The following is a 142,427-nucleotide window of genomic DNA, read 5'->3' on the forward strand; positions in this document are numbered from 1 at the left end:
TATCTTCAAAATTTCGCTCTGTTTATCTTGCCACAGTTTATTTTTTGTTTATTGCATTGTTGAAAATGTCCAGAAGTGTCACTTTGTTCCACTAGATATATTCCAAATCCATTTTCTTGGATTGTCCATTTTTTCTTTTCTTTCCAGCCCTACAAGTTGGTATTTATTTGCATGTTGCTGCTTTGATCATTATTTTTATACAGGTAGCTATATTTTAATCTACTCCTTCTATCCTCCATTACACCCATGAACATGATAAATGGGTATTATTTCTTAATCCCAATATTAATCTTCACCAGTTTTTTCGATATATGGACATTCATTCTAGGGTTTGTCCAAATTTTTTTTCTCACTTCTATACATTCCGGAGTTCCACATATGGCTATAATATGCCTCCTGATCTCCGCAGTGCCAGCCTTTAGGACTGAGTCCTTTAATCGTATATACTAGTTGTTTTGGTGTTCTATACCATTTCAATATCACTTTTCTTTCCAACTCCATATATTTCTCAATCTTTATATTTTTCCAACTGTCTATTAAATTTTCAGTTTTCCTAGTGTCTAGAAAACCTTCCTTCTCCCATTTTTGATTAAATGTTCTTATCACTAAAATTCTATGTTGAAGAGCTGCTATCCTTACCCTAAATGAGCAGCCTTCATTTTTAGTTGAGGTATTACCCACGGAGACAACTTAGTGGGGAGGGATAACTGAGATCTATAACCTATGTTTACAAGGATTGTTCTGGTGGGAAAATTCTTAAGGTCATTATAAAAATAAACAAGAGTTATATTAATAAAATAACAGAAACACAGAAATATGTTTTAAAGCTGTGAACATACATACACAAGGCATACAAGAACAGACTAAGAGAACAAGGTGGAAGTTGGATCAGTTTTCAGGGAGGGGGGATGAATACCAATCTTGCAGAAGAGATGTCTAGTGAAGGCAGTGTTGAAGAGTGAAATGGCCCGCCTTCCCAGAAACTAAAGGAAAGGGCCCACACGCAAAGTGGGGTTGTGCATATGGATCTAAAACACACACACACAAGAATGGCCAAAGGACTAATATTTTTTTCTCAAAAATGGATCCTGAGGCAATATGAGGTAAACTGGCAGGACAGCCAAAAACTAAGAATTGATTGCCTTTCTGGGGTTCGAACGAAAAGAGAGGAGAGACTTCTTGGGCTATTCTCCTGAATTTTGATTAAATGCTGTGATGAGAACAAATTAGAATAAGGCCGTTTCTGCACGGCCCCCCAGGCGCCTCCACGCCGGCAAGAAGTGGAGTGGAGGCGAAGGCCGTTTTCCTAGTGCAAGCATGCGGACGGCCTCTGGAGAGGCCGGCAGGCGGCAGGCGGCTCCGCATGGAGCCGCCTCGTCCCCCTTCCCCGTTCGGGATTCTCATCTTATGTCCATCCAGCTGCCGCCTGCTGGCTGAAACGTAAAGTTCTCCCCGCCCACGCTGCCCTCCGACAGGGTGCGAACAGCACCGCCGGGAACACGCTGTTGAGGGAAAAACAACCCTTTAAAGGGTTGTTTTTCAGGGCAGCTTGACACCGCCCTGGGGGAGGGGGAGCGACGCCAGGTCGGTGCTGCTGCTTAGCAGCAGCGCTGCCTGTGCGAATGGCGTTTTTACCGTTCCCAGGGCTCCATAAAAAGGCCGTGCGGAAACGGCCTAAGTAATGGTTGTCTGGGAGCACTGATTATCATTAAACCAGCTCACAGTGAGACAATGGAGATTAGGTGGTCCCATTTGTCTGGTCAGTCACTCCTCTGGGCCATTAGAAGAGCACAATGGCCAATCACATTCCCAGCCAGGCTTTGGCACACAAGATGGATACCTAATTCTCTGGGAATGCTTCACTTTTGTATGCAGCAATTCCTTGCCCTCATGCTAGTTCTTGTTCCCCGTGCCATTTATGGCACCCTCTAGTGAGGGAAGGGCCCAGCCATTTATAGTTGGGGTTGCAGTAGCATGCAAGTAGTGAGATTTGCTTCTTTGGTGTGAAGAGAGCATCTGTTGGGAGCTGCTAATTAGTCACCATGATCACCATGCATCCTGGTGTCAAGACCTTTGTTGGTGATGGAAAGTGCCATGAAGTTGCAGCTGACTTATGGTGACCCCAAAGGATTTTCAAGACAAGAGATGGACAGAGGTGGTTATGCCACTGCCTGCCTCCACCTAGCAATCTTGGACTTCTTTGGTGGTCTCCCATCCATGTACTAACCAGGGCTTCAGTCGTCAGATGAACAAATAGGGTGGTGAAGCTATCTAACTGTGACCCTTTGTGTCAATGCATTGAAAGATGTCTGCTAGTTAACAGGGGTTTCAGCCTCTTACCTCCTTGCTGAACCTGAGGGATTGCCTCTCCCTGTAGATGTTTCCACATAGCAACTTTATTGTTCCCAGCAGGGTTTGTTAGCTGTAATGAAGATAACATACAATCCAGCCCACTTGGACCAAATGCCACGTGCAGTCCCGAATCATCCGAGGCCAGCAGAGCTCTGGCCATAACGTACAGGAAATACACATACCGAGTGACGTGGCGGGACGGACCTTTCTGAAAAGGGTTTGCAAAGAATTTGTGTTTTGGGGGGATGTTTGATCAAAAAAATTACCTCTCAGGTCTGCTGTGGGATGAAACGCCGGCCAGCATGTCTTCCTTGTTTTGGGTGAACGCTCAAATGTGCTGAAATGTTTGTTTTGGCATGCCTTCATAAACGCGCATGACGCTGGTGATGGATATTAGCATATCTGCTTGGTTACAATGCAGGTGATGGTTCTGGCCATGATTGACAAGACATCATCCCCACAGCAGATTAAAATTGTGCTTGGAGAAGCTTTCTTCTACAGAGCCACGATATTACATTTTGCTAATGTTTTACCGGATTGGCACTTTGCGGCGACCAACACGGTTTTGCCTTTCGCCACTATGCATGCGGGGAATTGCGATGGTCACTCTTCAGCCGCGTATATTGTTTGTCCTTCAATGCGTGCGGTATCATTTGCACGTCGTACGCCGTTTTGTACTCCGTGCTGCTTTGGAAATAACCCATGCCTTACGGATAAAGGGCAGAGTCTCAGACCGCGCCGGTTCCCCGCACCATATGACAGGTGAAGTCTCTGCTCATGTGCGTGTGCCTCAGAAACTCTGTAGCTCTTTCGGCCATATGCAAAAAGAGCCATTATGGACCAGCCTCTAAAATGGATTTGCCCTCAGTCCTTCTGCGTACTTGCAGAAAATGAGGCCTGAATTTGCAGGGCAAATTGCACTCTCCTCCCTACGCAAATTGACCCCCCCCCAAAATGGCACCCTGGGGAGGGTGGAGGGAAAGAGTGGCCACAACTCTTGCCTACTTCTCCATGTTGGCCAAAGAAGAGGCAGGCCAATGGGTGGGCGGAAGAAGTGGATAAGCAGCAGCAGCCTGAGGTGACAGGCAGCAAGGTGTGGGGCAGGTGGTGGGCAGGTGGAGGCTGTGGTAGTGGTGGCAGGCAATGCAAAGCAGCTCTCATGGGGGAGAAGAGACAGCTGAATGCATTCCCCACGTGACACAATTGGCTCCCAGGGCGTCTGCCCCCCCTGTCCCTCTCTTGGTACACCACTGTTTCCCCTTTATTCAAAATGAGGGTACAAATCTTCACCTCAGGTACAGATTTCTTCCTTTGTAGCTTCCCATAAAGCTTCACTGCTCCTTTGTGATAAGGGTAACCTGCAGACCAGCTGAGCTTCAGTCGCAGCCATAGTTAATTTCATAAGACAATGGATCTCTCAGGATCAGTTCCAGCTTGTAAAATAGTTTTAAAGGGTAGCCGGGTCACTCTGCAGTAGAACAGTGAGACTCAAGTCCAGTCGCACCTCAAAGACCAGCAAGGTTTTGTGAGCAAAGGGAGCTTCAACTCTCGAAAGTTCATACTCCCCAAATGTTGTTGGTGTCTAAGATGCTACTGGGCTTGAATCTGTCTGTAAAATGAGCACAATCCGGATTGGCAATTCCACGATGGTTTGGGAAATAAATAAGAGGATGGCTGTGGACCGCGGCCCAGTTCACAACATTTCTTCCCACATGACATCATGCAAATGCTTCCAGTGGCTTCCTCCACTGAAGCTGCTGATGCTGGGGACTATTATAATAGTTTGGGAACAGCTGAGAGCTACCTGAAGGGAACGTACCGGCTCCGGGTTGGGTCAGTGGCCTGGATTGCTGATCTCTAAGCAGCCATGAATTGGATCCCACAGAAAAATCTGCTAATGAAAGGGGGCGGTTTTTGTGGATTTCCCCCTCCTGTTGTGGATTTCTGCCTCCCTCCTCCTGCTGTTCCTGGAGAACGTTTGTCTTCCAGGAGGGGCGATTTATGGCATTTGGGGCTACAAAAGGAGGAAATGAGGAAATCTTGCTCCATTTAAAGGAAATATCTTCCACTAGCTTAGATTTTCCAGAATTCCAGTCCCTATATATCAGTGGGGGCGAACCTATGGCACGAGTGCCAGAGGTGGCACTCAGAGCCCTCTCTGTGGGCACGCGTGCACAGAGTTCATCATGTGATAATAGTGTAATTATTTCAGGGAGATTATTAGCATTAAACCTAAGAGCTAGTTTTGGGGAAGCAGTGTAGGTAACCCTGTTAAGCGCTGTTAAACCCTACTGATTTTCATGGGAAGACCTAAAGCATGATCCTTTACCTGTGAGTAAGCTTGGTTGCTGGCAATGGGGCTTGCTTCTGAGTAAACCCTCCTAGGGTTGTAGATTCAATCTGCCATTCCGGCTGTTGCACAGTTGCTTCAAAGCAATGCCACTGACTACCACCAAGCTTTCTCCCGAGTAATGCGTGCCTTGGAGCCAACCGTTTTTTCTATACTAAAACCTCAGTATTCAGGTTAAATTGCCATGTTGGCACTTTGCGATAAATAAGTGGGTTTTGGGTTGCAATTTGGGCACTCGGTCTCAAAAAGGTTCGCCATCACTGCTATATATGCTGTCTTAAGTTCTACAGTAGAAAAACGGTAGGAGAGAAGTGTAATATACAAATAGATATGATGCCAAACCTCAAGTGTGAAAGAAGCGAGCTAAACATGGGGGGCATGCTACCGTTTTGCAAAATTAATGTTTAAACTGGGATTTAGCAAATTGCATCCAAAGAGAGTAAAGCATACTAAAATTCCTAATTTAAACGATATTAAAATACCTGTGTTTTTTAAAATCAAATTAGCTTTATTTCCAACTCATTTGTACCAGCAGCGGGGATGTTAATAGCACATTCTGAGTAACTGTCAGGGATCATCCCTGTTAACAATTGGCTGGGTGTAGGGGAACGCTTGAAGCTGACGCGTGTAAGATTAGGCATAAAATCATCTGGGAATTCACTCTCCCAAGTGTTGTACATTTGACACCCTTTAAAAAAAGGGTTAATCAGGTCTCTGAAGTTGCTAGGTAACTGGGTGATACATTCATGGTATGATCAGTCGATGAGAGTTTGATTTTTACATTACAAGCTCATCAGGCCAGAAACCACGTCTTTATCTTTGTCTTGTAAAATGCAAAGTACCCCTGTCAGCACGTAATTAACAATGCTAATATAATACTTGCTACTTTTTTATTTTCCTGCTGGAGCTTTGTTGTGTGCAATGAGTGGTAGGCTTGCTTGAGAAAATCTGCGGTTTTCGTGGGTACAGATTTGTATTTAGGTTGTTTTCTTCTGAAGCATTCGTTTGACCATATGTAGAACCAGATTTCTACTAGAAGTCAAAGGAAGGAGCCACTTTACATCGTCCCCTTTACCTATATATTTGAGGGTGTACACTGTCATGGAGGATCTAGCCATATATGTATTTTTCTTCCACCCGTCTATAAAGGACTGGGGCTCCTATTTTGGCCTCACAACAACTGGGTGAGGTAGGTTAGGCATAGAGAATGAGACTGACCCAAGGTAATCCAGTGACCAGGCATTTGAACATATGTCTCCCAGGTCCAACATTCTATTCAAATCAGTCAGTGGTCTTAATACCAACTCATGATGTGCACTAGCTAGTTTATCAGGGTTTAGAATGGGAGCCTAGATGAACAATTATAAGTTTTGCATGTCTCTATTTTTAATGTTGTTATACTCTCAGAGGGGTAACACTGCAAGGAACAGTTGGTGGAGACAGAGATGATGAAGAGTCTCTAAATTCAGTCAATGCAACTGTGGTCACTTTGGCAAGTCTACCACTTTACAGGAAGCTACAGATTCTCTGAAATGTATTCAGAAAGAAAGGAGGTCTTGAGCAGCCCCCGGAAAGAATACCTTACTTCAGATTCTGTGAAATTAACTCTTGTCTGGATAATCATATAGAAACTAACCAGATTAGATGGTGGGTAATAATAGCTACTGGTTCTTGCACCTATTCAGCTGATGAGGGGCCTCGGTACTCCTTCACCCATACCCCACTCTGCATTAGATCAGAGGCAGAGGTGGGATCCAGCAGGTTCTCACCAGTTCCCGAGAGTGGGCTACTAATTATTCGTGTGTGCTGAGAGGGGGTTACTAATTGGGTCTGCTTTTCCGTTAGAAATTCCATTAGGTCCAAAAATCATGAAGTCCTGTTGTTTCCTATGTGAAACTAGGGTTAGCAAAAGGTAGAAAAGCGGGATAATTCTCCCTGTTGGGCTGTTTTAAAAACATGTTTTAGGGGAAATATAGGTAAAGTTCCTGTGATTTAAGGAAAGTATCCTTCTTTTGTTATTTCTAGAAACAAAATTAGAAGAGTATTTGAAAGTATTAAAATGTTTTGACTCTTGCAGTCAATGATTGGAGGAGTAGTTGTTTCTTGTCTTGGCAGGTAAGGGGCAGATAGGACTTGCTATAATGAGTTTAAATTATGGACAGAAAGATACTAGCTGGAAATTAGGAACTTTTTTTACAGTAAGAGTTTTTTACAGTAACGGAGAAATTATTAATGCCCTACCCCCGGAATGCCCAGCCACGCCCCTATCATGCCCCGCCCAGCCCCATTAGCGCTACACCACTGTTTGAATCCCACCACCATGGGAACCTGTTACTAAAATTTTTGGATCCCACCACTGATCAGAGGCATTCAGTTTGAGAACTGAGTGAGGCAATGGATCTGAATAGAGACATAGCATTGATGGATAGACCTTTAAGCTTCATGCAATGTACTTTGGGGGATACAAAATCATGGACTCGCATATATTGTTTGCCCCTTGCCTTCTTTTGTTCCCTTTCTGTTGCTGATGGCCTATCATGTCTCAGACTGTAAGGTCCTCAGGGCAAGGACTTGTCCCTGATTATGTTGTTCTGTGAAGGAGGTTCCAGGATTTTGTAATATGTCAATCTACGAGGAGATGTAGCTCAGTGAGAGAGCATCTGCTTTACATGGGGGAAGCTCCAAATCCAATCCCCAGCATTTCTGGTTAAAGTAAGATTGCCAATTTTCCCGTGGGGGGTAGGGTTGCCAGATTCTGGAACTTGGGAATGGCGTATGAGGAGGACATGGACCTTACAGGGGCACAATGCCATAGGGTCGGCCCTCCAAAGCACTCGTTTTCTCCAGAACTGATCTCTCTAGTCTGCAGTTGAGCTGCTGTCCCAGGGGATCCTCAGGCCTCACCCAGAGGCTGGCATCCTTAGGTTAAAAAGAGAGCAGGTAGCGGGTAATATGAAAGACCTCTGGCTGAGATTTTGGATAGTTACTGACAGAGAGAACAGTGGTGGCCTTGATAGGCCGGTGGTCTGACTCAGCGTAAGGCCACTTCATGTGGCTGGACTACAAATAAGCTTCAGGACAAATCTAGTCTCTCTGTGTGGTTGCAGCAATGGTGACTTCAGTAGTGGTCAACAAAACCCCAAGAGCAGAGGTGGGATCCAGCAGGTTCTCACAGGTTCCAGAGAGTAGGTTACTAATTATTTGTGTGTGCCGAGAGGGGGTTACTAATTGGTGATTTTGCCACGTGATTTTTGCCTTAGTTACGCCCCTCCTCTCAGCAGTAGCGCGCAGAACTTGAAGCAGTCTAGCAGGAGGTGCACCAGTGTGCATGGCAGCCTGCGCCTGCATGCATTCATTTCCTGCCCAAGGACCGGCGCAGTGGCTGCGTCCTTGCCACAGCCCCACCCAGGAATGCCCCGCCCCTGGAATGCCTGGCCACACCCCCGCCATGCCCTACCCAGCCCCATTGGCGCTACGCCACAGTTTGAATCCCACCACCATGGAAACCTGTTACTAAAATTTTTGGATCCCACCACTGCCCAAGAGGTTTCTCATGGAAAGTCTGAGCACAAGGAAAATATCTACCAACTTTGGTCCTCCAGACACTTATGAAGAAGCTTAGCTAAGCCTTGGTTATTGAGATTGTTTCTACTTAACTGTAAACAGTTCCATTCATTTCACCATTCCTTTTGGGATGATGAAGTTAAGATCTGTGTACATGAGCAGATGTTCAAAGCAATTCCTTTTTGTTTTCACTATTAAGGATTTGGGGGGGGGAATGCACAGCTGGTCCTGTTGAGCCAGGTGTAAAAGAAGCTACCTGAAGCCCATTGTTCCAAAGCACCACTTTACTGATTTGCAAGTGTAATCTAGCTTTAAAAGGTGAAGAAGAGGAGCTATGCCAAATGTATTCCAGGAGGGTTCGCTTGGCATCAGTGAGAAAATGATAGTGCAGAGCTCCACAATAAATTGGATGGACTTGTCAAAGCCAAGCTGATGAAAATGTTGCCATGGTAATCGGGCTTTCCAAATGTACAGAGGAGACTCCACTATGCTATATACTGTGCACAGGACTTCGATACCTGTTGGAACTTTGGGGTAATAGATGAGCACTCAGTTTTGGATTATCAGGGGGGAAAAATAAAAATGAAGGCGCAGCTTGATATGCTGTTTGCACATATTCTGAAAGGCGGCGGCAGCGAGGAGCGCGGAAGGAGGAGTGATCCACAGGAGCCCGGAGTGATTGATTTCAGTCTCTTCTGCATAATGGTTCGGCTTAGGTTTGTATTGATCGGCAGTTATGTTCAGTCGAATGCTTCATTAGATCAAGCAGCCGATAGCCTAGTGCCCCTTTCCTAAAGCCGCTGCAGTAGCAAATGAGTGTGCAGGCTCAGGTCTGGGAGCACCGGGTTGCCAACTCTTGTTGGGGAAATCTTGGAGATTTGGGGGTGGAGCTGTGGGAAGCAGGGTTTGGGAAAGAGAGGGACCTCAGCTGGGTAAAGTACCATAGAGTCCCCCATGCAAAGCAGCCTCTTTTGCCCAGGGAAGAAAGAAGAAGAGTTGGATTTATACCCCACCCCCCTTTCTCTTCTGTAAGGAGACTCAAAGGGGCTTACAATCTCCTTTCCCTTCCCCCCTCATAACAAACACCCTGTATGGTGGGTGGGACTGAGAGAGCTCCAAAGAACTGTGCATAAGCTAATCTAGTTCACCAGATAAGCCTCCACAGCTCAAGTGGCAGAGCAGGGGATCAAACCCAGTTCTAAAGATTAGAGTGCACCTGCTCTTAACCACTACACCACACTCTCCATGTTAGCGATTGCTGTAGCGGAGATCAGTTGTAATTCCAGGAGATCTCCAGACCCATCTTGGGGCTGGGGACCCTAGAGCTGCAGAGTCATCATTTGTGCCATTGGGAGCAGCAATGACAGCTTGCTGGTATCACAGTTGGGACTGACTTTATAATGCCAAGAGACATTTCCAAAGTGTCAGTTGGAAACGTAGTCCAACTACTCACCAAATACAACAAATCCAAAGCTACAGCATTCCCGATGGAAGGATGCCCTCGTTAATCAGTTCCGTTGTCAATTACTCTTGCTCCACGGTTGCATGAGACCTAGCTGTGCCATATCTTCAAAACCATGTGGAGGATTTGTTCAGTAGAAGCAGGATGAGAAGACAGTCTGCTAAAGATCTTCCAGTCTCTAATGCACCGGATCTAGAGCACCAGGCAAAGTTAATGGGATTGCTTCTACCCAAGGACACAGCGGGATGGATTTGCGTCACTGCTTCTTTCAGGAATTTATGGTGTCCGATGAATTGTTTTTCATGCCCATATAAGAAAACATGAGCAGGCAAAAGAGGCTATTCCCTTCCAGCAATTCCTTCTGTTTTCTATGTAAATGTGTGTTTTTTTACAAAAAAAAATGGGATGACAACTACATACTAGCAATGAACTCCAAACCAAAGAAATCCGCTTAAAAACACGTAAAGTCCCACTTATTTTCCTTTTCCTTTATTAATGAAAGTTCTCATTATTGCAAAACCATTCTTGGGTAGTAGGAACCATATCACACAATATTTCAAATAAAAGGGTGCATAACAATGGTTTATAATATAGTTGTGAAAAGCATAGACAAACACATCGGGCTTTGCAGTCTGCGGTATAGAAATGCATATTATCTAGTCAATTGCTGGACTAGCAATTTATGCCATGCCAAAGAGGTGTCAGAGCTATTATATGCACCGGGCAGGCTATCTGCATTTTTGTTTTATGTGGCAGATATACATTTATTTATCTATAAAACTATCTTTCATCTTACAAAAAACATTAAAGCAGTAGAAAAATTGGTCTAAGAATGGGAAAGAGGAGGTATGTTGTTGCAGATGACACAGGCACTAACCGAGCGGTACCTGCTGTAGTAAATTTTCCTCGGTTTAAAACAAACCGTTCCAAAAACTTAAGGAAGTCGCTTTATTTGGATTCACCCAGAACAGAAAGAGGTATGATTGTTTTAACAACAGCAATGTTCCTCAGGGCATATCCACCCCCTCTTAAAATGTTATACCTATAGAATGTCAAATCCATAAAAATTCATCAGTAACATGGTTATATTTAGCCCACAAGCCTCAGGGGAACAATAAATATAGATTCTTTTGTGTGTGCAAATATTAATTTTATAAGCAAACTGGGTGTGTGTATTTTTTTATGTTCAGTGCACCCTGTATAGTTACCTTTCCCGCAATATTGCTTTGAAAGGCCACCAGGTCCGAGGCCTGCTCTCCAGAGATGATTTTTTTTAAACAACTGGAAAAACAAACAAAAGGCCTATCAGGAATCTGAATGTGGAAGAAAACAATTAGCCTCCCCGAAGATGGAGACCTGGCTGGAAGGATTTAATCAGAAGGGCAGCAAGGTCAACGAAAGTCATATTTAAAGAGAGAGATGCTGTCTCTGGTGGGTCATTTGAATTTCATCTGCAGAGTAATTTCCACGCCATTTAGCCCTATCTGTAGCAGGAATAAAGAGGACTAAACAGGTTATTAAGCTGACAAAGTCATACAAGGAGTGGGGAGGGATTTGGCCATGTGGGCGAGATATTTGAAAATCTCAATGATATGCAAGGATAGATTAGTGGCAAATGAGGGAATTTGAGTATTTACAAGACAAACGGTGGGAGAAGGGGGCTCGGAGGTATACACTCAGGGGTCGTGGGGTGTTGAATGTTAGTTTCATAAGCGGAAGACAAAAATCTTAAAAATGTGGAATGGCCAGATAGACGTGGTGGGCAGCCGGCTTTCTTTTTTCCTTTTGATTTCTGGTTGGCATTTTAAGCTTCACAAATTCCTTCTCAAGCAACAGAAAAAATTCAGTCCAGCAGGACTGACAGCGGGATGAATGTGTTAATCTTTTAATTGATGCTATTAATTGTCTAATTTACTAACCGCAGATTAAATACATGGATTTTTAATCAGATTTTCATCAAAGCTCTCCCCTGTGAAGGATATAGTGTGCCGACCACAAGCAACCGATATATTTCTCTTGAATTACACACTGCATTAAAGATTATTTTTTTCCTTTCATCCATGCTTTCTTTTCTTTGAAAAAGTCCAAGAGAAATTATCGTCTTTCAGTACCCTCAAAGTATCACCCTTACTTTAGCAAGGTGATTAATTTATTAATCTTTTAAATGGAGGCCATTCAATTTTTTTTTAAAAAAAACAAAAGCTCTAGTGAATTAGAGGTTTTTAGCCCTTGAAACTCCAATGTCGAAAGGGAGACTTTGCATCCTTTGTATGTGTAACCAATAACCACAGCAAAATGAGAGAAGATACTGGGCATAAAATTAAAGTTATCCCAGCACAGCAATTCTATACAATGACTCTAGTCCAAATCTCAATAGGCATTCAGTAGGCTTATGCTACAGTAGCACTATTTACATGTCAAGGAAACCCAGAAAATTCAATGGGCTTAGACGTATTTATTTAGGACTTTTGTAATCCTACACCTCCTCCAAGGAGCCAGGGGTGGTGTACATAATTCTCCCCTTCTCCAGTCTATCCTCACAACAACCACGTGGAGTAGACTGAGAAAGGCAGCATCACTGGCTGAAGATTTAAACCTGGGTCTCTGGGATCCCATTTCAAAACTGTAATGCTGCACCACACTGGATAACTCTATATAGAATTGTACTGGCAGGATACAAATCTGATGAAAATGGGACAGTTTGGAACCCTGTAGTCCACTTTACAGGAGCCGTGTGGCGTCGTGGTTAAGTGCTCGCACTGTCACTCACATGGTCAGGAGTTCGAGCCCTCTATGGGTCCAGGAATATCCTGGCAGCTGGCTCATGGTCAACTCAGCCATCCATCCATTTCTTGGTCAGTAAATGAGTACCAAGCTCATAGCTAGGGGGTAAAGAATAGCCAGGGAAAGCAATGGCAAACTACTCCACAAAGAGGCTTACGTATAAAATCACTGCTCGCAGTGGTACAGGGTCGAACATGACTGAAGGGGAAACTTTACCTTTAGTCCACTTTACACTCAGGGGCATAGAAGAAGCTCTCTGTGATGCAAACATGCACAGGTGTAGCAAGGGGGAAAAGTGCCCAGTGCACTGGTGAATCCTCTGCCCCCGCCCTGGAATGCTCCCGCCCTGACCCCACAGGGGCACATGCCCCGTGTGTTGCGCACTGTCCCCCTTGAAGCTACGCCTCTGCAAACATGTGATGTATGTGAACCATCCGTGTGGGCAAGACTGCTCTCTACGGACCCTCTATTTCTCCATAACAGTTTCCAGAAATGGGAACAAAGGCATCCTGATCTTAGTAGTGTATGAGCACCCTAAATCCAATTATTGCTGACCAGTGTCAGCTACTGAAATCAAATTCACGGCACAATGCTGATGACATTAATAAGCCGCAGCACTTTTTTGGCACCAGTGCAATCATCTAGGTAGGGCTGCAGATATACATCTAACTAATGAGGTGCCTGGGTAGACCGAAGAGCTATTTATAAAGACTTCCAATGATTCAGCGGAAGAGGAGTTGGTATAGCTGGGAAATTTGGAAGTTTGAGCTGCATCTAATGAGATAAAGGTTGACACTTTCCATGAGGGCTCCTCGGCTTTTCATAGCGGCAGGAGGATATAAAAACTCCTTTTCCTCATGAAATTACAGCGATGGAAAAGATTTGGCCGTTCTATTTTCTGCCTTTTGAAAACACAAGTGCCGTTTTGAGGGAAATGGGGCGACTCTGAATGAGATTGCTGTGGTAGAAGGAGAACTTTGAAGCAAAAGTAAAGCACCTCCTTTGTGGAGGAAGGCTATTTTGTGCAACTGGATTATGTACGGTACAGCAAGTACCCAGTAAATGTAGTTACAGGTGGATATTTGGCTGGGATGGATCCGGTCGCCAGCCTGAGCCAGACCTCTTGACCATTTACCGTTCGAGGTTCCCAGTAAAGGGGCCATACGCCGGTAACGCACATCGCTGTCCATGAGATGCTTCTCTCATCATTTTATTAGGTTTTCAGACTGGAAAGCCAGTTTGTCTATCCCGTCAACCACTAAGTAGCCGGAAAGGCGTGGGCTGCGTGACTCGATCGTGTATTCGAAAACGTAAACGCCAAGATACGGCACGCGGAACTTTCCATTTGATGGGACGTAGGAGGAGCCGTAGTTCACGTCCAGGTTGTTAAACCGAATAGGGCCAGGAGTGTTCATCCCGTAGGTGTGCGAAGCAAAAAAAGCCACCATCGGTGCAAACCTGTACGATCCCTTTGAGAAGTCTGCAGAGGAAAGAACAACCAAGGAGAAGTCAGTCTTCTGATCGATTTGGGCACAACAAACTGCTGTTATTGACACAGGTCTGCCGCTGGAAATGACATGCCCGTGTCTAATTCTTTGCCCATTCCCTGTACAGTTCAATCAAGTGCACTGCATGCAATGAAGCTATCAGCTCCTCATCTGCCAGGAATGGGGAGAAGGGAGAGAGCCAGACACGGGACTGCTGTTTTCAGTAGCAGACATGTGCTGTTTTAACATCTAGATCAGGGGTCTGCAACCTGTGGCTCTCCAGATGTTCATGAACTACAATTCCCATCAGCCCCTGCCAGCATGGCCAATTGGCCATGCTGACAGGGGCTGATGGGAATTGTAGTTCATGAACATCTGGAGAGCCACAGGTTGCAGACCCCTGATCTAGATGTTAAAACAGCACATGTCTGCTACTGAAAACAGCAGTCCCGTGTCTGGCTCTCTCCCTTCTCCCCATTCCTGGCAGATGAGGAGCTGATAGCTTGTCAGCTTTGGGTTGGGAATTCCTGGAAATGTTGTGGGTGGAGCCTGGGGAGGGTGGGGTTTAGGAGAGGGGCGGGACTTTAGTGAGGTAAAGTGCCACAGAGTCCGCCTCCCAAAGCAGCCATTTTCTCCAGGGGGATCGATCTCTGTAACCTGGTGGCCAGATGTCATTCCAGGTGATCTCCAGCCACCACCTGGAGCTTGGCAACCCTAATACCTCATCAGTTGTTGCAGGTTTAAATGGGATTTTAAAACTCTGCATAGCAGACAGGGGGCCATTGCAAAGTCTCTCCTCCGCAAGCCCAGGCCCCCTGACAAGTTCTCTGGAAGCAAAGAAGAAAAGCAGAATGAATTCTTAACTACTGCGCAGAAAGCAATTTTCTCCATAATTAGCATCAAATGCACCACCACTAACAAAAGCTTTTCTTCAGAAACAGCAAGGAGATTTTAGTCTTGGCTGTGCTGCATTGTTAGTAAGAAACGCTCTCATGCCTGTCCCCCTACGACAGTATCACAGATTTCTACTGATGTAACATCTGTGTGTGTGTGTGTGCCATGTAGTGTAGAATTGTGCTTGCAAGCTCTTAACAAATGCTGGAGTGGTTTAGAAAGCTTCGTAATGAATGGGGAAATAAAAACATTCTTTGTTTCTTCCCCCTCACCCTTAGCATATCAACCGAAGCCTTCACCGCTGTAAAAATGATTGAGAAATACTGAAATAGGGGCTGAAAGGGGCGTAAAACACACATTCCATATATTCTGGATGCAAATCTTAGTTTATTCATTTTTATGGCAAGTATCACCATGACAGTTACAGCTGAAATGAAATTCTCAGCTGAGGAAAGTCGATGTGAGCATCAGGGCTGAAGTCCAGATTGAAATTCTTCGTCAGTTGTTGTGGCTGCTGCTGCAAACTTTGCATTTTAAGGGGCTTTTCACGCAAAATGTGTGTGTGTGTGTATACGTTGCCTATACATTGCCTGTTATTCATGAATATTTTCCCAATTATTTTTGCAATAGAAGAAGAAGAGTTTGGATTTATATCCCCCCTTTCTCTCCTGTAGGAGACTCAAAGGGGCTTACAATCTCCTTGCCCTTCCCCCCTCACAACAAACACCCTGTGAGGTAGGTGGGGCTGAGAGAGCTCCGAGAAGCTGTGACTAGCCCAAGGTCACCCAGCTGGCGTGTGTGGGAGTGTACAGGCTAATCTGAATTCCCCAGATAAGCCTCCACAGCTCAGGCGGTAGAGCTGGGAATCAAACCCAGTTCCTCCAGATTAGATACACGGGCTCTTGGGCTCATTCCGCACATGCAGAATAATGCACTTTCAAACTGCTTTCAGTGCTCTTTGAAGCTGTGCGGAATGGCAAAATCCACTTGCAAACAGTTGTGAAAGTGGTTTGAAAACGCATTATTTTGCATGTGCGGAAGGGGCCTTAACCTCCTACGTCACTGCTGCTCCAAGTAGTAGTTACTCAGTTCAGACATCATCCAAACTCATTGGCTTGGTTGTCTGAACAACCATTAGTTGAGGTGTGTCAACCCTGATCGGAAACCATAATCTGAAGTTGGTTGATTAATCCCTTAACTATGCTTCCATGTAACGTGTGAATCCTGACTCGACTGCAGGTACAGCCTTCTCTGGCTTCACAATAAAAGCAATGAGATCAACATTTGTTCAGGCACAGCAGAATTTGAGCTACCATCTGCAAGATGAATCCTAATTTTACAAAATAACCAATCGTTAAAACAAACAATGTTGTCGTGTAATATCTGAACTGACCAATGAGTCCTTCGAACAGAATGAAAGACTGACAAAGGCCTATTCTTTGCCAGCTGTCCAACTGCTTGAATTCCCAGATCGCCGGAGATTTTTCTGTCTGTGGGGGAAATAGGTGGGTTCTGGTCTCCCCCTTTTATTTGTGGTGTGTATAGGGTTGCCAGCAGCCTAGAGAGAGAAAAAATTCTAACCCTTTAATAGAAACTTAATAGGATGCTACTTACCCAGTGATTTTATTTACTTCCATGTCATGAAAAGCTTATCCTACCTTTTCCTATACATCATGCCTCAGGTTAAAGGGGCAAGACATTTTCTCCTAAGTTGTAGGCAATCCTAGATTTAGGAACTGACAGCAGGAGAGAGGGACGTTCTACCAGTGACGAGCCATTGCTCCTCGTCAAGTGTTTGTATGGTATGTGCCCTGGATATATTATATAAGAACATAAGAACAAGCCAGCTGGATCAGACCAGAGTTCATCTAGTCCAGCTCTCTGCTACTCGCAGTGGCCCACCAGGTGCCTTTGGGAGCTCACGTGCAGGAGGTGAAAGCAATGGCCTTCTGCGGCTGTTGCTCCCGAGCACCTGGACTGTTAAGGCATTTGCAATCTCAGATCAAAGAGGATCAAGATTGGTAGCCATAAATCGACTTCTCCTCCATAAATCTGTCCAAGCCCCTTTTAAAGCTATCCAGGTTAGTGGCCATCACCATCATCACATCACCACATATATTATACAAGGCACAGACTCAGTTTGTCTAGGGCATCCTTGTGGATTGGTGTCACCTGGGAGTGTGTCCTGGAGGGACTCCAACACTTTCCAGTGAGACTTGCTCATTACAAAGGAGCCCGATAGTCATGAACCTTTGAAAAACTCGCTTTCAAGAAAACGGCCTCCTTATCAAGAGATGGTATTCCAAGGAATCCCATCATGTCTGAGAGCACGGTTTGAAAACTATTGCTCTAGCATATCACAGATAAAGAGCACAGTTCTCTAGGTGGGGGGAAAAATCCAGTAAATGTTGCCCAAACACTGTAACGATGAGCAAAACCCTCTCTGAGTGGAGGTTTTGTAAAATGGAAGCAGCAGCTTAAGTCATTTCCCAATAATGCAATTTCCACAGCTTTTGTATCAAAAATTGACAGCCTGCTCTGGCCAATTTATGATAGTACACATCAGCTAACAACCCTCCTGTTCCATCTGCCATAGGCCAGCTTGCTATCTTTGTTTACGGGGAGGCCGGTGAAAGAGATCAAATTTTACACTTTGTGATGCGGGACACATCAAAACAGGAGATTGTGGAGCATCCTCGGGAGCTGAGTGCTTTAAAATGACTCTGTGGTTCAGACTAAAATGGTACTTTTGTTCGGGGGAAGCTGGTGGCTCTTAAGAACATAAGAAAGAGCCTGCTGGATCAGACCGGAGTCCATCTAGCCTAGCACTCTGCTACTCGTAGTGGCCCACCAGGTGCCTTTGGGAGCTCACATGCAGGATGTGAAAGCAATGGCCTTCTGCTGCTCCCGAGCCCCTCTTAATCCCTGGACGGTTGGTAAGAGAGGCAAGTAAAGAGACAGATTCTGCATATACTTGCCTATGGCAGCAGCATTTTCCTCCATCATCTTTGTGCTGCAGGTGGCTCCTATGAAGGGATAGCGGCAAGCACAGATGAAGCCCTTCCTTTCATTGACACAGGTCCCTCCATTTTGGCAAGGCGAGCTACTGCAGCTCAAATAATCACCTGCGTTGAAATTGAAAGAATGACATGAGTTTCTGTTGAGTTTGAATACACAAGGAAGCTGCCCTAAAGCTCTACAGCAGTGTTTTCCAACCTTTCCAATGTCACGGTACCCTTGACCTCACTCTTCATATCTCACAATACCCCTGCCATCCTCCCCCCACCTTCCCCTCCCGGTTTCCCTGTTTGCCACCCCCACCTTTCCCTCCCAGGGTGAAGGGAAGCATGGGGATAGGGGGTGGAGGGTGGGAAGTGGCTACTGACCTTGCAGCAAGCCCAGCCCCCTGGGCCAGCTCCATATCCTTGCTGGTGCTGGCTGGAGACACTGCAAAAGTGGGGGGCCGGTAGCATAGCAGCGGTACCCCTGGGACATGCTCACGGCACCCCAGGGTACCACAGAACCCTGGTTGGGAATCGCTGCACACTTTGGGCTTCCTCATTCCAAGCCGGGTTTAAAATCCTCCCTCCACACATAAAGGGTGGGTGAGCCCTTTCTTGAATGCAGGAGTAAGACACTGATCATTGTTTACGGGCATAAAAATTATGCTCTTTTCCAAGGTTCTACATTTTTGTTTCCCAAACGCTATTTGCCACTGGGAAATTTAGTCCCTGAGGTTCTCGTGGTGTTAAGTCTGGAGGAGCTAATCATTCCTCATTTCTGCCAGTCTAAGGCACAGGGGAAACACCCAGGCTGTGCCTGCCTGCTTTAGCATATGTCACAGCGCATTTTATTAATCGTGTATGCACCTCTTACTGCTTGAATAGTCCAGTTCCCCTTTTACGGGTGGGAATTTGTACAGTGGCCTCAATTGCATGTTATTCTTTTTCCATGTTTATTTTAAACTACCTTTTTACATCTTTAGCAAATGAACACCCACCCCCCTCGCCGCTGTTTGATCCAGCAGGAACATGGCATGGGGAGGGAGAGGAGGCAAGAGGGATTTTGTTTTCTTTCTGGAAAAAGACACCTCTGGGCTGTTTTTACTCCTTTGGGGAAAACTTAATGGGTACTTTTATTTTCCCCCCAGCAAGGGCAAAATCAGTCCCCCCCACACACACAAGAAAGCTGCAGAAGAAGAAGTTAAAGCCTCCCCACACTGTCTCTTCCTTGATCAAACATTCCCAGAGCTGCATTTGCTAAAGAAAAATATATTGTTTAAGAAAAATGGGAGGGAAGAGAATGTGTGTGAGTTGAGCCTTGTGTTTAAGTGACACAGTTTCCCAATTAGTCCAAGGCTGAAAATTCAAATGCAGTTTTCCTGTAGTGATCTCCCATCACACTTTTAACGTGAGGTCTGGATGATCCATGTAGCCATCTGAAAGTGCAGAACTCAGAATATCCTACTTTTAAAAAAAAGAGTGGGACGATCATGCAGCTAAGTGAAGGGCTGGGCTGGTCCTCTGATGTAGAAACGGGATCGTTGTGTAAGCATCTGAGCCAATGCCAGACACAAGATGATACTGAATCCATGCAACTGACATTGGTTTGCTATGTTCTGCATTGTATACTGTTTCTTTCAAATCAGCTTCTACCTGATCCTTTTAAATGAGGATAGCAGGGAACTTCTGCATGCAAAAAAAGATGATCTACCCCGAGCCATGGTCTCTGTCCATTCATACTTGGTCAGCATGGGGTGTACTTTGAATGCCATTATATTAACTAAAACCAGCTAATGTCTTCTCCATACAATTATTGTATATACTCTCATATAAGTCAATTTTTTGTGCTGAAAAAGCCCCTCGACTTATACGCAAATGGGGTGTATTTTAAAAAAATATTTTAGGGTTTTTATTTTGTCGGCCACCAGGGGGCACAGTTTCTAGGCTAGCAGCACCAAAATTTCAGGCAAGTTTGGTGAATTTTAGTTCAGGGGGGTCCAAAGTTACGGAGCCCCAAAGAGGGTGCCCCCATCCCCCATTGTTTCCAATGGGAGATCATAATAGATGGGGCTACATTTTGAGGGTCCATAACTTTGGATCCCTTGAACCAAACTTCACTAAACCTGGGTGGTATCATCAGGATAATCCCTTGCTGATGCTAGCCAGGTTTGGTGATGTTTGGTTCAGGGGGTCCAAAGTTATGGATCCCCAGTGGGTGTTCCCATCCCCCATTGTTTCCAATGGAAGCTAATAGTAGATAATAGTAACTTTGGACCCCTTGAACCAAACTTCACCAAACCTGGGTGGTATCATCAGGAGGGTCTCCTAAAGATACTCTGAAATGTTGGTACTGCTAAAATAAACATTCCTCCCCTGACAGGCACCCTAAAATTTTCCCCAGATTCTCACTTTAAATAACCCCCCCTCCTTCTGAGTGGATTTAAAGGGAGAATCAGGTCTTACAGAACTAGTTTACTGTTTTTCTTTGAAATAAATATTCAAAAACGTTTAACTTACAGATGCCTCAATTAATGTAATTTTATTGGTATCTATTTTTATTTTTGAAATTTACCAGTAGCTGCTGCATTTCCCACCCTCAACTTATACGCGAGTCAATACGTTTTCCCAGTTTTTTGTGGTAAAATTAGGTGCCTCAAGTTATATGCAGGTCGACTTATACACAAGTATATACGGTATATATAAAGTTGCCAGCCCAGCTCTGAATTGCACTAGGAGCATTGGGGGTGTGAGGTGGGGGAGACATTCCATGACACCATGATGTCACTTCCCACTAGGGACCCAGAAGTGATGCTCTAGGATTTCCCCTGATCTCTATGGTAAAAACCATGGAGATCTGGGGAATTTCAAGAGCGTTGGTGTGTTGCACCCATGTTACAACTGAGTTCCAGCCAGAAGTGATGTCACAGCATTGATGATGCTGTTCCCCAATTTCCCCTCTCTGAGGCTGCATTGACCACCACTGGGGGAAAGGGTGTACCACCAGGGATTTGCCCACAAACTAGTAACCTTAGGTGCGTATGGACATCCTACATTAAACTGAAGACTGAGCAATAGTTTCCTACTGGCAAGGCAAATCCTCCCTTGTTTTTTTGAATGCACTTGTGGGAAAAAATGTTGGCTTTGAAAGATCTGTATTAGAATCATAGAGTTGGAAGAGACCCCAAGAGCCATCAAGTCCAACCCCTAACAGATGGCTATCCAGTCTCTCAAGTCCAACATCCTAACAGATGGCTATCCAGACTCCTCCAAAGAAGGAGACTCCTCCACACTCCAAGGTAGTGCATTCTCCACTGTCGAACAGCTCTTACAGTCTGGAAGTTTTTCCTGATGTTTAGGTGGAATCTCTTTTCCTTCACCTTGAACCCATTACTCCTGGTCCTACTCTCTGGAGCAGCAGAAAACAAGTTTGCTCCCTCACCAACATGACATCCCTTCAAATATCTAAACATGGCTATAGAAATAGAACAAAGCGCTAAGCCATATTGTTGAAACAGAACTAAGCGCTAAGTCATATCAGAAGTCTTGCTGGTATATCCTATTCTGCCGGGAGCAGGCAGATTTCCTTTTCTTGTACCTGGCTAGAAGCAAGAGTCAGCGGCAACAGGGAATCTCCCCCACCCAACCCATTGAACTGTCCTCTGCAAAGCACTGTTTTCTATCATCTCAGGATTAGACAAATTGAATTACCAGAGGCAATTCAACAAGCTCAGCCCTTAAGATTCCTACACAGTTACAATAAGGCAGTGCGTGTTCTTCCAAACAGACTGCGAGGGGGACAGCCCCCCGGGTCTTGAAAGAATAGGGTACGAGTGTTCAAGAGGTAAGAAGTGTGGGTGATGAAAGGGGTGTTTCAGAATAAGTGCTGATTGCTGGCAGATGTGTGGAATTGCCTCTTTTCACAAGCACTTCAACGGCGCTCTGAGCTATCTTTAATTTCCTTCCCAGTCATTTCAGATGCCGTTGCACGCCAGCAGTGATGAATCTGACTTTGCCGTCCCGAATGCAAAGCTTTATGCTCTTTGTACAAAGCGCGGGGCTCGCCTCCCCCATCCAGAGGTCAGGCTGATGAGGTTTATGGACTGAAACACGAGGAGAAGTTTCTGTATGACTTAAGTAATTATTTTCTCTCCGAAGCATCGCATTCCATCGATCACAATAAGGCCCTGATACAGGGACGCAAAAGTGAAGTTCAAATGGCCAGAATAGGAGAAGAAACGCTGGCTTTACAAGTAGGGTTCATCCACAGATTAAACAAACCTGCAAACCTCCAGATGCTACCATAGATCATGTCTGATTTCTCTCACAGACACAGTTGTGGCTGGACTACATCATTCAGACTGCAAAAGGGCTCACATGACCAATTGCACAAAAGAATAGAAATATCCAGCAAATCAGGAAGAAGATTAGGCTTGAATACTTCTTCACATACTCGCTTTTTTTTTGGTAAATAGACCATCTTATTCCATAATTTCTAAACTTATTCATGAGCCTTTTGAATCCAGTAGCACCTTAGATTTTGGATTAGGAGCTTTCAAGAGGCTTTCAAGTTCCCTGCATCAGATGCAAGCAGGAACGGAGACCTGTGCCCTTACATCTGAGAGTGAAGGTGGCAAAGAAAGGAATCAGGATGCACGGGTGTGATGCAAAATATAATCAACAAAATGGATTACATCAGAAGGAGAAGTGCTTAGAGGCAGAAAAATTGGATCTGTAGAGAGGCAATAAGCCTATGCCCCTATTCAGCCTTGGGAGTTGGGTCCATTGTTCCAAATTTGTGAATGAACTCAAGTTCTGCAATATCAGGTCCAAGCCTCTCCTTGAAGTTTCTCTTTTTGAAAGCTCACCCCCCCCCCCAATCTAGTCTGTAAGGGGCCACTGCACTTGATTCCAGCATTTCTGCTGCAGACCAACAATGGTACCCTCTGAAACTATCAGGAGTCTTTGGCAAGATACCTTGTCAAAAGCCTCTAGGAAATCCAAGGAGAAATGATCACTCTGTGGAGGTCACTCTTCTTCCACTCCTCAGTTACTCAAGAGCATGAAATTGGGGCTGCTAAGTTCCCACCCTGGGCAGGTAAATGGGAGGCCTATTGATCTCATCTTGAAAGTTTTAAGAGATCACCTTTCTTGTTTAGGAAGAGTGGGTGGTTTTCTGCATTCACGATTACGTTTGGGGTGCATTTTTAACACGCTGGCTTTGCAAAACTGCAGTGTAGATTTTATGTTTCTAGCGATTGTCTTGTGATGTCATAGGCTGTAACTGTCCTGGCTGACAGGAATAGTCTTTTCACCTTTGCAGGAGGTCTTGTACAAAAACCTATTAGTGTGGATTGCTAGCATTTTCATTCTTTGAGATTCAGTCCCCTCCTGGGGTCCATAGAAGCTAAATTTCTATGTGGCGAATAGATACATCTTGTCTCAGGTGCTTATGTGTGTAAACACCTAAGCATGGACACCGTGGCAGTGCACGGCCTGCTATTTAGACGAGCTGTAGAGGCAGACTTTGAATCGTTGATAAGGTATTAAAGGATGCTTGTGCTGTTCAAACACATTTTAATCTGCTTTTATTCCAGTATTTATTTGAGAGAAAAAAACTTTCCCTTGCTTTTCTCCTAGAAACAAGACCTGAGGTGGATCCTGTTAAATCAATAGGCTATTGCAGAGTAAATGAATACAGCATTCAGCGGGCTGAGGAGCCTTTAGCAATTTGTAATTGCTGTGTGTGTCGAGGGGGGCGGCGAGAGACGAAACGCAGTCCGTGTCCTCAGTGGAAGAAACAGGGTATTATAACCTTGCCTCTGCTTTGTTCCGGAAATACTGCAGGGTATGTGGTCAAGTGAAGTTTTTAATGTTGAAAGCCCAGCAGGAGCAATGGCAGTCTCAACGTTTGTGGAGTATAATCAATCAATCACCCAATCAATCATTTAATCACTGGGAAGTACCCCCGGTGTGTTTTTGTGTACTTGCCGCCTTCCCTTGTGATTTCCTGTGGAAGGGAGAGATGAATTTACAACAGCTTTTTGCTGCACCGAGTCCCTCTTCGGCGCCTTGCGCACGTCTTTGCACAAAAGAATGTCTGGAGGATTTATACCGCTGTTGTTTTCTTCTCACTCTTTGGTTCAGTACATAATTTGACCCATGTCAATTCACCAGGCCTGGAGCAGAGGCCCAGCTATTGCTACTGATGAGGAACTTAGGGTTGCCCATTGTGGCTGGGATAGTTCCTGGAGATCTGGGAACAGTGCCTGGGGAAGGGGTGGGAGCTCTGCAGGGAAAGGATGCCACCATTGAATCTACCATCTGAAGCCGCCATTTCCATGGCAGGAACTGGTCTCTGCAGATTGGAGGTCCCTTGAGGGCTAAGGTCTCCCATCTCCCTGGGGCAGAGATGCAGTTCAATGTCAGCAAGCAGGGCATGCCCCGCCACCCATCTCATGTGGCCAGCCAGACTCACCCTGCTCCCATCTCCTCGTGGAGCTCTGGTGGGGGGCCAGCTGGCTGGCACCACCCCCAGTCTCCACATGAAGATCAGAATGGCGAGGGCTCATTCGATCCTGGGTTCAGCCAGGCTTGGATCCAGCACTAAGCTGAATCCAAGCCGAGCTGAGGCAAGCCTTCAACTGAGCACAGAGGTAGTCCACCTCCATCTTTATACTGTTGACTCCACCTCCCAAGCTCCATCTACCAGGAAGTTCTTGACAGGGGAGCTCCATGGGGAATTCTGGGCCAGGGTGCAGTTGCGAGGGGGGGGGGTGCGGCCTCAAAATGCACCCCCTGAGCTCCAGCCTCCCACACCCCCTACTTATGCCATTATGGGCAATTCAAGCTTAGTGAGTCCCAGCAGTGGATGGGGATGAACAGTTGTGGGGTGGAAGGCAGGGGCCCCTTCTTCCCTCCACACCATGGTTCCAATCTGAAATTGACATTTGCTGCACTTTTACACAGGAGTTGCCACCAAGGATTAGCAGCTACACTATGGCTGCAAGTCTCTGCGCTAAACTCATGTGAAGTGTAATGCATAATTTGGCCCTAGGCTAGCCATGTGCAAACTATATGCACTGTACCAATTCTAGTTTCTTTTCTCCATTTGTGTGGAAGCTCCTTTGATTTCAAATGACCTTATTTTTCTCTAAATTGTATGCCAAATCTATGCAAGACCTTTTCAGACTTTGTTTGGGAGCAAACTGAATGAGTGAGTGAGTGAGAAAAACTCTTCTCCTGAGCTACACATGTTCACTGGAATAACAAACTATGCATCTACAATGCACGTTTTTTCTTCGTTCCCAGTCACACAAAGAGAGCTGGAATATGCTTGTGACTGTTTACATTTATTCCAGAGAACCTGGGGACAGAGCTTAATGCTGTGCTCCTTCTTATCCCCTTATGCTTTCAGTAAACTGCTGAAAAATATGAAAGGGGATAATCAAAATCAATCAAAAAGGCCAATCTATCAAAAAGTGATACAACAGGGAATCATAGGCCAGTTCATAAATAGAAGGTTTGTGTTGCTTCTATCTCAATAATCTAATTGGGAGCCCAGGATAAAAAATATTTCAATTTATTGATGCCTTCAGATATTCTAAGTGTTTTTCCCCCTTACTTAATAAGACTGGAGGTCTTCCATACTGTTCAAATCTAACCAGAGGTCACGTTTAAAAGGTTCAGGGATTCTGGATTACAAAGGATCTACTGCTCTTATAACAGTGTCAGTCTTCAGGGCTTTCCCTCTATGTTAAATTACAAACAACAACAAAAAACCCCTTTCATCTGTCTCCTGTCCTATCACACTAAATATGCAAAGTTGAAGCATGAAGAGACAAACTGAATTAGGATAATGATCAATCACTTGCAATTAAAACACAAAGTACAAAGCATATTCAGAGAGGCACTTTGGCACTGAACAGCAAAGCAACAATAGAGATCCTGGGCTTTTTGGATAGTGTGAGTTCAAATGTATTTTAAAGCTAATATGTGATTCTGTGGCCCCAGTTTCACCCAGTAGGATTGCCAGGTTACCCAAGAATCAGATTCTGACTAAAGGGTTAGATCCCACCAACTCAGGTGTTGTGTCTGTCAGGGTATGGCAATTCATCTCTTAAAGGCAACTGGTCTCTTAAAAAAAAAGAAATGTCACATTGACTGTTGTGGGTTTTCTGAGCTGTGAGGCTGTGGTCTGGTCGTTTTTACTCCTAATGTTTCACCTGCATCTATGGCTGGCACCTTCACAGACATGTCACAGTAAAATGTGTTTCCATGGCAGTGTGGAGTGAGTGTGTGGTGGGGTAATGAACTCCTCGCAGACACATGCAAATACGCCTCACCCCGCTGAGAGGTGGACAAAACACCAACCCTACCACACAGTCAAGATCCATATGCTGTGGTGGTGGCTGCTCCCATTAAAGCCTGGGCTCAGGTCAGTTTACACGTAGTCAACATACACAGTCAATACACAATGCTCACAATCGATCAATAATACATAGTACAACAAGCAATGCAAATAATTTAAACCAGAACAGTAAATAGTTAACATAGGTCGTTTCCCCACTTACCTGCTGCTGCGCGCTACTCTCCCCAAGTAGTGCGGGGTCCCCCGGCACTCCCCACTACAGGGGCAGCGACAACGCAGCCGCCCCGACACTGCCGCTGTCGCGCCCCCTCAGCGCACGTCATTCCTGGCGGCTCACTTGGCTTGGCACGGTTTGATGGCGTGGCCCAGCATGACCGGATTTGTGGGGAAAACCTTGAGGCGCGCCAGAAATGACACGCGCTGGGAGTAGCGCGCAGCAACCTTTGGTCGAGGTAAGTGGGGAAATGACCATAGTTAATAATTACAAAATATGTAAACTTAGGCACCTTTCATTTTTCATTTCAATCTCTTAATGGTGAATAAATATACTCAGAAAAAACCACCCACCCACCCACCCATCCATCCATCCATACATACATACATACATACATAAATACATACATACATGAGATTGGCATTTAAGATTATATCTATGTGCCTGTCTGCCTGTCTGTCTGCCTGCCTGTCTGCTCCGCCAATGAGAAGCAGCCTGGTCAAAAGCTCCATCTGACCCCGCCTACTTTCTAAAAAAAATTGGCAGGGGCCAGGAAAGGTGATAGGAGACACCATGGAACCCCCAGGCACCATGCTGAGGACATCTGATTTACAATGTGAACAAAGACTATGAATGGACTCTGAAAACATGCTGAAGTTTAGCTACTCTCCTCAGCTCCTGAGAGGAAGAGGTTAAATCCTGCAAATTGGGACCATGCCCGAAACCAGCCACTTATAAGAAGCTCCAGGGCAGTCTTGCAGAGTCAATAAAATCATGTATGCATGAGAAATCTTGCATACACACTAAAATACATCTTTTGCACTTCTGTACACAAACGTTGGATATGCTCAATACATCACTAACAGTATTGCCAGCTTTTTTGGAGAGTGAAATGTAGTTGTAATATTGCAGTATTAGTATAAGAAAAATGTTACTAGGTAAGTGGGCTGGATGTATGGCTGCCAACCTCCTGGTGGAGTTCTTGGAGATCCTCCAGAATTAAAAATTACCCGTAAACTATGGAGATCAGTTCCCATGGAGAAAAGCGCTGCTCTGATCTCCAAGGCAACTCTGGGTTGGGAAATTTGCTGAGATTTGGGGATGGAGCCTTGAGAGCTTATGGTTTGGGGAGGAGTTTGACCTCTGTACACTACAATGCCATGGAGTTCCACCTCAAAAGCTACCATTTCATCCAAGGTTATTGATCTCTGTAATCAAGAAAGAGTCATTATAATTCTAGATCTCCAGGCCCTACCTCGGGGTTAGCAACACTACCTTCCTCAGTTGTTGCCGTGATGTCCTCATAGTGCTGCTCTGAGAGACCAAAGTGAGGGAGTTTGCAGAAAGAGGTTACAGTGTATGGTTGCCAGTCTCCAGGTGGTGGCTGGAGATCACTCCAGAATTACAACTCCACGTCTCCAGGTTATGGCGTTCCCCTGGAGAGAATGGCTGTTTTGGAGGGTGGACTCTACAGCAGTCTACTCCTCTGCTCCCCAAACTCCACCCTCCCCAGGATCCACCCCCAAAATCTCTAGGAATCTCCGAACCCAGAGCTACCAACCCTACAAAAAGTGGCAGAGGAGAGAACTGAGGAATATGTTTTTTAATAAGATGGGTCTGGCTCCCTCAAACCCACTTTGCTTATCTAGTAGCCACACAGCAGCTCAACTTCAACTTCAACTGACCTTTACTAGGCATATCAATAAAACAAAATACAGGACAGAATGGGTGTTAAAACAGGACATAAAACTGGACAAAGCACGTAAGGTTGGTACAGAAGAGGGGGTCAAGCTACTGGTGACAATGTTTCTGCTTGGGACTGCAGCAGAGAGGGGAGGGTGTCACTGTATGGGACCTGTGCAAATCAAACTTGCAGTTCAGGGCAAGCCCAGGTGTGTCTTTTGTTGGCTTTTTTGTCTTTTTGGTCTAATTTGGAACTTTTTTCTGTTTTCGAAGTATAAGTATCTTCGGGTCCCTCTGAGGAGAAAACGGCCTAACAACACTCAAATAAACAAGCAAATAGGAGACAAGTTCTGAGGTAAACAATCCACAACTGAGGGTCTGTTCTGAAGATTCGAAACTGATCAGCTGGCAGCACCAGCTTGAGGTGCTGTTGCATCATGTCTTTATATGCTTCTACAGAAATATTTAAATTTAAAAAGGCAAATAGGTGGCTATGCTGACAATGCCAGTACTAAACCAGGATCATTACCCCCCCCCCATCACATGTCTCCTTTTCTGAGCCTCACTAAGCTTACTGCAAGTGTATTGCTAGCCAGCTTTAAATAGGGTTGCCAGCTCTAGGTTGGGAAATTTGTGGGGATTTGAGGGTGAAGCCTGGGGAAGACAGGATTTGGGGAGGGAAGGAGCCTCTGCTGCAATGTGGTACCACAGAATCCACCATCCAAAGCAGCCATTTTCTCTAGAACTGATCTCTGTGGTCTGGAAATCAGTTATAATCTGATTTCCAGGCCTCACCTGGAAGTTGGTAACCCTGACTACTTAACACAAAAAAGCTTTCTCTTGCTGCTGGGATTCAGACTGGCACAAAATGTTCCTTTCAGCCCTCAGCTTTACAGGTAGGTATGACTTCCTTCCAAACTAGTCCTGGTGTGACAAGCCATTACTGTCCATTAAGGAAACACTTACTGTTCATTAGCGACTAGCAAGTTGTACAAGAACCTAGGGGAAGGGGGGCTTTCTTTCTCCTTGGCACAAGAGAACAGCATGCTCCTTAGCAGTGCCGCAATCTACCCATTCTTCCCAACCTCCTGAAAATCTCCTTTGCCATGCAGATGCTGATTGCAAAACTGCCAATTGTGATTGAGCAGCTCCAGCTAAAACGCAGCCGGGCTTCATTCTGCCAGATGAAATACAGCCCGCAAAACGACCCGGGCACTTCATCCGTGCTGCCGCTGACTTTCCGTTGTTTCGGCGCTCCGCAGAAGATGCTTCCAGGGGGTTTAAGGCAGAATGAGTAAGCAGCCAGATATGAAATAAAGTGGAAAATATTACTGAAGCCTGAATCCACTTTAAACTTCTTGCGTGCTTGATTATCAGATGAACTGCAAGCACTTGACTTTAGGTTTGCCTTGAGCGTGTGCACCGAGGTGGAAGGAATGGAAATAAAGAAAAAAGGTGATGGGGGACGGAAAAAGAGGAAAGAATGAAAATGGCCTGACGATTCACCAATTTGCCTCATTGTGTCCAAAACAATGACATTTTCTCAGAACTATTTCTTTCAAAAGGTCGTTTTAAGTGCGATCTTGCGTAGCTGGCTCAGATTAACAGACAGTGCCGGTTTGGACTGATCTATCTTGGGTTACAGATTCTTGCAGGTTTTGAGCAAACCACTGAAATTTCCTACCCCTCCAGACTGCATACCTTAATATCAAATCTATCAGGGACCTATTTAGCATAGCAGCTAGAGCTGAGATCCAGAGGTTCCCAGTTCAAATCTTTCCTTTGTCACAAACATATCAGGTGATCTTAGGCAGACCATTTTGCCTCGATCCCTCTCTTCAGCTCGTATATGCCGATAATAAAAACTGGTCTAACTGACAGGGCTTTGGTAAGGATGACAACATGTGGAGCACACTAAAGTACATTGAAAATAAAATGTGAATTATTACTGGAACTTGATTAAAAAAAATCCAACATCTTAATAGAGACTAGATTTCTGTAAGATCCTTGAAGATGATTCAGAAGATAAGAAAAACCCTGCTAGATCAGAGCAGTCCAGCATCTTGCTTCACACAGTGGCCAACTAGTTGCCCTAAAACAGAGACATAGCTTGGGGGGGGGTGATGGACCGGGCATGTGCCCCTGTGGGGGTGTGGTGAGGTCATTCTGGGGGCATGGCGGGGTTGTTCCAAGGGCATGGCAAGGGCATTCTGAGGCGGGGCGTTCTGGGGCAGGACCAGGGCGGAGGACACACCGATGCACTGGCCGCTTTCCCCCCTTGCTACGCCTCTGCCCTGGAGGGCCAATAAACAGGACATACATGGCAAGGCCTTCCCTAGGTATTGCCCCAGAGATTTACTGCTGCTGCATATGTAAGCTCCTGTTAGTCATCATAGATAGGCTTGGTATCAAATGAGATCAGCCAAAGAGCCCACTCACTGTAACAGCTTGCCAGTAAAGTAGGGAGTCTGAAGGAATCAGCTGAAGGTGGGAGAGGGGTTTGCCTCCTTCCTAGCTCCCCTTTACCCTTCCCTGCCTCTCCCATCCTTCACCTCTCCCCAGCTTTCTCCTCACAGACTGTGTTCTGCACTATTTGCTCCTATGTGCTTGGGAGGATTTGGTTCTTTGCTGCAGGATGTACTAAGACAAAGGATAGGATTGTTTATTTGAAGTAATGGGAAAGGAGGGAAGGGCCCACTGGATATAATAGGAGCCACCAATGCCAATCGCCTCAGCTGCGCTCCATGGAAATACATTAAACCACACAAAGAAAGTTGCAATGAAAATGTGGGAAGGATTTTGGATGAATATTTTTGGGATCAAATGCACTGAAATGAAGCTCTTCAGGCTGGAATGGTGGTCACTGGTAGTATCGTGAGTGTTCTGAGTCTGGAATGACGGCCCCCAGAGTGGAATAGCAGCCCCTGGGAATAGCTTAACATTCTGGGCCTGGAATGACGGGACCAAGGGAGGAATGATGGCCCCTGTAATTGAAATCAGTGTAAAGTATTTCATTACAAGAGCCGAGCAGTGATTTCAATCACAAGGGCTGTCATTCCACTCTTGGACTTGTCATTCTAGTCCCCGAACACTTGCAGGTATTTACAAGTGTCTGCCACAACCGGTCATCAAAAGGTTAACATGTGTTTGCATGTAAACAGGACGCTGAGGTGATATTGGAATGAGCTGACCTATTGATTAGCTACAGGTCAGTCAGATAGCCATTGCCTACATGTTAGTGAGCACATACACCAGAAGTTACACAGTTAACTCTGTTTCTTTGTTTGAGCAGATGACAACATGTGAGACAACAGATCGTTAGCAAGATGTCATCAAATGTATAGTCATGTAGGTAAATAACAGGAAAGAAAGGACTTCTTATTTTATCTTCCTGTAACTTCACCTTTTCAATTAGCAAACTTTTATATAAAGCAACACAAAGTATCTCTGGTTCCCTTTTCTACTGGATGCTGCTTCCATATCTCTGCTAATTTATATGAATACCCACAACACTTCTACCACTCCCAGGGGCTGACAGTCCACTTGGGAGGGAGGGCCTGTCATTCCACTTCTTGTAGTCCCAGAGTGGGGGGGAGGCATGTTCAGTCTGCACTGCTAAAATCTAGGAATTCAGGTACCTGTCCTTCTAGCTTTGATAGTGAACAGCTGACACAGAACTGAAATGGTTAGATGCCCCTTGGTGAAGCTCCAAGCTTGGTATACAAAAAAGATTTGCTGATACACTGTCCACTTAACATGCTAAAGACCTTCAGATATCAGAGGTACATGTAGCACAGTCCAGTGACTCCATTCTGAACCCACTTCCCACGTGTTTCCATTAATGGGCTTCAAACTTGCCAAAAACAGTGGGTCTCAGGCTCCAAAATACTTACAATATTGACTAGAAAGTGTGGTTCCAGCTCAGATTCCAGTTGCAGCAAACCTCAATCCCATTCCCTGGAGCGTGCCATTACTAACTTGCTTGGACACATGGCTGACTAGTCTCTGCGCTGGGTAATGTATAAAAAAGTCCATCTCTTCTGTACGTTTCCTTGTCTACTTCTAATTATTTTAGTGCTTTCCCCTTGTATCCTTTTGTACGGTTTAGGGTTGGTCAATACTAAAAAAATTCGGTAAAATTCGGATTTGGGTATTTTGGGGCATAAAATGATTTGTATGCCCGAATCCGAATCATAGCCAATTCGGATATACCCGAAAATTCGGGTAAATCCGAAAAATTCGGGTCCGTTTTATTATTTTTTTTGAATTTTGGGTGTTTTTACACGTTTTTGCCTGCAGGGAACGCAATTTTAAAGCTAGCGGCACCATAATTTCAGGACATCATCCGGAGACTGTCCTGATGATTCTCCCCAAGTTTGGTGCAGTTTGGTTCAGAGGGGGCAAAGTTATTGACCCGCAAAAGGGGTGCCCCATCCCCCATTGTTTCCAATGGAAGCTAACAGGAGATGGGGGCTACACATTTGAAGGTCCATAACGTTGGACCCCTGAACCAAACTTCACCAAACTTGGGGAGTATCATAGGGACAGTACATATTTTATGACAATTCCGAAATTTTGGTGACAGAAGCTCTAAAACTGCACCCCTCCCACAGTCACCTTAAAGAAATTTCCCCCAGATTCTGTGCTCTTGTAGTGGCTGGCTGGCTCCATTGCATTGCCAATAGGAAATTTCTGTGGGAGGGGCTGTGGAGTGCACATTTCTCATAGGTAAACCCACAAAACTTTCAGGGTGTGCTGGGAGAGTCTCTTCATGACACCATCATCCAGGGTTTGAGCCCGTAATGCTTCAAGGGGTTCCAATGTTATGGAGTAGGGTCCATCTCCCACTGCCCCCCCCCATAAGCAAAGTTCTCAAACCTGGATGGTGCTTCTCATCCAAAGACTCTCCTGAAGATGCACCCTGAGGCTGACATTTTGTGACTGTACCTTGATAAATGTGCACCCTGGCTCCTCCACCAGAGAATTCCCCATTGACAGCAATCGCAGAAGTCACTGCAGAAAAAAAGAACCCTTTGGGCAAATTTTTAAAGGAGTGCCTACAGGTACACATTTGACTTTTAGACATATTGTCAGCACACAAAATATCACCGGTAGTCATCAGGAGACTGTCCTTTTGATGACACCCCCACGCTTGGTGCAGTTTGGTTCCCAGGGGGGGGGCAAAGTTATGGACCCTCAAAGATGAGTAGCCACCCATCTCCTTAGCTCTCATTGACCCCCCAGAAACAATGGGGATACGAGGCAGCCCCCTTTGGGGGTCCATAACTTTGGCCCCCCCCTGAACTAAACTGCACCAAACTTGGGGGGGGTGCATCAGGACAGTCTTCCTGATGATACCCCTTGAAATTTGGTGCCACTGAGCTTTAAAAAATTCCGGTTTTCATGTTTCACCGCTCCTCGCACATACGAAGCCTGCTGGAGTGGAGGTGAGCGGCTGAAACACGTCAAACCAGCATTTTTAAAGCTAGGGTGACACGCAAACTTTCAGGGTAACATCAGGGAGACTGTCTGACTGATGATACCCCCCCCAAAAGTTTGGTGCAGTTTGGTTCAGGGGAGCCATAGTTATGGACTCTCAAAGGTGTAGCCCCCATCCCCTATCGTAGCTCCTTATATTGGAAACAATGGGGATAGTTGCACCCCTTTTGAGGGTCCGATACCTGAACCAAACTGCACCAAACTTGGTGGGCAGTTACATCAGTGACAGTCACCTGATGATACCCTGATAATTTGGTGCCAATACATCTCAAAAATGCGTCCCCCTGTAGGCACCCCTCAGAATTTTGCCGAAGCATTTTAGGCATTTCTCGCAGTGACTTGAAGCTGTATTGTTAGGTCAATGGGGAATTTCTGGTAGAGGGCCGTGAGGTGCACATTTCTCGAAGGTAGTGAAGTCGGCAAAACTTTTCAGGGTATCTTCAGGAGAGTCTCTGGATGACACCATCCAGGTTTGGGGAACTTTACTTCAGGGGGTTTAATTCTATGGGACCCAAAAAGGGTAGGGCCCATCTCCCACTTCCCCTGAAGTAAAGTTCCCCAAACCTGGATTTGGTGTCATTCACAGAGACTCTCCTGAAGATACCCTGAAAAGCTCTTTGTGGGTTTACCATGAAAAATGTGGCACTCCACAGCCCCCTCAGAAATTCCTATTGACAGCAATGCAGCTAAGCTCACTGCAGAACAAAAGAATCTTTGTGCAGAATCTTCTGGGGGTGCCTGCAGGAGGTGCATTTGTAGATGGTATCGGTGCCAATTATTTCAGTGTATCATCAGGAGACTGTCCTGATGATGCCCTCCAAGTTTGGTGCAGTTTGGTTCAGGGGGGCCAAAGTCATGGACCCTCAAAAGGCTAGCCCTCATCTCCTTAGTTCCCATTGGAAAGAATGGGGATAGGGACAATAATTTCTTTTGGGGGTCCATAACTTTGGCCCCTAAACCAAAATGCACCAAACTTGGAGGGTATCATCAGGACAGTCTCCGGATGATACCCTGAAAATTTGGTGCTGATATGTTTAAAAATGTCTCCCCTGCAGGCCGAAATGTGAAAAAAACACCAAAAAATAAAAACGCAATTCGGCTGGTAATCCGAATCCCATGGATTCGGATCTGTTAGGATTCGGACAGCTCAGATTCGGCCCCTGGCTCGTCCGAATCCGTCCGAATCCGTGCAGATTCGGTAAAAATTCGGATTTGGACTGTCCGAATCTCCAACCCTAGTACGGTTTCAAAAATAGATTGCGAATGGTAGACAGGCATTTGTCTCTCTTTTGCTCTACATTGTCTACTAGAACATGAGGCTCTTTTATAATGGTAACAATAAAAAGGATATGACTAAAATCTATTACCTGGATCTGAAGCAGTATCGGTGTTTCTCTGACTCCGTCCAGACAGGCTGGTTGTGTTCACTGCGGTCTTTTTTACGGTTACCGGCTTTTTTACAACTGGAGGAGCTGGTTTCAGGCGTTTGGTAATATTATATACAGCATCATTAAGGCACTTGTCTATATAGCCAGTTAGATTAGATAAGATTGTTCCTGTTTTTATCTCCAGCACAGATTCAGCAAACTCTTGCAAGCCTTTCTGAAATAGCACAATATCTGGGTGGGCTACTTGCATTAGCACGGGAATGCTGGCATTGACCTCTTGGATTCTTGCAGACACATCGCGACACAAGCTGCGGGCTTCATAAGCCGTCTTGTTTAAGAAAGGGATGCTCACAGAGACACGGATGGATTTTACCTCCAGTGCTTTGATTCTGGAACTCAGGGCCTGGAACTGACCAGAGAGCACTTTGTCCTTTTCGGATAAAGCGGCTTTGACGTGTCGCGCTGTGACACAGTTGTTTGCCAAAAACTTGGCTATTTTTGCTTCCACAGCCTGAAGGCGAACCTCATGATCTTCACGCTCCTGCATTGGGTGCAAGAGCTGCTCTTCCTGGCGACCAGTATCTTGGTCATGTTGTGTATTTGACAATGTTGTTGTGTTCCAGACTTGATGGACTTGGTTGAGATCAGGGAACCTTATTCTGTCCTGTCCACCTGATGAGGAATCTGAAAAAGGCACAGTCCTCGTAACAAAGTCACGTTTCTGATTCTCATTGACTAGTAACTGAAGGGATTTGTTCATCTGTTGGAACTGAGGTATCCACGTCAATATTCTTTCTATGTTCTCTGCTCCATGACAGCAAGCTGTCGTTTCGTTCCTCAAAGTGCCTAGTGTTTCCTTCATGACGTAATTATCCTGAATAGAATCGACGGCACTGTTCATCACCACCATGGTCTTGTTTAAGCCATCTTCCATTAAAACAAAACATTCATTAATTCGCCTCTCAGATTCTTCCTTGTAAACTTGGGCTTCACTTTTAAGCTCCTTTTGGCTTTGGGTGAGTTCTTTGATGGTGGAACTCAAACCTGTAACAACACTGGTTAAATTTTCCAGCTTTCTGTTTATAGCCTCTCTTTCAATCTGCTGCTCATCATCTGAGGGAAGGCTAAAGGGCACTCCTTGCTCAATCAAAGGCTGGAGGATCTCCATGTCGTAACAGAGGTCATTAATTTGCTCTGTCATTTTGTCCATCTTATCATCCAAAGGAAGCACAAGGTTTACCATTGTTCTGTTTAAAGTAAGCACGTTGTCTTCTGCTCCCTTCAGGTGTTTTTGGAATTCCTTCTGGCACTTAGTAAATATTTCATCAAATGCTCCCGGTAAGGAGTCTTTCTGGATCTCCAGTGCTAGAGTGAGGTTGTTGATCTTACTGTCTTGGACTCTGAGGTCATCATATAACTGCAAAACCATGAGATTCTGGGTTTTCACTTTCTCGTGTAGACCAGTGATGTAATTTGTAATGTTATCGCTCACTGATTCACCTGTTGCAGTAGGGATGTTTTGATCTGAGACCCTTTCAGCTGATAACAGCTGCTCATGAACCTCTTTCATTTGGTTCAGAGTCTTGTTCAGGGATTCATAGTAAATATCACTCTTTGAACTTTGATGCTCCAAGGCGACTTCCATGGCCTTCTGCTTTTCCTGCAAATCTCTGACTGGCAGATCACATGTAATGCTTATCTCTTCCTCGATGTGCAGGATCTGGGACTTTATCTTTAGGATTTCCGTCTTTGCAGGCCTATTTTCTATTTCAAAGGCAAATTTTTGTTGAGTTCCGTTCAAACCTTTGACCAGTGCTTTGGTACTCTCAAGATTTTCAGATAGATCAGACATCATCTTGAAAATCTGGGCTAGAGTCTCTTGCATGTCATTTTGGAAGACTTTGATCTGATCTTTCACAATCTCTTTCACTAGCTCCTCAATGCTTTTGGACTTGAGACCTGTTGTGGAAAGACATAAATATCCCATCAACAAATAGCAAGGCTTCAAACATATATCCAGGGCATACTTAAACAAAGCTATCTTTTTGGCCCTTCTTTTTTGAGCTCAAAGCTGGAAATATGGTTGGCAAAGGGGACATAGATTCTGTAACCATCTCTTTCCATATAGATGATTTCCTTTGCAATTTCCTCAGCAATTTCCAGGTTTCAATTGCACTTTTACTATTCACTGTTTATCTTTTAATTAGTTTGGTCATTTTGTGGGAACAGGGCTGGATCTACTTTTTTTTTTTTGAAGGGGGACAAAAATACAAAATGATGTCCCATATATCATATACAGATGTTCAGGCAAAAACTGGTACCTTAACTGCAGCCAACTTGTACACTCTGAAAGGAAATAATAACTGTATGGTACATATTCAGATACATCCCAACTATTACTTTTTAAGCATAAAAGATGATAGGAGATTTGAGAATCCTTTCACCAATTCCTGGACCATCTTTGTTCTAGAACGTACAATTTAGATTTATTTCATTAAACCAGGCATCTGAATTTAATCTCTTCAACTATATCTTTAATCTTTATAATTTTAGATCCAGGAGGCACTACAGATAAATGGAAGTTTTATGTTGTATCAAGCATCAGGTACAATTTAAAAATACCCATATTTGTATATTCTATCTGTGACAATGCACACATTGACAGGCTAAACTAATCCTGTCAAGATTCAATCCAGCCTAATTATTGGTATAACAAAAGCACAAACTTTCACCTGACCTAAAAGAATGAATGAAGGAGGGAGACGGTTTTACCAGTTGGGATATAAATAAGGATTTGATAGAAACAGCATGCGGCCACGTGATATCTGAACAAAGACTCGTCTTGTGGGGGTCAATTAAAGGATTCCTTAATCTTTTGCCAAATCATGAATGAGTACTAATTGGCTAAGGAAACTCAACAATCCCTAATTGTTTAATAGGGCAAAACCCACCTCAAACAAAAATAAAATAATCTCCTCAGCAGATTATAGATCTGCAGGGCTGTACTAGACACAAAGCCTAGGAAATCATGGGTAGAACAACACAGTTTTGTACTTGCTTACTTGCCCTGCTGTGACCCTCTGACCAAGTGCACGGTGCTGAACAGGCACTACTATAACATCATCTACCAAAATCCCTTATCCCCAAAACTTTAACCCCCAGTTTAGCTGATATTTTAACTGACAACAGCAACAAAGAATGCGAAGGAAAACTGGAAACTTTTCCTAAAGTTTTACAATGTTCAAAAGGGATTCATTTACATCACCTCAGCATCATTTACAGCAGCTTTTTTGCCAGCAAGTCACAGCTGACTTATGATGACCCTATAGGATTTCAAGGCAAGAGACATTCATGTTGGAAATGAAGGACTGGTATGTCTCACATTCAAAAACTAGCCAAGGTCAGGACTGAGAATGTGTGTCACCCAGCACGCTTCCATGGCACAGGAGGGGATTTCAACCTAGGTTTCTCTGGTCAGAGTCCAACATCTTAACCACTATACTGTTCTGGCTCTCACAGATGCTGTGTAGGCCAAAGTTATTGCCTTATTATGGGTTGGAGGGATGAGAATGGGCAAATAATGGCTTTTGCCTAAGACAACCTGTGGAGTTTTCAACTGGGTTGAGATTTAAAAAATGAACTTCCTCACAAGAACCATTCAGATGTGATAGAAGGGCTGTCAAGTCCAAGTGAGGATGGGAGATTGCCTGTTGCAGATCCTCTTTCCACTGCTGATTTGAGTGGCCATGGATGAAAACCAACAACAACAAAAAGTCTGCCAGCCTAACACTGTGACATCTGGGGATATCTGGAAATAATTTAATCCCCTCTAGAATTGTGGCAAAACTTTTGATGATTCCTAAAGAGGACTGATTGTGCTGATGGCAATACCCTCATGCCTTCACTCCCTCCATCTTCCACTAGTTGTCATGTTCCCCTATGAGATGGGAGGATTTGGATGTACTGATCAATGGAGCTCTCAGGGCTGGGCTTCGGGGCAAAGGACCGTATCTGCCTTGACCAGGGGCGGAGCAAGGGGGAACTGCACCCGGGGCATGGGTGCGCCCTGTGCCCCTGCCATGCCCCCATCCACCCCCACCACGCCCCAGAACACGACCAGTGCATCACACACCCTGCCCCCTTGGCGCTACGCTACTGGCCTTGACCCAGCAGAACCCAAATGCAGGCCGCAGCTAGGCGTATTGCCCCAATCTCAGCTTCACTTGTCTTTATTCCTCCACTTTTCTTTCCCCTGGTCCAGGAGCTACAATTCCCAGAATGCACTGAGGGATGGAAGCAGCAGAAGAAAGATGAGGTGACTGTGAGAATTTGCTCTTTTCTCACCAGCCACTGCTTTCTTCCACCCCAGTAGGGCAGTCAAATTGGGTTAGGATAGAAGAGGAGAGAGCAGGACTCAGAGAATAGATCTGGGGAGGATTTTGAGGAGACCTGCTTAGGATAGCACTGCTATTTTCTCAACAGAGCTTAGTCTTCTCTTCAACCCTGCTATTTCCCAACTGCCATTAACTGACTCTAACAGACCCATTCCAACCTTAGAATTTTCAAAATTCCACCAATCAGGCACACCCCTTACAAACGTGGCCAATCACAGGCAAGCCCAGGAGTAAAACATTCCATTTCAGTTCTGACCGACTTCTTTCAAAGCTCACTGCCTCACTGAATTTTTTTCTCTTTCTTTCTAAATTGACTTAACTTTAGTTAATTAAAACCCTTTTTTCACACAAGGCAGGCAAAACTGAGAGGTAATCAGTGGCTCAGGGTCACTCAGTGAGCTTTGTCTCACCCTTGGCCGTAAACTCTCGTTCCACACTATCGATCACAGAGGTATTCACAAATGGCTTAACCTATGAAACAATAGAAGAATCAGAGGGTACTCAAAACAGTTTCTACCTTTAACTTGATCTCCACAGAAAGGGAAATCGAGTATTCAATATATTTCTAAACTGCCTGGAGCACCGCTTCTGTTCTGAGAAAACATGAGAAACTTAGGGCCCAGTTTCCATGACCCTCGCAGCCCTTAACAACCCAGCAATCCATTGTTTCAGCTATGTATCTTCATTGAGTTTAATGGAAGCCTGTCACAGCTGGACAATCATTCTCTTTCCCAGAAGGCCTCTCTTGCTTCCCCTTGCTTTTCTGCATTTGATTTTTAATGGTCAGGAGGAGGGAAAGAAGAAGGATGAAGGCAGGTCAGAGGTCCTATTAGGCAATGAAAAGGTCATCTTTGGAAATACAGTAGAAGGTTGCACAAAGAAATGCAGAAGGCAGGACAGATCTAGTGAGAAGATGGATGGCTCAAATCTAATATGAACAGGAAACAGGAAGAGCCAAGGCAGCATTTGCCACCCTCAGAAACAAAAGAGGAGACCCGTAATACATGACAGGGCAGCTTTCAAAATGGTTGGAACCATTCTGTACCAATTAGTAAGTCCAATAAGTAATGTGATTTGGAGGGAGGGAGAGTCAATCTGGAAACAGAATTGTAGAGCAGATGGAGGAGAGCAAACAGACTTAAAGAGAAAGATGTAAATTAAATTAAATAACTTCTAAAGACATATCCCAGAAAACACATGTCACATATTGACTTAATAAATAACACAATCAGTGTACAAGATTTTGATTTTTACCAAAACCGTTAATGGGGCTGGATTAAAAAGGGTAGCAAAAAAAGACAATCGGGATTCTGTTCAGGATGTAAGCAAGAAAATCATGTCCTTACTATAATGTCTTGAATTTTCTCCTCTCCCCCTTTCTTTGTTTCTTAGCATCCAGCCTGATGAAAACTTCTGAAGAATGGAGACGTTTGCACAGTAATGTTATTATTGCTGTTGTTATTTTGGCCTTAACCAAAGGTATTTTGTTTTTGGGTTTTGCTCTGGACCAACATGACTACCTGCATCACCTGTTTCTGAAATTCCAGCCAGATTTAGTAGTTAATAAATTTCATTGATTTCAATGGGGAAAAGTTAAGTGTATAAAAGATTCCCGTTGAAATCAATGGCTTATAAGAGGTTAAGTGATTGGATTGTATGCTAAGCAACATAATTATATACTAAACACTGCAGTTTTGTTTTAACCTGTGGCAAATCAACTCCATGCTAATCTTCTGAATATCATTCCAAGTTTAGTATGTGCACTGCCAAAGCACACGGCACGTAACAAATCCACTCTAAATAAAAAGGATCAGAGCAGATTTAAAATAGGTAAAAACAGCAATATATAAGAAACTTTAGAAGAACATAACACTCACATATCTAAAGAAAAAATGAATAAAATAATGAGTTAATAGACGTATCAGTGCTTATAGCACAACCTCAAAAATTCCTGGGGAGGGCTCATTTGTTTGTGGTATAGCCTGTATTTTGTACAAGTAAGACCAGAAGTTCAATATCTGACATTTCCAATTATAAGGCTATTGGGTTGCAAGGCTAGGAAAGACCTAGAAGAGCCATTGGTTGTCAGAGTAAGAGGATGAAATGGATGAATGGCCTGATACAAGTCAATTTTATCTCTTCATTGATTCAGTAGCCATTGCTCAAACCTTCACTACCGGTCCTATCTGCATGCCTAGCAATCAACATGCTCACCCTTTGAAAATGGTCAAAGACTGCCCTGCTTAACAGGCCAGGGATCAAAGGGCTGAAATGATCTGTGGGTATTTGGAGGTGGTGAAGAAAGCCATAGCTCAGCTTTGGCAACACAATGTGACAGATAACACAGAGAAGCAGGAGAGGGAAAGCTCTGGATGGACTGAAAGTAGGACACAGCAAGAGCCAAGAGAAAGGAAGATAACAGACAGCTACTCGAGAAGAAAGGGTGGGTTGGCATTTGCTCAACAGCAACTCATATTTACAGTTACATTTTCACAAATGTTCCCCACATTTGGTGAACATTTCATTCGTATTTGTTAATCATAACATTTGCCCCCAATGTTTCTCTGTTGAAGCCTGCAGCTGCTCTACCCCCGCCCCCCCTTTCCTTTGCCATACAGCTATGTAAGACATCAATAGACAAGGGGGAGAAATAGTAGAAAAGGATTCTTCTTGAGCTGACTGAAGGGCAGGAGAAGACTGCAGGGAAATGGGAATCACCTTCTTTTGGGGACAAGAGAGACGGGTAGAAAAGGATGTCAAGACTGAAAATCCATTTCTGTTTTGATGAAAGCGTCCTTCACAGAGTTGTCAGAACAATATAAAAAGAACACAGTCATAAATCCCAGAGAACAGGGAGTTCTTCCTCGGGCCTTGTGCAGCAGAAGAGGGAATGGAAAGCGAGCGAAAGAGAAGGAGACAAAATGTTTGTGCAGTAGCCTATCTCAACTCACAAACACACACAGTCTCAACTTCCGGAAGGGTCAAGCCCTGTCTAGCTCCTAGCCCTATAATTAAAAGCTAATAAAAGAGGCTAATAGTAGCAATTTTTGCAAGGCATCTTGGTCAGGAGGGTAACCCAATTTGTAAATGACCAGCATCAATCAAACGGAAAGACAGTGTACAGGGAGTGAATGCTCGCGCGGTCCGGAAGAAGGCAAAAATAATATAGCATGGAAATTCAATAAAAGGTCTCTAAAGTAAAGGCTGCCTTTACAGTCACCATGGGAGCCAGTGGGATAGAGAGCTGCCCTAGGTGAGATTGCATATCTAGCATCATTTTCCTCACTTGATGGCACAGACAAGGCTTCACGTGATGATTGCAATCTTGGTCAGTTTCCTTTGGGCCTTTCCCCACTTCTCCTGCTGCCGCTGTCGCTGTGCGCTGCTCTGAGCGCGCGGCATCCCTAGCGCGCGTCTGGGCGTCCCCACGATCCCGCCCTCTGTGCGGGGTCATCCAAAGGCGCCGTTTTTGCCAGCGCCAGGGATGCCGCGCGCTGAGCAGGCGCAAGAGCGGCAGCATCGGGGCGGCTGCGCTGTTGCCGCCCCTGACGTGGGGAGTGCAGTGGGACCCCGCGCTACTTGCGGAGAGTAGCGCGGGGCTTAAGGTAAGTGGGGAAAGGGCCTTTGTGATCCTAATGTGTGCTGATAATTGAAGGGAATGCAGAACTCAGCAAAGGGCTGGGTGGTACGCAAACGCCGGTTCTACCAAAGCATATCTTGGATGTGTGTGGAGCTGACAGATTAAATCGAAGGGAACGCTGAAAGGGGAAAGGAAGCAGAGGGGAAATGGAAAATGTGCCATAACATATTGAATGTACACCCAAGGGTCAATAGTGTCACAAAGCAATAAAATGCACAGGACAGGGCAGATGGAAGTCATGGTGGAAATATGGCTGTGTGTAGAGCAATAATTTCGGAGAGCTTAAAACTCCAGAGGCAAACGAGGAATGGAGCTGTAATAAATGACGGCGTCTTCAGTATCTTTTAGAGATCCAAAGGTTCACTTTTGATGTGAAATTGTCAGTATCTAAGTGGCCAAGGACACGGGGGTGTGACCTGTGGCGAAATAAAGAGGGGGGAAATCCTGTGAACTAGAAACAAATCTATTGCAAATCTGGACGGATGGAACAAAATGCTTTTCACATTACTTAGGGTCTGTCAGAGTATTCCACTCATTGAATGAAAGCAGCTAGTAAGATGTTTTCACCATGCTGCCGTGTATGGCGGTCTGCAGCTCTTCATGTGGCACTGCCAGATTATGTGCAAATCTTCTATACAGTCACACCAGCAAAGGGCACTGCTGTTATAGGAACTTCGTGTGATCCTTAAGATTGTGAGTTGCATCTGGTGTGAAAAGGGCATTACTTTCAGTCCACTTTCAATGCACTTTGCAGCTGTGCAGAATAGCAAAATCCACTTTCAAACAATTGTGAAAGTGGATTGAATGTGCATTATACAATGAAATGTAAAAACTAATTAAATTAAATCTCAATATAAAACCAATCCAATACAATAAAACTCATGACTTAAAGAAAAAGTAAAACCAGGAGAACGAACATCACCTAGACAGAAATTAGAGAAGGCACAAAAAAAACCCCAATCGCTTTGTGGGGGGCTGAATACGAACAATAAAGATGCTTGGTGGATCTCCCTGAAGAGAGTGTTACAAATGCAGCACCAAGACCAGAAGAAGCCCTGTCTTGGCCACTGCTTTCCTCACTTCTGAAGAAGGAAACCCAAACAAGGGCTTCTGGTGGAGATCATAATGGGGGCTTACAATCAGAGTGCAGCATAGATGCCAGCGTGGTATACAGAGTGCAGCATAGATGCCAGCGTGATGTGGTGGTTAAGAAGAAGAACAAGAAGAGTTTGGATTTATATCCCACCTTTCTCTCCTGCAGGAGACTCAAAGGGGCTGACAATCTCCTTGCCCTTCCCCCCGCACAACAAACACCCTGTGAGGTGGGTGAGAGAGCTCCAAGAAGCTGTGACTAGCCCAAGGTCACCCAGCTGGTGTGTGTGGGAGTGCACAGGCTAATCTGAATTCCCCAGATAAGCCTCCACAGCTCAGGCGGCAGAGCGGGGAATCAAACCCAGTTCCTCCAGATCAGAGTGCACCTGCTCTTAGACACTACGCCACTGCTGCTCTCTAATCTGGAGAACTGGGTTTGATTCCCCGCTCTGCCACTTGTTCTGTGGAGGCTTATCTGGTTAACAAGCTAACCAGATTAGCTTGTAAAGTCCAACACATGCCAGCTGGGTGACCTTGGGCTAGTCACAGTTCTTTGGAACCCTCTCAGCCCCACCTGCCTCACAGGGTGTTTGTTGTGGGGGTAGGGAAGGGAAAGGAGATTGTAAGCCCCTTTGAGTCTCCTTACAGGAGAGAAAGGGGGATATAAATTCAAACTCTTCTTCCTCTTAATGGCTTTCAGAGTAGTCCTAAGCAGGCTCACAAAACCTGTTAACCTCGGTGGGCATAGAAAAGTATCTTTGTATGATTGAACTGCATAGCATATTGCCTTTTGCGAGGACAAATCATCTGTCTTCTCTTCAAAAAAAAAACCTAAGTAAAAAGAAAAAGAAAATGTATTTCCCTTTTACAGAATGTGAAATAATTGCAAAAGCACTCTTAACTCCAGTTTGAACAGTTCCTTTCTCTTCTTCTCCTCCCCTCTCTTTCCCTGCCACTTTTAACTGGGTGACTGATTGCATTAATTTCTTTCTTTTTACCTTTTAGAAACGCCTGCAAGTCTCTGCCCTTATCTTCATTGATTTTGCCTTCCAGAGAGGAGAGCGTCTTGCTCACATCACTCATGACGACCGAAATGTTGTCAACCTTCTTCTGTAGGGAAGTCAGTTTCATCTCCTGGCTGCTAAGCTGCTCATTCATTTTTTGTGCAATTGCTAGGGAAGGGGAAGGGGGTAAAAAAAGAACGGAACAAAAGGGAAAAAAAAGTCAGCAAATTAAATCACAATGGGAAAAGCAAAAAAACTCAGAAAGAAATTCACCAAACGGCTGCCACAAACGGAGCTCAAAAGTTTCTGGGGTTATTAATAGGAACGAATGAACTTGGGTTTTTGTCATGCATCTTGGCTTATGAGTGACAGCCCTATAAGCACAGCAGCAAATAATTGCCGAATGATCCATATTCATTAGAGAGTAGTTAAAATTCCAGAAGAGTATATTGAATAGTTAGCAGAAATTAATGAGCACAAGAGGAGCTTCTCCCCCAACCCACTTGTAGTAGTTACCTACGGAGGATTCAGTTTTACCATTTAAATGAATTCATTATGCTCCTACCTACAACTGAGGAATTCATTTAGGTGCTATCGTGCCAATGATAACTTGCTCCAAAACATTTAGAGGGATAACAGCCCTGGCGATTAGGGCCGTGCTCCAGAAATATAGAGTGGCCAATTTGGGTACTGCTGTTTGCCTTGTCCCTTTATGCTTTTCCCCCCAAAAATTCTTTGTCTTCTTCTTCCCAAAAGGAATCTCCATATTTGTTTCAAAAATGTGCTTCTCACAAATTTCAAAGCTGTCTTAGTCCCTGGTCTTACAAATTTTACTCACTGCACTGAGAGTTTCTTCTCTGGTTCCAGATATCAGATGATGGCTACTCGGCAAAGCTTGATCAATTCCCTGCATTAAAGTTTTCTGTGGATCTCTGAGGGAGCTGTGCAGAACCCTCTCTGCCCTAGGAAATTTCACTAGCTTTGCTAAAATTAGGTCAGCCGCTCCAAAAATTCCAGGGCTATTTCATCTTTGCAGGAATGTTGTCTCAAATTTACCACCTTGTTTTCTTATGTTTGAGACTGATAACCTTACAAGGACCAGTGTTAGTCCTAGAATCAATCATAAGGCCGCAGGATGTCATGTAAGATAAATCACCAGCTCCTCCCCCTAATTCCTCCATTATAACTTTTGCTTCAGCCTGAAAAAGCCCTCTGAATTAGATGGTTATAAGGCAGGAGAATGTCCTGGTGTGGAATTTCTGAAGAATGAAGCAGTATAACTACATAAGCAGAGGCTATGTCTGTGCAACTCCCCCTCCCATACTGGAGCTGGGAATCTTGAATCGTAAGCCATTGCTGCAGGACAGCAGCTCAGAAACCAGGCTACCAGGTAGTGGGGAAAAGGTGTAGCAATCCAGTACAGGGACTCTGCTTTGCACCAGGAGTCAGCATTGTGAGACATGAGAACCACAAAAGGTCCTGAAGGACAGCCAGTGTGGTGTAGAGACCTGCATTCAAATCCCCACTCAATTCACGGGGTGACCTTGGGCAGGTTTCATTGGTCGTTTCCCCACTTACCATCTGCTGCGCACTACTCTCGCCAAGTAGCGCGGGGTCCCACGGCACTCCCCACTACAGAGGCGGCGACAATGCAGCCGCCCCGACGCTGCCACTCTCGCGCCCCCTCAGTGCGCGTCATTCCTGGCGCTCCTCAAAACGGTGTCTTTTGATGACCCCGCACAGAGCGCAGGGTCGTGGGGAAGCCCGGGAACGCGCCAGAAATGACGCGCGCTGAGAGTAGCACACAGCAAAGGGTGGTCGATGGTAAGTGGGGAAACGACCATTGTCTTAGCCTAACCTATATCTCAGAGTTGTTAGGAAGATAAAAAGAGGTAGAGAAGTACCTCCTAAGGTCCTTGGGGGAATGATAATATAAAGACATAATAGATATTATGGGCTAGTCTGGACCACCCAGGTCGGGGCTGGTAGAGGAGACAATAACACAAAAACACTAGGAGGAAATCAACAGCAAATTCTCAGAAGCTCCTGGAATGAGAAAATTCTTCAGGAGCTCTTTAAAGGTGAGAAGGAAGGAAGAAACGTGGGAAAGGACCAAGTTGCATGTGGAAGAACCTGCCAAGTCAGGGTCGCCACCCTGTTATCAGAATGCCATATAGAGGTCTTTAAAAATCTAACCGGGTAAGATACTCTCCTAAAGCTGTGCATTTCCCCCTCCTGTTTTGTCCCTCACTGGCCACCCATCCCCTTATATTACCCACAGTAATGACCACAACTCCAGGTGTACCATGCAGCAGGCCAGAGACACTGTAATGTACAAAACAGAAGTGAGAGGACCCCCTTTGACTCATCTTTTGCCTTGACAGGAGATTAAACATTTGCAGCCGGAATCCAGGTTGCAGGCGACCACAGCAAAGATATGATTACCTGGTATGAACAGTGCCAGCAATGAATAAAAACGGACATTAATAATAACTTCATATAGGTTGGTGGAGGACCTGACCTTATTGCTTTTGTAATGAAGTTAGTGTATGTGGGATGATTGACCAGGAATATGACGTTTTCTCCCATCAATCACTGTGTTTGCACAAACCTATACATAACCTGTCTCGCCCCCCCCCCTCACCTTTCTGAGCAGTCCCACAAAAGAAACACGATTGCAAGAGGGTCCGGTGTTTCATCATGTGGCTTTGGGTGGTCAGGGGGATTTCTCTCATTCTTGTTTTTAATAAATAGTGCTGACAACGATTGTGTTACAAACTACAGCAATTATAGGAGCTGACCTGGGTTGCTGAGATCCTGCTGCTGCTGAGACGTCAGTCGGTTTCCCAGCGTTCCCGCGTTGACAACTGCGTTGCTTTCGGCCTGGTTGCTGTGTATAAGCAATTGATCCTGTTGGGCTGGAAGAGAGGGAGGGGGGGAGGATAAAGGTCAGTGAAACATTCAACAAGACTAATTCGTCCGATACTCAGCTATCATTGCCGACGCTCCTCATTTCCCCACCCCGCGCGGCTTACTCAGCAATTCCCTAATCATTTGTGCTGACTCCTGAGTTAGCTGCTCTGCCCATCTGGACCTCTTGCTATGCTACCATATTGGAAGGGAGAGGGACAGTGAATGGTTTTAATTCTTAGCCATTGAGGATTCTGAGTGTCTCCTTCAGGGTGCAATTGATGGTGATTTGCTGATTCCTGCGCTAATGCCAGGTTCACCTGCCCTTGTCATTAAGAACATTTGGAGAGCGGCAAGATTAATGCTGGAGTGGAGGCTTAAGGGAAGAAGGGCACTGGGCAAGCCTAGCATAATAAGTGCAGGTTGGCTATCGCTCCGTTTCAGCGGTGAAGGAGAAACAATAAACCTGTTCCACAGAATGGGTTTGTATGGTCGAATCCCCACTTGAAATTTGCACGCAGATCCAAACCTATTTGTTGTGAAACTGTGTCCTCTTCATCGGAGTTTCTCCCTCCCCACTGCAGCGAGCACACAGCAGACATACCCAGTTGCAGAACTCTTAGGAATCCCCACTACCAGGCTAGCTCGCTTTGCCGGTCTCCCCTGATTGGCTGGCGTGCCTTGATGGGGCGGGACCTTTTCCCACTGTGGAAACGTACATTGTAGGGGTGTGATTAAAAAAACCAGCATGTAAAAGTTTAACGTTTAACTGTTTAACTGTGCAAACAGTTAATCGTTACCTGTGTAAACCATGAATGATTCAAAGTTACGCGTTTTACTGTTTAATGTTTGCATCCCCTTCTGCTGGCCGATCGCAAAAGCGGAAATGAAACCAAGGAAAGGCTGCACACGCATCGCAGTGCTGATTGGTTGCCCAAATTCTGTGTCACACTCCAGGGCGGGAAATGAGTCAGGGTTTCAACCCTCATCCCTCCCCTCAGGTTAGCTCTGAACCATGTTAATGGGGTCTATCCACTTGCAACCAGGTCCTGCCGGAACGCAGATTAACGGGGAGAACAGCACCAGAAATGGAATCTGCCACGCAAGCCATGGGGAGGTCGTCCCTCAAACCTGGTTAGTTTGTGTTCTGAAACCTGGCTAAGACAGTAGTGGGGATTCGACCTATGAGGGATGCGATGGCAGTTTGCAAGATTTTGATCAGGATTTCACTGTTGGCCTTTCAGAGAACTGAAAACTCTACAGCGCAATTTTGAGATGGTCATTGAAAATCTGCAACCCATTGGAAAACTTTACTGAGAAATCACAGGGGGTTGGTGGAGAGATTTTATTTGCCATCAAATCACAGCTGATTTATGGCACCCCATGGAGCTTCCAAAGCAACAGACATTCAGAGGGGCTAGCCATTGCCTGGTATTCCATGGAGGTCTCTCTTCCAAACACTAGCCAGGGCTCACCCTGCTTAACTTCTGAGATTTGCCAAAATCAAGCTAACCTGGGCCTGTCCAGGTCAGGGTGGTGATCTTGTTACATATTTTCAAAATGTTATTATATTTATATCCTGCTTTACAGCTTTAATTTGCTAGCTGCCTTGGTGAGGACAGGAAGGCAGTTATTGATTTTGTAAAGTGAAATAAATATACCAAAAAGTTTTGCCAGACGGATTAAATTTCAACAAGATGGCAACTCAGGAGTCCATTTTTTAATAGAACTCAGGAACCACTGGAGATCTGGCCTCCCATCTGTCACCCATTTTCCCAAAATCACCCAGTGAGAGACCCTGGAAAAGGGGGTTTGTGTCAGCCTCAGACTTAAGGTCAGGCTGCTGTCTGTGGGTGAGAGCTTCAGTTGGTGATCTATAGGTGAGGCCTAGCATTCTTCTGGAATGAAATCTGATCTCCAGACAACACAGAGCAGGTCTCCTAGAAGAAACAACTGTCTGGGAGGGCAGACTCTATGGCATCTCATCCCAACTGCGGGTAACTTCCTGAATATTTGAGGGGTGGTAACCTTGAGAGGATGCCATTGGGGCAGGGACCTCCATATGTTATGATGTCAAAAGCAGCTATTTTCTGCTGGGGAACCAATTGCTGTAGATGGGAGATCAGTTGTAATTCCAGGAGATCTCCTTACTCTACCTGGAAATTGGTAACCATATATCACATTCCTACAGAGCTCTCTTTTTTTGAGAGCCAGCATGGTGTAGTGGTTAAGAGCAGGTGCACTCTAATCTGGGGAACCAGGTTTGATTCTCTGCTCTGCCACTTGAGCTATGGAGGCTTATCTGGGGAATTCAGATTAGCTTGTACACTCCAACACATGCCAGCTGGGTGACCTTGGGCTAGTCACAGCTCTTTGGAGCTCTCTCAGCCCCACCCACCTCACAGGGTGTTTGTTGTGAGGGGGGAAGGGAAGCCCCTTTGGGTCTCCTACAGGAGAGAAAAGGGGGATATAAATCCAAACTCATCTTTTCCAAAGTCTACCCGCCCCCCCCGACATCACCCCCACAAATCTCAAGGAATTTCCCCAAGGTACAGTTCACAAACCTCATGCCAGCATTTAATCAGCACTGAAAAATGTTGCTCCAGTCATTATTTTCTAATTAAAACACTTATAGAACACCTGGCGTCACATACATGGAACACACCTTTTTGTTCTGTATGTTTTTAAAAAAATATCTGTGTTTAAATCTTGAGAGCCTTTTAATTTAATGTAAGATTTAATTTAATCTTGTTTAATTAAGCTGCTACAAGGCTGCCCTTTGATTGTTGTATTTTTAAGTGCCTGGAATCCAAGGACATAAGACAAGAGACAAATATTTAAAATAAATAATTAAATAATCATTGGGAACCCTAGGTGGCTTACAATAATAAGTAAAATGCGTTTAAAATTTTTCAATGGCACAAGTGCCAGCAGCCTAATAAGAAAAAAATAGCAATTGATTTATATACATTAACAGCTCTTTTAGATGGAGCCAATTAAATAGTCTTGGAAAGAGGGCAGGTGCAGCCCAGTCCTCCAACTAGGGTTGCAAAAAATGGCTTGGGAAATTCCTGGAAATGAAGGATGGTCCCTGGAGAATTTGGGAAGGGGGCTTCATGGGGATAAGATGCTATAGAGCAGTGATGGTGAACCTTTTCAAGACCGAGTGCCCAAACTGCAACCCAAAACCCACTTGTCTATCGCAAAGTGCCAACACAGCAATTTAACCTGAATACTGAGGTTTTAGTTTAGAAAAAACAAGGCATGCATTACTTGGGAGTAAGCTTGATGGTAGTCAGTGGCTTTGCTTTGAAGAAATCATGCAACACTTTGAATGGGTGAATCACGACCCTAGGAGGGTTTAGAAGCAAGACTCCCAGATTGTGCTTTAGTTCTTCCCATGAAAATCAGTGGGGTTCAACAGCACTTAACAGGGTTACCTACATGTCGTGCCCAGCGTCCCAGGCAGCCTAGATGTGTGTGAGGGAGGTGATTTTCTGCCCCCCCACATGACAAACTCTGTGCACGCGTGCCCACAGAGAGGGCTCTGAGTGCCACCTCTGGCACCAGTGCCATAGGTTCGCCACCACTGCTATAGAGTTTGCCCTCTGAAGCTGCCATTTTTTCCTAGGGCACTGTTCTCTGTAGTGTGGAGATCTGGGAGAAGTCTAGATCCCCTCTGGAGGGAGGCAATCCTGCTACTGGCAGCAGTCACAAAACTCTGGAGCTATCACTGGCCTCTTTCGCACATGTAAAATAATGCACTTTCAATCCACTTTCACAGTTGTTTGCAAGTGGGTTTTGCTGTTCCGCACAGTAAAATCCAGCTGCAAAGTGCATTGGAAGTGGATTGAAAGTGCATTATTCTGCATGTGCGGAAGGGGCCCACGAGAAATAGGGACGCCGTGCCGCTCACTTGTTTCCAGTACAAAGACTTTTCTGCCATTCAGTTTGGATCCCGTCACTGCTTGAATGAGCAGAGAGGAAAAAGGGGAGGGGAAAATGGCATCATGAAACATCACTCCTGATTTAAAAAGTGAAGTGGAGGTGACAATCTAGGAATCCAACCAAACCTCTATGGTAAAACCATACACAATTATTGGATTCCTAGAGCACCACTGCAATGTGGTGATGTCACTTACAGCTTTTAAAAAAATCAGAAATAGCATCAGGCGTTGTGTGATACCACTTCCATCTCCCTCTCATCCTGGCAAGTCTCCTGCCGGTAGAAAACCTTGGAACAAGGTGCCACAATCCTCACTCTTCTATAGGGAGGGAGAGACAGGAATAGTTGGCACAAAGGTAGTCAATGAATAATCAACAAATATGTCTGAGAATGCTTGCGGCAGCTTCCAACACTCTTGAGGCTCAGCCCACCTCAAGAATTCCTCTTGATCGTGAGGAAAGGGAGGGGCAGCAGGAAGTCCGTGACTGAGGCCATGGGGCCATGTTGAGCTCCATCTGGCATCACCATGAGTACAATGGTTTGGAGCAGGATCAAGCTAAAGAAACACATTTCTGACTGCCTGTTGAGCCACCTTGCATCCTCTTGCTCGAGACCATTCTCCATCAGGTTGGGAGGGGGGAGTTTGCCCATCACTCATAATATCACAGTCAGCACTCTGGATAAGAATGAAGGATAATTAAATCTATATTGAGAGGTTACCCGAGGGGCATGCGAGAGAATCGTGTCATTTTTAATAACAAAGGAACAAAATTGCACTCCAGATACTCAAGAGCACTCTGAACTGATCTCCAAAGACAGGCACTTCCCACTAAGTATGAACAGTTGGAATTCTGTACGGAATTGCCACCATTTGCAGCGTGTTTTCAGCGGCACCGAAATGGGTTTCTGTTTATTTGTGTGCGCCGTGTTATTGCACTGTTACCCAGCACTTCTCGACACAAAGGGTTTGATGACACCAAGCTGCACTTAGCCTTTCTATGATGCCTTTGAACATTCAAAGTGCGGTGAATAAATTATCTCCGTAATCCCTAGAATGAGCCTGTAAGACTGGGAAGTCACTCTTAGCCCCACAGGCTCAGCCTGCCAAGTAGGCCCCTCCATGGCAACCAAGGCATGCCCAGGTTTGTGCCTGTCTGGAGGAAGAGACGGTGGCTTGAATGGGAGATTGCCAAGGTGGACGCTGCAGAGGAAGGCAATGGCAAGCCACCCACTTCTCACTTGTCCAGAACACTGCTTGCTGGAGTCGTCATAAACTTGTCGTGACTTGACAGCGCATACATACATGCATGCATACATACATACATAGAGAGTCTAAAATACTGAAGCTTGGCATGAAGAGCACATCCAGCCTACTTTAGGGTGCATGTCAGAGAATCATGACTATAAGAAGTCTGGTTGCTGCTAAATAGTTTCTCTATTGCACATTGAGAAGAATATGCCAGGAGATCACTGTGGTGTGGTGGTTAAGAGCAGGTGGCCTCTAATCTAGAGAACCAAGTTTGATTCCTCACTCCTCCACATTATCGGTGGACTCTTATCTGGTGAACCAAATTTGTTTCCCCGCTCCTACTTTCCTACTGGGTCACCTTGGGCTAGTCACAGTTCGTTCAGAACTCTCTCAGCCTCGCCTACCTCACAAGGTGTCTGTTGTGGGGAGAGGAAGGGAAAGGAGCTTGTAGGCCACCGAGAGTTTCTTTATGGGAGAGAAAGGCAAGGTATAAATCCAATTCTTCTTCTTCTTCTTCTTCTTCTTCTTCTTCTTCTTTTTCTTCTTCTTCTTCTTCTTCTTCTTCTACTACTACTACTACTACTACTACTACTACTACTACTACTACTACTACTACTACTACTACCGTGTTTCCCCGAATATAAGACAGTGTCTTATATTAATTTTTGCTCCCAAAGATGTGCTATGTCTTATTTTCAGGGGATGCCTTATTTTTCCTGTGTTCTGTTCGTCGGGCATGCTTCCAAACAAAAACTTTGCTATGTCTTACTTTCGGGGGATGCCTTATATTTCGCACTTCAGCAAAACCTCTACTGTGTCTTATTTTTCGGGGATGTCTTATATTAGGGGAAACAGGGTACTACTACTACTACTACTACTACTACTACTACTACTACTACTACTACTACTACTACTACTACTACTACTACTACTACTACTACTACTACTACTACTACTACTACTACTACTACTATAGGGTGCTTGAGTACTCACAGGTTCAGCTCATGTCCTGTTTGCTGGTTGCAAACAGGGAGCTGATTTTTGAATGCTTAGTTTGACTGTACATCAACCCATTTCACTACATTCTTTCACCACAATTCTCACACAGCCTGGGTCAGAAAGACAGGGCACTAGACTGCCCTGCGAGTGGCTGCCACTTTTTTCAAGCCCTCTCTTGATCCTACACAACAGAGGCTTGCCTTGTCGTCATTCAGCTCATGACAAAAGAATCCGATCACATAAGTTCCCCTGGAGAAAATGACTGATTTGGAGGGTGGGCTGTATGGCATTACAGTCCTCGGAGCTCCCCCTTTCCGAAACCCCGCCCTCCTCAGGCTCCACCTCCCAAAGCTCCAGGAATTTCGTAACACGAACTGGCAACCCTAGAGTTCTTGATAGCCTGCCTTTTGTCTTTCCATAAACGAACCAACTCACTAAGGCCATTTATGCCATTGTGATCTCCTTTGCATTTGAACATACATTCCCTTCGGGTTTGATTCTCGGTTATGCAAACATTTATCCCTCTTTGGCAGTCACCCTGCCTTCAGATCAGAGAATCCCTGTGATTTCCAAAAGCTTTGAAAATGAAACTTTTCCTCTCCTTTTGCTGGGAAAGTGAAGTACATTATCATGTGTTTAGCTTTCTTCAGGTTTTCTCATTCCCCTCCGCCTCCCCCTCCCCCTCCCCCCACCCCGCCAACAGCAGAGCAGTTCCTTCTACCCTTTGGGCCATTATATGCAGTGGTGGGATTCAGCACCACTTTTGGTTCACACCACTTTTGCAGAACCATTTGTTAAAATGGTGCTTACAAACAACCAGTTGTTAAATTATTTGAATCCCACCACCAGAACCGGTTGTTAAATTATTTGAATCCCACCACTGATTATATGTATTGTATTATTATATTGTTGTGCACCATCCTGAGCCCTTCAAAGGGAGGGTGGTATAGAAATTAAACATTCCATTCCATCAGAAAGTCTTTCTTTCCTTCTTTCCTTCTTTCCTTCTTTCCTTCTTTCCTTCTTTCCTTCCATCCATCCATCCATCCATCCATCCATCCATCCATCCATCCATCCATCCAGTGAAATGTACAAGAAATTGGCCTGGCCTGGCAAATGAATGCTAGACAAAAGACCAGAGAAAATCCAGCGGGCATCCTTCCCAATGGAGGTTGTATAAAAACAACAAGAAATATGGGGCAAAATGGCAGCTCAACTTGGGATGCTTTGCAGGAGGAGAATCCCTATGCAAACAAACAACCAAACAGTGGGGAAACCCGACTGCAAAGCAAACAGTCCCGGGGAAAGTGGTGCATGCATCGATACAGTACTCATGCTTTCTGGTTGCCAGGTGCTTGTCTCTCCCACAGACCCAGGCCTTGGCACAAACAGGACATTTATTGCATTCTTTGCGGGTGGGTTGTGTGGACACAGGTCTGGAATCCCTAATGATTCAAACTACCGACATTAAAAGATGATTAAAGCGGCTGACAGTGAGAAAGGACGGAAAGGGGGGGGGGAGAAAACCCAGCATGACTCCCAGCTATGACCTTAAACTGAATTTAAATGAAAAACCTTTCTTTAGATACAAAAGGGATTAAGGGAAATAGTTCCACTCTCTATCCCCTTCCACCCCTTATCTCGGTTTCAGCAGAACCACTGGGGCACACTGTTGTTTGCAGATAAATGCCTCCGGGGTCACAGAGTTGCCAGGAAGGAAGAAAAGAAGGAGCGGAGATGTGTTGTGCCGTTGACATGACTTCTAACCCGTAATGCTATTTTGTATAGAAAAGGTAGTCTAATGTTGGGATTCAGTTAGAAAATCTGGTCAGTCCATCACCTGAGGGATCAAATGGGACTGACAAGAATATAGAGGCTGTAGCTGCTAAGGTGGGTGCAGCAGATCCTTTGGCACACCTCAATTTGCTAACTATATTTCTTTACTGATTACTGATCCCACTGATTCTGATGATTCCATTGTAATCTCAAAACTTTTGAGTAACCCTGACCACATATACAATGAATATCTTGCAAATTTTCTTTTGGATATAAGCAAATGTTAATGATACTTTATGTTCTGTTCTTTTTTATCTTTTTATCTTATGTTTTAATTGTATGCCAATAAAGGCTTATTCATTCAATTCACCTCAATTTGTCCCGCCTAAGATTCTTTATTTTTTCTTTCCAAAATTGTGATCTTTGCAATTTCTAAGGATTTATAGACACTAAAATAAGGATAAATATTTAGGCTGTGGTTGTTTTGGGTTAATTCTGTAGGGCCTGAAAGGCCAAGTTGTTCTGTCAGGCTTTTGGTCGAGGCCTGTACAATTACATCTGTTGGCAGCCCTAATCCTAATTCAGGTTTTCAAGTTTTTCAGTAATTTTTTAAAAAATTTAATAGTACTGTATTTAGCTTGGGTTTGATTTTAATTATGAATAGTTGTTTTAATTATTTATTGTATCAAGTTTTATTATGTTATTTTTTATTATTGTAAGCCACTCTATGCCCTTTTGGGGAGGGCGGCTGATAAAAATAAATAGACAGACAGACAGACAGACAGACAGACAAAAGGAAGGAAGGAAGGAAGGAAGGAAGGAAGGAAGGAAGGAAGGAAGGAAGGAAGGAAGGAAGGAAGGAAGGAAGGAAGGAAGGAAGACAGAAAGAAAGAAAGAAAGAAAGAAAGAAAGAAAGAAAGAAAGAAAGAAAGAAAGAAAGAAAGAAAGAAAGAAAGAAAGAAAGAAAGAAAGAAAGAAAGAAAGAAAGAAAGAAAGAAAGAAAGAAAGAGTGGGGATTCAAACTCAGGTCTCTTTCTTCAGACCTGCTCCCATATTCTAGCAATGAAAATTTATCCACTCTCAGATGGAAGTAAGCCTCACTAAATAAAATCTAATCAAATAGTCTCATCAAATTTTATCTGTATATCCAAAGGCTATTGCTCGAGCACTGAATACAGTGGGGTTTCCTTCTGAGTAAGCTTGCACAGGACTGCACTGTAAATTCCTAGATCTCCCAGATCTAAGCCTGACACTAACGTCTACGCCACACTAGCTGTCAGGGTTAGCATTCCTTCTGGCTCATGTATGCTTTTCTGGTTGATTGACGGGTCTATCCAAAATGCATGCACATTAATAGATGTGATGAACAAACAGTTGCATTCAAAGATAATACAAATACATTCTACATGCCGTAACTCTAGGAAGCAACAATTAGCTGCTCCATAAGGGCTGGGGAGCTCTAGCTGTCCTTCAAACCTACCAGAGTGGCAGGCAGGGATACGTTCACAGTTCCGGTGGCTGTGTTATCTTCATACGGCCGTAGCTGTCAACACAAGTTAAATGCTAGCATTCTTCCCAATTAATTATACAGGATTTATCAAGCAGTGATGTGACGATATAATCTGTGATGGGGGAATCAGTTACTCTCCTGCGATAAAGAAATTCCCCATGGATTCTCACCGTTCTTTTGTTCCCAAATTTATTCACTGCCATTATGGTCGTATTTCTCCCACTCCAGACAATCAATCACACACGGCCCATTTTTTCATGAAATCAGCTAGCTGGCTTGCTTTGAGGTATGCTGCAAATTTCACAATCCTTTCAGCTTCTACCCTCTTGTGTTTCCTTATCACACTCATTTTTGCCCCAGGAGCCATTTTGTGTGCTGCCCAGAGCCTGCTACGGAGCAATATAGCTGGATGCTGTACCTCCGTGGCGTGATGGAGCACAAAGAGGATGAAGGGCATCAGGAGGGTGTGGGGTGGCAGCTGCCCCACCCTGTGGAGACACAGCTACTGAACAGAGAGCAGAACCAAGCATAGGTGCTCAGATAGAGCCTTCTCTTTTGCTTCTCTGAAATTACACAATATGTTTGGATTCAGAGATGCTCAGATGGGTACAGGCGAAGGTGTTGCTTGCCAGATCCAAGGTCTGTTCTCCAGTTAGTAGCTACATGCCTTCATGGTGCAGTGGCGCCTCAATGTCATCACCTCCTGCTGCCCCTCAGTGAGGGTACCACATCCCTTTCTCCAGTGGTGGGATCCAAAAATTTTAGTAACAGGTTCCCATGGTGGTGGGGTTCAAACAGTGGCGTAGCGCCAATGGGGCTGGGCAGGTCACCATGGGGGCGTGGCCGGGCATTCCAGGGGCGGGGCATTAATAATTTCTCTGTTACTGTAAAAAACTCTTACTGTAAAAAAAATTCCTAATTTCCAGCTGGTATCTTTCTGTCCATAATTTAAACTCATTATAGCAAGTCCTATCGTCAACTGCCAACAGAAACAACTACTTCTCCTCTAATTGACTGCCTGTCAAATACTTCATACTTTCAAATACTTAATTTTGTTTCTAGAAATCAAAAGAAGGATACTTTCCTTAAACAAGGAACTTTACCATATTTCTAAAACATGTTTTTCAAACAGCCCAACAGGGAGAATTATCCCGTTTTCTACCTTCGCTAACCAGCCACATAGGAAACAACAGGACTTTATGATTTTTGGACCTAATGGAATTTCTAACGGAAAAGCAGACCCAATTAGTAACCCCCTCTCGGCACACACAAATAATTAGTGACCCACTCTCGGGAACTGGTGAGAACCTGCTGGATCCCACCTCTGCCTTCCTCCAATCAGCAGCATTGTGGAGGGACTGGGAACCCCACCACACTAATTGCAGCTGAACTTTATCTGCACATCTCCAAATTCACATTTGTTGTATTCGTGTTTTACATTTTGAGAGGTTGATTAAAATATCCCCCCCACACACACACACACAAACAGCATACACAGAAAACCTACTAACCTCTCTCTTTATCTTGCTGTCACCTCAAAGCCACTTCATGGTGATTCCAATGGGTTTCAAGACAAGAAACAGACAGAGCAGTTTGCCATTGCCTGCCTCCGTCTAGCAACCCCAGACTTTTTTGTGATCTCCCTTGCAAGTATGAACCAGTGGTAACCTTGCTTAGCTGCTGAGATTTAACAAGACTGGGCTAGACTAACTTTTCTAGTCAACTCCTAACTCTAAACACAATAGTTCTGAAAAGCAACATTGCAGGTATGGATCAAGGCAATGACTTGTCTGTAGGGTGTTGTGGGTTTTTCGGGTTGTATGGTCATGTTCCAGTCGCATAATAAGGAGACAATACTACTGGAACATGGCCAAACAACCCAGAAAACTCACCAACACCCTAGTGATTCCGGCCGAGAAAGCCTTCGACAATACATTGACTTATCTGTAATTTTATGGCCAGTTTCAGAGATGTTTCAAAGAACAATGCAAGACAGTGTGGAGGGGAAAAAAAGATAATGTGCTTTTAGAAGAATGTGGTGTCACACTGGGCACATAAACAACTCAGAAAACTGGATTTCTAAGCCATAGGGCACCAATGAATTGCCATCTCCAATTCTATAATATTCCCAGGGAGAGTGTAAAGTATTTCTGGAGTCTCATGTTGCTAAACATGGTGGTTTATGAAGTTATGTTGCTAAACATGGTGGTTTATGAAGTTATGTTGCTAAACATGGTGGTTTATGAAGTTACTTTAAAAAGGCACATGGAAACTGAAAGGCTCTTGGACTGTTTTAAAAAAGCACATTAACTTGGGGATTGGGCGGTCTATAAATTTAAATAATAAATAAATAAATAAATAAAAACTACTAAACCACAAGGCTGTGTGAAGAAGGGTTACTTTCTCTTGTGCTCATTCAGTACAGGTACTAGTCTTTTAACTCAAACAGGGGTTTGCAACCTGCGGCTCTCCAGATGTTCACGGACTACAAATCCCATCAGTCCCTGCCAGCATGGCCAATTGCCCATGGTGCCAGGGGCTGATGGGAATTGTAGTCCATGAACATCTGGAGAGCCGCAGGTTGCAGACCCCTGAACTAGAAGGATGTCTGAGTTTATTTATTCCAGGTCTTGGTGAAAACCCAACCCATAATTTCTCAATGTTGCTTTCAAGAACTTTATCTTAAAAAAATCCCACTGTAGTTGCTTGGCGGGGGCAAGGAACCATTGCTCTTCTAGCAGCAGCAGGAGGAAAAAGAAAAAGAAGGCCTCATCTACTTCCATGAAGTTCTTACCATGGAGTGTTTGACAATTCCTTGAACTACCCAGAAGTGAAAAGCATAGCTCTAAGAATCACCAGAAACTTCCAGTTTTACCATCAGGTTTTTGGCAGTTCCTAGAGCTCTCTTTTACACTTCTGGGTAGCTCTAGAAATAGCTAGGAACTCTGTGGTTAAAAAAACCCTCCCTTCTATGAGACTTCTTGTTCTCTCTCCTGGGATGCGGCCCCGCAGTGGCCCTTCCACCGGTTTCCCTAGTTACTCATGAACAGATTAAAGAAACTATTATCCCAATTATATAGAAAACACTAGCATATGTAAATGAGATTATAAATAAAATTATACAGTCCTACTTAGCCTGCATTTAAAAATAAAATGCAATTTCTAAAGTTCTTACCAAAGCCTTTTCAGAAAAGATAAGATAGTATCACAGCAACCCAGATAGGTGATGTGAGAGGATTAAGGGTATGGCTATCTTATACTGCCACAACTGCATCAGCCTCACGTGACTTTCTTAAACCATCAAATTCATTATCTCTAAAGGTGTGATGTTAGAAGCTGCCGAGAATTCCAAAGAATGACTGTTGCAAACTTTGTTCCATTTCTTCTGGGATTATTGGTTCATAAATGATCGTTCTCAAGGCTGAAGCTATAGGTTTGCTTGAACAGTGGAAAAATATACGATTACGGATTTACACAAGAACCCAGAAGCAAAATCTCAGGCCTACAGTGTCAAAACATCCTCACTGGCAATTTAAAGTTAACATCTGCAGCAGTGGTTTCCAAACATTTTACTTCGGAGAACCCTTTCTCTGACTTGCCTGAAGAAAAAGAGATTTGGTTTACATAGGCCGTTTCCCCACTCACCTTTGCCCGAGGGTTGCTGCAGGCAATTCCCGGCGCGCGCAATTCCTGGCGCGCGCCCTGGCTTCCCCATGACCCCGCGCTCTGCGCGGGGACGTCGAAAGGCGCCATTTGAAAAGGCACCAGAAATTCCGCGCATCGAGGGGGCACAAGAGAAGCAGCGTCGGGGCGGCTGCGTCCTCGCCGCCCCTGAAGTGGGGAGGGCAGCTGAACCCCGCACTACTTTAGGAGAGTAGCGCGGGGCTTAAGGAAAGTGGGGAAAGGGCCATAGACTTATTAGACTTATTAGATCATCTTACTGTTCCTCCTTCTCACATGCAAGCAGAAATTTCCCCTAGAACATAATCAATGTTCCCCTGTGATAGCTCACTGAACAAGGAGATAGATATAGTCAATATTGATCTTTTAATTGATGATTTCCTGATAAACTTGTAAGGATTACCCCCAAGGTTATTAGGAATACTATTTATATTGAGCACATAGGAAAGCTGATCATACTTTTTATCAGCACTTTACGTCCATGTGCTGTTTTGCCACCCTAACCAAGCTTTGTCTCATACACCAGCTTGAAATATTGACTATTAACATCACACATATTTAAGAAGGAACGGCCATCTTGAATTGCTTTTCAATCCTCATTAAAGTAATATGCCAAACCAAAAGAGCTTCAGATAAACAAACTGGAGTGTCTTTGTTGGGTGTAGTAATGTCTAATGTGGAAAGGAGCTAAGAGGAAGACCCAGTAGGTGGCGGGCAAGTGGTCAGCTAGAGAGGACGGTAAAATTAGTGACCCCTCCGTCCTTTTGTGTCACCTCTTGCCTGTCCTTAGACTGATACTCTCGTGTCTAATATTCTGCCTCTTCTTGGAAGTTAGTTGCAGAGACTCTTCCTAGGTAGCCAGACAGCAGTATACTATCTTTCCCTCTTTCCTATCCTAAATGTACTTCCTAATAAACATTTACCTTTTGCCTTCTTAAACAGTGTATTAGCCACTTCTCTGTGTGGTAAACGCCATAAACTCAGAAGTCTCCCAAATTTACCAGTTAAGGTCCTAAATGATCACAAAATACAAGTTTCAAGCCCTAAAATATAAATTTTTCTACTTCTGCATGCGTGTGTGTGCGCGAGCACACACACACATATTATATTTTACTTGACAAGTCTGTCATGCTACTTTTAACATCGTTTTCATTACTGTGAGATGTGGCCTTTTGTGAGCAACATGCTCTGAAAGAAACATTGCTGTGTTGCTTCTGAACTATAAAAATACAGCCTGAATCGTATCACTTCCATTATTAATATGGTCATAACATAAATTATGATCTCCTGGCATCCCAAAAAAGGTCGTTACTGTACAAATGGAATGAGATGCCAACAGATACGGTAGCCTACAGTGTATGAGCATCAGCTGAGCTAAAGACTACTTTCTTATAAATTATTCTTACCTTCAGTTGGCTCACCCTCATACACACAGAGATTTCCACACAGAGGGAATATTACAAAGCTCATTCAAGTTAACTGAAACATAAAATACTCTCCACATATTCGGCAACTTTGTCAGGGTTCCCAAATTAGAATGGCTTCACGGTCTGCCTCTGAGACCTCCCCACAGATCTCAATTTGAGTGGGGTCACTCACAAACCTGGACTGGCAGTGACAGACATCTTGTTTAAGGCAGAACTGTGGCCTGTCTTTCTTTGGAAGCGTATCTCCCACATTTTCAGATGGGGTTTCAAAGAAATGGATGAGAGGTCCTTCTACATACCTTCTCTAACCCTGGAGTCATGCCATTTTAGTTTATTAATTGTCAGCATTGGGAATATATGAGTTGAAGAAGAATTCTTGTTTTAAAATTCAGAAGCATTGACCTGGTTATAATGAACACCTTCCTTTAATAAATTATTTCCTTAAATGTCTTTTTAAGCCCTTTGAAGCACTATGCCAGAGTAGGAGCTAGTAAAGGGGGATCTGGCGCCTAGAATACTCTGCTCATGCTTCCATGCCCCAATTGCATTTTTCAGGCAGCCTCTCTTAGGACTGTCTGTGCAGGAGAAAGATTTAAGCTGCTTTAGGTTCCCGCTGGAGAGAAAAGTGGGGTATAAATGAATTAAGTAAATAAATAAGCATCCAGGCCATGGGCTTTAACATACTAGGACGAGTCCTTCGGCATTGCTTACCTGAGTGGAGGCAGAGGATGCCTTCACACATTATATTAAGGAAGTCGGGTAAAAGAGTTTTATTCCACAGAGAATTTTTGGTGGAGGGTAGATTATTTTGGCAGAGCTGCCTGTAATGTTTAATTTTGTGCATTTTAAATCCTATTTTTTTAAAAAACTTCTATGCATTTTAATTTGGCAATAGGACTGTTACATTGGTTTCCTTTGCAAGCTTGTTAGCTGCCTTGAGTCTGCGGAGGTAAGGCAGGATATAAAATTCCCAACTATCTGCTTTTCAAGGAAACAACCTCTAGATTGTTGCCCAAGATCATATTTACCAGTCAACCAATATTTTTTCCATTCCGCGTATTGTTGAAGGCTTTCACAGCCAGGACTACGAGACTACGGCCATGCAGTCCAGAAAACGCACAACAGTCAGCTGACTGTTGCGGGTTTTCTGGGCTGCATGGCCGTAGTCTCGTCGTTTTTGCTCCTAACGTTTCCGCCCGCATCTATGACTGGCATCTTCAGAGGCAGGTCACAGTGAGATGTGCTAGTCATGGAGAGAAACACATCACACCATGTCAGGCCTCTGAAGATGCCCGCCGTAGACGCGGGCAGAACATTCTGAGCAAAAACTACCGGACCACAGTTACACAGTCCAGAAAATCCACAACAGCCTTTCCCCCTAGTTTCTCAGATGCTTGTGTATTCTGTTGTACCCACCTGCTTTGCTTCTTTTAGTATTTTAATAGCTAAACCCCAAACAGAAATCCTAAAACCTGTTAGATCCACATTGTTGCATGGTTGATGAACGGAACCCCATTCAAGTTCATCCAAAATACCAACCATCTCTTGCTCATGTATACGAGAGGCTTTTTTCCACAGGGATTCTGGCGCTGCCAGTATTAAGCTTTTCCTCCCCTTGGATACGAACAGCAGTGACTTTTCTACATTTCTACACATAAATTTTTAATCACAGCCTCTTCTCCACCGCTGGTGATTGAGTTCCCCACCACAGCTAATGGCATTTCTTGTAATATTCATCCGTTTAAAATATGCATGTAGATGCCATATCTTATTTTTCAAGGGGAGCTTGTATAAGGCCACGAGCAAATCACCACAGTTATACGCGACGTTAAAACTGTGCGTTTTCCATATGTTTGATCACTGGGGCCGTCGTAAAATACAGGCCTCTGTGGCTCAAACAGGCAGTGTTTTACACAAGGTTGGTACGATAAGCATGGGTGGCATTCTGCCATCTGCCTTGATCTGAATCCAAATGAAAGCAAAGTCATAAATTGCCTTTGACTTCCAACAGGAGCGGGGTTGCGTGCTGCAAAGTATGCCCTCTGGCTGGAATATATTCAGAGAAGATGCACCTTAAAAAGTCAGAAGGGTCAATCTGTTATAGGTGAATTAATTTTTAAAGAAGGAGCGTTCAGGAGACCATGATTTAATATCCCACGAGTAATTACTTTACTAAACGATTCCTTGAACTGGGCAGGTTTTCACCAGAAGGGTCAAATTACACAGCACGCTAGAAAAGCGGAACAATCGGGTTCTGAGCAAATTGGGTCCCTTGCTGGAGGTTGATGTATCGGGAATAATCAGGGTTCAACTCCAAATCCCCGTAGAATGGTCACTGGTACTTTTTGTGGGGGACTATTTTATTCACAGAATAGCGAATGGAAGGGAAACACTGCAGATTCCCATGTGGTCCATTTATTTCAGCAATGGCCCTGTGTTTGTCCAAAGCTACCAAGAGATGGAAAGGGGGCACAGAGCTCTCTGGGCCCCTGTTGCTCTGGGGGGCCAATCTAGGTTTGCCAGCTCCAAGTTGGAAAATACCTGGAGGTTTTGGGGGCGGAGACTGAGGATCACAGGTTTTGGTAAGGGGTGGATTAAAATGAGGTATAATGCCATACAGTCAACCTGTAGGCAATCTGTATATATAAAAAGCTAACAGTGACTTTGTTAGTCACGCCCTAACGCCGAAACAGCTGGACGGATCGCCCCAAAATTTTCACATGACATTCCTCCCTGTTCTGGGCAGGTAATCGGACCTTCAAATCGCTGAAAGTCCATACCTGAGCCAGGTAAAACATATTTTTCCTGGCACACCAGGCCATGAAACTGGCTGTGTTTAACTGTCACCCTTAGAATGTTCGTGCAGCCTGTCTGTCTGTGGCGTGAGGGCTTAGTATGAGGGCTCAGAATGTTCACGCAGATGGGCAGAGATGAGAAGTGAAAACAGTAAATAGGTAACACTGTTAGGTAATACGACTGGAAGTGAAACACATACACACTTTGCCGTGTGAGACACCAGGTGGGTTCCCCCCCCCCCTTCCCCAAGCCAGGACTGTGCGTGTCAACCAGCCTCATGGACAACAGGATTCGCACTCTGGACAGTTCCGTTGTGGAATGGAAAGGGTTACATTATACTAAAAAAACAAGACACCTCCATATAACAATGTGAATTGAAAAGGGAAAGAGGGATTCCATTAGACCACCCCAGAAGGCTATGCTGCGGATCATTGGACCTGCATGGACATCTGTGTGGGTTGCGGACTGTGATGAGAAGGACAATTGCCACAGCAATGCGTGGCCGGGCCCCGCTAGTTTAATATATATTAGCAGAGTAAAACAGATTCTCAGTTGCTTAACTATTAATGAGTTTACTAACTATAAGGGAGGGTTACATGGAAATAAAACAATAAATCCTTTCTTTCCTGTTACATATCTACATTACTATACACCTGGTTATATCTTGCTTGCTATCTGGTTTCTCCTCATGGTCATATCGTGATGGCGTCGTCTCAAACAAAGAAACAGAGTTAATGTTACGACTTCTGGCTATGTGACCACTGGCATGTAAGCAAGGTCTAACTGACTGACCAATAGCTAATCAATAGAGCAGGTCATAAAACAGTGACCACAGTAACTGGTTTACATACACACAGTTAACCTTTTCATGACTGAGTTGTGACAGACACTTGCAAATACCAACACAACCTTTTCTCCAGGTGAACTGATCTCTGTCGCCTGGAGATCAGTTGTAATAGTGGGAAATCTCAAGCCGCCACCTGGAAGTTGGCAACCACAGCCCAATCCCACAGTTTATTCTCATGCTCTTAGCCAGGACAGTATTTGAGGTCTTTGCTACGTTTAAGATGAGAACTGACACATCACAAGAGTGGCTTTTCATCCTCTATCTATTAGGAATCGGTAAGTTCCTTCCCGCCCTCCCACTTTTCTCTCCCTCCCTCCCTTCACCCTCTCCTTTTAAAGCACGAGGGACCATCTTTTTCCAGAAGCCCATAGGTGGCTCTCAAGAGCCCTTGAAGTTCCACGTAATTCTTATAATTCCACTTCAGTGCCAAAACAATATCAGCCGAAGCTCCGTTTTTTTAAAAAAAATCCACCCAAAACATGGAAACCTGTATTTTACAATGGCCTTATGTACAAAGCATCTTCATGACACCTTTCTGGTTGTAATGAGGGATTCCAGCCTCCAGGTGGGACTTGGGGATCTCCCAGAATTATAGCTCATTTCCAGGCAACAGTCATCAATTATCCCGGAGACAATGACAGCTTTGGAGGGTGGACACCATGGCTTTGTACCCCACTGAGGTCACTGTCCTCCCTGGGCTCCATCCCCAAATTGCCAGGTGTTCCCCAAGCAGGATTTGGCAACCCTGCCCCCCCTCACCTGCCATTGGCCAGGAGGGACCTGGCAACCCTAGTTGTACCAAGGTTATGCCTTCTGTCAACTCTCCAAAACAGGTTGCCTGCAAATACTTTCCCCCTTCTCAAACCGGAGCTATTCCATTTGCTTGGGTTGTTGCAGTTCACCAAAGAGGGCACTTATTCTAATTTATTCTAGTCTAGGTCTAGTCCAGTGATGGCGAACCTTTTTGAGACCACGGCAATTTAACCTGAATACTGAGGTTTTAGTCCTGCATGCACCCGCTGCTCTGTCCTGTGCTGCTCCAGCGCCTCCACCTCACCCCTCTGCCTCCGCCCCACCTGCTTGAGCAGGTGCCAGCCTGCTCTAGCCTCCAGCAAGTCCTGCACACGCCGCTCTGCGCCTCTCCGGGATCTCCGCCTCCTCTGCCTCTGCCCCCCCTCGGGCAGCAGCCACCTGGAGCACAGGCACCAGGCCCGCCAGCCAAGCCCTCCCTGCTCACCAAGGCATGTCATGCCCAGCGGCCCAAGCCATGCTAAATGTGTGTGTGGGGAGGTGATTTTCCGCCCCCACACATGATGAACTCTGTGCACGTGTGCCCACAGAGAGGGCTCTGAGTGCCACCTCTGGCACCCGTGCCATAGTTTTGCCACCACTGGTCTAGTCTCTATCATTCTGCTTCTTGACTGTTTTGTGGCTTCATTCTCCTTCAGGGGGAGACTCCAGTTTAAAAGGGATTTTCTGAATTAATTCCAGAATTGGTGCCACTCTCAGTTTCTTTGGTTCATTGCATTGTTCCCCTCCCTCCCTTCTACAGTGCCAAACCACAAAAAAGCACAAACACGGCCGAAATCCACAGGCCATTCTGGTTTTTCTGGGGTGTGTGGCCATGGTCTGGTAGTTTCTGCTCCTAATATTTTGCCCACATCTATGGATGGCATCTTCAGAGGCATGTCACAGTAAGATGTGAAGTGATTGTATGGTGGGGGATATGTTTTGTGCACCTCGCAAGAGGTGAGGCACATTTTGAATGTGTTTGGGGGCGATTCCGCACACGAGTAAAATAGGTTTGACCCAGTTCCCCGAGAAGGGTACTAACCTAGGTCGAAGCCATTGTTGTTCCCCACTGCAACCAGCTTGATCCCAGGAGGGCGGAATCATCCTGTGCCTCTTCGCCGCTCCATTCCGATTGGCTACTGTTCTACGGCCATGTTCCGTCTATCCCCACACACGTTATTTAAAAAACTGCCACAGGAATGGAGGGACGAAGGTGGCTTTTTTTGATTGGCCAGCTGTACGCATGCCCAAAACACTCAGCTGTGATTGGCTGAACGGGGGACTCCTGGCACAAGAGATTCCGCACTTTACTGGAATCGAGCCGAGTTTGAGCGTGGTTCCCTGAAAAAGTAGTCGTTCCCAACTGGAGTCAGAAATTTGACCATTACACAGGGCAAAGCTGGTACAAAACCACGTCGATCCCAGTGGCTGTGCGGAGCACTTAGGTCAAACGCAGCTCGAACTTAGGTCAATAACGCAAGTGCGGAATCGACCCGGGTAGTCTTCATTTACAGTTGTGTTTGCTATTGCATTGATACTGCATGTGGAATCCTCCTTAATCTGACCATTGGGCACCACACCCTGATAGCAGAGCATTCATCTCTACTTCACTGGGGGAATGTGACTTTTTCCCCCTGGCTTCATCTCCTGGTCCCTCACAAGATGGACGTTTTCCTTGCATCCCCCTCCTTGTCAGATCATTCATTAATAAGGGTTAATGTTTCTTGGGTTTCCCATACCTTTGGGCTGGCAAGTTTGTCCGCTGTATCCGGGGCAGCACTTCCACTCCAGTGAAGTCACAATCATGTGTTTGATCCGGTAAGCTTGGTGAGTCCTTGAGTGAGAGCTGCAAGGTGATTTGGGAAAGCGAAATGTTAGCAGGGGTCTGTCTCAGATGAATGGATGGGATACAGGATGATACATCTGTAATAGGCCACAGAGGGATTAGTTTTGAAGTCTATTGATTTCATCTCGTACAAGACCACAAGCAGATGCTTTGTACCGAACAGCCTTATGTCATAGCAAGGGGAAATAAAGACTTCACAAGAACGGCTGAAATTAATAGCAGGAAGGAGAGAAGCAATCATAGCTTAGTCAAATTTAACTCATTTATTTAGTGATTTATATCCTGGTTTTCTCCCCAGGGGGATTCAAAGTGCCTTACAATGTTTTCCCCACCTTCATTTTATCCTTATAACTCCCCTGTGAACTATGTTCTCCCCTGTGAACTATAACTCCCCTGTGAACCCTCTCCCCTCCTTGGAAGAACTCTATAATTCCCGAAGCCTAAAGAAAGCCCAAAATATTCTGAGAGACCCGTCTCATCCAGCACACTCTCTTTTTGAACTGTTACCATCCGGCAGACGATACAGGTCTATCAAAACTAGGACAAAGAGGCTTAGAGACAGCTTCTAGTCTAGAGCTGTGGCTATGCTGAACTCCGTGGCTTCGTGTTGATGTGTTTGGGGCTGTGTAGGGATGGGTGGAGGAAGGGGAAAGTGAAGATGGGGTATGAGTCTGAAATTGTGTGCATCGAGGAATGCTGCTGTAAATTTCGTTGTGCGTGCACAATGACAATAAAATGCTTATGCTTATGTTAGGCTGAGAGATGGTGGCTACCCCAAGGTCACCCATGGCAGAGTGATTGGGGATTCAAACCAAACTCCCCCAGATCCTAATTTGACACTCTGTCTGCTCTGTCATTTGTTGACACTGGGCTTTTCTTCACAATTCATTTGAAAAATTTTGAGGCAGGAACTGAACTCCTGCCTGATTTTTACCCCCAAAACGTTTTATTTCCAGACTGAAAACGTTTTAAATGTATCCCTTTTAAAGCGATTCTCTGGCTGAAATGTTTTGAAGACGTCTTTAGTTGCTGTGCAATTTATTGGTTATGTTTCCCACATTCCTCTGCTTTCCCGAACTTTCTCCTCGGTGCCATCTTCTCCACTCACTGAGTCCCCCCTCGTCTATTTATTTGCAGCATTTAGCTATTTGTTTTTTTGGGGGGGAAGCCGTCTTCAAAGCATCGAATATATGAGGTGTATAAAACAGTTTTGAAGTTTGGAAGCAACCATTCAACTCAGAACTAAAAAATAGGAAAAGAAATCACAAAATGGCGGCCAGGAATCATTTTAAGGGGGTGAGTGCAGATAAAGGGGGGGGGGGTAAACTAGCAACCCCAGATAGGTGAACCAGGATAAAGTTTCAATCCCTTCTCCCCTCTGTCTCAGTCCTTTTTAGGAATAGAGGGCTAATTTGGCATGTCCTCTGGTGGACCTCATCTTCGAGGAGAAGGTCACGCAACACCTTCACTCAACAACCCACCAGGCATGGATTGTTGGATGGCTTTCCCTTTACACTGCTGGCATGGACCCACCTCCTCACAAAACACGACATCAACAAACCCACTAAACAACAAACCAGGTCTCATCTAGTTCCCATATTCAGTGATTGCCTCATCTGTCATGAGATTCAAATTTTGGACGGCACCCAAGGGCTCATGCCTCTGACCAGGCCTATAGTATCAACAACAGAAAGGGGAAAGCAAGCATTCAGCAATATGTCGGCAAAAATGATAGACCTTGTCCAAAGTGAGCTAAGTGGGGTATAGTAGTTAATGTGGGATTTGTGCCAGGGAGATGCCGGTTCAAAGACTCACTCAGATGCAAAGCTCTCCAAATCACCTAACCCTCGGTGTAACCTACCAGCTTTGTTGTGAGAGAGAAAGGAAGTGGTGGGATCCAAAAAATTTAGTAACAGGTTCCCATGGTGGTGAGATTCAAACTGTGGCGTAGCGCCAGTGGGGCTGGGCGGGGCATGATGGGGGCGTAGCCAGGCATTCTGGGGGCGGGGCATTCCTGGGCGGGGCTGTGGCAAGGATGCAGCCGCTGTGCCGGTCCTTGGGCGGGAAATGAATGCACGCAGGGCAAGCTGCCACGCATGCCGGTGCACCTCCTGCTAGACTGCTTCAAGTTCTGCGCGCTACTGCTGAGAGGAGGGGCGTAACTAAGGCAAAAATCACGTGGCAAAATCACCAATTAGTAACCCCCTCTTGGCACACACAAATAATTAGTAACCTACTCTCAGGAACCTGTGAGAACCTGCTGGATCCCACCTCTGCATATAGGCTCCCCTGATCTCCTTGGAGGAAGGGCAGGTAAAAAAAAATTAGAAAGATACATTAAGAACTTTGCTTTGCTTCAATTGGTAGTGAGAATCGGGTCCCCAATATGAAATGCAGGGGGGAAGAATGCAGTTGTTCACGGGAGAAATGAATAGATGGCACACGCGCTGCAGGAAAGGGTTATGTTCATTTCTTCTTGACAAAAAAAAATCTCATTAGACACTAGAGGGAGAAAATGATTTCTTGAATTAAAAAAAACAAATGACATATGAAGTCATCTTGTTTGGCATCCTTGCATGAGACTTTTTCCGTTTGCATTATCATTTTTTTCTCTACATGAAAGAATTGCATGCACAGGGGTGTCCTTGGGTAAGAGCAAACTGGGTCAATATTCATTTTTAAATAGCTACAATTATGCCTTCTGCTTTGGCATGACTGTGAATAAGTAGCTGGACAAATGTGTGTCATTAAGAAGAGGAAATTGGGTTCCAAAATATTCATGCCCACTCGACGCGTCTGCTCAAATGAGTCCCCACAAGCTGACTCCGGATTCTGGAGCTACATATCATTAGCAGTGAGAGTGGCACAACTGACCTTCTTTCTGGAGCATGTTGGGGTTTTTCCAGGTTGCGTGGCCGTGTTCCAGTAGTATTTTCTCGTGACGTTTTGCCTGCATCTGTTGACTAGCGTCTTCAGAGAATCTGATGGTAGTGGTAATCTGCCACCAGATCCTCTGAAGATGCCAGCCAGAGATTGCAGGCAAAACATCAGGAGAAAATACTACTGGAACACAGCCACGCAACCTGGAAAACCCACACAACATTCTAGTGATTCTATCTGTGAAAGCCTTCGACAACTCTTTCTATGGTTTCCTCAGGGTTTATTCTTTATCAGTGGGGCTTGCTCAGAACTGGCTTGTGGGCCGTGATGAAACCACAATAGCACAATAAGTACAGCTTTGGTATATCAGTTTCTCTAGCATGTAGATCAGTTATCACTGAGCATTTTATAGTGAAGGATGAAACTTAGATGTGACAGCAAATGCCATCTTTGTTTCATGGTACATTCCCACCTGAGGAGGGACAGTTTTGACTTCCTGTGGCAGAGGGGAGTAGAACCTCATCCTTCCTTCACCTTATCTCCCTAGATCAGTGATGGCGAACCTATGGCACGGGTGCCAGAGGTGGAACTCGAAGCCCTCTCTGTGGGCACACGCACACAGAGTTCGTCATGTGGGGGACGGAATATCACCTCCCCCCACACACACACATACGCATCTAAGCTGGCCTGGGCCACTGAGCATGACGTGCACGCACTGTGGTGAGCAGGGAGGACGTGGCTGGCAGGCCTGGTGCCTGTGCTCCGGGTGGCTGCTGTCCGAGGGGCGGGGGGCATGCAGAGGAGGCAGAGGTGCTAGAGAGGCACAGAGCAGTGCACACAGGACTTCCTGGAGGCTAGAGCAGGCTGGCCCCAGCTCGAGCGGGTGGGGTGGAAGAAGAGGGAGCCAACCGGTATTTTCTTAACTAAAAGCTCAGCATTCAGGTTAAATTGCCGGGTTGGCACTTTGTGATAAATAAGTGGGGTTTGGGTTGCAATTTGGGCACTCGGTCTCGGAAAGGTTCGCCATCACTGCCCTAGATGGTCTGTGGGGAAAACTCCTTTCTGCCCAAGCTGAGCTAATGGTGTTTCTCTTTTCACGTTGAAATTGAAAGGTGGTCCTTCTCTGGCCTCCCCAGTTGGAATATCAGAGCTAACATGGTTGCCCTGACCTGGGTGGCCCACTCTCGCCTGATCTCATCAGGTCTCGGAAGCTAAGCAGGGTCAGATCTGGCCAGAATTTGGTCGAAAGGCCTCCAAGATAGTCCAGGGTTGCTTTGCAGAGGCAGGCAATGGCAAATCACCTCTGAACATCTCTTGCCTTGAAAACCCTACAAGGTGCGGTACGCTGGCTGCCATCTGCTGGCACTTCCTATCATCACCATCACAAAGTGAGTTCTGTGAAGAACTGCAGCCAAGAATCAGGCTCCTCGATAGGGATGCCAACCTCCAGGTGGGAGCTAGAGTTCTCCTGGAATTACAACTGATCTCCAGATTGCAAAGATGAGCTCCCCTAGAGAAAACAGCATCTTTAGAGGGGAAAGTCTAGATCATAGGTGTCATACTCGCGGCCCTCCAGATGTTATGGACAGCAGTTCCCATCATCCCCTGCCAGCATCATCCTGGCAAGGGATGATGGGAACTGTAGTCCATAATATCTGGAGGGCCGCGAATTTGACACCTGTGGTCTAGATATACCATAGATTCTAGGTCAGGGGTCTGCAACCTGCGGCTCTCCAGATGTTCATGGACTACAATTCTCATCAGCCTCTGTCAGCATGGCCAATTGGCTGATGGGAATTGTAGTTCATGAACATCTGGAGAGCCGTAGGTTGCAGACTCCTGTTCTAGGTGAACTCCCTCCCCAAAACTTTCCCCCCACAGACACCAATGGGTTCAAGGGGAAGGGAAGGTACCTTAGAGGAGTATAATACCACAGAGTCCATTCTTCAAAGCAGCCATTTGCTCAAGAGGAGCTGGTCTCCGTGGAGCTCACCTGTAATACTGGAGCTCACCTGCAGCTCACCTGGAGCTCACCTGTAATACTGGGAGACCTCCAGGCCCCACCTGGAGGTTGATAACCTAATACTACTCTGATATTCAACTGCGATACCGTTTGTTATAGAAAGCCCTGACAGTTGTGGGCAATAATATATTTAGCATCATGTGTGACATATATTTTATGCTAATACACGTCTTTAGCAACTGCATTTATCACTAAGGGGGGGGATGTCATTTTTAGGTAAGATTTTTTTTTACCCGCTTAGTATTTCAGTGGGATTTCCTGCCTTCATTAGCATTTCAAGTCCTTTAACACATAGATCCAGCTCTGTAAGAATAAATAAGCTGCTTAGATTGCCATGGATTGTAAATCCGTTGTCCCCAGCTCCGCAAGTTAAAATCGGCATTCAAACTAATAAACTCCAAGAAGAAAATGTTCGGAGAAACAGACGTGTTCAAACACAGAATGGCTCTGGAATCAAATTTTCTATTAATCTTGGTTGAAGAATATCACGGACCGAAGAGGAGAGTTGAAGATTGAAAAGGTTTTGAGGTTTATAAGAGGAGATGGACTAGATTTTAAATTGGTCTTGGACTTTCAATCACGTTTAATCTGCGTGCAAACCTGCCACCTAGCGGGAAACAGGAAGCTGAATGAACAAGCAGAGAAAGAATCGGGGGAAATTCTCTTTCTCTGCCATAGATTGTCATTGTGTTCTGTGCACAAAGTCTGTGTCTTAACTTGTCAAATGCTCAACTAGCCATCTCCAATGGGCAAAAGTTTTCAATTCCGGAATGGGAAACCAGATGGTAAGTCTCTGAACAGAAAAATCCCAACAGAGCCTGTTTCGTTTTTTCTAGGAGCTGATCAGTTGAAAAAAAAATATTTGCTTATGTGCAGAATGGAAATTTAGTTCTCTAGTTTATGGATGGCCTTTGCACTACTATTTCGCTGTGTTCTGAGGATGACGTGACTTTAGGCATGTGTTTGAAAGGTATGACACTACTGTGAATTGGCACCATTTCTATTTCCACCAGGAGACAATATTCCTGTTGCCATGATGCATTTGCTCTGGGTGTTTCCCCACTCACCACGACCCCCCCTATGCGTGCATCATTTCTGGCACGTGCCCAGGTGTCATTAAAAGGCGCTGTTTACAAGAGCACCAGGAATGACGCGCACTGAGGGGGCGCGACAGCGGCAGCGGCAGTGTCGGGGCGGCTGCGTTGTCGCTGCCCCTGTTGTGGGGAGTGCCGGGGGACCCCGCGCTACTTGAGGAGAGTAGCGCAGGGCTTAAGGTAAGTGGGGAAAGGCCCTCTGACTGACTCAAACTGAAGCAAAATTACTGAGGTATATTTCTAGCCCCTTACCCTGGATGGCCCAAATTAACCCAATCTCATCACTTGGGCCATATCTGGAGATTCAGGGATGGAGCCTTGGAAGGCTATAGTTTGGCAAGGGGAGGGACCTCAACACAGTATAATGCCTTAGACTCCACCCTCTGCAGCAGCCATTTTCTCCAGAGGAACTGATCTGTCACCTGGAGAATAATTCAGAGAGATCACCAGGTTGCACCTGGAGGCTGGCAGCTGTGACAAATGCCCATATTCGGGAAGGGGTTTCCAGTGAGAGACTGCCCTGAAAGAGTTAAGTCCTGCCCAGTCCTGATTGGCTGGAGGAAATTGCCAGGGAGAAGAAAAGGAGGCAGCTGGAGTACTGAGGGTTCTTTTTCCTTGGTTCGTCCTTGGACCAGGATCCAAAGCAGAGAGAGCAGATCAGGAAGGGAGATCTGTCGCTGGTTGTGTCAGGCTGAGGAGGCTTGATAGAGTGTGAGGGAGAGCCCTGGGCTTGGTGGAAGGTGAATCCGCCACTCAGGTGCTGGGCAGCTTGGCTGTCCAGACTAATGTCTGTCCAACCCCAGTTTAAAGCCCAGTCAGGAGAAGACCAGTCCATAAAGGGGGCAGTTAGGTCTTAACAGGGGACTGAAAGGGAAGGAGGCGATAGTTGAGCCAGAGTCCTTCCAGTCTTCAGACTTGGGTGGTTGTGTGAACTAGAAAGGGTGTGGATCAGAGAGAATCTAGGGTCTGTGTGTGTAACAACTAAAAGCTGAAACCTCTGTGAGAGAAAGCTGAAGTAAAATAGAACTTGTGTGTACGAGAAAGCTTAAGAACCAGAACCTCTTTAAGAGAAGAAGTATATTGGCCACCTGCGTGTGACCAAATGGAAAACTTTATTGTAACTGACTGAGTAACCTCGCAAGTAGAAGCTCTTTACTTTCTGTAAACAACAAGTGTTTAAAACCTCTCAGGTCAACTGAGAAGCCTTCAATTCTAGTCAAATAAACTTTACAAATTCTGTTTCACATTACCCAAAGTTCCCATCTACCAAGGGAGGTGTCTGTCAGCATTTGGGCCAACACTCTCTCTTACCGAGTCTCCCCTCCATTTTTGATCAGAGGTCCCTTCTTTTATTTCTCTGGGGAGAGTTGGAGTGAGGCAGACTCCAAAAAGGGAGTCTGAGCTCCCAAACCCTGTTACAGCAGCCCTATATAAGCCTCATTGGAATTTCAGGGCCCAGGTTCCTTAAAGGACAATTAACTACCCTCAGCAAGAAGGCAAGATGTCAGCCGCAGTTGACCTGCACACCAAACATGACAACCTAACTTCAATCCCAAAGCACTTTTTACCATGTCTTCCATGATGAGAGACAGTAGGAAAATTACAGAAGATTTCCACAAGTCTCTTTCTTCCTCCTTTGTTTAACTGGTTATGACGTAAGGGGACATGTGAGCGGTAAACCACAAGACATACCTTGATCCGCAGGGTCCGCTAATCCAGCTGCATGATTTGGTTCTGCCTGATGCATAGTTTTCCAAGTTGTCGACTACTATAGTAGGCTGCAGCCTTGTGTGAACATAAGCACACCAATTCCTGTGTAAACAACCAGAGAGAGTAGCAAATGAAGATCTTTTTTTTAAAAAAAAATCCATATATAATTGATACCATAAATGATTAGAGTATGGTGATATGGACATATAGTTTATGATGTTTTAAGTCATTGTATTTAATCATACAAGTTATATGAGAGTAATTCACTGGGCACCAAGCACTTCAGAAGCTTACTTTAGTTGGAAGAAACAAAACTCATGGGGCAGCCTGACACTACTGGAGTTTTTTCAAAGGTCTCAATTTGGGAAAACAGGGCCCCACTAAGGAGATAAAGGAATTAGCAGAGGCTCATGGAAATACAGATGAAGGCGGAATAGAAACCAATAGTTGTTACCAGAAATTGCTTTTACATAAGGTGTTTTTGACTTAAGTTTCACTAGAATATAGGAATGGGCAAGGTGTGGTAAAAGGTGGGATGAGATGACCAGGTCTGTATGTCTTCCTGACTCAAACCAATGGTCAGAAGACAAGGAGGGATGTTTGTAAGAGGGTATAAATTATGTTACGCAAGCAACAGCCCCTTGAACCTCCTCCCTGTTGCTAACAGAGGAGAGTTCCCTCTTCTGCGCAGAATTGAATGAAAACAATAAATCTCTGAACACTGAAGAAGCTTTTGGATAGTTATTTTTGTAACCGGTCAGAGCTTTTGCTCTGTGGACAGGGCCTTGCCCTCTGCCTATCAATGGGGAAAGGTAGGAAGCTTCTTCCAAAAAACACTTGAGCACCTACAGAAATCTACTTCCTCTGTCCTAACTATGCAAAAGATTTTCTTAGTTGACTTGGGACGTATTTCTTCCTTTTGCTGCTGGTGCCTCTTATGAATTAGAGATAATTTCCTGATCCTGTAAGTGGAAGGCTTTGAATGAGTCTTTCTTTCTTTCTTTCTTTCTTTCTTTCTTTCTTTCTTTCTTTCTTTCTTTCTTTCTTTCTTTCTTTCTTTCTTTCTTTCTTTCTTTCTTAATTCAAGGTGGCTTACCAGATTACACAGTTCAATAAAATGCAGTGAATGAAGAAAACATACAGGAAGAACATTCATTTATTTGAACTGTGGTGGAGGAGAAAAGTTTATGGATACTGTGGACCACCAAAAAGACAAATAAATGGGTATATTAGATCAAGTCAAGCCTGAATTCTCCATAGAAATGACCAAACTGAGTCTATCATACTTTGGTCACAGAATCAGAAGACATGACTCAGCAGACCAGACAATCATGCTAAGAAGAGTTGAAGGCAGTAGAAAGGAGGAAGATCCAAGATGAAATGGATTGAGTCCATGAAAGAAGCCACAGACTTCAGTTTGCAAGACCGGAGCAAAGTTGTTCATGACAAGATGTTTTGGAGGCCATTGATACATCGGGCTGCCTTAAGCTGGAAGTGACTTGATGCCACATAATGCACAATGATATATAACTAAAACACATCACAACGTATTAATATCAGAAACAGTAAAATATCCAGCTTGGCAGTTTAGGAAAAATTACTTACCAAATACTCTCTTTGGAAACAGATTTCTCATCAAATTACAACTGATCTCCTGATGAAGAAGAAGAGGAGGAGGAGGAGGAGTTTGGATTTAAACCCCCCTTTTCTCTCCTGTAAAAAGACTCAGAGGGGCTCACAATTTCCTTTCCCTTCTCCCCTCACAACAAACACCCTGTGAGGTGGGTGGGGCTGAGAGAGTTGGAGTGTGTTGGAGTGCACAAGCTAATCTAGTTCACCAGATAAGCCTCCACAGCTCAAGTAGCAGAGCGGGGAATCAAACCCAATTCCCCAGATTAGAGTGCATTTGCTCTTAACCACAACGCCACGCTGGCTTTTATAATAATAATATAATTATGCCAGCTGGAAGGGTGGATTCTACTGAATCATAACCCTGCTGGGTTCCTTTTCCTCTCCCCAACTCTGCCCTTTTCAGGCTCCACCCAAAATCTCCAGGAATTTCCCAGGCTGGAGTTGTCAACCCTAGTAGGCATCCATATCTGCAGCTGATAAATTCATTTGTATCCTCCATGTATTCTGACTCATGAGATAGTCAAAAAAGTTTCTTGTTTGATGCTATACACTAAACCACCGCCTTGGAGGTCAAAGGTGAAAGACTGAACAGGTACAACCTTATTTGTCCACTGACATTAAGTAATAGGGATTGATGTGTGGGGGTCTCAACGTTCTGGTGCCCCAGAGCTGCTTTCCCCATAAGTCCCCCCCCCCATTCTTATTTAAAACATTTATTGGCCTCCCTTGTGCCTTACAGAACTCACAGTTTAAAATATAAACAAAGCAAAAGCACATAACGCCCCCACCCGCCCAATTTAAAACCACAGTTTAAGACACCAATTAATTGCAGTTAAATCAATCAAATGCCCTCCTAAATAAAATTCTCTTCAACTGCCTTCTGAAGGCTGAAATGAAGGGGCCAGGGGTTCATCTCTGTGGTGGGTGTTCCATCTTTGACGGTGCAGCTGCAATATTATCAAAGCATTATTTTGATGGAGGAGGAAGAAGAGGAAGAAAAGGAAGAGTTGGTTTTTATATCCTGCTGTTCTCCACCTTTAAGGAGTCTCAAAGTGACTTACAAACTCCTTCCCTTCTTCTCCCCACAACTGACATCTTGTGAGGAGGTGGGGCTGAGAGATTTCTGAACGAACTGTGCCCAGCCCAAGGTCACTCACAGACTTCAGTTGTTCTTGGCAGACTAATCATCTTACTCATGTGGTCCTTGAAAGTGCCTGCATCAAGGAGGGAATGACTTGATAGGAACTTGGAATGACTTGATAGGAATCGGAAGGAACAAGTTTTTTTCCAATCCCAGGTCAATTTGGCTGTATGCGTATCTAAAAATTTCCCAATAAATTGCCTAAATGTCTTCTGGCTTGTTTTTGCTTTCCTCATTGTCAATCAAGTTGAATTTGGGCAGATTTTTGGGAAGCAACCCAGAATGCAAGTTAAGTTCCATGTCAATCATTATTTTTTATGATGGACCAACTCTGAGACCCAGTGTGATGTAGTGGTCAAGACAGTGGTGGGATTCAAAAATTTTAGTAACAGGTTCCCATGGTGGTGGGATTCAAACTGTGGCATAGTGCCAATGGGGCTGGGTGGGGAACGACGGGGGCGTGGCCGGGCATTCTGAGGCAGGGCATTCCTGGGCAGGGCTGTGGCAAGGACGCAGCCGCTGCACCAGTCCTTGGGCGGGAAACGAATGCACGCAGGCGCAGGCTGCCTGCCACACACGCTGGTGCACCTCCTGCTAGACTGCTTCAAGTTCTGCGCACTACTGCTGAGAGGAGGGGCGTAACTAAGGCAAAAATCACGTGGCGAAATCACCAATTAGTAACCCCCTCTCGGCACACATAAATAATTAGTAACCTACTCTCGGGAGCCTGTGAGAACCTGCTGGATCCCACCTCTGGGTCAAGAGCAGCAGACTTATCTAAAGAACCAGGTTTGTTTCAAAGTTCCTCCACACTGAAGTCTGTGGATGACCTTGAGCTTACCTGATCCTTTTAACTGGAGATACCAAGAATTGAACCTGGGACCTTCTGCATGCAAAGCAGGCATTTTGCCAGGGAGCCACAGGCCTTCCCTTCCCTCTCTTGGCACAAAGTGATGCGTTAAAATAGGCAGTGCCAAAGACTGGAACAGCATGTCATAATAACACCAGCACACATGGATTACAGAGTCTGGGTTTGTGCCAAGTGGCTAATCATGCAGACCTGATCCAAAACCATCATCTGATCCAAAACTGATCCAAAACCATCATCTGCATTGGCTCATGTGGCAGATATAAAGATGTCACTGAATCCTTACAAGACTCCTTATTGTGGCTCTTCCATTCCCTAAAGATGTTGTTTATTAACAGTCAGAGAATGGGTTCTGAGCACCGGACTTCTCTTTCTATTTAATTTCTCCAAGGTTCATCCTTCCTTTGTGCAAACCCTGGGGGATCTTCGGCGGGACAATAACTCTTTTTAATTGGTACGGTATATGTATGGAACGATCAATATTTCAGCATGGCACTTTATTTACATCCTTTGCCTATGAGAAACCAGAGATCTGAATGTGAGTTTTTGCCTTACACTGGCGTAAAAAGAAGCAGTGGAATAAAATAAAGATGAGCTTGTGGTAATAATAATAATTCACAACGGTGCCAAGCAGCATTTCAGGGACAACTCCAAGATCGGATCAAGCTAGGCATTAAAAAAAGAGTAATAATCTACATACAGATTTATATTTCTCTGAAGTTAAGATAATATCCATAAATGTGCACAGTTCATGGGGAAACCGTACATAAAGAGTGGGAAATAATTACACGGGGGTGTATATCTACCTCTACTGGAGGAAGAGGCTGCAACTCGGCGATAGAACCTATGCTTAAAGGGTATAAAGGCCAGAGTGTAATTTCCAGCATTTCCAGTTAAAAGGATCTCTGGGCCAGTTTGTGGCTGTGAAATCATTCCAGACAACCGGGGGCCCCCTAAAAAATTTGCAGGAGGGCGTGAACAGCCATTCCACCAAATTTCCTCCTCCAGGATTCAGTAAACTACCAGGGATTTGAACAGACTGATTTGTTCCCCACTCATCCATTTAATGTCACTCGGCTGCTCGGAACATTCTGTCCCTTCTGAGCATGCTCAGATCTCACCAGATCTTTTAACCTCTTTTCAAACCATGTGGTTAACACAGAATATATATTCTGTATATATAACATTACACAGTTAAAAACCTGGACTGACTAAGATGGCACACTAATAATAAAACATCATCTTATAATTACCTCCTACAGGTAAAAGTTATGAACAGCAGGGGACACCAATTGCTATAAGAAACAATTGCTTGTATCTCTTGTAGGGTCCAGCAGGGGACACCAATTGCTATAGATGTAGATTAGAATGATACTATTAAGCCACCTGGTTACTGGTCTGATTTTAAACATATTATGCTCGCTCTTTCCCTTTAAAGTATTTTTAGCAGGCTTTTCTCCAAAAGCAGCCTTAAGGTGGGTTACAATCAGTGGTGGGATTCGGCAGGTTCGCACCACTTCGGTTGTTAAAATGGTGCTTGTAAACCGGTTGTTAAAACGGTGCTTGTAAGCAACCAGTTGTTAAATTATTTGAATCCCACCACCAGAACTGGTTGTTCAATTATTTGAATCCCACCACTGGTTACAATGAAAATGAAAAATACAATGAACAATCTGTAAAAACTAACAAACATATGTAAGAGTGGTGGACTCTAATCTGGAGAGCCGGGTTTGATTCCCCACTCTGCCACATGCGCGACAGACTCTCATCCGATGGACTGGATTTGTTTTCTCGCTCCTCCACGAGGAGGAGGAGGAGGAGGAGGAGGAGGAGGAGGAGGAGGAGAAGAAGAAGAGGAGGAGGAGGAGGAGGAGGAGGAGGAGGAGGAGGAGGAGGAGTTTGGATTTATATCCCCCCTTTCTCTCCTGCAGGAAACTCAAAGGGGCTGACAATCTCCTTGCCCTTCCCCCCTCACAACAAACATCCTGTGAGGTAGGTGGGGCTGAGAGAGCTCCAAGAAGCTGTGACTAGCCCAAGGTCACCCAGCTGGCGTGTGTGGGAGTGCACAGGCTAATCTGAATCAGGCGGCAGAGCTGGGAATCAAACCCGGTTCCTCCAGATTAGATACACAAGCTCTTAACTTCCTACGCCACTGCTGCTCCTGCTGGGTCACCTTGGGCATGTCACAGTTCTCTCAGAAGTCTTTTAGCCCCACCTATTTCACAAGGTCTCTAGTGTGGGGAAGGAATGGGAAGGTGATTGTCAGCCGCTTTGAGACTCCTTACGGCTGAGAAAAGTGGGGTATAAGTCCAAACTCTCTAAAGAGTGGGTGACACCGTCAAAAATCTTCCTAAATGACTTCGCCTTCATACAGACATATCTAGGCCACACACTCACTGCAACCACATGCTCACAGGACATTATATATCAAGTGACGCCATTTAGTTCCACTCCACACAAAGTTACCGCAGCCCATTTTCACACAAGAAGCCCCTATTAAACAACATGAGGTTTTCTGCAGGCCTGTTAGTGACTGTAGTAAATAGTCAAAGCCTATTAAAACCCCAAAGCTCCGTGCTTATGGACGGTGGGAAGGAGGATAAATCCTATTTCCAGCAGTAAAACAGCCAGCTAGATGGGAGAGACTTGGAGTAGAATCCTTTGACTCTGCTTAAACCGCTACATATGAATTATGACGCTCTTGATATGCTGAGCCCTTTGGGTTGGCCAGACTCCTGAACATATGTCACAGTTGGCAGCAGGGTTCCTAATTGATTACATGTTGATATATTTGCAAGCAACCGTCTCGGGCACCCTGGTAAGCACCCAAGCTCACTGCCTTCTGAAGCTGGGCCTAATAATTAGGGGAAACACAGTATCGAAGGGGAAAAAAACCGCACAGTCCTGTTCCCCCAGGAACATCTTTGCAGGTTGAAAATGAGATAAACTCAACTCTCATTAACAAGAGAGTATTAGGAACCTTGGCTCAGAGGCTGTAATCCAGTGGGAGGGTCGTCTGTTGGCTTAAGGGGTTGGCCAGACTTTGCTACCTTCTGCTCATACGACGCCACTGGCAGCGCAGGCACTAATTGGCCGTATGCGGATGAATTTGGGAGCAGCCCGTTCTCAGCGTGCATTCCTCCAGCTTCTCTGGACCACCCCGGTTGACGCTGGCAAGATGCCACCATTCTGTTCTGTTCCCGTCACACAGCCAGCCATGTGAAGATTTATGAAACGAGAACACTGCTGGCTGGTTTTCTTTGGCAAACGACGAGTGGCGCCGGACTGGGCTAAGTTCCATTGTGCACCTGTGAGGTAGCGAAGTAGAATTATCTTCAGTTTGCAGATTTGACGGTGGGGTGCGGGGAGGCCAGATCAATGGCTTCCAAGTCAAGCCTATGGTAGAAATGCCAAACAAAGATGGCAGGATTTGTCAGCAATTGGGGCCAGAGCAAACTTGGGAAAGAAGCGACGAAAGAGCTCGGAAAAGTGTTTGAATGCATAAAGTCTGAGAATGGGATGCTGATGTGTAAGTTTCTGTACTAAACACAAGCCCAGTTGAAAGGCAGCACAGATGGTTAAAAAAAGAGAAGAAAAGGTATAAACGAAACAAAGATCGAATAAACTCTGTTTACGGATTGAAGATTTATTGTTTCATCTGGATTTTACAGTTGAAATGCAGCCGAGTTTGTTCAAATCAATACTTGAAGCTCATATCCCCATTTCTTAAAGTCTTCTGGACCTTGTTAAACACTAAACTGACTTACTGTCTTTGCATTTCCAAAATTTCCAGACCTGTACAATCTAGGGATTTAGTTGAATAATCCAACTTTCTTCTATGATTTCTCTGGACTTGGACCAAGCTGCAATTGCCCTTTCCCCCCCCCCCCCAAAATCATATTTTCAGGTACCTAAATGGCATATGCTATATTAAGGTGGTGTATGGTATAAGACTGTCTTCAAAAACACAACTGAGAACAAGAAATCTGCCAAAGGAAATGGACTGGGTGCAAATGGTATTCCCAGCAAAGAATTAAATGAAAAGAAGTGTTTAAAAAAACAGATTTGTTTATCTTAGTTCATAGGTGTCAAACTCGTGGCCCTCCAGATGTTATGGACTACAGTTCCCATCATCCCCTGTCAGAATTATAATGGCAGGGGATGATGGGAACTGTAGTCCATAATGTCTGGAGGGCCACGAGTTTGACACCTGTGCCTTAGTTGATTCTTTCCTTTCCCTAAACCCAGTATGATTTATTCACATTTACCCCTTCTCATTGGTTCTTCTGTTCTCAGTTTCTTGCTTTCAAAGGTCTTCATTTCCTCAGAATCTGATCTTTCCACCAGTACTTCTTCTGCTTCCCACCCCATGGTCTCCTTTCTCGCATCCTTAGGCTTCTGTGCCTCCTGAACCCTGGACTTAGTTCCCCAGCACATGATCCTCTTCCTACTAAACTCCCAGTCCAATGCCACCCTGTGCCATTCCCAGGGCCAGGGCAAGGAGGGACTGCACCCGGGGTACGTGTGCACCCCTCGCCCCTGCCACATCTCTGCCTGCCCTGGAACGCCCCCACACTGGCCCGCACCCGGTGCACTGCGCCCCCCAGGCCCCATTGGCGCTAAACCACTGGCCATTTCCCTTTCTTCCTCATACAGCTCCTCTTGATCTTAGATTCCATTTGTGTCAGGTTTCTTTTTTTCATCCCAAAGGGGGGGGGGAACAGGGATTATAATCACGTGGGTCCAATCTGATGGTCATAGGATTGTTTGATTAACGGATGTGAAAAGGGCTGCCAGTACCGGGGCCCACCAATCTACAAAGGTCTTAAATAACTCTGGAGGGAGCCCATCAGGTCCCGAAGCCTTAGAGTCCTTTGGTTGGAGCACAATTTCTAGAACTTCTTCCACACAGACAGGAGGCCACTCTGGACCGTCACAGACGAATGAGGGACCTCATTGAAAACATCAACAACAACAAAAACTTCTGCCATATATAAGTAGATATACAAGCCACATGGAAACTAGATGAGCCTGAATCCTTAGATACAAGGGACCCAAACTTCCTAGAATCATTACAATATATTGCCTGTACAAGTTGCTTCCAGTGACCATCTAGTGAAATGAGTTTATGTTCTTAGAGAATACAGTATAGTTCCGTGGTAGTGAACCTATGGCACTCCAGATGTTCATGAACTACAATTCCCATCATCCCCTGACAGCATGGCCAATTGACCATGCTGGCAGGGGCCGATGGGAATTGTAGTCCATGAACATCTGAAGTGCCATAGGTTCGCCACCACTGGTATAGTTGGTTCTTTAGGGAGAAGTACATTCCCAATGTTTTATTACAGGAGGTGACTCTATAATAATAATAATTATTATTATTTATTATATTTATAAACTGCCCTCCCCCGAAGGGCTCAGGGCGGTGAACAAACAAATAGATAGAGCACAAATAAAATCGAAATTTTAAATAGTTATTAAATATGGCTCTATATGTTAAAATCGACCCCCATTAAAATGCAGCATCTATCAAAATTACCGATGGCGTCCTACTCGTAGTCCCCTAAGAAAAGAGGGGGGGAGGAAAGAAGAGGGAGGGGGAACGGCAGGGTCCACAGATTTTAGAAAGATAAGTTGCATATTGTCTCCCATAGAAGTCGCTTTATGCGATAGTATTCATCATTTAACACCCGGCCGTGTTTGCTACTTGGTTTGGTTCTTTTCACATGGGTAGTGGTCAGAGTAGTGGCAATAATCTCCTGGGTTAACTCTTCAAACGTGCATTAAACACAAGCAGGATTAGTAGTTTGGAGAGTAAGCGATCTTGGGGCCATAAGCTTATGAGAATAAAGTACAGAACTGTCCCACACAAAACTGAACTTGTTAACCCTGAGAGGCTACAGATTCCATGCTAGCTAAAGTTAGTTGTGAGTAGGTTCTATAGCGAGACAACTGAAACTTGAGTTTCAGCCAAATTGTTCTGCTTTAATAGATGTGAAGTCCAGTCTTACATATATTAACTCAAATGTTAGCCTCATTTAATTCAACAGAACTTACTCCTGACTAAGTACACAAAAATTGGGAATAAGCCTCATAGAACATATTGGAAATTACCCTGGATCAGGACCCAAATGTTTGTGAACATTCCATGACACCAGTGGTGGGATCCAAAATTTTTAATAACAGGTTCCGATGGTGGTGGGATTCAAACAGTGGTGCCGCCACATACACGCACCACCAGTCCCTATTGGGCAGGGAGGTTGCTTTAGTAACCCCTTCTCGGCACTCAGAAAAAATTAGTAACCACTTCCAGAGAAGTGGTGAGAACTGGTTGGATCCCACCTCTGCATGACACCATCTTAACCCATGGCCACCCATTATAGCCACGGTTCAGAGACCTTATTATGGACTAGCCAGACTGTGTAAACTTACCTTTAAGGTATGGATACGTTGCATGTCTTTTAGAGTTTAGTCGGGTTAAGAATATTACATTATGTTTTAAGCGCTGATAATAAGGCATGATACAAATGCCATCCCTCCCCGATAAACCTTCAAATCTATATCAGGCTTGAACTGAGACCAGCTTAGTGATTCACAAGTAACCTACTTTTTAAAATTCATAATGCAAATCCAGAGATTATCATAATTGTATTTGAAGCAGCTAACTGGAACGACACAGTTACTGAATTACAGAGATATAATAAGAAACAGTTACATTGCAGTAAGGAAGCCCATTTTCAAATAATGGGGTTTTTTTCCAGATATCTGAGTATTAATCCAGAGAGAACCATGCCTTTTTATTTTTTCCAAAATAGGCAGTTCTGAACTTCTCAGCTGATAGTCTGGCAACCACAAGGTTCTCTTGTGATCTAGGAATGCTTGGTCAACATGAATTAAAAGAAAGGTGATATCTAGTATGCCGATCAAAATTGGGAGAAGAAGAAGAAGGAGGAGGAGGAGGAGGAGGAGGAGGAGGAGGAGGAGGAGGAGTTTGGATTTATGCCCCACCTTTCTCTCCTATAAGGAGACTCAAGGTGGCTTACGAGCTCCTTTCCCTTCCTTTCCCCACAACAGACACCTTGTGAGGTAGGTGGGGCTGAGAGAGTTCCGAAGAACTGTGACTAGCCCAAGGTCACCCAGCAGGAATGTAGGAGTGGGGAAACACATCTGGTTCACCAGATAAGCCTTTGCCACTCAGGGGGAGGAGTGGGGAATCAAACCCGATTCTCCAGATTAGAATCCACCTGCTCTTAACCACTATACCACACTGGTTGTCAATATAGCCTCTATAAGCATGATAAAAGCTGCTTAACAGAGACCCCCACATAAGACTGCTAGTTGGCCGGGGGGGGGGGGAGGGAGGGAGGGCTCTGTCTCTTTAATAGAGGCTAAACATGCACAGATGTTCAGCTGAAGCTTTTCAAGGCATGGGACTAAACTTGTTGAAAGGGTCAAAGGTAGCTCAGTGGTAGGGCATCTGCTTGGCATGCACAAGGTTCCAGGTTCCATCCCAGTCATCTCCAAAAAGGGAGCAAATAGTACGTGGTGTCTACCTGGGATCCTGGAGAGCCACTGCCAGTCTGAGTAGACAATACTCAATGAGATCAGGGATGGTCTATAGGCAACTTCATAACTTCACCTGATAGTAAAGGGACAGCTAAAGGAATTGGCAATCCAACTAGCTGCCTCTGCCAACTCAGTATGCTGTAAAATTAGCCTGGAGTCCAGCATTAATAAAAGAGAAGGGAGGAACCAGCATGTTGAACCTCCTAAAAGCTTAGAAAGTCCCCGAGGGGAAGGGTTTGAGGGGCGGGGTCTCCACCTTATTCTCCACCTCTGCACCCTGCTTGAAGAGGCAGCGGCCCCTTCCGCATATGCAGAATAATGCACTTTCAATCCACTTTCACAGTTGTTTGCAAGTGGGTTATGCTATTTCGCACAGAAAATTCCAGCTGCAAAGTGGATTGAAAGTGGATTGAAAGTGCATTATTCTGCATGTGCGGAAGGGGCCAAAGTATGTTGAACCAGCTCTCCGTAAAAGACCCCTAATGTCCAGCCAACTAGCTAATATTTTCACCCATATGAAGACCTTTTTCAGCCTTCCGTGGGGAAGATTAATCCATGATTTCCTTTGTTCATTTAGATTCAGAGGAGGCATTCAATCTGAAAACAAAATTCCACCCAGGAAAACAAAATAGTGGTTTGGTCCAAATATAACCTTCTGAGGACCCAGGTGGTCTTCTATTCACAAAAGGACCCTCTGTTCATCCAGGGTCTCTTCACCTGCTCCACACTAAGACACCTTCCATTCATGCTTGTAGCCTTTCCATCAACAGAAGCCTCTTTCTATGTATGTTAGCTTGTTGCATGGATGGAAGGGCATCTTTGGATCCAAGCTGACATTTGGGATGCTTTACATTTTACAAAGAATACAAAGAACAATGTATTGTCGAAGGCTTTCACGGACGGAATCACTGGGGTGCTGTGTGGTTTCCAGGCTGTATGGCCATGTTCTAGCAGCATTCTCTCCTAGAACACGGCCATACAGCCCGGAAACCACACAGCACCCCAATACAAAGAACAGTATTTCTGTGCCCCCGTTGACACACAGAGTATATATGGAAGATCCCTTCCATAAGTGGATCCACCAAGTGAAATTTAGCAAGTGGCATGGAGGTAAGGGATTGGAACAGGTGTTGGTGACCTAATTCCTGAAGGCATGATAGTTTTTAAAATGACAATTTATTTAACCGTTCTTCATGTACTACCAATTTCAACCAGCAGGTGGCAGTATTTCCCAATAGAAAAGGATTTCAGCTTTTCTGCCATGAGTTCATACTTTTGTCTTCTAAGAATTACTGTTCCCTACAGCAGGGGGACAGAAATAAGCAACAGAAATCCTTAGAATTGCACAAAATAGAAATCCACTGGATTTCCCACATGCATTTCCACAAACCTTGCAAAAGCCCAATTTGAGTCATTGCTTCAACTGCCGAACAAATAAGTTATTCTCCAGACGGTGATCACTGGATAATAATTTGATATCTGAATACCTGCAAAAAGGTAGGAGAAAGGTGTGATTTGTACTGGAGAAGCAGGAGATGGAAGGGACTGCTTACCTGTCCCCACCCTCTTCCACCCGCAGCAGATCTATAAATTGCCTCCACCTGCCACAAATGGGGCTAATTTCCACGGCTTTGCATCTCTTTGGCAGAGACTCAGATTCTTAGATCTGGACTGAGTTTGGCTTATCAGACGTGGAAGTCATCAAACAGCTAACAATCTTACATAGATCATTAAGCCTTTATAATGAAATGACTCTTGTTTCACATGGCTGAGCTTGTGCTCAGGATTTGGTGATAGAAGACAGCCACCATTTATGAGAACACCTTCTTTGACTTGAGGGAATTTTCTTCATCACAGTCTAATTTTAAGCCCTGCACTGCAAACATTCGTAGAGCGCCGCCAAAGCCATGCTTTGCCTGGCAAAGGCTTTCAACAGGGAAAAACTACCTGGGTTACTTGGTGCCTTCCTTCTTTTATAGTTAGCTCAGCTTTGTAATGAGTTCTAGCTACTTTGTGGCTTCTTCAAGCAAGAAGGGGTGGATGGGTGGGAACCATGTGCATGGCTGCTAAGCAACCAGACTTGCATCATCTGGAAGGAACCCACATGGTTCTAACCATTCCCTCCCCTTTGATGTGCTGAGGTCCCTTCCGCACATGCAGAATAATGCACTTTCAATCCACTTTCACAATTGTTTGCAAGTGAATTTTGCTATTCCACACAGTAAAATCCAGCTTCAAAGTGCATTGAAAGTGCATTGAAAGTGCATTATTTGGCATGTGCAGAAGGGGCCTCAGATTGCCGTGAGATAGTACTGTACTACAACAGAGGTGCTAGTGACGGATCTAGAGGTTCTTGAGTGCAGGAGAAGCAGAAGAAAAGAGTTAAAATAGTCAGAAGGAAAGATGGCTTCCTGGAAGGACAGCTGGACATTATGGAATGGAATCTCACCATCTGGCCCTTCATCCCTCCATTTTGTTCTATATCAGCCCTGCTGTTCAATCTATTTGTTGATCCAAACTATGAACTTAGTAGTAAATAAACTTGGGATCCTTTATCACTTTGATCTTTTTTTCCCCAGAAAATGTATGGTGTATGGTGGACATTTCAGTGTACAGTGGAAACTTCAAAGATCTCTTTGGCTTATTGACACTTTCCTCCATTATTTAAACACTGGTGCTGGGATCCAACTAAAAATGTGCCAGAAACCACAAACGCTAAGCGTGGCTCAAATGTCAGGAAACACAGCTGTACTACTAGGTGCAGTGAGCCATTGACTCACAGTTGAGTCAATGTGACCCCATGAAGTTTTCATGACATGAGCAGAGATGGTCTGCAGTCACCTTCCTCTGCATAGTAATCCCTGTCTTCCATGGTGGCCTCCAATCCAAGTAGCCTGTTGGAATTTTCAGCCTTGTTTGCATGAAGCAGCAGCACAAGCAGAAGGGAATTCTGGGAATCTGCATGAACATTCTACAGGTAACAATTAAAAACCATTGTTAATTCTTCTGTTCCCTGACTAACTGAGAAAAAAGAGGTTTCTCTGTGTACTGCTAACCAATGCTATGTAAAATTACCTTTGACTAAGATACTCTATAAGTTTACTATCACAACCAAAACAGCAACAAACAATGAGCAGTGAATGTAATGATGTATATGTGATACTTTGTTGATATGTGTGTACTGTTTACTTTTCTCTCTCCGTTAAAGTTCTCCTTATGTTTATGAACTTCTGAGGTAAAAATGACTGGTCTTTTGAAAGATAACTATTCTTATTTAACGTGCCACACAATCCACACATTTCGGCTCGTTATTCTGCTTGACAGGATTATACATTGTAAATATACCTGTTGCCCTTCAAGTAGCCAACCTGCTTACCTTCTAGGTTCTGATGAAAAAAAGGGTTAGTCTGGGCTACTGGAGGTGTTATGGCTCTCAGCTCCAGGTTGAGAAACGCCTGGAGATTTTAGGGGTGGGAACCAAAGGATGGTGGGCTGAGGGCAGGGGAGGGACTTCAATGGGGTATAACGCCCACCTTCCAAAGTGGCCATTTTCTCCAGCTGAACTCATCTCTTTTGCCTGAAGATCAGATTGTAACCCCAGGAGATCTCCAATCTCTTGCTACCACCTGCAGGTTGTATCCTGGTCTATCTCCAGATTGCTACTCTTAGGGCAATGTCCTGCTTCTTCTCAAGGTGTTCCACACTTAAGCCTGTCTCTTTCAGCTCGTGGTACAGTTGGACACGATCTCCATGTCATTGCCCTGTTCACTGGCAGTGCACCTGACCATCTGCCAGCCCCCTTCCAGAATTTGACCACTCCCAGGTTTTGACCACTGGGGTGTGATGCCAGACGCCCCTTATTATTAATTATTAACTATTTATTGTAGGATGCTGCTGCTATAGTTTTAAGGTTTTGTATTTTTAACTGGGGTTATTCGATTTGTTTTATTATGTTTGTTGTTGTTTTGTTGTACACCGCCCTGTGCCCTTCGGGGGTAGGGCGGTTTATCAAATTGAATTAATAATCATCATCATCATCATCATCATCATCATCATCATCTCTCCTCTTCACTATTAAGTATGTTAGTTCCTCAATAAAGCTTTACCCAGAGGTGGGATCCAACCAGTTCTCACCACTTCTCTAGAAGTGGTTACTAATTTCTTCTGAGTGCCGAGAAGGGGTTACTAAAGCAACCTCCCTGCCCAATAGGGACTGGAGGTGCGTGTGTGCGGCGGCGCCACTGTTTGAATCCCACCACCATCGGAACCTGTTATTAAAAGGTTTTGGATCCCACCACTGGATTTGGTCTTCTGTGGAAATCTACCCTACCTACACTTTGTGGACCTTTGTTGTGTTAATTACTATGCCAGAACTCACAGCATGTGGACAGGGGCGCCCCAGGGAACAACAGTAACATGTTTTTAGGTCTCATATGTGACCCAGACAAGAATTTACAGCCTGAAAATTAGCTTTGGGTAAGATTCCTGGTACAGGCTGCCAAGAGAGAATGGCGTTTTGCCCCCAAACAGATTTGATCATGACTAATAGGAAAAATATTTGTTTTCTTCAGCAACTGAGGCCATGACACTTTGTACTCCGTAGCTGCAAATGTTTGTCTGTCATCGTTTGTATCTCTCCTCACATGCTGCTGCTATAATTTTTGGACTGCAAGTTGTTTGGTCTTCATGTCCTGCTCTGTTTTTCTTTTTCGATCCCATGACTCATTGTGGCAGCAATCTCACTTTGAACACATCCGTATGAACTAACCACATTCCCTTGCTATTTCCAAACCATATTGTGGCACCGTGACAGTGAAGTTCAGACTGGTCTCCAAGAAAAGATGGTGATAGTTTTTGGTGGGGAGGGCGGCTCCCTCTTCCCCATCTCTGGACAGAGGAGGGTGACTCGGGGAAACAGCCAGCTATGGGAGCTCATCTGGAGGTTACAGATACCTCATCCTCAACAGTAGGACTATGGAAATCTCCTTGGCCTCACTGCTACTTTAACGTAAATGCTACAGATAGTTTATTAAGTCAAATATGCAGTATTTACATAGTCAGGGTGATTCACGTTCAGCATCTCTGTAAACTCTCCAAGGGTACTTTGGGGGTGCATAGTTCTTCCTGTCTCTATTCAAAACATGTAACAGCTCCATAAGATAGGCCAGTCTGAGGAAAAATGACTTACATAAAGTGTACTTTATTCAGTGTACTGCATGGTAGGGTTTCCATTCTATTCAATACACAGGGGATAGTCAAAATATCTGATCTGAAGAATCTAATAATGTTCAGCATGTCTTCCTAGGAATTCTTGCAATGGCAAAGAATTCTCTACCACATAGCACTGTAGCAGACTCACTGAGCTAGGCTAGAATTTAGGATCCTTGTGTGTCCTAGAATTTAGAATCACCAGGGTTTGGAAGGTCCTAGTCTGGCACCAGATGAGACTGCCTCCCTCCCCATCGCTCCCAGGTTGGAATCATCCACTGTATGTGACTAGCCCAAGGTCACCCAGCAGGAATGTAGGAGTGTGGAAATACATCTGGTTCACCAGATAAGCTTCTGCCATTTAGGTGGAGGAGTGGGGAAACAATCCGAGTTCTCCAGATTAGAATCCACTTGCTCTTAACCACTACACCATGCTGGCTCTCAGGTGAGATCTGAAGCATTCTGAGAAGGAGGTGAGAACTGTTCTGGAAAGGAAGGAAGGAGGGAGGGAGGGAGGGAGGGAGGGAGGAAGGAAGGAAGGAAGGAAGGAAGGAAGGAAGGAAGGAAGGAAGGAAGGAAGGAAGGAAGGAAGGAAGGAAGGAAGGAAGGAAGGAAGGAAGGAAGGAAGGAAGGAAGGAAGGAAGGAAGGAAATTAAAAACTAGTCTTTTCCCTATTACTCCATTATAATGAAAAACCCACATCAGGCAACCAGCCAGAACCCAACCAGTGGAAAACTTCTCCCATGATCTGTTCATTCAGTCTACTCTTCAGGCTACAGAGATCAGTTCTCATCAGTGGGCAGACTCTATGGAATCGTGTCCTGGCTGAGCTTTCTCCCGTTCCCAAAGTCCGCCCTCCCAGCCTCTGTCTCCAAATTTCCAGGAGTTTCCCAAATTTCCTGGAGTTGGCAATGCCAGGCAGACATGTTTTAATGTGTTGATCAGTACCCTGCATTGCATGTGTAAGTGATACCAAGTCCCCTCTGAGTCATTAGTGTTCATTTTATTATCTGAATCTTGGTGATTGCCCTTCTCGTTGACTTTGGCCATCTCGTGCAACACTTTCAATTCCTTCTGGGCTTACATGTAAATATTTCCTTTACTATAGTGCATTCCTGTCCTGTTTTTTTTCCCTCTCAGTTCCCCATGAGAGATTTATCCCTCTCCGGTTTCCCTCTCCCTTCTGCCTTATGTTCTTCTGTTTCCTCAGAATCCTCAGTGCATTAAAATCTCTGAACTATCTCAGCGGCTTCTGGTCACACGTCCTACTTCCTTTCCCGTTCATCCAACAGCTGTACTTCAACAGAGTTAGACAGGCTAAAATTTGCAGACAGCTGTGGCAGCCCTTTCTGACCCACCTTGTTTTGTATAACTGGTTGTGGGGTCTCATTTTAATTTACTATACTGACTCTTTAATTCGCCGTATCTTTCCCCAAAGGACCTGAAGTGGTTTACAGTAGTACAAAAAAGAAATACAATAAAATGGGCAAAAATCATCCCCAGTTGAAATAAAACAGTTCTGAATTGGGACAGTCCTGAATTGAACTGGTCAACTTTTCCAAGGGCACAGAGTACATGGAATAGACTCAGTGCCCAGGACTAAGATCCATTTGGCTTGAAACCAGGGGTGTAACGCCCAGGGGGACATATGGGGTCAAATGTCCACAGGCTGTGGCTATTTAGTCATGTGAGGGCAGAAACTCACTCCACACCCCTCCTCCTTCCCCGCAGGTCCATACACTGACTTCAAAATCTGGTGCAAAAAAACTTGTTTGGTTGTGGGGGGGGGGGGAAGAGTGGCCACCCCTACAGGGGGTGGAGCAGAAAACTCAGATTTTGCACCAGGCTGCATTTTCCCTAGATACACCCCTGCTTGACCCCAAAGGTGTAGCAGGCACAAGGATGTTATTAAAAAATAAAACGTTTTGCTGGTGAAAGTTTTATAAAATGAAGCCAAGGAGACTGAAGTACAAGAACAAACAAATTTTACTAAACATTAGGATAGATTTTTGAGTGCGAGCCATGGTAGTCTGGTGCAGGAGAAAAATGCTTTGTAGCATCTTAAAGACTGTAATGATGGACCCTTTGTCTTACATAACACTGTGCAAATATACTTGATGGATGTTGCTTTTGAGTTTTAGTTTTTCACAAGTTTTAGTTTTTCACAAGTATTCCTCAGGTCTGTTCTGAGCCATACTCATAGAACACTTCACTTCCATGGTGGGATCATTACAAACAGTGATTAGTGAACATCCCTCTGGTGGATTCCACATAGCACAAATATAATGTCTTTAGGGTGTTATAAAAAGCATTTTGGGAAAGAAAGTCACACAGCTCTATCCCCCAAAACAAGTTCAGCCCATTATATTTCTCTCAATTCAAGTTTTTCAAACATTGCTACACTAGCGATCTCTTCCCCCTAGCCTGAGTTGAAGACAGTTCCTACCTGCAGGCAGAAACCACTTTATTTCTCCTGCCCAAATCTCATTCATATCTGCCGTTTGCGCCTGCCATTTTGTGCACTGCAGCAGATTCTCTGTGGAGATTCCCCATAGAGCAGGGGTAGGGAACCTTTAACACTCAAAGAGCCATTTGGACCCGTTTTCCACGGGAAAAGAAAAAACTTGGAGCCGCAAATAATTTTTGACATTTAAAATAAAGATAACACTATATATATTGGGGGTTTTTTTTACCTTTTACTCCGCTCATTCTGAGAAGCGCATGGATGCACCTGCCCTGCTGCCTGCAGGGCGGGCAAGGATGGAGCCGTGACTGGGCTAAGGTGGAACCACAGTTACGCACCAAGAACCCGCAGAAAGAGCGCGCACTGCTGAAACTCTCGAGCGCATAGGATTTCCCTACCCCTGCCATAGAGGTTTCCTCTGCTTGCAGCTTATCAGTTTGCTATTTCACTGTAAAAAGTAGATGATCAAAGTTTGCCTTGCCTAGCAATCCTGTGCACAGGTTGTTTCCTTTTGCCTTTTTTGTTTTGAGGGGACTGTGTGCGAAGCTACAGCAACAATATTAGAGAAGCTGCAATATGTGCATATTTGCAGACATTCCCCTCAGAACAAAAGAAGAGAAAAACAACACATTCACGGGATCGCTAGGAAAGACAAATGTATTCATCTGCTTTTTACAATGAAATAGCAAGAATCTGCTGCAGCCACTGTGAAACTAACAAGAGCTCAGTGCAGCAGGAGGCGGGGAAAGATGTCACCTGCATTGTGGGAACACAAAACGCCAAACGGATCTTTTTATAACATCCTGACGACATTATATTTATGCTGCAGGGAACCTACCTCTGACTTAGCAGTTACTAAGTCAGCCGCTAGGATGAATTCTAGCAGTTTCCCAGGTGAAAACTACCTGAAATATATCCTATTTAAAATGTGCAAACAATGTAATTACGTGGGGTATTCAATTGGAGAGTAAGTAGGTATTGTGAGCAAGGTGAATTCAAATTTTAAATCACTTGTTTACAAAAAAAAATAAAATCCTCTTGAATTACAAGGACAGGGAACCAGGCAAGCAATTACCTCTAATGTGGTCTAATTAGATGGCACCTGCAACCTGCCAATCACAATGACAGGAGGCAATGCAGAAGGAGCTCTCTGGTCTCTGCCTGCACTCTGAGAGAGTCAGCATGGTGCAGTGGTTAACAGCGGGTGGACTCCAATCTGCAGAACCAAGTTTGATTCCCTACTCCTACACATGAGCGGCAGACTCTTATCTGGTGAACCAGATTTGATCCCTTGCTCTTACACATTCCTGCTGGGTCAATCACAGTTCTCTCCAAACTCTGTCAACCCCACCTACCTCACAAGGTTCTAGCACCCACCTACCCCTACCTCTCCCTCTCCCTCCCTTGCATGCCACCCCTCACTCCCTTCCCTCCCCTCCCCTCAGTCACTCCCCTTCCCTTGCATGGCACCCCTCCCCCTCCCTCCCTTCCCCCTGCCTCCACTAGGGTGGGTGAGTCATGTCCAGATGCTGGGGCCCCTCCCTTGCATGCCACCCCTTATTCCTTCCCCTCCCTTACTCTCCTTCCCTTGCATGCCACCCCTCACTTCCTCCCCTCTCCTCAGTCACTCCCCTTCTCTTGCATGGCACCCCTCCCCCTCCCTCCCTTCCCCCTCCCTCCGCTAGGGTGGGTGGGCCATGTCCAGATGCCAGTGCCCCTCCCCCTCCCTTGCACGCCACCCCTTACTCCCTTTCCTCCCTTACTCTCCTTCCCTTGCATGCCACCCCTCTCCCTCCCTCCCCTCCTCTCCTGTTGTGGGGAGGGGAAGGGAAAGGAGTTTGTAAGCTGCTTTGATACTTCTTAAGGGCTGAGAAAAGCGGGTATAAATCCAAGCTCTCCTTTTGGAATTTTGAAAATGGGGAGGGGGTGGCATGGAACGTTGGGGCAACTTCAAGCCAAAAATATCTTCCTATCCTGTGATTGAGATGGCGAAGATTGACAAGGTGGGATCTGGACCCTGGAATTACAACTGATGCCCAAGTGACAGAGATCAGTTACCCTGGAGAAAACGGGTGCTTCAGAAGGTAGACTCGAACATCCCCCATAATTAACAGCTTGGAGTATACATACTCATTACACGTTTCTAGACTGGATCAATCTAGTTATAGCAGTCAAGTTATCCTTCACTTTTGGGGCTTAATCTGCACTTTTAAACAATCAATGTATTGGTTGTAATGGGTTTTCCGGGCTATGTGGCCGTGGTCTGGTGGATCTTGTTCCTAATGTTTCGCCTGCATCTGTGGCTGGCATCTTCAGAGGTGTATCCCAGAGGGAAGTCTGTTACACACTGTGTCCAGTGAGAAGGGAATGTTTTAGCGGGGTATAAATTTTCATGTCCCAGGGTGGGGAACCAATCAGTAAGTGTTTAGGTGGAACTTGCTATGCAAAGGTGTGGTTGAGAGTATAGTATTGCAGGTGGGGGTTTTCAGCCCAGGGAGTGATTCACATTAGCATTCCCTGCAGCAGCAATATTGGTGAATGAAAATCCTGTGTTTGGGTGGAGTCCATTGTCCATGAAGTTAGCATGCCCTTGGTATCACAATACTAATCAATGTATTGTAAGCAAAGTCACACAAATAACATACACTAAGGTTGCTCTGTGCTATTAACAGTGAGGTTAACAGATACGTTTTTTCTTGTTCTGAGGTTATGGTGGGAAATTTTTTTCCCCAACTTAACTTCGATGTAGGCTTCTGTTGTTCAAGGCACAGGAGAAAGTCTAGTTCAGGGGTCTGCAACCTGCGGCTCTCCAGATGTTCATGGACTACAATTCCCATCAGCCCCTGCCACCATGGCAAATTGGTGGCAGGGGCTGGCAGGGGCTGATGGGAATTGTAGTCCATGAACATCTGGAGAGCCGCAGGTTGCAAACCCCTGGTCTAGTTTATAAACTCCCCAAAATGTAAAATCCTGAGGGAGTCTGGCCCTGTTGCCTCTTGCTATTATTGGGCTGCTCCGTTTGGGGGGCTGCTCAATGGTGTATGTGTATGCATTTAGCTATGTGTGTGTTTAATCATAGCAGATGCATACACAGCCAAATGTCTGTGAGTCCTTTCTATAAACTGCTATATATAAAACAATTGAAAATATTTCTCTGTGACAGACTGTAAAATAGCAGAAGGTGAAAAGTCAGGACAGGGAATAATAAACAAGATTTCTCAGACAGTCAAACCTGTGGACTACACCAACTGGCACAGAATCAGATTAATAAAATAAGCAACAGGGTCTTATGTATTATTAATATATCTATATATAGAACACCTTCCTCTCTGAAGAACATCTAATTTCATTCCTTCTTCCTTTTTCAGAGGCTGTTCATTATGTAGAAGGATATACACTCCCTTTTTATTGCCACCTGGCCATGGGAATCCAGAGGTTTGCAGACTTTGAATGTGAAGACTCCCTGAAGAAGAAGAGGAAGAGGAAGAGGAAGAGGAAGAGGAGGAGTTTGGATTTATATCTCACCTAATGCCTTTTTACAGTTATCCATCTATGCTAGTAGTCACCTCTACATCTACAGTCCACTGGCAGAGATTTTCACAACTGCATTACTCAGTTTCACTAACTCAGGGATCGGCAACCTTTACCACCCAAAGAGCCATTTGGACCCCTTTTCCACGGCCCTGAAGATCTACTGAGCTGAAGAGGCAACTCCACATGGAGCCGCCTCTGGTTCGGCCCCTCCACTCACCTTTCCTTCCAGCGCTGCTCTGGAGGGCTGGAGGGATATGCCCACGCTACTCTCCGACCTTCAGGCCACATGGAGCCGCAGTATAAGGCTGAAGGAGCCGCATGCGGCTCCAGAGCCGCGGGTTGCAGACCCCTGCACTAACTGAATGAATTTATTTCCTTTTGTATCTCCTGACTTCATTGCCTGTTGAGTGCCCCTGAGAGAGAAATAATGCCCCCTGAGGAAGTAATGCAATGTCAGTACTGCCGGTGCCTTCAAACCTTAAGACTCCAATGAACATTTGAGCAGTTCCTGTTTGATAAAATATAAGACTTTGGGTCTCTTGAAGCAACAGAAATGAAGCTGAGGCTGGGTCCTTTCCCTTTCAGGACAGATGTGGCTTTGTGAGAGATGTGACTCCACAGACAGTCAAGTAGTAATTATGGGAGAGGTTGGTGTTGCTGTCAGTAGCTGCAACAAAAGACTGGAAGAAGGCAGGACAGCTTGGGAAGGGTCAGGCTTTTAAAAAATAAGAGTTACTTAGGACTGTGTGCTGTGCCCATAGGGAGGTGATGCATAGACACACCTAGTGTAGGATGCGCTGCCCCAGAGGACCTTTGTAGAGAGGTATGGAGATGGTGGAAAAACTAAGTCTATGAAGCCTTCTTGTCATTGGTATGAAATGAAAGGGGGAAATATATTCACCCATAGCCAGGGACAGGTCAAGACACACAAGCAGCACCAGAAAAAAAATGAGAGCCCTCTGGATTACAGCTAGCATTTAGAGGTGGATAAAACTATCCACTAGTTCCAGAATCTTGGGGGGAAGGTCTGGAAAAAGATGTGTTGCAAGTCCAACCTTGTTCTCCTGTCTGCGCCTTCCAACTCATCATGCAAGCTGAAACTGGCATTTAGGTCTGGGAGGACAATCTCAGTTGGCATCATTCTTGGAGTCCAATGAGGAGACCGCTTCCTCTTCCTGGCCACTCAGCGTACTGAGATGGGGCATTTACATGGGACCATTTGGCAGAGAATCTTTGCAGTTCAGAAGCTGCTTTTTTCCCCAAATGGGTGAGCCAGTGAGCCCCAAAGGAGAGCTGAGAGAAAGTATATAAAGAAAGGAAGGGTTGAAAAACTGGGTCAGTGTCACAGGAAACCACCTCCAAACATTTCTCACTTTGAAAACCCTACCAGGCAGCCATAAGTCGGCTGTGACTTGAAGGCAACACCCCTCTCCCCTGCTTTCCAAATTACATTAATCTTAAAACAAGCTGCGATTCTTAACATTGAGGTTTTCACGGCACCATCTCCGAAGCCTACATTTTGGAAAGTGCTTCAGTCAGGATGCAAGGTAGGCCTGCGTTCCTGTCAGCCCCATCTTGGCTATGACTTGCTGAGAAGAACAGCACACAGTAGTCTGAGCCCAAGTGAAATGATTATGTAAACAGCACCACCGAAAATTACTGTACTGCCGGATTTCACGTGGGAGTAGTAAGCAAGTGCTGTTTGAAGAGATAAGTGCCTACATTTGAAGCGTGCTTAAGAAAGCTGTCTGGAATCGAGTCTTGTGCGTCGGCAAACCACTCGCGCTGCCGAAAGCGGGGCAGATTTTAAGACCCCCCTTGGCATGAAAATTACTGTCTCCGTTGCTCTCGCTTTCCAACAGGTGGCAATCTTATTTAAGGAGCGGTTACTTGGAAGCTAAGAAGGCCCTTCACTGAATGCCCTTTTTATTGGCTGTGTTTATTACAGGGCTTTCTGTGCATTACGTTTCTGAAGCGTTTATTAGATTTCCATCTGCAACGTGCCATTTATTGCAAATGGGAGACGATGGGGCAGGTGCAGCCTTTTATGAAACCCAGTAAAGAGGTTTATAACAAAGCCGGGTAAAGCAGCTCGGAACGGGTTCCCAGCCTAGCGATGCCCTTTGTTCACAAGAGGTTTATCTGTGCAGACGGGAAGGATAATATAATGAGTTGAAGGGGCTTTTTAAAAATCTTCGTACGGCAACTGAAATGTCGTAAACATTCAGAGAACTGTCAATAGTAACAACATAATTAGCGTTCTGAACTGCGGAGGAAGATTGACAGCAGATTCCAGAGAAAATGTAGTCTCCACCCATTAGAACCGCAGCTGTCCTGCATATGATGCTCACAGTGAGGTTTAGTGCGGGTCGCCCAGAAGAAAGTAAACGTTTTCCATGATAATTCACAGATTCCCCTGCTTCCTAAAGAGAGTTCTTAGAGGCCACTTAGATTCTTCTCAATGCTGCATTTCCTACGCCGAACAGCCACGTGCGATGTCACAATAATATCTACTAATCTTCCCTGTGTGAGGGAGTTTTGGAAAGCTGGTACTTAGATGTGGTTGTGTTTCTTATGAAGCTGCTGTTTATGGGTTCAGCAATTAGCCTGATAGCGTCTTTATTTAAAGCTCAGACTTAGCAGCTGCAAGTTATATAACATTTCTTGCTGCAGAATGCAAGAGGGGGAAAGTGTGTTTATTAAACTTATACCCCACTTTTCTTCGACGTAACTCAAGGCAGAAGCCATGTATAAAGGTACAATGAGCACACGTACAATCTGTGTACAGTGTACACATGATTTTTCTTTATACAAGCATTTAATAATTCTCCTGTTCCATTTAACATATGTGCAACTCAACGTGTGATTTAAATGCCATGTAGGCAGACGGCAAGACTAGTGTATTCATTCCTGCTTTTCCTCAATGTGTATTGATTTTAACCCACGTAATGTCATCTGTCCAGTGGTATTGTCCTTGTTTCTGGGGGAGGCATGTGTGTACCATGGGAGGGCAACAGTTGTATCAAAACCCTGTTAAGACCTGTTAACATTTCAGTTCTTCCCTGGGGGAAGAATTAGGACTAATAAAAGGAAACATTTTTTCACGCAACGTGTGATTGGTGTTTGGAATATGCTGCCACAGGAGGTGGTGTTGGCCACTAACCTGGATAGCTTTAAAAGGGGCTTGGGCAGATTGATGGAGGAGAAGTCATCTATGGCTACCAATCTTGATCCTTCTTGATCTGAGGTTGCAAATGCCTTAGCAGACCAGGTGCTCGGGAGCAGCAGCAGCAGAAGGCCATTGCTTTCAGATCCTGCATGTGAGCTCCCAAAGGCATCTGGTGGGCCACTGTGAGTAGCAGAGTGCTAGACTAGATGGACTCTGGTCTGATCCAGCAGGCTCTTTCTTATGTTCTTATGTTCTTATGGTTCTTGCCATGAAACTATAGAGTGGGCCGGGAGCAGATGGCAACATGGGAACCTCTGGCTTATTTTTCTTTGCTTCAGGTGCACCAGTGTGACCAGTGCCCGCATTATCTCTGGTGTGGCCTGGAAGACTCTGCACTGCTTAGGAATGCTTTTATTGATCCCAGCCTGCTGGGTCTCAAGGGTGGGGACTGGCGGGATGTATGGGGAAAAGATATTAACCAAGAAACGCTCAGTTCCGGCAAAGACCACTTGAATGCTGTTCACAATATCCTGTCAATAAACCGATTTCTGAAATCAAGAGTCTGGTTAATGCAAGAGTCAACAGATCTTAACAAGTGGTCACTGCTGCATGGTGATGTCACTTCTGGCATGACCCGGAAGCAACCTTTAACCTAAGGAACACACATCTTTCTGAGTTTTAAAGCAGTAGGCTCTTGCTAAACAAGTGAATATAACAGGTGGACAAGATTCTTCAGTAATATGTAAGAGTTAAGGAGATTGGTGGGGGGGAGTTCACAAAATGATCCTTGGAGTAAGAATTGTGGTTGAAGGCAGTGGTGGGATCCAAAAATTTTAGTAACAGGTTCCCATGGTGGTGGGATTCAAACTGTGGCGTAGCGCCAATGGGGCTGGGCGGGGCACGACGGGGGCATGGCCGGGCATTCCGGGGGCTGGGCATTCCTGGGCGGGGCTGTGGCAAGGACGCAGCTGCTGCGCCGGTCCTTGGGTGGGAAACGAATGCATGCAGGTGCAGGCTGCCACGCACGCCGGTGCACCTCCCGCTAGACTGCTTCAAGTTCTGCGCGCTACTGCTAAGAGGAGGGGCGTAACTAAGGCAAAAATCACGTGGCAAAATCACCAATTAGTAAACCCCTCTCGGCACACACAAATAATTAGTAACCTACTCTCGGGAACCTGTGAGAACCTGCTGGATCCCACCTCTGGTTGAAGGATATCCTGATTTTCAGAAGCTGCACATTTATTTATTTATTTTATATTTATTTATTTATTTATTTATACTTTGGGCTTCTAGACCGCCCCATCCCCGAGGGGCTCTGGGCGGTGTACAGCAGATAATAAATACAATTTTAAAACATCATAAATAGGCTAAAACTTATAAAAGCAGCGAAAACTAGCTAAACATTAGCATTTAAATGTAAAATAAATATAGGCATAGGTGTAGGTGGCGCCCGGTGCCTAATATTAAATTCTTCCACCCCCAGGGAGAACAGTAGGTCTAGATAGATGTTATAGGCCCAGATGTAGAGGCCGGCGGAAGGGCCAGCGAAAGGGGCCAGCGGAAGGGGGCCAGCAGAAGGGGAGCGAAAGGGGCCAGCGGAAGGGGGCCAGCAGAAGGGGAGCGAAAGGGGCCAGCGGAAGGGGGCCAGCAGAAGGGGAGCGAAAGGGGCCAGCGGAAGGGGGCCAGCGGAAGGGGGCACCATCAGCGGCTGGACTCTCCAAAGGCCCGGCGGAACAGCTCCGTCTTGCAGGCCCTGCGGAACTCACCAAGGTCCCGCAGGGCCCGAACAGCATAGGTGAAGGAGAAGAGACCAGAATCATGGTAGTGAAATCCTCTCTGATGTGGATTCCCTTGAAGCTGTATAAATGTTTTACTCTCATACAAATGTGTGTGCGTTGGGCCCTCACCCCACAATCCTGAAACCTGTCCCTTCAGAATTCTGGATCATGCCTACAAATACCCTTGCCCAGGTAAAGGATTTTTCATACACCTTCATGTGAATGCACTTAAAGTGGGGGTGGGGGCAGACTTTCCTACACGCACTCAGTCTCCCCAGAATGAAAAGTGTTTGGGGCTTTGGACCTTCCGGGCTCTTATTGCAGCTTTTCTTTTGGCGGCCACGCTAAACAGCTGCAGCCAGCGCAGCTGCATCAACTCCTTCCTCTGCTGCATGGATTGCCTGCTGTGACCTGGGAAATTCCTGAATACTTGATGGCGGAGCTTGGGAGAAGCGGAATTTGGGAGGGGATAGAGCCGAGTTAGGGTTGCCAATCTCCAGGTGGTAGTTGGAGTGCTCTCACTATTACAGCTGATCTCCAGGTGATAAAGATCGGTTCATCTGGAGAGAATGGCCTCTTTGGAAACTGAACTCTAGGGAACTGAAGCCCAGTGAAGTCCTCCCCCTTTACAAAAATCCTGCCTCCTCAAGTTCCACACCTAAAATCTATAAGTATTTCTCAACCCAGAACTAGAAACCTTAAGCACAGCAGGGGTATGATTCCATAGAGGCTATTCTCCAAAGCTGCAATTTCCTGCAGGAGAGTGGATCAGTTGAATTACAACTGGAGATCAGCTGTAATTCAGGGAGATATCCAGTCCCCACCTGCAGACTGGCAACCCCTTATCATACTGCCCCCCCCCCTTTTCTTTGAACTGATAGCATCCCTTTCCTCAAGAAGGCACCTATTACTGCAGGAACTAGTTCAGCTCTGCAAAATATGAACCCATGTGTAGCATGCAAAACTTTCCGATCCACTTAGGAACATTCAGTTATTTTTTTTAAGAAACATAAAACACGGCAATTCCTACAGATGGCTTTAACAGATGATTAGAAAAATTCATGAAGAATCAACAGCTATTGACCATCATAGATAAATTGAACCTCCACCATCAGTGGCAGTATACCTCTGAAGACTAGAATCAGACAAAAGTAATAACATAGAAAGAGCTGTTTTCTTCACCCCTTAATTTCCAATGGTAACTTCTGTGTCTAATGTTGCAAAAAAGATTCTGGATGAGAGAACTCCTTGGTCGGGTCCAGCAAGACGATTTGTAGATACTAATGGTGAATGTGTGACAATTCCATTGTAGAATATCAAACAAATGGGAACGTTCACTTTCCATTACTAGGAACAGCATAGCCAGGGCTGAACATATATTTATACTATGATAGTTTGAGTCTAGGAAATGTTGACTGTTCTAAGACTTTCTCATTCAATAAAAAAGTAAAATGGATAAAAGTTACACCTGCTGGTTGCTTGTAATTGCTAATGTACACAAAATCGGTCGGTTTCTTTTCAGTTCGCCAAGGTGATTTTTAATTCAGATCTCGTCACGCGTTGTGCCACCTTACCTGTAGAAATCATACTGAGTTATTTAAAAGGCCTTTACGATCCTAAAAAACAGGGGGTGCTGTAAGGAGACTCAAGGTGGCTTACAAGCTCCTTTCCCTCCCTCTCCCCACAACAGACTCTTTCTGAGGTAGGTGGGGCTGAGAGAGTTCCGAAGAACTGTGACTAGCCCTAGGTCACCCAGCAGGAATGTAGGAGTGTGGAAACACATCTGGTTCACCAGATAAGCCTTTGCCACTCAGGTGGAGGAGCGGTGAATCAAACCCAGTTCTCCAGATTAGAATCCACCTGCTCTTAACCACAACACCATTTCTGCCAGCTTACAGCAACCCCATAGGGCAGTGCTGGCGAACCTTTGGCACTCCAGATGTTATGGACTACAATTCCCATCTGCCCCTGTCAGTATGGCCAATTGGCCATGCTGGCAGGGGCTGATGGGAATTGCAGTCCATAACATCTGGAGTGCCAAAGGTTTGCCCCCACGGCCATAGGGCTTCCAATGCAAGAAACTAACAGAGGTGATCTGGCGTGACCTGCCTCTGAATAGCAACCATGGACTTCCTGGGTGGTCTCCCATCCAAGTACTAACCAGAGGCAACCCTGCTTAGTTTCCAAGAGCTGAAGAGATCAGGCACACAAATTAGGCTGATTTAAATCCCTCTGAAGCCAGTGGGAAATAAGTCAGCCTCTATTTCTGCCCTAGTTTTTGAGCTTTGTGGTCCTCATCCAGTGGTGGGATTCGAATAATTTAACAACTGGTTGTTTACAAGCACCATTTTAGCAACCAGTTCTGCCAAAGTGGTGCGAACCTGCTGAATCCTACCACTGTCTTCATCCTTTAAATACAAATTTATAGGAAGGTCTTGAGGGGGAAATGACTCTGGGCACATTTTGTAAGGACTTCTCTGAACATCTTTTTTCTAAAGCCAGTGAGCAGATAAACAGTAAAAAAATATATGGGATTCTGCTTACTTTCCCCTGGTTGTTTCAAAGCTGGGTGTCTTGCTGTTGGTATAGTCCGATTGCCTTGAAGATCTGTTCCCTGTAGCTCCTTTCTGGATCTTAAGACCTTCACTTTGAAGAGGGCCTCTTCTAGGTTGGCTTTGCGAAGAGATCCCTGTATTGTTAGGAAGAACGGGTGTCTTAGCATTTGGAATGCCAGTATCATTGATTCTTCCTTTGGGGATTGTAGGGGTTGATGGATTCTCCTCCTGTGTCTCTGACGGAGTTTGTAATCCTAGAGATGCCTTTGTGGGTTGCGGAAGGCTATGTCTTACCTCATCCTCATGGCTTGTATTCACTAAAGCGACTGGATTTTCTGCAGTGGGGAGTGCAGGAGTTGCTGCTCCATGTCTGAAGTTCTGTGTTTCAGTAGAATTCAGGTTAAGGTGGTTTGTTTCCACTTTGTGGTCCACAGGTACGTCCAGGGTCCGAACAGTTGCATTGGCTTCTGTGCTTCCCCGTTCCAAGAACATTAAAAACAGCACCAAGTATACCTCCCTCATCCTGATGGTTTGTAAGAGCTGGGCAATGTCTCTCAAATGTTCCTCACAGAAGTCTCTTCCCCTTCAGCTGCTGCTTTCGCAATGAACCTGTAGAAATGTGCCCGACTGCCGGTGATTTTTATCTGTGCCAGAGAAAGGAAACAGGTTTTAGTGTTTCAAACTGGACCGAGGAAGCTTCATTTCCTGTTTCTGTGGATTCCTCAGCGACCTGTGCCCTTTTGGAACTGTGGAGCCAAAATGCCTTAGGGAGAAGCAAAGAGTCTTTGTGGAAGCCACAGGATGAAGAATAACGGCATAATGTGCATATGGAAATACACTGTCACTGAAATCAGCTGGAGGGGGGTGGGTGGGGACAAAGAATCGCTGAGTAACTTCCTTTTCATGTTGATCAGCAACAGAGAACATGAGAGATCTGTCAAATGTGCCACTTAGTTACCGAAAGCTGTTTGGATGAGGCCATGTGTCACATATGTCATATGTTATGTCACTATGTTGATGACCCCAGAATGACACGTATTTATTAATGTTTGTATCGCTGTCGGTATCACAGTGGTTCTGTAGAAGTTCTGCTCATATTGTAGCATGGCAGTTCTCTGTTATTCAATATGAATCAACCTTGCTGCAAATGTGGATGGGGTCAACTATTTTCACCTGTCTGTTCTGTCACAAGCTGATCATTAGGGTTTGCATAGGTTATGTCTGGGTCCTCCCTTTTGTCTTTCAGTCAGACATGAGTCACATTTCTTCTCAATCTTCACATGCCATGGGGGAAACCTAGATGACTCCATGGGATCATTTAAGGCATGTACATGGCAGGAGGGCTAGACTAAGGCCCCTTCTCCCCATGCACCATGGGTCTATCCAAACTGGGTATCATGTATAAGAGAACCATGACTCATGGCTCCTGAGCTGATTCTAAGGTATATAATACATGCCATAATATGAACAGATCTTTAGAGTTGCCAGCCTCTAGTTTTACCTGGCTCAGGTATGGACTTCTGGCGATTTGAAGGTTCGATTACCTGCCCGCAGCAGGGAGGGATGTCATGTGAAAATTTGGGGGCGATCAGTAGATAAGGTTTCCAGGTATCCCCTAGGAACCAACAGGGATTGGCTGCAATCTCAAATTAAATTCAGTCTGCCCAACAAAAGAATGTTGCCTTGAGGCATCCACCTAATAAACACTAAAAAATAAATAGGAAAGGTGCTCTAATCCCATAATAATCCTGGTTACCCTGTTCTTTACTTTTTCCAGACCTGCAATGTACGGGGGTTTTTTTAGATACAGTGACTAGGATTTTTTTAAAAAAAATGGGGGGAAATTCAGAGTGGGGTTTATTGGAGCCAAAAAATTTCAGGATTCAAAATATTCCCCAATTTCCACACCAGTATAGGTTTTTTTCAGTTTCTGGGAGCGGAATCTGAAAAAGCCCAACACCATTATAGCCCACTGGAGATCCCTCCAAGCCTTGGGGATGTGGCTTAAGCTATGATCTGTTTCGTTTTGACTTTTTGTTCAACTTAAGACAGAATGAAGAGATCCCCTCAGGCAGATGGTACTTTTGGGGCCTATTGCAATATTTTTAAACATAACCTCATGCTCCTCTAAATGTCATAATTTTGGATTATAAATGCTTTTTTGGTTTGTGAGAAGTGGATGGAGAAAAGGTGGCATAGACATAATTACATTGTTTTATTTATTTACTTCACGTATACCTAACAGGGCGTAAGGGTCTATTACTCAAGTCAATAATTGAGACTCGGAAAAAATTCAAGAGCTTTATTGAACTGTGTCAGGACTTTAGCTGTAGAAAGCCAGAGCTGTAGAAAGCCAGAGCTGAGGCCCCAGTTTTCACAGCACGCATATACAGATATTTCCCCCTTCAGGTGCTCCTTCCTCCCACCTGTTCCCACAATAGGCTGCAAAAGAAAAGGACAGTGTTAAGACAGTGTTGTTATGTGTTCTGGCTCAGGGACAGTGATAGGGTTCACTCCAGGGAAATGTAGCCGGGAGGTTCTGGAAGCTAAATTTAGGCTGCTAGGAAAAAGGTTAAAATCCAGGACCCCCAAGGTGGCATTCTCTGAAATGCTACCTGTTCCACGCGCAGGGCGAGCTAGGCAAGCGGAGATACAGGGTCTCAATGCGTGGATGAGAAGGTGGTGCAAGGCAGAGGGTTTCAGATTTGTCAGGAACTGGGGAACCTTTTGGGATAAGGCAGGCCTGTACAAAAGGGACGGGCTTCATCTTAACCAAAGAGGAACCAGGCTGCTGGCGCTCAACATTAAAAAGGTGGCAGAACAGCTTTTAAACTGATTCCTGGAGGAAAGCCGACAGGAGCGGAGGTGACTTCGGTTCGGAATACAGAGTCCATGGGGATGCAGACAGAGAAGGAGGTTTTTTTTAAATCAACCACATACAAGTGAGGAACATAGCAATGTGATAAGTGATAGTGTCTACAAAAGGCTAGAGGGCAAAACACATAAATCCCAGGTTAGGGACAGAGACAGAGTATACAAGTGTCTCTATGCTAATAGTAGAAGCGTTCGACCTAAAATGGGGGAGCTGGAGTACAGAGTTTTGAAGGAGGACATTGATATAGTGGGCATCACAGAGACATGGTGGAATGAGGAGAACCAGTGGGATGCTGTTATCCCAGGTTACAGGCTCTACAGGAAGGATAGGACAGAGGCGTGTGTGGGGGTGGGGTGGCCCTCTACATCAAAGAGAGCATAGTGTCACATAAAATAGACAATGCAGGGGGGCTGATTCCTCTACAGAAGCACTGTGGATATCAATACCAGGGGTGAAGCATAGTTTAACATTAGGAATATATTATCGTCCCCCTGACCAAAGCGCACAAGAGGATTCTGAGATGGAAAAAAGAAATTAGAGAGGCCAACAAAAGCAAAATAAATGTCATTGGTAATGGGCGATTTTAACTATCCCCATATAAACTGGAAAATGCATGTTCAGGTCATAGTAAGGAGAGAACATTCCTGGATATGCTAAATGACTGTGGCTTAGAGCAGATGGTTGTAGAACCAACCAGGGGAGATGTGATCCTAGATTTCATTCTATGTGGGTCCCAGGACCTGGTGCGGGAAGTCAGGGTTGTTGAGCCGATAGGGAACAGCGACCACAATGCTCGCAGATAAATAATCTCTGCATGCGAACAAGTGACAACTACTAATGTAGTTACATTAAGCCTTCAGAAAGGGAAAGTTCTCAAAGATGCGGGGCATAGTGCGCAGTAAGCTGAAAGGGAAAATCAAGAGAGTCAAAATGTCCAAGATGCTTGGAGGTTATTTAAAACACAGTCTTAAAAGCTCAACTGGAATGTGTTCCACAGGTTAGGAAAGGCAGCGCCCAGTCCAAAAGAAAGCCACCATGGTTAACAAGGGGCGTTGAGGGAAATTATTAGGGAAAAAAAGATGTCTTTTAGAAAATGGAAGTCCAACTTAACTGATAAAGAATACCAGAGAGAACACAAATGGTGGCAAAAGAGAAGCAAGTTAGCTGTAGGGGAGGCAAACAAGGATTGTGAGGAATGCCTGGCTGTGAACATCAAAACCAGCAACAAACAGTTCTTCAAGTACATCAAAAGCAGGAAGCCAGCAAGGGAAGCGGTAGGCCCGTTAGATGACAAAGGAACAAAGGGTGTGCTAAAAAGATGACAGGGAGATTGCAGAAAAGCTGAATGAATTCTTTGCATCTGTCTTCACCCAAGAGGAGGTGAGGAAAATTCCTGCACCTGAACCAAGCTTCTTAGGAGTCGAATCCGAGGAACTAAAGAAGATAGTGGTAGACAAGGAAGAAGTTCTGGCAGCCATTGATAAACTAAATGCTACCAAATCCCCTGGCCCAGATTGCATTCACCCAAGAGTTCTTAAAGAGCTCAAGCATGAAATTGCTGATCTTCTCACTTTAATATGCAACTTATCCTTGAAATCAGGCTCCATCCCTGAAGACTGGAAGATGGCCAATGTCACACCAATCTTTAAGAAAGGATCTAGGGGGGACCCGGGAAATTACAGGCCAGTCAGTTTGACATCTGTTCCTGGTAAATTAGTAGAATCTGTCATTAAAGATAAAATTATAAAACATGTACAAAAGCAAGACCTGCTGAGAAAGAGTCAGCATGGCTTTTGCAGAGGCAAATCCTGTCTTACAAACTTACTAGAGTTCTTTGAGGATGTAAATAGGCATGTGGATAAGGGGGAACCAGTGGACATTGTCTACTTGGATTTCCAAAAGGCTTTTGACAAAGTTCCTCACCAGAGACTATTGAGAAAACTCAGAAATGAAGGAATAAGAGGGGAAGTCCTCCTATGGATTAAAAACTGGTTGAGAAACAGGAAACAAAGAGTGGGTGTAAATGGGAAATTCTCACAATGGAGAGATGTGGGGAGTGGTGTCCCCCAAGGATCCGTATTGGGACCAGTGCTCTTTAACCTATTCATAAATGACCTGGAAGTAGGGGTGGGTAGCGTGGTGGCCAAGTTTGCAGATGATACCAAATAATGTAGGGTGGTGAGAACCACAAAGGATTGCGAGGAGCTCCAAGCGGACCTTGATAAATTAGGTGAGTGGGCTCAGAAATGGCAAATGCAGTTCAATGTAGCAAAATGCAAAGTGATGCACATAGGGGCAAAAAATCCAAACTTCACATACACGCTACAGGGGTCAGTGCTATCAGTCACAGACCAGGAAAGGGATTTGGGCGTCTTAGTTGATAGTTCCATGGGAATGTCAACTCAATGCATGGCAGCTGTGAAAAGGCAAACTCTATGCTGGGGATAATCAGGAAATGGATTGATAATAAAACTACAAAGATTGTCATGCCCTTATATAAAGCCGTGCTGCGACTGCACTTGGAGTGCTGTATGCAGTTGTGGTCAACACATCTCAAAAGGATATTGAAGAGATAGAAAAGTGCAGAGAAGGGCAACGAGGATGATTGAGGGACTGGAGCACCTTCCTTATGAGGAAAGGCTGCAGCGTTTGGGACTCTTTAGTTTGGAGAGGAGACGTCTGAGGGGGGATATGATTGAAGTTTATAAAATTATGCATGGGGTAGAAAATGTTGACAGAGATAAATTTTTCTCTCTTTCTCACAATACTAGAACCAGGGGGCATTCATTGAAAATGCTGGGGGGAAGAATTAGAACTAATAAAAGGAAACACTTCTTCACGCAACGTGTGATTGGTGTTTGGAATATGCTGCCACAGGAGGTGGTGATGGCCACTAACCTGGATAGCTTTAAAAGGGGCTTGGACAGATTTATGGAGGAGAAGTCAATTTATGGCTACCAATCTTGATCCTCTTTGATCTGAGATTGCAAATGCCTTAACAGTCCAGGTGCTCGGGAGCAACAGCCGCAGAAGGCCATTGCTTTCACATCCTACATGTGAGCTCCCAAAGGCACCTGGTGGGCCACTGCGAGTAGCAGAGAGCTGGACTAGATGGACTTTGGTCTGATCCAGCTGGCTTGTTCTTATGTTCTTATGTTCCAGCCTCCAGGATGGGGGAGGAATGAGGCCTGCATATTTCACTAGTTACACGCAGCAATAGAAACAGGATGGGCCATTAGGCCCCAGGTAACAGCAAGTGCAGGTGTGACCTCGGCCCCAGCCCACTGATGCCAGAATGGGCAGGAGCCAGGCCTAACACAGGGACACCAAGCAGCTGACATCATCCTCACTGCCTCCATTTTATCCTCACAACAATCCTGAGAGAAAAGTTAAACTGAGAGTGTGTTACTGGTCCAAGCAAGGTTCCATGCAGAGGCAGAGCTACAAGGGGACTGTAGGGTGCGCGTTGCACAGGGCGCGCACCTGGGGGGGGGCAGCAAAAATTTTAGGTTTGTTTTTTGTATTTTTCAGTGTTTTCAGTTTTTGACCTGCAGAGAACACAGTTTTTAGTCTAGCAGCATCAAAATTTCAGGGAGTTTTTGGGGACTCTTCTGATGATACCACCCAGGTTAGGTGAGGTTTGGTTCAGGGGGTCCAACGTTATGGACTCCCAAAGGTGTGCTCCCATCCCCCATTGTTTCCAATGGGAGCTAATAGGAGATGGGGGCTACACGTTTGAAAGTCCATAACTTTAGACCCCCTGAACCAAACTTCACCAAACCTGGCTGGCGATACCCTGAAAGTTTGATGCTGCTAGCCTAAAACTACGCCCCCTGCAGGCCAAAAGACACTAAAAATACAAAAAACACAAACGAACATGGAGGGGGGGGCAGCAAAACTCAGATTTTGCACCAGGCTCCATTTTCCCTAGCTATGCCACTGGTTCCATGGCAGAGAGGGTATTCAAACCTGGATCACCCAGAGTAGGATTTCTAGTGCTGGGTTGGAAAATTCCTGGAGATCTGCAAGTAGAGCCCATAGATGGAGAGGTTTTGGGAGAGATCTCAACAAGGTGATGCCATATAGACTCTGCCCTCCAAAGCAATCATTTTCTCCAAAAGAACTGATCTCTGTAGTTTAGAGATTAATTGAAATTCCAGGAGATCTCCAGATTCTACCTGATGATTGACAACCCTATCCTAGATTCTAGTTCAACATTCTACCACTATATTCTATCCTAGTTTTATCCTAGTTCAACATTCTATCCTAGTTCTATCCTAGTTCAACATTCTATCCTAGTTCAACATTCTACCACTGGGTCTCAATGATGCCCTTTTCTCAGAGGGATCTGTGGATTGCTCCAGTTTTTGTGGGACCAGGTATACAAGTTTTTGTGTCCGTGTGTGTCTCTGTGGTGAGGTGGGTTCCATCTGGACTTTCTGCCTCAGGTTCCACAATGTAGCCAGCTGACTTTGACTCCAAAAGTGAAAACACTGAATATTGGCAGTGTTGATCCTAACTATAAAAATGAAGGAGTGTGTGCCTGTGTGCGTGGCCTGCCAAATGTTGCTGCCCTTTGACTAATTGCAAGTGAAAAGAGAGCATCTCATCTGAGCCAGTTCGGTCAACTGTTCAAGTAGCCGCCTGATTTATTTGCTGGTAGCATAAAGATCCCCTACATCTCTACAGCTGACAGCATCTCATTAGCAGGAGAAGGCAAATGCTGTAGAAGACATAAACAACTCAGATTAGCCAGACGGAGCTGCTATGCAAACCTAAGGCTGTGGCAGCCAATAATGTTCTGAGGCAGAACTGGAAGGAAGCCAAGGTGGTGTCAGTTGACCCAGACGTAAAAAGTTGTTTATGTTTATGCTACTGTGTTGTTGTTTTTTCAAATGTAAAGTGCTTGGGTTTTCAAGCCTGGAAGACACCTCCACAAAAGGGTAATTGCTACATAGGTAACAGAAACACGGTGCCCCAGCTGTCTCAAAGGAAGAGAGCCAGGTGAAATGGAACAGTCCCATCAGAGCCTAGACACATGGTATTTAAGGTTGGCAGATCAACAGTAATTTCGGAAACCATCCATTTATTCATATATCTCGCAACAGCAAGTGCCGACTGTCTGCTTCCTGCTCCAGGTCTGCTCCTTACTGCTGGCTAGCCGATCAAAGGGCACAATGCTTTTGACAGGGACACACATGATGTTCTGATAGGTAATTGGAAGCACTGCAGACTAGACTGTGGAATAGGGAACTCTTTGCTTGATCATCTGTAAGGTAAGCCTCCTGGCATATGTGTTCACTGTCTGTAATCAAACTTGTGTTTACTTGTAACCCAACAAGATGGAGACAGGCAAAATGGACAACAAAATTGGGACAGTGGGCCTTTCCCCACTTACCTTAAGCCCCGTGCTACTTGAGGAGAGTAGCGCGGGGTCCCCCGGCACTCCCCATGAGAGGGGCAGCGACAGCACAGCTGCCCCGATGCTGCCGCTGTCATGCCCCCTCAGCGTGAGGGATCCCTGGTGCTCTTGCAAAGGGCGCCTTTTGATGACCCCGCGCAGAGCGCGGGGTTGTGGGGACACCCGGGCGCGCACCAGAGATGCCGCGCGCTGGGAATCGCGTGCAGCGACGGCGGCTGAGGGAAAAGTGGGGAAAGGCCCAGTGATACTTTGTAATTAGGAATTGGTTATAATATGATGCATTGCAACAGTGTAAGCCTTTTCAGTTCCGTGAAAAGAGAAGTGAGTAATTTCCAATTTATTCAAGAGGCTGGGAAAATATATCGTGTATGAGTTGTAACCTTGCAACACTTGAAGAACAAAAGCACAGGATTTCTTAAGACTATTTAGTTGTTGGTTGAGAAAGAGAATATAAGGCCAGACTTCCGGAAAAGAAATGGTGCAAGATGTTTGCGTGAGAGGTATTTCCCCTAACCATCTACCCTCCAATATTTGAAGGGAAATTGTGCAAAAGTCCAACACAGTTGCTCTTAGTAGCATCTACGTTCAAAGTAAAATCTCATTGTTAGATTACCGGCAGATACTAGCAGGAGACCCACAAAGACTTATGGGAAGCATTTCATTTCTCCTGTATCCCCTTGCTTATTATTTCCTATCTCCCTTTGCTGGCAGCCCCCATAGCTTCTCCCCATTTCCTGTTTCCTTCCCAGTCAGTCTACAGGGTGTACCACTCAGGGGGACATATGGGGTCAAATGTCCTCAGGCTGCGGCCATTTAGTCACGTGATGTGTGGAAAATCACCCCGCCACATCCCTCCTCCTCCCCCTCCCCCTGGGTCCATACACTGACTTCAAGACCTGGTGCAAAAAAAGTTGTGTGGTCATGGTGGGAAAGGGCCACCGCCCATACCGGGTGTGGGGGGAGTGGAAAACTCAGATTTTGCACTGGGCTACATTTTTCCTAGATACGCCTCTGTCAACCTATCTTTATCTTCCCTTTGCCTTCCACTTTCCCTTCTTCTCTCCCTTCTTCCTTCCCTGGTCTGCTCCCGTCCCAGGATTTTTTTAAAACAGAAATTAAGGCTTGGAAGGTTTAGAACTATTGCTGTGGTTGCCTAGCAACCACCAAAGGAGCCAGTGAGGGTCCAGTTGCCATTATTTTCTTAAAGCTACAGGGATGGTTTTTATTGTTTTAGGGATTTTTAATGTCCTTTTTTTAGATTTCAGTTTTTTTCTGCAAATGTTGGTCTTTCTCCAATAACTTTCCTGTCCATAAGTAGTGAGTTTCAAAGTTATATATGAGATGGGGCCACTCCTATAAAAATACACACAGTGTAATCCTAAGGACTTTTTCCTGGGAATCAATCCCTTTGAATAGACTTGAGTAGGATTCTGTTCAGACCTGCTCAGTATGGCACTGTTAATCCTTTTGAAATCAACAGCTCAAGCTATGCTTTGTGAAACTTCAGTTAATAACATATGGGGGAGGAGAGGGGGCAGATGACCCAGATGCCATTCACCTGGGTCAGGTAGAGGTGGGTTTGGGCCCTCTCCACCTCCCTCCCCCACTGTGCCCAACCCCAGCCAAACTCGCCTGCAGCTTGCCTGACTTGCACCGCATGCCTCCCTTCCCCCTGCATCAAGCCGCCAGTTGAACTCACCTGCCACACTTGCGCAGCTTGCCCCACTCACCTAACCTGCTCACACGGCTCATGCTGCTTGCCCCCACTCACCCACCCCAAACGGCACTTGCCTCCCTCTCCCCCATGCCCAGCCTAACTCACTGACCACTGCTCTCCCACTCTGTTCTTCCGCCCCACTTGCATGCCCCATGCTGCTTGGCCCCTGCTCACCCAGCGTAACCCACCACTTGCCTCTCCCTCCCCCCCTTCCCCCCCACCAAACCAAACTTGCCTATCACCACTTGCCTGGCCCATCCTGCTTGCCCACCTGGTCATATGGCTGTGCCCAGTCCCCAGTCAAACTCAAATTGTGAGGACTTGCTTGCCTCAGGGTGTTGCTGACTGGCACCGCTCGGATGGAGGAAAAAGTTTATTTTGTGGGGGCAGTGGTGTGGCGATGGGGAAGCAGTGGGGGTAGTTTGGCAGGGGCGCACCCAGCTCAAACACCATTTTGCGTTGGTACATCACTGACCTCTGTGATGGATTACTATCTCTGTGTAAATAATCTGTCATACAACCAACATCTAGCATTTCTTCTCACTAGTCTTAGCTCCTGTACCTCAACAATCTGTTATTTGTAATACCTGCCACAAGTAACTGCGACTTCCCTTACTCCCAGTATCTCGATGTATTTTTTTTGCAATGAAATATTATTTTCTGTTGTGCCACTGTATATTGCATTATTGTTGTTGGCAGTTCTTACAAATATTAAGACCATTAATATTTAATTTAATCAGAGTTAAGTACATTCCTGCATTAGGGGACAGGCTATAAAATGACAATAAGAATGTTCTGGATACTACTTCAGAGGATTACATAGAATACAGATTTTCTCTGCATCATGGCATGAATGTTCTGTATTGATTGCATTTGCAATTTCGGTGGCTTATTTCTGTTGTGCTTGGAGTCTGTGTTTGGCACGTCGGTGATGGCAGACACAACAGCAACTCAGTATAATGATGATCGTCCACACTAACCAGAACCACCACAGCTCATAATAATAACTGCAGCACTGAGACTGTCCACAGCAATGGCCTGTCTCACAGATATAACTTTGATTTTGGATTCCTATGCAGGTTTCTTTATCCTGCGCGACCTCCATGCTGGCCGGCAACCCTTCGGGCAAGGCCCGGAAGAGGAGCATGGCCATGGCACTGTGGAGCCTCCTCTCCATCCCCCCCACCCCCCTTTCCCCAGGTCACTTCACCCGCCGGTGGCTTATTAAAATTAGGGATCAATGAAATAGCAACACGGATGTGCCAACAATGTCCAAAAGTACCATGTTGAGGCAATAAAGCGCAGTGCTGGCAGGGGATGATGGGAATTGTAGTCCATTATATCTGGAGGGCCGCGAGTTTGACACCTATGCAATAAAGGATAAATACAATACCAATTTTCAGATTATTCTTCCAAGGTTTAACCCCTCCTGTAACCTTTTTCTGAAAACAAGCAGAATTGCCTGCAGCTGAAAGTATTTGCTGTATCACTGCAGGAACAAACTGGGACATTAAAACAGCTCTGAGTCAGGTTGATCTCCTGGGCTTGGACCTTGATGAGCCACAGCACTGCAGTCATTGTCACTGACTAATACAAGCTGAATGGATCTTGTGGCATTGCCGGCATCACAAGGGACACGTAGCTCAGCTTGCTTCTGGCCATTAGTGGTCCTTCAGGGGAACAGCCCCCAGAGAACCTTCCCACTAAGTTGAAGAGCCAGTATGCTGCAACTCACAGTGCTGTACCATGGCTGTAGTGGTAGAAAGTGCTATCAAGTCAACAGCTGACTTATGGTGACCCCATAGGGTTTTCAAGGCAAGAGACATTCAGAGGCATTTGCCATTGCCTGCCTCCACGTAGGCTGAGAGAGTTCTGAGAAAACGGTGACTGGCCCAAGTTCACTCATACACATGAGTGGAGAATCAAACTGTGTTCTTCCGGTTAGAGCAGAGGTGTAGCTCCCAGGGGACCGGGGGGGGGGCATGGCGCACCGGGCACGCATCCCTGTGGGGGTCTGGTGGGGGCATGGCGGGGTGTTCTGGGGTGAGACAGGGGTGTTCCAGGGCAGGGAGGGGGCATTCTGAGGTGGGGTGGGGGCATTCCGGGAGAGGGAATACACCAGTGCACCAGGCACTTTCCTCGCTTGCTACGCCTCTGGGTTAGAGTCCACAGCTCTTAACCACCACTCCATGCTTGCTTTCAACAGCGGCTGTAGAACTAGCCAAAGGCATAGTGGAGGAAATATGGAAGGGATGCAATGAGACTTACCAGCATTATCCAGTGACTGGCAAATGGAAGTCACAACAAAAGATTATTGTTGAGCTAGTATGCTAAGATAGGGAAGGCAATGGCAAACCACACTGTAAACACAGTCTGCCTAGTAAATGTCACAATGTGACATCACACATTGTAATGACCTGGTGCTTGCACAGGGGGCTACCTTCACCTTTAGTACACTAAGCATACATACACCCCTGTTCCTATTTATCAGAGACAGTCTTCATTTCCAGGTGCTTTGTTTCTCATACATCACTGCCTCTCCACTTGGAGGCTGATTTTGTGCTTGTTAGGAGACTGTCTAACTGTCTATCCAGATAGTAAATGTGACTGGATGTGACTGACTTGCAGAAGTGCCAGAAGTGCCTTTTGGAAGGGGGAGGGAATTCTTAGATTAGAACGTGGGATGCTGTTTCTCCCCCCCCCCCCCTTTAGGGGAAGGGATGGAATTATAATAAGCAGATTGCTGAACGCCATCTATTCTTATTTTTACTGTAACTTATTATATTACTAGAAATTTTTATGGTTCTCGCTGCTTTTAAATGTTTTAATTGCTTATATTGCCTTCTTCTATGTTGTACACCGCCCAGAGCCCCCCGGGGATGGGGCGGTATATAAGCTCAATAAATAAATAAATAAATAAATAAAATGAGCACAACTAGATCCGTTGTGCGATGAAACACACTTGATCCATTGTGCGATGAAACACACTTTAATTTTTAAACAAGCGAACTGCTGTGCCTTCCTGCAATTTCCATAGTCACTCTGTGGTTAAAGCTGAGCAAATATTCCCTATTTCATTCCCATTTATATTCATTTATGTGCTTCTAAATGTCTTGACTCTCCACTTGGTTTGTGCTGTCTACATGCATTGTACACTTTTTATGTGCAGTTCACAGGGTACTTAAATCACTTTGTCTAACATTTATATGAATGAATCACATAGACTGCTGATTTATTGATGCGCAAATCATATTGAAAAATGCACACATTTCATGGGAAGTATTCAGTGCAAGTGAACAAAAAGAGAGCTTATAACAAGAGAGAGAAAAAGCTCAAAATGGGCATCTGGAGATTAGCTACCTTTCCGAGTCACCCAGGAGCACTGCCGTTTTGACAGAATGTTTGGAGTGATTCAACTTTGCAGCATACAGATTTCAGAGAGGGATCTAAATTCATTAGCAGTTCAGTAGGTTCAATGGCATTTCTAGGGGGACAGAGGGGGCATACAACCAGTGGTGGGATTCAGCTGGTTCGCACCACTTCAGCAGAACCGGTTATTAAAATGGTGCTTGTAAACAACCAGTTGTTAAATTATTTGGATCCCACCACTGCATACAACCCAGACACCATTCATGGGGGTCATTTGGGGGGCATATTTTGGTCACCTGCTCCCCCCTCTCCCCCTGTCCACATCCCCTGGCCAAACTTTGCCATGGTGGATCACCTCCTGCTCTACTTCACGGCAGCTGCCAGCACCATCCTGGCTGCCAACTGACTGCCCCATCAGTTGTCCTTGCTGCTGCTGGCCACCCACGGGCTCTGAGCACTGCTGGCTGGCCTGCTTTTGGGTGCCTTGCTGCTGGCCTTTTGCTGCCTGGCCCAAAGTGCTTGCTGCTCAGCCCACCCGCTTGCTGCTTGGTCTGCCTGCCTGCCTGCCTACTTGCTTGCTTGCTGCCTGCTGCTGCTGCTGCTTTGGAGACACAGCTAGGTGAGGGATGGCGGCTTGTGTGCTCCCATCTCGTGCACTGCTGACTTCCTCCACACAATCACCTTCCTCTGCCTTGTGGCACTCCCCTGTCCTGTCACTGTCCGGATCCTCCTTCTGGGCCAGGCTCACCAGGGCAGCACTGGGTTCCTCAACAGTGTGGGCAGGTGGCCAGGTGCACAGGGCAAGGTGAGAGCTTGGTGTCAGGAGATGAAGCAGCTTAGAGGCTGCAGGAAGCAGCGCCTCCCAGAGCTGGGCCGCTGAGCGCAGCCATGCAGCATGGAAAGCCCTGCGCAGGGCTTGTGCTGAACTCAATGGCTGCAGCAGCCATGGCCCTGGAGGAGCAGGTGGTGGCAGTGGGAGAGTGGCAGCCAGAGCCTCCAGCCCCTTGGAACTGGCCTGGGGAGAGAGGTGGGTGCCTCCAGCATCCCATAAGGATGACCGGGCTGCTGCAGGTCTGTGTGGTGTGGATGGACCATTGGAGTGCAATTGGGAACCAGCTGAGGGAACCACTGCAGGGGTGGAGAAGGATGGGGTGGAGGCACAGTTGTGAAGGTGGGGTGCAGCACCCAGGGTGCCACTGAGTATGTTTATTAACTTCCACATGTAGGCCAGTATGACATTGAGTATGTTTATTAACTTCCACATGGCACCTGGAAATTACAACTGAACTCTGGATGACAGAGCTCTGTAGAAAATGGCTAGTTTGGGGGGATAAAATCTAAGTATTATTCCCTGCTGAGGTCGTCCTGTTCCCCAAACTCCATCCTTCCTAGACTGCAGACTCCAGGAATTTCTCAGCCTGGAGATGCAGCCTTACTTTGCCATCCTAAACTGAGTAAAGCTTGACTACATCCAGTGAAGTCAAAAGGCTTAGAAGGGTGTAACTGTGCTCTGGATCACTCTGTAAGTGATCAAAGAGTCTGTGACAATATCCCAGACACTTTTGAATACGAGGCTGCTAACTGAGGGTGTGTGCTTGATACTTTGGGGCTTTCCCCACTACAGAAGGGAGCTAAGGTCGACTCGGTTCCCTTCAGTGGAGGGCGATTCCAGGCTGTCCCCACAGCAACTGAGTTGGTCCCCTGGAACCGAGCTAAGTGGGTTGGATCATCTTGGTGCCTGTTTCGCTCCTCGATCGTGACTGGAGCTTGTGTTACCATGGGAAACATTTTTTACATTTTTTACAGTTTTTACAGTTTACAGTTTACAGTTACATGCCTGCCACGATTCTCCCGTTCTGCGCTTGCCACAAAAGCGGCTCCTGATTGGTTGAACGGATGAGGTGTCATTTCGATGCGTCCGCACTTCGAAGCTTCGAAGCGGTATCGCCCTTGTTCCAGCAGAAAGGTGCAGTTCATAACTGCGACAGGGATGTCGCAGTTATGGGGGGCGGGGGAACTGAGACAAAACAACGTTGAGCTCAGTTGCAGTGCGGATACACTGAGGTGAACCTAGATAGAAACCAGTACAACTCTGGCAGTGCGGAAAGCCACTTTGAAACAACATCATAATATGTGCTCCTTCTCGAGTAGATGGTATTCAGCACAGGTAGTGAGTAGAAAGTAATGAATGTTTTCCATCAGACTAAGACAGCAATCCTGAACAGAGTTTCATCCTTCAATCAATTTTGAAGGGTGTAATTCTGTTTGGGTTGCATTGCAAAAACCAGTTGATTTTAAAACCTCTTTCCCCAACTTTAAAATTATCACGTGCACTTCCATAAAATATGGAACCACAGAACCCAGAATCTCTGCCATAGCTTCTATTCTTGATTTATATGTTTGAGTAGGTGACGTAACTTCACCAGTTCAACAGCCCTGTCCTTAGGGAAACCTTATGTGATTCTGTTCACAGTTATGTCAGTCTATAAAGATGTGAGATTTGTTCTGTTTGTCCATAGCTTGAAAGAAGAGACCCTGGAGAGCAACAGTAAATATGGGTGCAGAATAAATTAGATCATGTCCTTCATGGATTTAAAATATGTGTATGTTTAAAAAAAAGTTATCAAAAAGATTGTATAAGTAGGTAGCCATGTTGGCCTGCAGTAGAAAAGCAACAGTTTAGTCCAGTAGCTCTTTAAAGACCAACAAAGATTTACCTCACAGCTTTGACTTGCAAAAACTTATACCATGGGAAAACTTTGTTGGTCTAAAAGGTGCTTCTGAACTCAATTTTTGCTCTTCAAAAACGGCATAGTGGTCAAGAGCAGGTGCACTCTGATCTGGAGGAACCGGGTTTGATTCCCTGCTCTGCCGCCTCAGCTGTGGAGGCTCATCTGGAGAATTCAGATTAGCCTGTGTACTTTAACACACACCAGCTGGGTGACCTTGGGCTAGTCACAGTTCTTCTGAGCTCTCTCAGCCCCACCTACCTCACAGGATGTTTATTGTGGGGGGCCAGGGAGGGAAAGGAGATTGTAAGCCCCTTTGAGTCTGCTTATGGGAGAAAAAGGAAGATATAAATCCAACTCTTCTCCTTCTTCTTCTCAACAGAATGATCATAGACAATTAAAAAGATGGCCCTGTGTCCATACTGTTCTCTTCTGCTTCCTTCAAAAGAAACTGAGATCTCTATCTTGTAACTGCTTTTCCTAATTTCTCCCTATTTAAGCCTGGGAAATATTTTTCCCTGTCTGCTGATGCAAAATCAAAGGCATTTTGGGAGTCACTCTTCCCAAGGCACTGGGCAAGAAGAATCCATCTTGAAATCATTCTATGAAACATGAGCAAGCTTTGCACGCTTTTAGAGAAGAGAAGCATTACAATAATAATATTAAAGTTACTCTGTTTAAAGTACTGGATCTATAAAACCTGGATTGTACAATAAAGTTCTTTTTTGGAGCAAAGGGGAAGCAAGTTAGCTAGGAACTGAAGTATATGATCAACAGAAGGAGCTAGCACAGCTGGGTTCTATCACTGCAAATGACCCAAGGAGAAAAAGGGGGTTTCAATAGAAATGACATCAGCCTATTTAGGAATCACAAAAAAAAAACCTTGTTATGGCCCTACAGTAACAATTTCTGACTATTCCTGGAAAGCTGTGATATTATTTCTGGTTTTCCCCTGGAAGTGACAACACGCCATTGGCCCAATAGGTATTTTCTTGTTTTCTTCCCAACATCACTTTAAGCAGCAGTGGGAAATGAGAAGTGATGGCAGGGAATCCCCTCCTGGGTGAGGGGGTGTGGAGAGAGAGAGAGTAGTGTGGGGAAGGAGACACAGGGGAAAATAAAGTGCAGGGGAAAATAAAATGGAGCAGCAGTGGCGTAGTGGCTAAGAGCAGTGGCTAAGAGCAGGTGCACTCTGATCTGGAGGAACCGGGTTTGATTCCCAGCTCTGCCGCTTGAGCTGTGGAGGCTTATCTGGGGAATTCAGATTAGCCTGTACACTCCCACACACGCCAGCTGGGTGACCTTGGGCTAGTCACAGCTTTTCGGAGCTCTCTCAGACCCACCCACCTCACAGGGTGTTTGTTGTGAGGGGGGAAGGGCAAGGAGATTGCAAGCCCCTTTGAGTCTCCTACAGGAGAGAAAGGGGGGATATAAATCCAAACTCTTCTTCATCATCCTGCTACTTCTTGTGGGTTCCCTGCCACCCAACTGAGCCTAGCCCAGCAGCTGGTATCATGCAACTGGGTCAAAACTGTCTCAGGTGAGAGACGGAGGGAAAGCTGAAGAAAGAAGGACAGGTAAAGGAAGGTTGATGGATTGGTAGCAGAGAAGGAAGTGGGCAAATAAGAGAGGGTATTGAGGATTTCCCGGAAGTGAAAGAGGAAATAGTGGGGTACAGGAAAATTTTAAAAAAACCCACAAGTCCTTGCAGGTCCACTGCTAGTACTGTCCTATATTTTAAAAGTCTCTTTTAATATAGAAAGTCAGCACATGAGGGAGAAAGTTAGACCTGAATGCTTTCCCCTGTCAAGCTCAAGGCTTTACTACATGGTTTTTCAAAATGCAGGAATATTCAAGTATATGATCTTCCAGTTGCAGTGCGCTATTATCCAGTAAGAAGCATATAAATCCAAACTCTTCTTTTTCTTCTTCTTTAATTTAGTCTATCTCCATTGGCATTGTTGACCTCCAAATCATGTGAGTGAAGGCAGTTCAATCCACATCTGTTTAATTAAAAAAAAAATTCTATAACTACAAAACTACAAGATGGTGGACCAGCCATACTACAGACAATTAAACAATAAAGAAAGAAAATCTATTTCCAAACATTTATCCCATTACATACTGTGACAACAGTAAAACAATAAGAAAAGCATACGATACAGATTCAAAAAAACAGATATAAAACTACATGACTCCCATTTCACCTTTATCATATACAATACATCCTATATCCAATAATTGAAATCTCTTATACCAGTTTTCTATTTACTACTAAACATTTTTCTATGCCATCTAATTTATGACCTGGTTGCAAATAGTTGCATACATAATTTACTTTATGCCGTAATCGCTTTATCTAGAATTCTTGCTATATATCCACACACATATATGTATTTCATTGCTCTTCCAAGTCTTCTAAATAACCTCTGCTATTTTTAAAACATGTTTTGTACATAATTTCAATTATTCCCCCTTCCATCATATTTTTTAAACCTGTAACTTTTCTATCTTGATATACTGTAAAAGTGTTTTTTATTCTTCCTGATGAATTTTCTTGCTTCTTGTATATTAGAGATTGTCTGTTGAGTTTCATTGAAGGTGAAGACCAGTCCTTCTCGTAGCCACCATTTAAAGCAGTGATGGTGAACCTATGGCACGGGTGCCAGAGGTGGCACTCAGAGCTCTTTCTGTGGGCACACGAACACAGAGTTGGTCATGTGGGAGGCGGAAAATCACACACACACACACACACATCTAGGCTGGCCAGGGCCACTGAGCATGACGTGCGCGCACCGCGGTGAGCAGGGAGGACTTGTCTGGCGGGCCTGGTGCCTGTGCTCCGGGTGGCTGCTGCCCTGGGGGGGGGGCGCAGAGGAAGCAGAGATGCTAGAGAGGAACAGAGCAGTGCACGCAGGACTTGCTGGAGGCTAGAGCAGGCTGGCCCCTGCTCAAGCGGGTGGGGTGGAAGAGAGAGCCAACCGTTTTTTTCTAAACTAAAACCTCAGCATTCAGGTTAAACTGCCAGGTTGGCACTTTGTGATAAATAAGTGGGGTTTGGGTTGCAATTTGGGGACTCAGTCTCAAAAAGGTTCACCATCACTGATCTAAAGGAATGTTTTTCTTCTTCAACACCTCTGTGGGGAACCTGTATTCTTTCCTCTTCACCAATATCTCCTGTGGCAGCTCCTGCATGATGATCCAATCCTGCCCCAGATTTCAAATTTTATCCATGGGGCCACAGTCATGTAAGCAGCACTCAAGCGAAAAATAGACAATAGGGTCATCTACCCTTCAAGAAAGCAGCAGCTATTCGTGGTGTCAGAAACTGGAAGTCAGTCCATATCTCACAATATGGCTGCCACGTGACAGATTATTGAAATAGCCTTTGGGTATTGCTGGCCGCCTCAGTGAGTTACATCAGTGATATGCTGGTGCGGTGGCATAAGCTGGAAGTACATCACATGGGCAGCACATGTGAGTGGCACATATAAAAAGACTTGTCCTGTGGTCTTTTGATATGATTGTTCCCCAACAGCCATATCATAAGAATTGGCCCATGTTCTGAAGGAATCTCATTTCAGAAAAATAATGAGTACAGTGTGAACATTGTTGAATGACCTAAATCAATTGTGTGTCTGTCTCAGGCTGTAGTATTCAGGATTAACTGAAAAGCCCCCGTGAATCTGTACTCCTTACCAAGTGAGCTACTTTAACGAAACTACATTTAATGACAAGATGTCAAACAGAAGCAAAACGACGCTTTCCCTGCTCCCAAATAAAATGCTTTCCAATTCCAGTAAAGCTGTGTGTAGTGAACACTGCGAGACGCAAAGCAAAATATGTGCTGGGTTTGATTCAGGGTTGTGATAAAATAACGACAGCAGCTTATTAGAGGATCTTCACGCTGGGTATTTTTAAACATCTTGCCATAAAACTGGAGACAATCCCACAGCACAGGATATGCTTGCTGTGTATAAGTGAGCCTCCTACTCTACAGAAATCAAAGCTCTCCTTTTTCTTTAGGGGCCCACTCTCTGTTTGGCTGCTGTTTGAGAGTTGGCTGTTACACACACAGAGCAGAGAAGCAGACTAAACCAATTGTCCTGTTCCGGCCTCCATTGGTTTCTTTCTTTGCAGTCAAACAGAGAATTGCTAGGAAAGAGACCGTCTGGCTTGACCTCTGTCTTCCCGCATCAAAGCTCTTCTCTGGTCCTCCAACAAGTGTACAGAGAGATATTTTCACAGATAGGTGACATGGTCACCTCTCACTGTTCATTCCTGTTCCTCTAATGTTTGGAGCAGGTGGTCTTCCTCAAAGTCAACCTACTCCTCACCAGCTTCCCAAGACTGAACTGTGATGCCGAAATCAGGTGGTGCATGAAATCCCTGGCTACACATCTTTCACCTTCCTGGTAGGAGTGGGCCAAAAAAAATTCTGTCTGTATTTTTGGGGTGCAGGTTCAATAGACCCAGAATTTTTTGGAAAAAAACCCAATAAAAGCCAATATTCCCTATCAGCTTTTGGGTGAAAGGGGTTGAAAATTTTCAGGTTATTAAACCCAGATGTGAAAAATCCACCCATCTCCAGACTCTATGTGGGTCTGGGAGGCCATAGGAAGCACAGAGCTGAATTCTCACTGCCTATGGCTTCCAAGACTCACATGGTGTTTGGAGACAGTGGTGCAGAATTAAGCACTGCACTTGGGCAGCCTAAACGTAGTATTCAACTGCAGGCATCGCCTCTGAAGTCCACATGGAAATCAGAAACAGCGCCTGCAATTGAATGCTGGGTCTGGCCAGGCCAAGCCCAGTAAAAAACTGCACACTCCGCGCCAGTGGTGGGATTCAGCCGGTTCGCACCACTTCGCCGGTTGTTAAAATGGTCCTTGTAAACAACCAGTTGTTAAATTATTTGAATCCCACCACTGACACCACCTCTTGGGTTCATGTGGAGAATGGAGGCAGTGTACATAGTTCTCTGCTGGGTCTGGGCAGGTGAGAGAGAGAGAGAGAGAGAGAGAAAGAGAGAGAAAGAAAGAGAGAGGGGGGTTGTTTTTCTTTCTTTTTTAAGGTGGCAGGTAGAATGGACTCCCAAAAGCCCAACATTAGCATTTTTGGGGGGATCCACTTTTTCACCTCCTTTTTATCGTCTCCTTTTTCCCCCCTATTCAGCTTTAGCAAAATGCCTACCCCAGCTTCCAGGTGTGTTTGGTGAAATGCAGGCATCTCAAGTGGCCATTCTTTGAGGATGAACACACACCTGATCAAACCCATGTGTTCGTCCTGCGTTTTTCACACGCCAATTTGGATAACGAGGCGAGAAGAACGATGATGGAGTTAGATGAACAACAGCCCGGAGGAAGCGCTCAGCCTTGTTTATAGCGCACCCATTTCCTAATAACTTCCCCATGGTTTCTGTTACTGCACTTTCAACAGTTTTATGTGGTTGGTTTTATGCACAGTTCCCTAACAACATGCACACGAGTTTTGCTTGTTGTTGTTGCTCCAGCAACAGGCTGCAATCTGAAATTGGACATGAAGGCTGCAAGGAAGGGCGAGGGACAAATGGGAAACATATGTGCTTGTTCTAGTTATGTATGCTTAGGATTAGTTTCAAAAGAGAGGTCAGGGGTCGATTCATATGGAACAAAGTCCTCAGGATCATCAGATTTTGAATCACATATGCGCTGGCATTTCCTCATGATTCCCATGCATGAGGGGCCACAGGACTGTGGCAACTATGGAGAAGGGGTTCAGCTGTACTATATTCCCAATCTGAAATGCTTCCAGGGAGCTGCAATTTGCTCTTTTGGGGAACTTATTTATTCATTTCATTTATACCCTGCCTTTCTTCCCATTGCGGACCCAAAGTGGCTTACATCATCTCCTTTCCTCCGTTGTATCCTCACAACAACCCTTTGAGGTAGGTTAGTCTGAGAGTATGTGACTGGCCCAAGGACACCCAATTAGTTTCCTTGGCCAAGCGGGTTTTCCAGAACCTAGTTGAAGAAGAAGAGGAAGAGTTTGGATTTATGCCCCACCTTTCTCTCTGTAAGGAGACTCAAGGTGGCTTACAAGCTCCTTTCCTTCCTCTCCCCACAACAGACACCTTGTGAGGTAGGTGGGACTGAGAGAGTTCAGAGAGAACTGTGACTAGCCCTAGGTCACCCAGCAGGAATGCAGAAATGCGGAAACATACCTGGTTCACCAGATAAGCCTCTGCCACTGAGGAGGAGGAATGGGGAATCAAACCTGATACTCTAGATTAGAATCCACCTGCTCTTAAGCACTACATCACACTGGCTCTCACTGACCTGAACACTCTAATCACTCCACCATAATGGAGACATACTGACAAGTTGTGTGTCACCATCATGGAATCTGGCCAAGGTAACTTAGAGCAAAACAACATGGTACAACTTTTAATGAGTTGGATCTGATTGTACAGACCCAGCTCACTGACCCCACATTCACAACACAGCTGTGGGGAATGTAATTCCTGCTTTGCCTCCTGCCTTCCCTCCTGCCATTTTCCTGAAGCTAAGTGGACCCGGTGGGGCACTATTGGTATAACTTTGGAGCTGCACACAAAGAAGAGAAGAAGAAAAGAAGAAGAAAAGAAGAGGAAGAGGAAGAGGAAGAGGAGGAGGGAGGGAGGGAGGGAGGGAGGGAGGGAGGAGGGAGGGAGGAGGAGGAGAGAAGAGAAGAAGAAGAGAGAGAAGAAAGAAAGAAGAAGAAGAGAAAGAAAGAAGAAGAGAGGAGGGAGGAGGAGGGAGGAGGAGGAGGAGGAGGAGGAGTTTGGATTTATATCCCCCCTTTCTCTCCTGCAGGAGACTCAAAGGGGCCTACAATCTCCTTGCCCTTCCCCCCACCTCACAACAAACACTCTGTGAGGTGGATGGGGCTGAGAGAGCTCAGAGAAGCTGTGACTAGCCCAAGGTCACCCAGCTGGCATGTGTGGGAGTGTACAGGCTAATCTGAATTCCCCAGATAAGCCTCCACAGCTCCGGCAGCAGAGCTGGGAATCAAACCCAGTTCCTCCAGATTAGATACACGAGCTCTTAACCTCCTACGCCACTCTCAGCAAAGCATTACAAACATGGGGAATCCAGACTCAACTCATTCTAAATGTACCACAAAGTTTGGCCCTTACATAGGATGTTCCAAGGAGCTCCACCATTCAGGTACTGAGCAGAATCATCCGAGTTTGTTTTCTTCAGTGCCACTGCATCAGGTGTCTTTCCATCATGCCCCAGGACAGACATTTTTCCTTTCCAGTTTTATTTATTCTGTAAGGTAAGCTTTGCAGAGAGTGATTAGCCCTGTGATTAAGCAGGGATTTCTACCTAGTCTTCTCCACCCCACCCCTAACTGCAACATCACATTTCTCTTCAGCAGTGCAAAAATAATCCACCTGATGGGAGCAGAGGATCTATGACAGTGATGGCGAACCTATGGCATGGGTGCCAGAGGTGGCACTTGGAGCCCTCTCTGTAGGCACACACACACAGAGTTCGTCATGTGGGGGATGGAAAATCACTCCCCCCCCCCCCCACACACACATACATCTAGGCTGGCCTGGGCCACTGAGCAAGATGTGCGCGCACCGCGATGAGCAGGACGGACTTGGCTGGTGGGCTTGGTGTTTGTGCTCCGGGTGGCTATTGCCCAAGGAGGGGGGGCACAGAGGAGGCAGAGATGCTAGAGAGGCACAGAGCAGTGCACGCAGGACTTGCTGGAGGCTAGAGCAGGCTGGCCTCTGCTCGAGCGGGTGGGGCAGAGGAAGAGGGAGCCAACCGTTTTTTTTCTAAACTAAAACCTCAGCATTCAGGTTAAATTGCCAGGTTGGCACTTTGCGATAAATAAGTTGGGGTTGGATTGCAATTTGGGCACTCGGTCTTAAAAAGGTTCGCCATCACTGATCTATGATATGGGGCCACACACTGGCTTTGATTTCAATTAGGGCTTTCAGTAGGATAGCTGAGGGCCCTCTTCGCAGGTGAACTCATTCATGCACGAGCCTAGAAATTCACTTTGAATTAGTTTCTCCGAGTATCACCTTCCATTTAATCAGGAGGACATGAAAAGACAGCGTTCTACAATCAAACAGAATAAAGTTGTAGAAATAAACGCAGCCAGCAGCACAGAGCTAGTCGTTTATTAGTTAAACTGGGTAATCAGATTTGAAACGATGCTGTAAGTGAGATCAGGAAGTGGAAATGTGCCGTATTAGGTTGTTATGGTAACGGGGGGGGGGGGGGACGGGGGAAAGCCGAATACATTTGTAAGAGTTTTATAAGCTGCGCTTCCCTGAGTTTTAAGGAGAAAATAAATTGGGTAAACATTTCTCGTTTGATGGAGCTATCCAACAGGAAAAGGAAAATTAAGTTCAGCATGTACACAGTCCCTTGTGGAATCTCACCTGGGCCTCTGACAACTGGACTTATTTCCCAGCGCTATTCTCCCTCTGAGTTTGCACAACTCAATCTTTACTCACAGTAGTTCTTAAGGAAGGAGAGCCCAGACACTGCAGGACACCTGAGGATCTTTTTGCATAACGGAAAGGAGTACTCCAACATCACTGTACCATTAAGTGTGATTCTGCACAGACCAAATAGAATGGGTTCAGACCCTTTTTAAAAGCATTGGGGGGGGGGGACTTCCCACAGAACTTGCTCCCTCAAATGCTTCTGACCCATTCTATTTGCCTGAACCCGGGTTAAATGAAAGTCGCAAAATTGACAACTTTTTTCTTTAACTTGGGTTTCAAACACTTCCTGCTTTCCTGTGCAAACCTCAGCAAGCAGGGAGCATTCAATTCCCAGCCCCTTCCGTCCACCATTATGGTGGATTCTCCAGGTGGCTGCCATTAGAGGATCCTCTAATAGGCAGCCACCATGTTTTGCCGGTAAGTGAATGGGGGGATTCTCGGGGGGTTTTTTGGCTGCACGGTTCACATGGAAACACAGTGTTTCCTGTGTGAACCATGCCACCTCCTGCTACCGGGATTCCAGCGAGCCCGGCTAGCCTCTGCACCCACCGTTCAAATAGTAGCTCAGGCAACTGAGAAGTGATTGTATGAACCCGTTGTTGCCTGTGCAGAATCAGCCTAACACCATGTTCTTCTAAGTCCAAGTTTATTTATTTAATTCATTTTATACTCTGCCTTCCTCCCCAGTGGGGAGCCAAAGTATTAGCATGATTTTAGCATGGAAACAACTTCGTGGTCATACATGGTACAGCTTATGGCTTGATTGTCAAGGTGATTTACTATTCTATTTTTAATTGATCAGCTACACTATTAGTTGAACAGAACCAATAAACAAATCACTCGCATTCGTCTCAGTGCTCTAGCAGTGATTATTTTTGAACATGGTTGGAATTGTGTATTTGATCCCTCTGTTTTTAAATTCGGACCATGTCCTCAAACTAGAGGTTCAGGGAAATTAATAGGAATCTAAACTAGTCAATATAAAATTAGAAGCAGACTGTTTTAAAACATAAACATGCTATCCATCTCTACGTGCACCACAAAAAGCTCTAATCAGCGATATTAACCCCAAAATACATAAACTAGATGTTTGCTGCATTTATTGCATTATAACTTTTCTGCTGCAAAAAAAGGGAAGCAGCGGCAGGTGAAAATATCTGATTGCGTGTATGTGGTTAGCAATTTGAGAAGAAGTTTGAGACTGGTGATCAATTAGCAGGGGGGAAAGAGAAGTTGTTATGTGTGTGTCCTGTGCTTAACAACTGGTAAGTGTGATGTGTGTGGGTGCAGTCACATAGAAAATGGCGGTGTGCATGCATGCGTGCATGAGCGTGTAATCTTCTCCGAACACGTTCAGTGGGGAAAAGTGACTGGGAACTGACATGCATCTGAGCATTAGCAAGACTAGCTGCCCACCTGTTCAGCAACAGAGATGCTGTGAATTTTGCATCAAGCATCTTTCACACTTGAATGTACTGTGTTTGAATGCAAGACATCAGATGTGAGCAAATCACCTAGTCTGTTCAGTAAGTACCAAATAAATCTGAAGGCCTGCCAAACAAGTTAGCATCAGGTTTTTGGGTTCCCGCCTCCCCAAGTCATGCATATACAGAAAACTGCCAATCTGGATGTCCCTACGGATTGCTTAGCTGAAGTTTTTAAACGACTGATTGAAATGACTTGTGACTGATTTAACCATCCACATCCTGATGCACCATGCTTCCTGATTATTTTTTGCATGCAGTACCGCTAAAGGGTTTTTGAGAGCCTTAAAAAAAAAAGGTAATGGCTACTGTGCACTAAACCAGTGGTTCTCAACCTTCCTAATGCGGCGACCCTTTTATACAGTTCCTCATGTTGTGGTGACGCCCACCCTAACATTTATCCATTTTACAGATGGAGAACACTGATGCAGAGAGTCTGAGGCGACCCCTGTGAAAGGGTCGTTCGACACACACCCCACAGGTTGAGAACCGCTGCACAAAACGAATAAAATTATTGTTACGATTTCTGAATTCCCAGCTTTCATTTGTGAGAAAGTTTCTACCATCCCCCACTGCAGAGTTATAAAGGAAAAGGAAACGGGGTTCTAGGGAACCCAAGTTCGAATCCCCACTCTGCCATGGGAATTTGCTGGGGGGCCTTGAACCAAACACACACTCTCAGCCTTGACCCTGGGCAGGATTTGGATGAAAGACCTCCTGAGAACACAAGGGGTATGTGACATGAAGGCAGGCAAGGGCAAACCACCTCTTGTCTTAAAAACCTTACAGGTTTTCCTACTGGGTCTCCATGGGTTGGCTAAGACACTTTCCTCCACCACATGACATTCTGACTGGGTTTCAAACACTTCCTGCTTTCCTGTGCAAACCTCAGCAAGCAGGAAGCGTTCAAATCCCAGCCCCTCGTGTCCACCATTATAGTGGATTCCCCAGGTGGCCGCCATTAGAGTGGATCCTCTAATAGGCGGCCACCATGTTGTGCCGGTAAGTGTGTGGGGGTGGTCGCTCAATCTGGTGGTCGCTCAATTTCATGCCCACTTTTATAAGCAGAAGGTTAAATGAAAAATAATAATTCCTGAAATTTCCATCAAAGAGGCCATACTACGGCAAATATTAATTCAGCATGCTAAGGGCTGACAGGAATACAGGATGTTTGCAGGCCCTTTTTCAGAGAAGGTGAAATATGAGAGACAAAAAGGGAGAGTAGAGACCAGAGGCTAATTAAACAGGAGCAAAGATGGAGTATGTAATGTGTGAAATGAAGGCAGGAAGCATAGAGAATGTAACGTTTATTGGGAAGTGGTTGCAGAGGAATAAATAAGGGAAATGAGAATAGTTGCTTGAGGAATGTAGAATATTTTCAGGCATATGAAAAGGCACCCAAGAAGGCAGTAAAGGGAGGGGGTGAGATAGAATCATATGAAGCGAGACAACTCTTGGCAGCAAAGGAATAATCAGCTGAGGTAAAACGGCAGTCATTGCCTAGGGCAGCAGACTCCAATCCCATAAGCTCCGAACTTAATCGCTTACTGTCTCAATGGATCAGTAACTCTGAATTTATGGCCTGCTCTTGTTATCTTTCTCCTCACCACATAGTGGTGGTGAAACCTAAGGTTTCATTTGTCTGCATATGAGGGACATAAATAATACTGGAGCTGTACAGATTTCAAAAAGTTGTTAGCAGCCCTGGGGGTCCCAACGTCAAATCCTAAAATCCAGAACACAGTATTTCACATCCCAATGAAAGAGAAAGAGCTTCTCATTTTTCATGGCAGCCGCTTTATCTTTAGGACACAATTCGCATAATGTCTTTTATTGGGTCCAACCAAATGACACATAAGGACATTCGATATCATTTGCTTGGTCCTGCTAAAAGGTACATGCGGACTGTGTCTTAAAGGGAAAACAACTGGAATGAAAAATGAAAAGCAGTTTCTGGTTCACTAGGATGCCAAATACTTTTCTCCATAGGTTTTCGTGCTGGGGAAGAATTGCAGGGTGCCTCCAAGGCCCCTTTAACAGTTGTCATCACAGCTCCTTCTTGATGGCTTTTTGTTTGATTGGTGCCAGCCATAGATGTGATTGAAATGTTGGGAGCAAAAACTACCAGACCATGGTCACATAGCTCAGAAAACTCAACAGCCAGTTGAGAGTTAAGGGCAGGTGGATTCTAATCTGGAGAACCAGGTTTGATTCCCCACTCCTCCACCTGAGTGGTGGAGGCTTATCTGGTGAACCAGGTATGTTTCCGCACTCCTACATTCCTGCTGGGGGACCTTGGGCTAGTCACAGTTCTTCGGAACTCTCTCAGCCCTACCTACCTCACAAGGTGTCTGTGGTGGGAAAAGGAAGGGAAAGGAGCTTGTAAGCCACCTTGAGTCTCCTTACAGGAGAAAAAGGTGGGGAATAAATCCAAATTCTTCTTCTCTTCTTCTTCTTCCAGCCATGAAAGCCTTCAACAATACAGTATAGTCTTCTCATAAAATGAGGAATTGCATAAAATGGAAATTTTGGCCCTTGTCCAAAATCAGCGGCCACCATCTGACACAGAGTTAGGAATTCTTAAACCCCTTGAAGTTAAGGGGCTTAATAGTGCTTAGCATCCTTGGACCATGGCCAACAGGGTAACCGTGTTATCACCTTCATTAGCGTCAGCCCCAGGACTAGCATTTGTGCCTCGTACTCATTCCTCTCTTCTGTGTTGGCTGCCATCCAGAGCATCGCTGTTTACTTTGACCAGTCAGCTGCCATCCCTGCTCAGAGAGGGCAAGATGATATTAGAGAGAGCTGGGGCCAATTTTCATTTTGTTCAAGGTGCTCAGGTCATGCTGCTTAAAAGCAACAGTGGCAGCTGGACAGAGCCAGACTCCACATTTGCTCTTTATTGCTTTTGCAAGTCCTTATTCAAAAAACAACAGAGCAGACCAACAGGTCAGATCTCAGGTCAATCCACAAGCAGGGTTTGAGGCAACTTGTCACCCCAAGCAATGTGCACCCATGCCTTCCTGGGCCTCCAACTTTGCCACACAGGTCCCAACCAAGCCCATTTAGTTTTTCCACATTCACCTGGACCTGGCAAGCAATAATATAAGTCTTGGATGCATTTGGAAGCAGGCCTCAGGATGTATATGGAGATGAACAAAGGAATAATTGGAATAGCAGAGGGGTCTTCTTATCTTGCTCACTTTACCAAGGGCTGCATCCACACAAGAATTCTTCCCCATGTGGATAGCTGGATGCTCCCCACATTTTTGTGGAATGTGGCATTGTGCTGTTTCCATGTACAGCTTAAAGAATTCCAGGGGAATTGCTCCTCAGTGGAGGAAGTAAAGACCAAGCAAGCAGTGGAGCTGGCCCTGACATACCACTCACAGCCGAAGCCTGGAAAGGTTTTAGGATCAGCAGTGGTCTCCAGACCTTTGGCACTCCAGATAGTTATGGGATTCGAGCATCTCTCATCAGCCCCTGCCAGCATGCCCAATTGGCCACGCTGGCAGGGGCTGATGGGAATTGTAGTCCATAACATCTGGAGTGCCAAAGGTTCGCCACCACGGGCCTAGACCCTCCCTCCTCTTCAGCCTTGCTATGGGGTTTTTTTCCTGTGTCCACAGCTGAGTTGTGATGTCTGTTTAAGGGTGTGAAGGGTAAAAGGGGTTGCCTGTCAGGAGCCTGCCACAATCACTGGCTTGTCAGTTCTTCTGATGGAGCCTTGCATCTTCTTTGGGCAAAACGGATGCTCTACCACTGAGCCACAGACTCTCTAAACTCAGGTGGTCCAATTGTGCACATTTTGGACTGGGGCTGGGGGGGGGGAGATACCACAAATGGCTATTCGATACACATATTATATTTTTAATTCCACCTGTCTAGTGGCCCAAGAGGGATGAAGAATGAGAGACTACTGGCTGGGGATGGGGAGAATTTCCACCATTTTTTTTAACTTTTCTCAAAGATCTTAAAGGACAGATAGTTTATTATCTCACCTTTAGTGAATCAATACCCCCTTCAAGCAACCTAATTTTAAAATATCCTCAGAGAATCTTTCTGCCGCAAATAGTTCCTTTGAAATTCTGAAGTTGTGGATCCAATTCCTAGAAGCCCCAGAGGGTCTCTCTCAAATGAAATGATCTTTAAATGAAGCTCCCTTGTTGGTAGTTCCTTACCTGTGGGTTTTGCTCTTCTGAAGATTGAGAGGAACAGGTAAACTTTACCTTGGAAATGCAATAAGACAATCAGTGCAAGAATACGAACACAGGGCTTGAAAAGAGTCAGCTTAAGTAACAGAGGAAGGTACCCCCATGACAATATCAAATTATTTTCTATCAAATTATGAGAATAATGGTTCTTGTAATTTGCAGTTACTCCACATTAGTTTTAGGCCAGAGTAGGTCTTTATAGGATGGTTTTACTTGAGTAAAAAGACAGAGGCATTTCAAGGAAAGCCAAGAGTTTTGATCATGCTCACCGAATTTCATTAGCACTGTTGAAACTCTTTTTTCTCTCTAACTTCTCTAGACTCCCAATCCAACCGCAACTGAACTAACCAAAAATACTTATGAGAACCCAACGTGTTCTTATAGCAGCATTCTCCCCTCCTCGATTTTATCATCACAACAGTGTTGTGAGGTCAGGCTGGATAGGAATGACCGACCCAAGGTCACTCAGAGAGCTTCCACATAAGAATGGGATTCAAACCATGGTCTCCCAGGTATGAAATTCTTCTTCTTCTTTTTTGGTAGTAAATCTTTATTGAATTTTCACCAGTATATCACAATACATCCGAATCCGTTCTGAAACACCAAGCAACCTGTATATCACTCATAAAACCATTATACACAATTTGTACAACCATAAAAAACAACAAAACAAAACAAGCGAAAAAATATACATCGGCTTCACTTTCTACCAGCTAGCCTCACATTTTCATCGCAATGTAATTTCTAACAATCCTTAGTGTAGATTCTTACAATTTTCTACATCAGTATACAAACCATTCTTAGCAACTATATTTTAAATTACTCCTACTGTATACTATGTTTCATGATTTAGATGTCTGTCTGTCTGTCTATCTAATTTCCTACAAACAGTTCTTAATCTTAATGTTGTAAATATGTTAACAAATGCACGATTGTCTTTCCTTAGTATAATTCACAAGAGCGACCCCATCTTTAAGAAAATTATATTTTAACAATGTTGATAATTTATCTATTGCAGCACATTCCAGACATTCTAACCATTGCACCGCTATGTTGTCTTTGCTGAGCACCTGTCTTCCAGTCCAGGGCATTTGTACTGCCCCAGCAGTTACATGATAGTTGGAGAGGCTCAGTTCTAAAATCATGCACAGTGGCACACAGTCTGAGAACTGGAACCTCAACATTCATTGCAACGTAGCAAAGAATCCTTGGATGCATCTCTGGGGCCCCTCCCGCGCATGCAGAATAATGCACTTTCAATCCACTTTCACAATTGTTTGCAAGTAGATGTTGCTGTTCCACTCAGTAAAATCCAGCTGCAAGTGAAAGTGGATTGAAAGTGAATTATTCTGCATGTGCCGAAGGGGCCTCAGATTGCACCATGTTCCTTTGCCACCTCTAAAAGCATTATCTTGGGAGGTTAGTACACTTTGATCACCCCCTGCTTCACCTCTGCCCCTGAGTAATAATTTCCAGCCCCCTCTTACCTGGAGATGAGGGGAAAGGACTTTTAGAAGCTGTGAACTTCTGAGGCACGTTTGAGCCACCATTTTCAAAACCAAGCGCTGAACATTTGGCTTCAGTTTCCAAGTAATTTCTCATTATCTGAATAGAGGGAAATCAATTGACAGAACAGGGAAGAGGCGGGCTTGGCTCTGGATGCATAAAGTCTGCACAGGACACATAAAGTCTGCCTTCGACGTTTTCCTTTTGTTACATGAGGCCGTTGATGCTGACTCTGCAGGGCCTGGAAATGATTAAAGCAAATTGCCACAGCAGCCTGGTTGGTTAAAGTGGGCGTGAACCTCATGGACATCAGCAATCTGACTGCTGAGTCTATGGCAGGAGAGATGATCCAGTGTCTGTACATTTTTCTCAATAGGGGACTATGCAGGAGCGACTCGATTTACATCCGCAAGCAAAAACCTGTCAATTTAAAGGGGTTATTTAAAATTCACTGGTTGTTCTGACTCCAGGGTGTTACAAGTTCTCGTAACAACTTACACTGATCAGATTACTGTAATTTATCAAATAAGAGGGGAACTCTGAAAATGCACAACTAGGGGAAGTCACGCTATACCTAAAGGGTTTTCTGCTTTCCACAGGTGCATTGTCCAAGGTGTTGACTGCCAGTGGATGTAATAATGCCACAAACACAGATGACTTTAAAAGAGGATTAGAGATTCATGGAGGATAAGTCGGTCACCCATTGCTAGCCATGGTGACTAAGGGGAACCTCCACTTTCGGAAACAATAAACCTCTGAATCCCAGTGCCAGGAGGCAACATCAGGAGAAGGTCTCTCCATGCCTTGCCGTTGGCCTTTCAGAGTATCTGAACTGCCACTGTGTTAAACAGGATGTTGGACCCATCCAGGGAAAGTGAAGGAGATCCACATGTGTTAGGCTTTCTTCTTGCTCTTCCCCACCGTCCCCTACCCAAGGAACAGCAATTTCTCACACACTTCTGGCCACCATTTCAGGATGATCAGAGGGGCTTCCTTTTTTTAAATGCTGAAACTGACATGATCTAGCATTACTTCACTAGAACCCCCCCCCCCCCGCACGCGCAAAGAAAACACTAGCATGCAACCTCCCCAAACAACAAGGAAGCAGCAGGGGGGCAAAATGTCTGGAGTTTGTGCCTTTCTGTCTTACAGACGACATAAACCTTTGAAGTACCAATGAGGTTTGGCTCATATCTGGATACCAGCTAGCTCAGTGGTTCAGAACTGAATTATTTTCTGTGTGGTCCATTGAATAGACTTTCATCTGAGCCAATGCAGTGATTGTAACTGTTTCTATACGACAATTGTATGCTGTTCGGGCACATATGTACTTTTTTGAGTTTCTATTTGAGCTGATAAGCTCAAACTATTCAACATCTGAGAATTCACCCAGGTATTGCGTTCTGTGTGGTTTATTTTTGGAACTTTGCTTCCTATAGTACATTGTAAAAGTTAGACAACAACATGCTGTGAGCCAGATACAGTGTAAAATCTCCTATTTGGTACCTGGTTGTTGCATTGATCCCCACTTAGTTTGTCATGGTGGATCACCTAGAGGTTGGCAATTATATGGAAGCCGAGGACCAAAAGGACAGTTGTGATGCATCTATTCCCAGTTTTCAGACAGCAATTTCCCCACAATAGTTCACTCTTTGTAGGTTTCTCTTCAGCACTTTACGCTCCTGATCTCTTTGTACCAAGTACACTGAATTTGCCACATTGAAATTCAAGTCTGCTTTCACAAAACTAACTTAGGAGTGCCAAGGAAGCCTTCCAAGAGTCCTCAGAGTAGAATGAAGCCATGCTGAGTTACTTTCCTTGTCTTTCATTCTCCATTTCCCTGGCTATCTAAAAGACTTGAAGATGAGGCTCGGCTTTCCTTTTTGCCTGTCCAAAATCTACTGATCCAGAACAGAGCTAGTTGTCTGGCAGTCTTTGAGATTCTGCCTGGCATCATAAGCAGCTGCTGTTATCTCAGTTTCTCCTCTCTTTATCATTCTGGGCTGCCTGGTGAGGGTTGCCCTGGCCTTCAAATCAGAGAGGGGTGCAGGTAGGAATGAATCCCTACATGTGGAGGGCGAGGAGGATTTCCTATGTACATACAAAAACATTGCTTTGGGGGATAGTCAGCATTGGGTAGTGGTTAGTGAAGGGCAACAGGTATATTTAGAACATATAATCCTGTCAAGCAAAGTAACGAGCAGAAATGTGGATTGTGCGGCACGTTAAATTAGAATTGTTATCTCTCAAAAGACCAGCCGTTTTACCTCAGAAGTTCATAAACACAAGGAGAACTTTACTTAACTTAAGAACATAAGAAACTGAGAGAGAAAACAAATACAGTATATATACATTAACAAAGTATCACATATATCTAGTTACAGTATATATACATTAACAAAGTATTACATATATCTAGTTTGTTACAGTTTGGTTGCGATACAATATCTTTGTCAGAGCACTTTTACATAGCATTTGGTTTACATCAGTACAGACAACATCTTTTCACTAAGTCAGTCAATCAGGCAGTCAAGTCAGTGAGTGAGGGAACAGAACACTACGTTTTTTAACTGTCACCTTTAGAATGTTCACGCAGCTTCCCAGAATTCCCTGCTGCTTCTGCTGCCACTGCATGCAAACAAAATTGGATTTGGGAGACCCAGAAAGAATCCTCTCTCTCTCCAGGAAACTCAATGGGATACCTTGGTCCAATCACACTTTCTCAACCTAGGCCCGTGGTGGCGAACCTGTGGCACTCCGGATGTTCATGGACTACAATTCCCATCAGCCCCTGATTGGCCATGCTGGCAGGGGCTGGTGGGAATTGTAATCCATGAACATCCGGAGTGCCATATGTTCACTAGCACGGACCTAGGCGATCTCAGTGGGTTGGCTGTGAGAATAAAATGGAAGATGGAAGAACAATGTTGTCAGCTCCTTTAGGTCCCTCCTCTCTCTCTGTCTCTCTCTTTCTCTCTTTTGTCATCAAGTCACAGCTGATTTATGAGGTTTTCAAGGCAAGATACATTCAGGAGCGGGTGGGAAAGGCTGTGCCATTGCCTGCCTCTGCATTACATCCTGGTATTTTGAGCCAATGTGGTGCAGTGGTTAAGAGCAGGTGAATTCTAATCTGGAGAACTGGGTTTGATTCCCCACTCCTCCACCTGAGCAGCAGACTTATCTGGTGAACCAGATGTGTTTCCACACTCCCACATTCCTGCTGGATTACCTTGGGCTAGTCACAGTTCTTCAGAACTCTCTCAGCCCCACCTATCTCGCAAGGTGTCTGTTGTGGGGAGAGGAAGGGAAAGGAGCTTGTAGGCCACCTTGGGTCTCCTTACAGGAGAGAAAGGTGAGGTATAAATCCAAACTTTACTTTTTCTTACTCCTGTAATCTGTCTCAAATCTCAGCAAGAAAGGTGAAAAATAAATATACTTGCATTTTTGTATATTTTACCCTTTGGAAGATTCCATGTTTGACAATTTATATATGCAGAAATCATTATTTTGGCCAAGAAGTACTGCAAATGATTGTCTACCAATCTAGATGCTAGGATCTAGATATTTAGTTGAGGTTTGCTTTTGCAGCGCTCTAAGGAATACTTTCCTCTTCCACAGAGAGAATGACACTAGGAAACCAATGGACTAAATTACTGTCTGGTTTCCCCAGAGAGCTTGTTAGTTTAGAAGAGAGTAGAGCAGAAAGAAGCAAATCATCTTTCCAGCGGCATTTCGGGTTTTCAGTTAAGTAACTGTTTTAAAAGGAGGATGTGAATCGGAAGAGCAAATGGTGGGGCAGAGTTGGTGGGACCAGACAAATTCAATACCACTGTCAATTTCTAAACACATATTACTTGGAAATAAGGGCTGTTACTGAGATCTGTCTCCAAATAAGATCTTCTTATGCTGGCAGAATGGGAACATCTTTAGGGCTTCTATTTATATGTGTTTGAATAACTGTACTCAACAGAGCTGCCTGCTCTTTCTTATGGGACACCATGTAGATATCTCTTTGGGTGTTTGTAATATTAGAGGC

The 142,427-nt window shown here is 45.1% G+C and overlaps 1 protein-coding gene across 1 annotated transcript; it reads right to left on the reverse strand.

The window, feature by feature from the left end:
- Positions 1-12,620: 12,620 nt before the first annotated feature.
- MMRN1 (multimerin 1) lies at positions 12,621-107,254 on the reverse strand. The gene is given in 9 exon segments (XM_048508898.1): positions 12,621-13,722; positions 13,724-13,992; positions 17,872-18,018; positions 35,027-37,006; positions 45,172-45,345; positions 47,979-48,095; positions 68,850-68,956; positions 76,646-76,765; positions 106,571-107,254. Coding segments are annotated over 9 exon segments (3,624 nt in total). The 5' UTR covers positions 107,104-107,254; the 3' UTR covers positions 12,621-13,545.
- Positions 107,255-142,427: the final 35,173 nt, after the last annotated feature.

Source organism: Sphaerodactylus townsendi, linkage group LG10 (assembly GCF_021028975.2).
Source record: "Sphaerodactylus townsendi isolate TG3544 linkage group LG10, MPM_Stown_v2.3, whole genome shotgun sequence".
Classification (NCBI taxonomy): domain Eukaryota; kingdom Metazoa; phylum Chordata; class Lepidosauria; order Squamata; family Sphaerodactylidae; genus Sphaerodactylus; species Sphaerodactylus townsendi.